The sequence below is a fragment of the Cucumis sativus genome, chromosome 4, assembly GCF_000004075.3.
Source record: "Cucumis sativus cultivar 9930 chromosome 4, Cucumber_9930_V3, whole genome shotgun sequence".
NCBI classification, from domain to species: domain Eukaryota; kingdom Viridiplantae; phylum Streptophyta; class Magnoliopsida; order Cucurbitales; family Cucurbitaceae; genus Cucumis; species Cucumis sativus.
The window spans coordinates 8,925,490-9,069,668 of record NC_026658.2 but is presented as its reverse complement, the minus strand read 5'-3'; the positions used below and the strand labels follow the sequence as shown (position 1 = coordinate 9,069,668).

Genomic DNA, 144,179 nt, shown 5'->3' with positions numbered 1-144,179 from the left:
CCCAGACCACACCAAGCTCAATCATATCCCCATTAAGACCCTCTCCACCCCCAATTTTACCAGCAGTTATCAAGTTCTCGAAGGCTTGCATAACATCAATGAATCTTTGAGCATCAAATACTCCAGACTTCCCATAGATCGTGTATCGTAAGGCATTCCTTAACCTTGGAGACTCATCAAACAGAAGTCTCTGAAAGAAAGAAGAAAGAGATCCATATGTATCAAGTAAAAGAGCTCAGACCAACACCTTGTCATAAATTTTTGGCTAGGAAACAAGTGGTTAGTAAAGGTTGTTAGAACATGTTTCTAGTTTTCAAGAGTCCATAATCCAATTTGATAACTAAAGGACCAAAAGAGTGTCTTTGAAAAAAAACTATTGTATTTGGCCTACAAGTTTATTTTAGCACTCAAGAAAATCCAGTATTTTTCCAAGTGAATGGGTATCAAAGCTAAAATCGATGAACTTGATTTAGTATGAACTATAGATCCGACTCTTCGTTCACTATACAAATAGAAAAATGCTAATTAACATTTAAAGTTGAGATTTAGTTTACATCATTTGCAAGAAAAATGTGCAATAATTCTTTATGCTTCACAATTTTTAGAGAAAAAACGAAAACGTACCATGAAACAAACAACACTATCCTTGTTATTAATGTTTATGAAAATTTTGTTTTCTTCAAACTATACTTGACATTTTGTTCACATCAAATAAAAGTTTGCTATACTTGTCGCAAATAGAATGTCAAGTAAAATCTCTCTTATACTTTATGTGAAAAAAAAAAAGTCAAGCAAAAGCTAACTTAAAATAGTTCAAAAAATTCCGTAAAAACTCCGTTTTTTTTAAACTATACGACATTTTTCCTTTAAAATGGTCGATACTTAACGTTTTTTTTTATCAAAACGTCAAGTATGTAAACGTACCTAGTGTCAAGTAAAGTAGATTTTGTAGTAGTAAAAAAATAATTAGGGTTTTTTAGAAATTGGGGGAAAAGAAAATTTTAGGGAGAAAAAGTAGGGAAAAGTTTTTTTTTACAAAATTGGAGAAAAATGGAAAATTGGAGAAAAAAGTGAAACAAAAATTGTTTTTAGAAAGTAGAGAAAAAATATATTATTTGACATTTAAAAAATGTCAAGTAAATAAAATTAATCTTGACGATTTTAATCTGTCAAGTATTTAAAATAAAAAATAAAAAATTGTGTATTTTTTTTACTATTGGTTATTCTAAACGCTTTTTTTCTGCTTGACAATTCTTATTAAAACTGTCAAGAACACCAAAACTGCAGGCGTCAAGTATTGTCAATTTTGTAGTAGTATTGTCCAATAAAGCAGTTGAGCATTCTCCAGTTGACGGTTCTATGTCGAATCAAGGAAAATGATAAATACAACATAAAACAGTTGTTACCCATGGAATGAAGATTCAACTACTTGAGGATAAGTTGGGTGACCTACTCGCCATCATCTCCGGAGAAACTTCAATGAATGAAGAAGAGCAAGATGAGCAAGAAAGGTTGAAGAAATAACAAGAAGAAAAAGAGAGAGTTGAAAGAGAACAAAAAGAAAAAGAAGAAAGGGAAAAGGAAGAGATAGGAAGGTGAAGAAAGAGAAAAATTAGAAAATGAAAAGGAAGAAAAGAAAGAGCGTGAAAAGTGAAAGGATAAAAGTCTTATGGCAGTGGAAGAATTTAAAGAACCGTTACTTAAATTAATCTGAGAATCTTAAAATACCAGTGCATTGGCAAAATTTTAGAATCAAAATTCTAAATAAAAAACTAAGCATGTTTTTAATTTACAAGATAGGAGAACTTGCTTTCAAATGACGTCTCTAAATCTACAAATCAATCTCCAAATTGGGACACCACCCATCGGAAACCTTTTTATCCTCTGGGATGAGATGGGTTTGTAGAAACCAATTGGGATGGGAAAACATTTAAAGGTAGTTGAGGGAAACTTTTTTCTTTTTGTAGAGAACAAAAAATCATTGACTTTTTTTTTTATTAATTCGTTGAAGAAAAGTGTTTTCTTCTGCATATTTATAACTCTTTTTTCTTCTTGGAATAGGAAAAGAAGTAGCAAAGAATTATGAGATTTTTTTTTATCAAATCTATTAATTAATTAACCATTAATCAATTAGTTAATAACTAATTAAATCATATTTAATTAATATTTCATTCAAATCTTATTTGAATGAACATATCTCTCCAATATCTTATATATTTATATTAACATATTTAATTAATATTTCATTCAAATCTTATTTGAATGAATATGTCTGCAATACCTTATAGATTTATTTAAATCAAATTTAATTAAATAAAATTAAACTATTAATTAATTCTCTCATTAATTAATAGCTAAATTAATATCTTATATTAAATTTGAATTATATTCAAATATAATTTTCTCTCGTAATCAATAATTTTAACATGAATTTCATTCACATTAAGTTAATGTTTGAACTCATTCAAATATTTTATCTCTCATAAATTAATATTGAGTCATATCCAAAATTAAATTTATATAATAAAGTTTGTAAATTAATATTGAGTCATATCCAAAATTAAATTTATATAATAAAGTTTGACAAACTTTATATTATAATGTATCACTATACATTATACTAATTCCCAAAATAAATTTGAACATTTCAAATTTCAACCAATATAAATACATCTCATTACCTTTTACGAGCTAGGAAGGGGACCTAATGGACCTACAGATCATAAGCTACAACAATCTGAAATTAATTGGCTAAACTCATTAACCACATTAATCAATATTCTTTAACTATGTGTACACTTCACTAAAGACTCACAGCTGAACTCTTCTCACTGTAGATATATTTTTATATCCACAGATATAGACCAATAAATGTAAGTTAGTCCTTCATGAGTATTCGTAACACCAGCTAGGTCAATTTACCATTTTACCCCTAGGTTACCTCTAATCTTTAAATACCAATGCTCCTTCAATGAACAACCTGTTTATGGTCCTACCAATAAACAGAAACTCCTCTCGTGTCATGGAGAGAGTAGAACCCTTTGTTCAAGATCTGAAGACACCATTTAAGGGAACACTTATCTACTTACCCTAAAGTAGGAAATGAGTGAATTTCATATTGTGTAATTATGTTCTCAGCTCCCCACTCGGTCGTGTCCCCAAAATGATAAGTTTATTGAGTCGACGATCTAGCCACTCTCACCCGTACAAATCAAAGGAAAATCTCTCGCGAACAGAAGTTCATAACATACTCAAGATTAAGACTAAGCTACCTAAGTCATCCTAGTGAAATAGAAACCTAACTAGTTAACGGAGTTACATCTAGTGGTTACTATTTTGCAGTTCGGTCTTATGCAAACTCATTGCATAGGATACCCTCACTCGCATGTCAACTACATGAACGCATTGGATCATTGTGTTTGTAGCAAATACAAAGTGAGTCGTATCAATAGTGTTACCAGGATAAGGTACCCAACCTTATCCCTATACTATAGACCCTTTTAAGTTGATCTTGAACATTAATCCTTGTATGTCTCTACATATTGTTCAAGACTCATTAAACAGCTTAAGATATTAGTTTATTGGATTTAGGTTATTAAGACAAAACTAATAATTTGATCAATAACAATTATTACAATAATAACAGTTTATTAATAACAGTCAATGAATTATATTTACAATCTACGAGTTTTAGGACATAAATCCCAACAACAAGAAGAAGAAGGAGGAGGAAGAAAAGAAGAAAAAAGAAGAAAGGAAAAAGAATAAAGCTAAGGAGAAGAAGAATGAAGAAGAGGCGAGAAGGCAAGGTGAGGTGGTAAGAGAAACACAAGACGTAACATATAGGTTGGCGAAAAAAGCGTAGGACAAGACTGATCAAGTGAAGTCTGGGCTAATAAAAATAAGTGAAAGCGCAAGGCATTAAGGCGTTGAGGCCATGGCGCAAGAGAAAACGGAAACAGAGTTGAAGGAGTAGGAAAAACTCCTCAACAAACCTGATGAAGTTGCCTTGTCAGTAGAGAAGGCCAAAGAAAAAGAAAAGGAGGGCATAGGAGAAACTCGTCGAGGAGTTTGAGAAAGAAATTGATGAGATGAGTCCTTTAGAGGAAGAAACGCGAAGATATCAGAAGAAAATAAGCAAAGCATCGAAGAAGTCTTCCACGCACAAGTTGAGACGAGGGAAAAAGAAAGACTAAGAAAACGCTTAAAAAAAAGACGAAGAAGAAGACGAAGTGAGTGCATCAGAAGGATCACTCTCCGTCTTTCAGGTCGGTAAACAATTCACGATAGAGAAGGGGATTTTCCCTTATCTAAAAATTGTTCTAGATTTTTTGGAGTCACCCATTAGGGCATTCAAATGGAGGAAATTCTTTCAAGGGGTGACAGCGATAAGACCTGACGTAGTGAAATATGTTCTACAAAGGTTTTATTAACAAAGAAGAACATTATGCCATGGTCAAAGGGCAAAAAGTAGATTTTGGACAAAACGCCATCAATGAGTTCTTTGGTTTAGAGGCAAACGAAATTGGACATGATATTTTCAAGACCCCAAGAGAGACTTGGAGAGTGCGTTGAAGAAAGTGGCTTGCCCCGAGACTAAGTGGGATATCACGCCAACAGAGAAGTATCAGCTCTTTCGCATAATTTGAACACAGAAGCCAGCATCTGGCTGGTATTTGTGAAAGAAGATCATGCCAACTAGCCATGATAGCACCATCTCCATGGAATGAATCATGTTAGTTTATTGCATAATGAAGGAGATTCTGACGAATATTGACAAGATAATAAATGAGCACATCCTAGCATGGGTTAAGCATCCTTATGGAGCAAGAGCCTTTATGTTCTTGATTGAAAAATTGTGCTTAAAGGCATGTCTAGCATTGGAGAAACTTCCTCATGTGGAGGTGAAAGATGGAGTTTGGTCACTAAATCATACGCAACAACACTATCTCCAAGTCACTAAATCTAGTGTTGGGAATGCATGTATAACACTGCATTTTTTTGTTCCATAAGTCCTAAGTTAGCTAACTCATCACAAGCAAGTTTTTGGTGGTGTTGGTTAACAATCAAGTAGTTGTCACCCTTAAACGCAAAGCTCTATAAGTCTTATAAGTGCATTCTTCTAAATATATCTTGTTTAACTAGGTTTACTCATTTGGATCCTAAAAGGTGAGCAAGTGTATCGTTTAAAGACACCTAGAGGTGTTCGCCTTAATCATAAACTAGTTAAATAAGTTGTATTTCATCAAGGCTTTCAGACGGTTTAATTGCCTAGTAATGCACAGATGTTCCTACACCCCCTTCTTTTGTACAAGTTAGTTCATGCATGCATATCTTTCTCACAACCACCTTCATTAAATTACCTTTACATATTTTATTACCTTTACATATTTTTCTATCATACATAACTAGATATGTTTTAAACTTACACACTCTTTTACATTGTATAGTTTATTCTTTTATACTTCCTAATTGAAGAGTAGACTCTAGAACTAAGCTTTGATATCAATTCTCTGTGTTCAACTCTGAATTATCTATGAAAACCTATTGTTTTGCTTACACTTAGGCAAGCTGTAAGAAAAATTGTACTCAACAAGGACTTAGCAATTACATGATGAAGAGATCCATGTTAAGAATTTTGCATGCAATGATCTTGATCGATGACTCATCATGCAGAAGTAAACACCAACATAAGCAACAGCACTATTCCCTAAGTCCTAAGTTAGCTAACACGTCACAACCAAGTTCTTTGCACCGTTGGTTAACATACAAGCAATCGCAGAGGAACTCGCCTGAAGACTATGAGAAAAGACATAATCAGTAGGCGAGAAAAGATTCGTTAAGGACAAAAGTGGTAGATGGAGTTGATGTGACTTGACAAAAGACATCTTTTGGCGCTGACATGCTCAGAAGATTATATTTTTTGCCTAAACATGCCTATAAAATGAACTTCATCACCATCAAAAAAGGGAGACCCAAATAGGCCACAAGATGCTTGCATGAGCCAAAACAGTGCCCAAATGGACTAAACCCTAAAGAGTTGGTGGAAAAGAATAGTCTTTCCACCACGTGTAAAGCACTTCTTTCTTTTCTTAGATTAGTCAATGAGTGAATGTTTGAGGTCTGGGTGAAGAAGATTTCATTCCCCTTTTTTCCTAACTTGTAATATCATCTTTATTCTTTTCATTTTTGTATTTCTTTACATTGTATTTGTTCATATTGAACAGTGGCCGAAAGCCTTTGTTCTTTAATACAATGTATATTTATGCCTTTTCAATCTATCACTTCTTTACTATTCATATGTTCTTGTGTTATTTGTAGTTTAGGATCTAAGATAGATTCTTGATAAGAAGACTAGCTTATAATTCTTATCATGTCAGCTGAGCTATTTTTATCACTTGGCTGGTGTATATCGCCAACTACCCGAGAGGGCAAGTAGTAAGGATATGGCTAACACGTACGAGGAGGAGTTTGGAGACAAACTCCGCCTTGGGGAGACAACTTCCATCATTTGGGTCCCGAAAGGATAAAAAGTGTGGGCATTAGGCGTCGAGAGGTTGCACCTTTAAATGAGAAGATCTATAAGACTTGTAAGTGAACCCTTCTGGATATACCTTGCTTAACTAGGCTTAGTCATTTGAATCTCAAGAGGAAAGCAATTGTGGCATTTAAAGACATCGAGAGCTGCTCGCCTTAATCATAAGCTAGTTAACTAAGTTATATCGCATCAAGGCTTTCGTATAGATTAATTGCCTAGTAATGCGTGGATGTTCCTTCACCCCCCCCCCCCCCCCTTCTTTAATAAAAGTTAGTTCACATGTGTGTTTCATTCTCGTAACCATTTTCATTATTCCACATTTGCAAATTCTCTAGTGTCACACCCCACCCCCAAGCACCAGCTTGCTCGGTCCGAGATGTGGCATGAAACCAACAAATGTCATTCCGCTTCTGAACAACACCAATTGACCTTGACTACTGATGCTTTATCATGCTAAACGACTTGAGTAATTTAAAACTTACGCAGCAAAAAATACAAAAAACATACTTTAACAGATTTCCTTATATTAGCACAGAGTAAGCTTAAGCTAAATGTCATTTCTTTACAAACATCACACTAAGCAAAAGAAAGAAAAATATCTTAACTGGCTTAACTTTACACAGAATTATGTACATTATATATAAAGATCTAGAACTAACCCTCAGCAACAAAACTATAAACAACTTGGCACAGCAGACTGGAGACAATGGTCAGGCTCTCGAATCATGGCCTCTACTTGTAGAATGGAAAAACATTTGGAAATGGTGAGCTAAACAGACCAATGAGTGACAGTTTTGTTTAAAACATACTTTAAAACATATATACTTTAAAATTTCTTTATAAATCAATCGTTAACTTAACAAAAGTATAAAAACTTTAAACTAAACTCTTTCTGTCTTTCAAATACTCTTTTATCTCTGTATATTCTATACCCAAAAAAACTTCAGTCAAGATTGCAGAGCACCTTTGGTCATGTTATTCATAATAATCTACGTCAGGGTAGCAGAGCACCTTTGGTCTTACTATCCTGCCAGGACTCGGTGGTAACTCGCTAAGTGGTCAACAAAGCTCCAGACCTCTAACTATGTACATTGATCATCAAGAACTCGGTATATAGAATACCATGGTTTTCTCTTTAAAACCATTCTTATTAAACTTATGCTTTTCATGTAACTTTCTAAAACAGTAAATAATCTTATCTCGGAAACTCAAGCTTGCTCATAAATCATTACTTGTAAATTTCATAAATAAATACATGCTTGTAAATCAAGATATCATAAATAGTAAAGCTCAATAATCATTTCAAAGCATATTTAAATAGTAGCTTGTAAATCATTTTGTCACTCACAGACAATAGTTTAGACCCTCGATCTATATATTTGCTTGATCTCCTCTTAATCTGAAATAACGGGAAATTATTCCATTTAATTTCCTTTAATCATAAAAACATCAAAACTGTACTTAGAATTTTCCAAAAGTATCAAAAACAACTAAAACAAACATCCATTTGGCATTGTTGGCATGTAGGGGGTGGGCATTAGAGGTTGCACGCACACACATAGCTTGAGCAGGCCAGTCGCATGCTAACCTCGCAAGGGGCATTGTCTGCACGCGCCACACGCATCTCGCCTTGCCCTCGCGCGTGTAGGGCTTGTCGCATGCTTTCATGGTTAGTCGCATCCCTACATGTTTATGTGTCCAACACTAGTCCAAAATGCCACACACCAATCTCTTTTAACCTAAAATCCATTCTCATCTCGCTTAACACAGCACACTTCCCGACCAACAACCTCCACTGCCAGAAACTCATTTTCGGCCAGAACCTTACTTTAAAGCTTAATATCTTACAATACAGATCTCAAATAAAAATACTTTCTTCTACAAAGTTGTTGCATATTGTCTTAACATTCTTACTTCAAAACATCAGCCAAAAAATCATCAAAAGGAGTTATGTAGCCTCCTTGAAGTGAATATTGTTCAAATTTCTCCCAACAATGACCTTTCTCTCTTCTTTCAACTCAAACTCAATCTTCCCTCTCTCAAATTTGTTCAACAGACCCAACTTAAAAAATAACTCAATTTATGAACTTTTAGGACTAATTATAGCAAAAATGCACAAGTACTTTAGGAGAAAATGCAATCTGAAGTGACCTATTTATATTGATCCCTACATGAGTCTTTATTGACACCTCCTACTAGCCGAAATTTAACTTATGCATGCACATGACACCTGGAAAGCAGTTCACTGACTCCACCTCTTCATCATCTCACCTAACCTTACTCACCTCTTTTGGCCAAGCCACGAGCCTCCAAAAGTGTGCCTACGCCAAACTAACCTCTAGGGAGCCTTCTCACCAAGCTAAAATGCCCAAACTAACCTCTAATGACCTTCTTCTCGCCTAGCCACCAACCAAAATGCCAAGCATACTTTAGAAGTTATTTTATCCTTCTTGGCCACACACACAAGTTTCTTGCCGCCTAGCCTATGTTCAAAACGCCAAGATAACCTCTTTAGTGCTTATTTTCTTCTCTTTCTGCAACTCACCAAGCCCAAAACGCCTAGATATGGACTTAGCCAAAAAATTTCCTCTTTTCCAAATTAACCTCCTTAACTCATAAACCATAACTACTTAGCCTTCCTTCTACCTACCATGACACACTTCTTAACTCTACTTTCGTGTCTTAACTTCACTTAAAACTAATCCTTTCAAGCTCTTGAAAAGATCTAAATTCAATAGGGCTTGGATTTTACATCTAGTGTTGATAAGTGGACATAGTATAAATTTACACTCTTTTACACTATATAGTTTAGTTTTTTATACCACCAAACTAAAGAGTAACCCCTAGAGCTAAGCTTTGATATCGATTCATTATGCTCGACCCTGGATCATCTAGAAAACCTATTGTTTCACTTACACTTGGGCAAGCAATAACAAAACTTATATACAACAAGGAATTATCAGTTACATGTTGAAGATATGCATAGTAAGCATTTTGCATGCAATGATCTTGATCAATGACTTATCATGTAGAATTCAATACCAACATAAGCAACAGCACTATTCCCTAAGCCCGAACGAAGTTAACTAACACATCAAGCAAGTCTTTGACGTCGTGAGTTGATTTCCATAAGTTTCAATAGTTCGCCTATTTGCTTGCTAATCTTTGCGAGCTATTCCTTCTTCATTTCCTTCTTCTCTATCACCTTATGGAGCTAAGCCATCCTCTCCTTCGACTCCACAAACCAAGATTTTCTCTTAGATAGATTTTTAGTGAATTCATGTTGTAGATTTGAAAATGCCCTTCTTTGGACGACTTCTCCGCTGCCGCGCCTTCTTCAATTCCTCTTCTCCATTCTTTCATTATCGTTTAACTAATAACGCAACAACAACACTCAAATCTTCATCTGCAATTTCCAACTCCATTTGTTCAGACTCCTGGCAAATACAAGCCTCCAACACGCCATCAATCAACACCTTGTCCTCCCCTTGCTTTAGGGCAACATAGCTGGAGGTTGGTTGGTTCATCACCCCTTCTTACACTCCTCGCATCTTTGCGCGATCCAAATCACTTAACACTCTGAAGATCTCTACATTATCTCTTCTTCTCATCTCGTTGCAGATGTGACTGGAATTTGGGTTTTCCCAATTGGGTGTTGTGCAATTTCTTTCCCCAACAGGCGTTGTGAAATTTCTAACTTAGACCTGTTAGAACACACCTTTGTTAAAATCTCAGTGGGGTTAGGTTTGGTTACTTCTTTTTTCATAGAGGCCTCAGGTTTAGAACTCAGCAAGGTGGAAAGGTAGGGTCATTTGGAGGGAATGGTGGAGAGGTTAGTGATTGGATGTTTGGGTGTCAGGTTTGATGAAGAAGCCATTGGCTTTTTTCTTATCAATGGATGTGTTTTGGTGAAGGCTTATGTAGGCTTTTTTTTGTTAGCCATAGATTCTAAATTTGGGAAGAAAATTGATTTTTACGATGAAGGGAGCAAGAACACGGCGAGAGAATTCTTGGGAATGCCTAAGATTAAGAACGCAAACGAATTTGAATGAAGGAAATAGGCCGCTATTTATAAGAGAAATGCACCGGCGCTAGTCATCATGGCGTTACAAATGCATTTAATGAGATCTAACAACTCGGTGGTGTATCCCTTCAATTTCTAAATCAAGCGCTCTTATTAAATGCAACGCTTCAATTTCCTTCGCACGATTACACATTTCTAGGCATTATTGCATAATGAGCAAAAAAAACTAATTTTTGTCTTAACACCTAGGTGGTATCTCACATACTTATTTTTCATGATGTGTTCTAAACCTTACACATTGCTTCTCTTGGTTTTTCCTTAGTAGGCACAAGATACGCTACTCTAGAAAGTGGTAAAAGAAAGCGATAAACAAAGCAATAAACAAAGCGACAAAGAAAATAATAAAATTAAATTAAAACAATAAAAATAAAGAAAGTAAAATGATACAAAAAAAACAATACGCTTGTAATTAACATGTTCGTAAAAATTTACAAATGCATGAAGTTTTTATGAAGGCAATATTACTTTAAATCCACGAAGACTTTGATGTGATTTTCATCGTCATAGTATGCCTTGAGTCTTTGTCTGTAGATCTTGAACACGTTGGTTTCATCTAGCGATGCGATCTCCACAGCACCATGTGAGAAAACCTCATTGACCATAAATGAACCAGACCATCGCGAATAAAGCTTCCCTAGAAACAAACATAAACTCAAGTTGAAACTCATTCCTCTTCGTGTACAAGGATAAAACTTATTCTAAAAAACTTTTCTAAATTCTTTCCATGAGAGATAGAGTCTACCCCTCCTGCTCTTGCAGCATGGAGAATCCACCAATCTTCAACACCTCCTTGCAACGAAATGTGGCTAACTTAACTCTTCTTTCTTCAGGGCACTCCATCACCCAAAACACTTTTCTACCAAACTCAGCATGCTACTAGAAGGTCATTGCTCCTAATGCCTTCAGTCTTTCAATCCAAAACTTCTTTTCTGATTCTCTTTTCAGTCCATCTATCAATCTCTGTGCAACTCTATCATACAAGTTTTCTTCCATCTCCTTTTAAGCATCTTGGTTAATCGATTTAGCTTCTAAGTCCATAGTGGGTTTAGTTGTGGTATGCAATCTACTTCCAGCTCATCCTTGTCCTCTTCCTCTTAGCATGATATCTTTTCAAAACTTCTTACAAGGACAACTTAAAATTTAGCTTAGCTTTTCCAAAAATAACAACTTACTACAAACTTACAAAGTTCCATTCCCAAGGAACGTATTGTTCTGATACCGAAATTCTATGCCCCATCCCGCAATGCGTTCTTATCCTCATGTTGCAGAACGCGAACATGAGTTGAGCAGTCCTAACGCCTCTAAGCCAAATGCCAAGACACTCAGCCCTAATCTTGAACCTTAAGTTTAATGCTTAGTTTGAACTTAAAACCTTAAACTACTAAGCGGTACACTTCACAATGCAAGATAATAAAGCAAACTTTTTTTTATTACTTAATAACATGTGTTCCAATACATAATACATGTTCTTTATAACAAAGACTTCAGTCCTCCAACGCCTAATGTTGCATTCTTAGAATCCAAAATTTAGAATTCTTGGCTTAACATCTAGTTGATCATTTTATCCTTCTCAACTTGGCCCCAACACCTTGAAACCTGAGGAAGGGAAACTTAACACATAAGTCAAATACTTAGTGATTGAGGTTTTAGAAACCTTTTTGGGGCATACATTTCAATCTTGTAAATTTATTTCCATAAATAGGCTTACAATGCCTCACTTAAACATAAAACACACATTAGCCTTTTCTTATTCCATTTGCCAAGAGCATGAATCATTCGCACGCATAGACTACTGTGATGATCATATCATCATCAGCATCCCCTAGAGAAATTCTCGGTTCTTTTCATGTTGCTCAACCTGTTAACTCAATACGCTCCTTTCAATGCATTGGTCAACTTCTTACCACCATGTGGTCCTTTCACCCCATGGTTGCCTTGACTCATTATGTGCACATAATAGCTAGCTTATGATAGGAATAAAGTTAATGGCTTACTCGCATACATAGAAACTTAAGCTTAGAAACTTCCTTTCCAAATAACCAAGCTATCTAATAAATATCAAGAACATTACAACATACGTTAAATATTTACAACAACATAATACTCAGAAAGAATGCTTTAGAATATTGTCCTTTCTTTTATAAATCACTCACGAAAATACTTAATTTCCTTCCTTCCTTTTGAACGCCTAACTCCATAATCCTTCTTCCCACCTGATGACTTCCTCAACAGGTCAACACTTAGTGTTTTCTCTTGACAATTTCAAAATAACAACACTTTCATCATACCCTTCAATCTTATTATACTCATCCTTAACCAGATTAGTCATTCTTAAGCTTCTCTTAGTTTGCTAGCTCCTACTTAGTACTTTAGACATGTAAGTTTATTAGCTTTCCATAGCATACTTTAATTTCAACCCAACATGTAATCAGCTGTCTAAGTAAGATTAGAAATTTTCTCGAAATTCCTAACTCACTTCTTCTTCCTTCTTCTCGTGTTACAACACCAAAATGCATACTTTCACGCATTTTCGAAGCTTGAACACATACTTTCCTCATCTTGTCGTCTAGCTTCAACACAAACTTTCAAAACGCCTACTTTACAAAAACAACCCTTCTATTTCATACTCGGGTTTTATACTGCATGTGTCCTGCAACCTATCCATGGCAATGTCATGGTAATGGGCAGTGGCTTAATGCTAAAATTGGGTTTTTGGAAGTTTGGTGAATTTTAAGTGGTTTGAGGATATTTTCTAAGTATGAGGACGTTAATTTGAAATCTTAATTTTCTTGTTTTAGATTAAAAAGATGAATGTGGAATTCTTAAGTTAAGGAGTTGAGCTACAAGTCGTGAGTGACTAAATGCATTTAAATGATTTCTAATATGATTAAAAGTTTCAAACGTGTGTTTCTAGCTAAAGTATTTAAGTATGTTTTGAGATATTTATAATGTGGTTTCTTTATTGATTTAGAAGTCCAATTGCAAAGCATGAGTTTGAGAAATAGTTTATGTAAAGTATGTTATATACATTAGTTCCAAGCATGTCTTATAAACCATGAGATTTAAAAGATGAGTTCTAAGTATTTGAGCAAGCATATTTATTAAGTTATTTAGTGATTTGAGATAAACAAATATTTATACAAGTATGCTTTCAAGCTAAGATTTCAAACATGTTTTACATGAGTCTATATTTGATTGTTACTCTTTGTCTTACTCGAGTTGTGCACTTATGGTTTCTATATTGATGTGAAGGCAGTAAGGTCTAGCAAGGTAGTAAAACATATAGTTCTAATACATCAATGAAGGTACAAGTTATTGTGCCTAAGGAAAAAGATTACAACTTGAATTGTGCTTGCTGTTGAGAGGTTATGTCTCTGATAATGAGGTGAGTTATCACCTAGTTACAGTTATAGACGAGTTAAGGATTATTGTACAAGTTAATTTTGTTGTGAAATCTTATTAATTGCTTGCCTGTTTTAGAGTTAAATCTTTGAGCATAACTATTTATAAAAGCATATTTTATAAAATAGTCACTCGTTGGGTTTTTCAACTCATTCTTTCCAGGTAGTGATCATTATGTCTAGCCTGTCTTACAACTGCCATTGGTGAACTAAGGTGTTATTCTTTTTGTAGTTGGCATATGTATGCATTTAGCATGAGTTAGAAGTAATGAGCCTAGATAGTAACATTGTTAGCAAAATTTTATGTTTTCACTAAGCGTCTTTAATAGTTGCATTAGAGTTTGTTTCAAGTTTAATGAGTGTTTAGCTTGTGATGGTTTTATTTAAATTAGTATGCATTGTTAGTTCCAAGGTTGCTGGGTTAGTCAGTTCGTTTAGTTAGCTAGTGAATGTTGTCAAAATATGGCAATGTTTCCTAGCTCTTACACCCTCTTTTAGGGCCAAGGAGTGAGGAGACTCCAGTAGGGGTGTGACAAGTGATCACCAAAAAATGATGGTCAATAGTTGGCTAGTAATTATTATCGAAAAATGGTCAATGAAAGTTGGCTGACAACGATCACAAAAAATGGTCAACAAAAGTTTACCACCAATGGTCATAAAAAAACGATCTATGAAATAGGTATACAACGATCAATGAAAGTTGGTCAGAATGGTCATCGATAGTTGTCTAGCAACTATTATTAAAAAAAACGATCGTTAAAGTTAGCTAGAACCAATCACAAAAAAATGATTGACAAAAGTAACCGACAATGATCACCAAAAAATGGTCAACCAAAGTTGACTAACAACGATCGATAAAAATTGGCCAACCACGGTTGTCAAAAAGTAATAGACAAAGGTTAGCTGTTGGCAATGTTAGAAAATTATGGTCTGAGGTTGACATAGTAACAGTCGAAGGTCGATTAACAGCAGCCACTAGAAAACAATCGTTGAAAAATGGTCTACAATGATTACTGAAATATGGTAGTCAAAAGATTGTCAATGCAATTGCTAAAAATAGTTGTCGGAGGTTTGACAAACAGCAATTGGAGGAATAATGGTACACAAAAGCTTATCAACAACAGTTGACAAAAAATATGTGCCATAAAAATGTTTTTCGAAAGTTGATCGATGATGGTTGTCAGAGGTCGACTGACAACGATTGCTAAAAATGAGCAAACGAAAGCTGATTGTCTTGGTCGACAAACAAACAATAGCCAGAAAAATGGTTACCAAAAGTTTACTACAGACAGCTAATGGTGGTTGATAGTTGTTCTATGACAGTCACTAGAAAACGATTATTCAAAGTTTGCTGGTTACAACTATAAAAAAGGGTTGGCCAAAAGCAATTGTGGGGAAACACGATAAACAATGGTTGTCGATGATTGTGTAAAAATAACAGTAGCAGGAGGTTCGCAGAAGACAGCATTAAACAAAGTATACATCAAAGTTTTGGGGGAAAAAAAGAGAACAAGGAAAAAGAATTCTCAAAGTTGGATATTTTACGAAACTATAAAATCTCTCCTTTAAAAATATTTGGGCAATGCCAACTTTCACATATTTACAACCATAATTGTGAGTCCTATCCAAACCATCATCATCCATACCTTCCCCTTTCACTTAAACAAAAGAAAGACATGTAAATCTAGAAACACATCAAAAACCCCAGCCCCTTAATCCTACTTTCCAAACAATAGAACACAGATGGGGGAAAGAGAGAGAGAGAAGAAAATTTAAAGAAACAAAGAATTATAGAAGTAACCCAAAGATTTGTAACCTCCCCTTTAAACGACTGATTCTTTAGCAACTTTGTTGGCCTGTTTTGTTTGTGAAGAAACCAGCTATTCTCCTCTCATTGTTTTAACTGCAATGATCCATCTCTCATCAAGTTCAGACTCAAGCTATTGAACCGTTCTCGAGAATACTGTCTTGATGCTTTCCTCCAATCTGTGCCTGCCTTCATCATTGCTGCAAATTCATCATAGCTTATTCGGCCGTCCTGCATGGATACACAGAATTCAGGTCACTAATGAAAATTAAAGAACCGCTGCGACATATTGTAGAAACAGAATGTGCAAATCATATCAGGAAAAAAAAGCTTCATCTGTTTATCGTTACAACTGTGTTTCGGCATTGACAAACAACCAGAATAGCCAGGTTTTCAGGATATGAAAACAAATTCAACGAAATGGAAGATCAAATGATAAAGTTTCCCATGAAGTCAAACAAGAAGTCCTAACAATTTCTTTTTGTTTGACAAGTGAGAGGCGAGAGGGACCAGGGCAGTTACCAGTGTCTACATATTTTTTATATTGACCAGTAATCGGAGTATTAAGTGGAAGATGAAACTGACCTTATCTGTGTCAACATCATTAATAATGGCGTTAATCACTTCCTCGCTATTTTCATCAATTTCATCGGCTAAGGTAGATCGTAGTTCTTCAATTTCTATATAACCACTCAGGTTTTGATCAAAGAAATCGAAGGCTTTTCTTAGATGCTCTTCGTCGTCGCCCATTCTCCTGAGGTGAACAGAAATAGCTACAAATTCTCTGCAGTCTAGATATCCGTCATTGTCTGCATCACCCTGTAAAAACGTAACCACAAATTACATCCATACGTGGAGATAAATTTTTTGAACGTATCCTAATCATCAAGCCAATGAACATGAAAGTTATTGCAAGTTAAATAGGTACTAGGACTTACAGCTTCCATCAGAATTTGAAGATCTGCATCTGCAATTTGATGGCCTAACTTATGTAAACCTACTCGTAACTCGTCTATGTTAATTTTCCCTTTATTGCCGGTATCCATCTTTTCAAATCCCTCTTTTATACCGGCAACTTCCTCAACTGACAAGTGCTCAGCAATTACCTGTTTCACAGAATCCCAGAAGTTTTAATACAGAGAAATGATGATGATGCTGATATCAGAGAACCCAACAAACAACTGATTGGTCATTATAAATTATTTAAGCACAAGATGGATTACCCTAAGAGCTCTTTTCTTCAGCTTGTTCATTACAGAAAACTGCTTAAGTCTTGCTCTCACTGTTTCTCCCAAGGAGACATTAGGAGCTTTCTTTACATTTTGTAACCATGGATGATCTACATTTATGATCAACAAACAAAACAGTCAAGCAAATGCTTTAACATTTTACCATCCCACAACATCTTGATTTTGAGAGAAAGTGAAATATGTATTAAGACCAAGAAATTACCAAGCACTCCTTGTGCAGTCAGCCGTCGCTTCGGATCAGGATCAAGCATCTTTCTCACAAGGTCTTTTGCATTATCTGAAACTTTAGGCCAAGGGTCTCTCTTGAAATCTATAACCGACCGTATAATTGCCTGTGCAACTCCTTGTTCAGTTTCTGCATAGAAATGATAAAAGCTTCAATGAGCTTAAGCAGAACATACACGACAAACAAGCATAAAAGCTAGGACAGAAAATTGGACACAATACTTACCAGCCCAAAATGGTGGGACACCGCAAAGTAAAATGTAGAGTATAACTCCAGCACTCCAAACATCTACTTCTGGGCCATAATTTCGTTTTAGAACCTCGGGAGCCATGTAATATGGACTACCAACAATTTCATTGAATCTTTCACCTGAAAGAGCCCACAAGAGTAGGTGGAGTCAGTCATGAACAAGAGAAACCATATACAACAAATGGAAAGCAAAATACCCAAAAACAAGCAAAGGGACCACAAAAGCATACCAGGTTTAAAGAACACTGACAAACCAAAATCTATTGCCTTCAATGGTGCATTTTCCTTCTTGTTTCCGAACAAAAAGTTCTCTGGTTTAAGGTCCCGATGCATGACACCCTGCTTGTGACACATCTGAAACAAAGGAAAAAGTAATAAATAACATGAATAACTGTCAAAAACAGAAAAATTAACTTTCCAACTCCTAACTCAATTTGATTTAAAATAATGGAGTTGGGGAGAAAATTGGGTCAAACAAGATGGGCAAGAATTTTGGCCAATAGAGAAGATGAGTCATTCAACCACGGCAAACATAACCAATGTCAGACATTGAATTCGGTATGTAGCGCTACAAACAACTTAGTACAGGACTCTTCAATTTTTGTAATTGAGTATATATACTTATTCATGAGATATTTACGATTTTGACCCTAAGGTTTAGAGAAGTCCAATATATAAATTCTCTAACCTAGGAGCCCCGCGTTGTATTCTGCAAAACTTTCTCTAACAAAATTGTTCTTCCTCTACCCTGTGGACGTAGCTAACACAACACACTGTTAGTGAACCACTTATATCTTTGTGTCGATTTCTATACGTTTTTTGTACTGTTTAATGGTTGATTTCTTAACACAGACCTCTGTTCTTTTCTTCTATACAATGAACGAGACAAAAAGACTGAAGTCGAAGTATGCCCCCTCAAGATTCTTAGTTACGATAATCATTTCTTAATCTCCAGATCATATAATCCATATCTAAAACCAATGACATAGGAAACAAATAAGATCATTAAAAAAGGTGAACCTCTTCAATATTAACAACATACAAACAAACTAAAATTCACAAAAAATCTAAACCAGAATGACCAAAATTTCCAAAGAATCCAAAGCTTTTTGTTAATTAATTACCTGAACAACTTCAACAATGGTCTTCGTGACAACAGCAGCAGCACGTTCTGTATAGTGACCCCGAGCCACAATCCGATCAAATAACTCACCCCCTTCGCAAAGCTCCATAACCAAATGAACAGCGTTATCGTCTTCAAACGTATCCTTCAAACTCACAATGTTCTGATGCTTAGGCAAATGTCTCATAATCTGAACCTCCCGCCGAACATCCTCAATATCTATAGCGGTTCTCAGCTTCTTCTTGGAAATCGATTTACACGCAAACTTCTCCCCGGTAACCTTATCGGTACATAGATGCGTAATTCCAAACTCCCCTCGGCCAAGCTCCCGACCCAATTCGTATTGAAGCCCGATTTCACAGCCGGTAGGGTTGGTCAAAACGGTTAGCTTATGGCTGCCGCCGTTGCCGCCGGCGAAGTGGTTCACACCGTAATCAACTGAAAAGGGATTCGGCTTCTTCTTCCTCTTTCCTTTGTTCTGATCCTCGGGGTTCCGAGGTGGGGCAACGCAACAATTCCCCATGAAGCAACAACGATCTCGAAATTGGTTGAAGTTTCAGAGGGAATTGGATGAAAACACGAAATGGGTATTGGGGAAAGGACGATGGGGATTGAGATTGAAGCGGAATTAGGGGGAGATGTTGAAAGGGGAGGGATAAATGGAGATGGGTATGGAGAAAAATGGATGAGGAAAAGGAGAAGAAGAATGAGAAATGGAAAATTTTTGGTTTTGTGAGGTGACTAAAATTGAAGAAGGCAGTTTATAAGGGCAGGTGTGAAAATAAACAAGAAGAAAAGGAAAAGGAAAGAGTCGAATTTAGCGTGTGTAATGAAAGAAAGCCACCATGGATGGAGAGAGAGAGAAAGAGTCAACAATTCTCTTTCTTTTTTGTTCATTTCCCAGACACTTCCTTCCAATTTCATAAACTCTCTCTTCTCCCTTCTCTTTTCTGTCTCTCTATATTTTTAAATAACCCTAAATGTTATCTCATTCGTATTTATTTTCATCCTTTTCTTCGACTAACACAATACATTCGGACGAGAAAGCCAAGTTCATTCACACCATGTTTCGCAATTTCAGTAATTTACATAATTAAATTCAGTGCATAAAAATAAAATTCATATCTCATTGATTTTTCAATAATTAAAATTACTTTAATCTTTTCTCACCAAAATACTTACATTTTAACATTCTTATCTCTGTCAACTTTTCTATAATTCACTTAACAATCTAACATATTTGTCAAACTAACATTAACTAAACGATTATTCATATAATATTTAATTTCTCTTTAAAAATGGGAAGCTTCATTTCCATATTTTCATAGATTAGTGATGTAGATTTGAAATAAACATGAGAGATGAATTGGTATTTTTATTAAATCGTAGAATAATCTAAAAGAAAGTAAACATCAAAATGTAGCTAATATAAATGATAGACGTATCAACTTTTATTTTTTCTTGACTTTATTATTTTTATATTTTACTTTAAACAATATCGATCGAAATTACATTTTATTCATATTTTATCAACATTGTAAGGTTAAACATGCTTAACATGCCATCCGTTTATATTTAGGACATACAAATAATTATGAAGTGAAAGTTTTAAAAAAATCAACTCTCAAACTTAATTAATCTTGAATGTTTTTAATTCTTTTAAATTAATTAATATACATTGATGTTAAAAACAAAAAAGTTAACACCAAAAAGTGAATTATTTAGTGAAAAATCAAGATAAAAAATGTGGATCTTCAAACTTAATTAAAAGTTCAAATAAATTTTAAATTTGAAGAAAATATAATAACATTTTGAAATTTAAGAAGAAAATTAATTTATAATACTTAAAAATAGTGAAAGGTAGATTCAAAATTTAGGGACAAAATGTATTTTTTTTTTCATACTAACTACTCATGCATATCAATCACTACCGTAATCACAAAGAAAAGAGGGAATTTTTAAAAATAAAATATTTGATAAAATATTTACACTTCATATACAAATAATCTAGTTTTTATCAAGTTTTTTTATTTTAAAAAGAATATCAGAAAAAATCTATATTTTTATCTTTTTTATAAAAAAAAATCTCATTTCTTTTACAGTTTGTTTTAGTTATTAAACAAATAGTATTGTTTAATTTTTGGAAGGCAATAAATATTATTCTTAATCGTTGCATATACATTCTCTGATTATACTTTTTGAAACGTTGTTGATTTTGTAATGATTTCTTCTAACATTTGTATTAATTAATGAGCGACTCACTTTCTTATCTTTCCTCACAAACACATAGAAGTTGGAGCCTAATTATTATTTTTTCAAAAATTGTTAAATATTTTGAGTTGTATATTATTTTGGATGGTTATTATAGGACGGTTAATGGTTAATGGTTAATGGTCATTACATGTAGATGTGGAAATTTAGGGATATTATCTGGAAATTAAGGATGTGTTTGGATTGATTTTTGTAGTATTTAATTTTTTAAATAATTTATTTTAAAATAAATTGAGATGTTTTACATTTGTTTAAAATAAATTTAAAAAAAAAAGAGATTATAAGATAAATCATTTGAGAAAAAATGCATTCAATCAGATTTTAGAATAAATATTTATTTGGTGTTTATTGAGAAATTTCTTTTAAATATGTATTGTTTTGTCTCTCTTTTCTATTCTTTTTACTATCTATTTTTTACTCCATTGTTCTTTTTTCTTTTTTTAAATATTTTTTCAATGTGTGTTCATATACATTTAAATATAGAGATTTGCAAACGTGTCTCTTTCAACCAAATCTACCTTGCAACATCAGTGAAAGAAATATTGAGGACATCAATGAAGAACATGATCGTTCGATTCATGAAATAAAAATGAATTAAGAACGTTATTTATCTTATTTAATTTTGTTGTTGGAAATCAATTAATTTTTTTTATATAGTTATGTATTTACATTTCAAGATATTTTTGCTTTTAAAATTGAATGGTCCAAAATAATAATAATAATAATAATAACGAAATTAATATTTAGTTTCAAGTATTTAAAAAATTAATAATTTCAAGATAACGTGCGATTAATATTTAAAAATATTTTTGAAATAAAGATTTAAAATGTGTATATTCCGTTATGAAATTAATTCATAATGCTTAATTGTTTTTTATGGTAATTTAACATATGTATAAAACATTATTAGTATAAGACAAACCAAACAAAGTTTTGCATATAAACGTTTATAAATAAGTCAAACTAAGCATGCAAGTGTTTAGATATTAAACTCATTTTACAAAAAATGTTTTTTAGAAAATGTATTCTTAAAAATATATATTTTTTTAAAGGCAATCCAAACGAAACTTAAATCTTTTAACTCAATTGATATATTAACGTTAATTCTTCGATATAATTTAAGTTTTTTGAAAAGTGTATTTTGGTTGATAGGTTGATAAATATAACCCCTATTCATATGGTAAAAAAAAATTAAAAGACATGATAGTTTAAGTTTGAATTATTAAGATTTAATAAAAGTCTAAAGCCTAAAATAAAATAATTGGAAATTCAAAAATTATAATAATCATTTTGTTTCTTTTACAACTTGAGGTCGTTTTAGGGTCCGTTTAGATTATCTTAAGAAAAAAAAATTATTTTTAAAAGTCTTGTTTTTATTTAAACTCTTTTGATCAAAATTGTTTTAAATGCATCTTCAAACAGCATTTTGAGTAGTTATTTAACACTCTAATTTTCTTTCAAAATGATTTAACTTTGAATGGCTCCAAGTTGTCATATATTAGTGAAAAATGTCTTAGACTCTTCCACTAAGATAGAGACTCCTTTTCTTTAAACCTTGAGCACCCTTAAGTAATTGGAAAACTCCTTCTGATCACTTGAATTATATCTTTCTTTTTTGAAAGCAAAGATCCATTTTCTCAACTAACACATAACTTATACTCTCCATAAGCATTAAAAATCCTTACTCAAATGAATCACAATAGATCAAAGTATATCTTCAAAAAATACAATGCTTTCTCCTTTTACACACACCATGACCATAGGAGTCATAGCAACATAACACAATGCTGCTCTAAAACAAACTAAACCACCAACTCTAGATGAAGGACTAAGTGTTCTTTAAATAGGCACAATGAGTAACCCTAGCTTTCATAGCAATTGGTAAACTAAGACAACAAAGGAAACCACCGATAAGTAAAGCATTGGGTAGAATTAACATTTCATAGAATACTTCTTTTTAAAAACCCACCAATTACAATGACATTTTTTATAACATCTAAAGTCATAAAATAAATATTGTCAATCTATTAAATTCTAACAAGTAGGTTCACCTTGTTGGTATAAATAGTCAACTTTCAGTTTTTAAGTTTTTCCTAATAATATTTTCACGTTCTTACTTTAATTAACGATGTTTCATTTGGATGTGATCTAGATTTATTCATGTCCTCTTCTTGATTTTGGGTCTTACATGCATTCTAACTTTTGTTTGGTTTGTTCACAAATATCTTACCAATGAGAGGTTCCCACTCTACTCTAAAATTTTTTAATCTTCTTTTTATATTAAGTATTACAAACCAAATTTGATCGGTCACTTCAACTAAACGCTAGGTTAGTTTGGTTAATTTAACTAAAGTATACTTCAAACCCTCATCTCTCTCTATATATAAAATATATATATTTTTTCTTTATTGTGAAAAACAATCATTAGCCATCTATCATATTGATAGTAGCGTTTTCTTTTTTTCAAGATGAAGGGTCATGCTTCACTTGAAAGAAAAATTGATGTACATTCGTATTGAATTATTAGTCAAAATTGCTTTAATTATAAATCATAAACAAAACCCACATCATTTTGGCCACAATCTCCACATGGGTCAAGTTTTCATGAAACATCATCATAAAACCAAAGGAAATAATCGTTTTTTTTCCATTGCATCCTTGGATGATGGGAGCTATATGACCAATAATTCTCCTACTTCATATTAAGAGTATATAATAAGTTAACTTCTATTGGTAAAAATGAACTTTTTCGAATTTTTTCAATCATACATACTTAAATTCTAAATTGAAATTTGGTCCCCTAATTAAAAGAAAAAAAAAGGGTTAAAACTAATTAATTCTGTAAAGTTAGAATTTAGTGGTTATATATTTTGATATTACCTCATAAATAGGTTTTATGATTTGACAAAACTCTTTCACTAATCTCTTCCATATGTGGATTATTTATGAAAGATTTAACAAATTAGAGAGTAAATCCTAGCTTCTTCAAAATTGTTGGAATTCAATTTATAATTGAAACTATTAAGTTTAGTTTAGTTGATGATCGGATAAGTTTTAAGTTTTTTGAGTTTTGTTGTATATATAAAAAGAAGGATGAACTTATCATGGTCTACCATAATTATTTTAATGATCTTTTCAACCTTCTATATAGAAATTGAATGCAAAATTAGTAGTGGAAGTGAGTTATCGAATGTATATAATATACGTAAAGTGAGATTTCCAAACCTCCTCTATTTTTCCACTTTACTAATTTATTTAATGCATTTGTAATTAGTTTTCCTTCAATCGTTATTGAATAAGTTTTAGAATGGAAATATATATAATATAATATGTTGCAAGTGGAAAATATTGCGTACTTTAAACTAAAGAAAAAAGAAAAAAAAAAGTTGAACTAAAATCTAAAATCGATAAAATTTTGTTAATAATCCTAATCTATTTCCATCAAGTTGTGCTTCCTGGATAATCAAGTTTTAAATTTTAATTAAATTTCATAATTAATCGTATTTTAAAATAAAGTCAACTCAATAATTTTGCCTTTTCATAGAAAACTAAAGTTTATATTTTTTTATTTAATCAAACTAACGTGTGTTGGGATCATCTATATTTTATAGATATGAATATTAAACTTATAAAACAATATAGATATGAATATTAAATATGTAAAAATTAATTGTCTTAAATAAATAATGTATGTATTTGAATATGATTATTAACATTTGAAGTTAAATATTCGTGTTTTTTTTTTTTTGCAAATAATTAATATATGTATTTGATTTGCTAACTTTGTATATACAGAAACAAAAATTAAATAACTACTTAATTAAATGTAAGAAGACAATTAATGTAATTATAAATTAGATGTAGTATTATTTAATACAATTTATATTAATTAATTATTTAATCACTTATAATAAAAAAATAATAATAATAAACAAGTTGTTTTTTTAGATATACTAAAATGAACTAAAATATGTATCATAACAAAATATCACAATCTATCTAAAATAAATAGATCGTGATTAACTATTATCTATATTTATTTGTGTCAAGATAAGCACACATATTATCACTATGTCACAAATAAATTGTGATAGTTTGTTATATTTGTCACTACAAGAAAAAGTATATCTCCCGAAATATAAACTTGCAGGAATTATTCGAAAATGCACCAAAAAATGAACTCTCAATGAACAACACGTTGTTAGCAGCTTGATCGGGGAAAATCCGTCGGGGAGACCATTTCCCGACGGTCTTCCGATATAGAGACCATCAAGAATTTGTGCCAACTTCCCACGTGTCTTTTTGCTCGTTAGGACTTCTTTTCATCATAAATTTTCGAAGGCCATTTAATTTTTTGATGGCATCACCCGTCAGGAGATGAGGCAAATTAAACGCTCGACGAGTTTCTTACGCCGTTGCGACCACATCTTTGTCTTAACCATTCTCTCGATGGAAAGAGACGTGGAGATAGGAACTCCCGACGACGGCAACAACGTGTTACAACATTTGTTGGGAGAAATTTCTTCAACTTTTTTTTCATTTATTTATTTATTATTATTTTAAATACTCATTTGAATAACCCTAAGATTAAGGACAGTATTAATCAAATCAAACAATTTCATATAAATAATGAAATTCTAACACAAAGTTGGCATTTTATAGTGTATATTTTGTTACAAAAATTAAATAAAACAAGTTTACATAATAATGGTCTATAAAGTGCTTTTGAATAGATAAATACATAAGAGAAGATGTCACCTCCAAAAACCATCTCCATACGTCATCTTCGAAAAACAGTTTAACTACAATTACTTTAAATAAATCACATTGTTACAACATTCAGAACATCTAACGTAATATTCCAATTAAACAGACAAGAACCTCATTCAACTTTTCAAAGCATGTTAAATAAAGACAAACACAAGTTAAGCAAAAACTTCAACACAACTCTTAATGCCAAGAGACGTGTAGAAAAGTACTAGGTTGAAGGCCAAACACAAAAAATAAAAAAACTCAAACCAAACTAAAAAGCATGCAACTCTAAGCTGAGCCCACCCCTTCACTCCATTTTCACTCATCCAACCTTCTATCTAAAAACCAAAACAAGTAAGGCAATGGTTAAACACATCCATCAACCCAACAAATAAGCAAGAATTTCAACATAACACTTAGTGATAAAAAAACGAGTAAAATAGTACTAGTTTCAAACCAAACATTAAAAAAAAAAAAGAAACGAAATTTAATATATATATATATGAATTTTAAGTTTTTTATAAATAATAGTCTGTTGATATTTAAAAAGTAAACTTTTATTGAATAAACAAGATATAATATCCATTTAAAATCTAATGACAAAACCATGTTTGGAACTCAGTGTGCTTTTAAAATCTCAACACTCTCTAGGACATTCTACAAACCCAAGTAATTTTCAGTTAAAAACGTTTCAAATTTCTTTTTAGAATCTCTCTAATAATAGTCTTAAATTTAATAAATAAATATCTTATAGTTAATATAATTTTGTTAGTATAATTAAAGCATTTAAAAATAAACCATAGGCACATTTTCTACTCAACTTGATTGTTACCACATTATTATTATTATATTATAAACTTCTAGAACTATGGTTATAAAATCATACAAACTTACACTAACTAACTTGAGGTCAAAGAACAATTAAAATTATTTTTCATTACATCATTAACTAAATAAAGTAATAAATAATAATAAAAAGAAATCTCTCTGAATCATAGAAATTTTATCAGGTCAATGTGAAACTAAACTAAATGGTCCAATTTTGGTTTGGTCCATTTTTTGTATTTTATTTAAATTTCATCCTAATTAAAGGTTTCAATTATATTTGATGTTTTACAATCCAATTTAGTTTCTAACTTTAAAAATTTTAATTTCACACATTTCAATTTTAAAACTTTATCAAAATAATAAGATGTTTTCAAATAGTGTTGTTAGCTTGAAGAAAAAAAAATGAAAAATTCTAATAATTTTGATTTTCCATGTGCATTCTACATAACTTTCATTAAAAAGTTGAATAAAAATGATTCTTACTTAAAGGAGACTTATTAGAATAATATTAGTATTTGATTGAAACAAAGTGGAATATATATATTTTTTATTATCCATCATAAGAAAATTAAAGAAAGATAGAGACGAAAATAGAATTGTCTTGTGGCTTAAAAATAAAATAAAAATAAATAAATAAAAAAGAGTTTATTGTTTCAAGAAAGAAGAAAAAGAAGAGAGCTTGTGGGTCAATGATAAGGTCGATAAGTCGTAGCTTCGGGGAGGGAAATAGTAAAGAGCCGGAAAGCCGGCTCCTTTGGTGTATTACGTGGCTTCGTTTGATTCGTTTGGGTAATTGATTTTGACGTTCTAGAAGGCATTATTATAAATAAATAAAATTGGTCTTTGGTGTGGGAATTTTTTCTTTTTTTAAAAAAAGAAAAACAACACGATGGAAACAGTCTTATGAGTTTTCCAAAGAAAAGGTCCAGAAATTTACTTTTAAATATATTAACAATAAATAAAAAAATCATTTAAACTTTTTGTTTCTAAAATATTGAAAACTATAATGTAAATTGTAAATGAAAAGCATGAAGTTGTAAATTTTAGTTTGGTAAATATAATGTAAATGAGGAAAATAAATATTAATGATAAGTTCAAGTAGGCATAGATGCCTAAAGAGGATTTAATTGACTTCCCACTTAAACATTGAATAATCTAAATTTTGATCACATCTTTGTAATAATAATGATGTACTTGACTGTGCGTGACTTTTCCAAATTTTATAAACCACTAATCATATACGTTGAATGCAATTGTTTTATCCATTTGTTGACCAAGTTTTGGAGAAATTCTCATTTCTTTGATAAAATCATTTTTTGTTTAATTAAATTACAAGTTTATAAATATTAATATTATTTTGGACCATCTATTCATTTTAATATATGAAGCACATAACCTTGTGTGTGGCAAAAAAAAATACATATTAGATATTTATTAAATATTGATACTATTTTGGTCCATCTGTTTCTAATTTTGGATCATTTTAATATATGAAGCATATATGCTTTGTGTGAGGCAAATAATCCATATTAGACACTTATCAGATATCGATGCTTCCAGATACTTTTTAGATACATATCCTAGTTTTTTTTAAATCGAAAAATTCTTTGTGTTCTCTATATCCTATTATATCTATATGACGTTTTTTTATTTGTTGGAGCAGTTACAAATGAATAAACAATACATCGATGAAAGGACTAAAATTGCAAGATTGGTACATAATAATGAGAACGAACAAAAAAACTACAAAACAAAAGCTTGCAAGAAGAGACCGAGTCACGAATCATGTTATCTTTAAGACATTTTGAGACTCTGCTCGATGTGCAAACAATTTGAAATTAACACAATGTCTCAGGATAAAACAATCTAGATAATATGTCTCGATTTGGTCTCCACTAGAAGTCAATCGACTAATAACTTTCTGATTGTGCTCGAAAATTGAAATAAAACTGGATCGAAAAACAGAGTGAGTATGAAAAGGAAGACAGTGAGTATGGCACACCACCAAAATTCCAAGCTCTCTCATTCTCTGCTCTTTTAGTCTATCTCATTTTGTTTTTTTTTAAAAAAAGAAGTTTTTTCGAGCAACTAAGTATCTATTGAGTGTTGATATACCAATTGGTTCTAGTGCAATTCCTACTGACGAATTAAATTAAAGGTTGTTTTATCCTAGGGACGATAAGGCATTTCACGTCTGTTTGTACATCCGAACAAAGCTACGAAACTTCTTAAAGAGAGTGAGATCTACGAATTAGCCATTTTGTCAACATGCTTCGGTTTTGCATGTTTTTTCGTACTACGATGCTTAGCTCCACCAAAGTACAACAATAATTTTAAGACGGTTCTTCTGCTATGATGATCAGTATAATTCAAGGCGACATGATGACCTTGATGAAAACGGTAAACATGCTCAGCGGAATAAAGATCGAATTTTACTCTAATTGCAACTAAACAAAATTTAGTGATCAACATGCACAATAACCCTAATATAAGCAAAGATAGAGTTAAAACAAAAACTCACATTTGATGTTTTTCTCTTTTCTGTAATCTCCTCAACAACTCTTCGAATCTCCTCACGATCTTGAAGCCAAGACTACCACTAGAGTTTACCCGCTATTCTCCGAACTTGGAACCAAGTTGTGGGACTCGAACGATGGAGAAAATAAAGAGAGAGATGGATTTAGGAGGATAAACTTGGCTTTCAAAACTTGTGGAGAGAAAAGAAATTTTGGTTTGATTTTGCAATTCCAAATTGCAAAATCAATTTTAACCAAAGCAACAACTAAATTTTCATTTGCAATCCATTCCTTTAATAAGCAAACTACATGCAAATTTTGCATGTAGTGAGCTTTCACTCTCCACACTCGGCATATCATCAAGTAGGTGTCTCACATGCATGAAGCCATTTGTTAATTACTTGTAATGTGTTTCCATGGGTAAAATGGTAATTTGACATTTAAAAAGTCAAAAGTCAACATTTTGACTTTTTACCACTTTATCTGTCTTGACTAATTTTAACCTCTCGAGCATGAATCTGCATTCATTTTTCCAAAATTCAAATCATATTTAAATATAAAGTTGGTCAAAGTTTGATTTTTCAAAGTCAAAAGTCAATATTTTGATTTTTTATAACTTTGACCTTTTCTATCAATTTTGAGCTTTCAAATATGAACCCATATTCATATTTTTAATATTTAAATAACATTTAAACATGAGGCTCTATCTTAAACTTATAACTGATGGCTATATCAAATATATTCGTCAGTTTCTCTCTCTTGACCTAATTTGAACAATTCAAATTATTCCATCATAATGTTCTAAGTTGCTCCTTATGAGCTTGTGGGGGAACCTAATGGACCTATAGATCATGGGGTCCATTGATCCGAAATTAACTAGTTAAACTCTTTAGACCGAGTTAATCAACTTTCATTAACTAACGATCATTCTACTAAAGTCTCGTAGTTGCATTTCTCTCACTATAAATATATTTGTGTCCATGTGTTATAACCATGATAAGTAATTTAATCCTTCACAAGATTGTTCGTAACCTCGACTAGGTCAAAGTACTATTTTACCCCCAAGACTACATCTTGTTCCTTAGGTCCCACTGATCCACTGTTGAACAATTGGTTTTAGGTCTAATCTATAAACTGAATCTTTCTCGGACCAATGAGAGGGTGGGGACCCTTGTTCAAGACCTGGATTCAATCCTTAAGGGAACAACCTATTTGCTAACTCTAGAGTGAGTAGGAGTGAATTCCGTCTTGCATCCTATGTCTCTGGCTATTCAACCGGTTTTACCCCTGAAATGAGAGAGCTTATTGGGCCAGCGCCATTGAGCTGACCTCACCTATGCAGATCTAAGAATAATTCCGTGTGAACAGATGTTCATAGTTAACTCAAGATTAAGATTAAGCTATATTGAATATCTATAAACAAAATAGTCAGTTTTACAAAGATAACAGTGTTATAATTTAAAAGTGACTATTTCATGGTTCCAGTTTTATATAAACACTTTACATAGGATGCCCCCAATTCCATGTCTCTACATGAACGATTCAGGATCACATCGTTTGTACTAACTACAAAGCGGGCCGCATCCATAATGTCACCAAAATAAGGTGCCTAACTGTATTCGTATACTATAGACTATTTAAGTTATATACTCAAACTTGATCTACATTTATGTCTCTACATAAAGTTCAAGTTTACACAATAATAGCCTCGGGTCCTTAGTTTATTGGCTTTAAGATTATAGTATCAATAATGAAATTCAACTACTATTTATGTATTATTGAATATATGCAGTAGTATATAAGAATGTATTAAAATTTTATCATATATTATTAGGGCTTTAACTAAGATTTATGTGTTACCGAGAATTTTCAGCGGTACATAAAAAGGTATTGAAATTCAAACATGAAAAGAATATATGATAAAACAATTAACTTAAATTTGAAAGAAAACAATGAACTTATATCTACCAGTAAGTACGTATTAATGTATATATACAGATGTATAAACTGATAAAATGATTTATGTATTGTCAAATAGATGAAGTAGTATATATGTAGTCAATCACAAAAGATATATGTATTATGCAGTAGTATATATGTAATAATTAAAAAAAATATTGATCCGTTACATAATATGTGTATGCAGTAGTATATAAATTCAGTAAGGAAAAATTACATAACTAAAGAAAAAGTTGTGAATGTATTATTGAATATAGACAATAGTATATATAAAATATATTATAAAACATAAATGTATTATTCAGTAGCATATGTGTAAAAAAAGATACGTAATGAATATATAATCTGTGTAAGGAGTGATATACCAAACATGACAGAAAGATGAACTAAATAATATAAAATTAAACAAAATAAGAGGAACATAACCGAAATATATACTATGAAATGGAGGAAGAAAGAACAATTTTTTTTTAGAGAAAAAATATATGCTAAGAAACTAAAAAATAAATAATATAAATTTCAAAAAATGAACGAAAAAATAAAGACTAATCAATTCAAAATCACCCAATAGAAAGGGAGGAAGAAATAACAAAAACTGATTTCGGGAATCGAAAAAGAAATCCGACACTGGAATTGATGATGACTTGAAAAAAAACTTTTGGTTTGAACATTAAAGTGAAAATAATTATTACCATACAAGTTATAAAATTTATACCATATTTAAATCATTGCAAAGGTAATAAATATTACATTAATAAATACAAATATATATGAATTAATAGATGAATTTACAAATTGATATAATAAGTTTGGTTGTTGATAATTAAAAGAAAATATTGTTTACGATTTTCTAAAATAATGAGATGAAGGTTTAAATTGTCCTCTACTTAAAATAATAAAATAATTAAAAAATTAGGTCATTTGTGGGGTGTTTTCTCTTAATCTTTCTAAACACATTTTGAATCATCTTTTAAGAAATATATTTTTAAATTAATTGCATTGAAATTATTAATTTTTTAGTTACTTGAAACTAATCCTTATTTTCATTTTTCTAGTATTATTTTTTTTCTTGTGTTTTTTACATTTAATTTTAGAAGCACAAATATCTTTATACATAACCATAAAAAAAAAAAAACAATTTATTTCCAATAACAAAATATAAATAAAATTTGTTTGAGACAATATAATATCAACTAGACAAAAAGATGTGCAATTCGATCACGTCTTTCATTCATCTTTATTTCACAAATCGAATAATCATGTTTTTCATTGTCGTCCTCGTGATTTCTTTCGCAGATGTTGAGAGAGGAACATTTACAAATTTCTATATTTAAATGTATATAAACACGCATTAAAAAATAATCAAAGTATTTATATATAAAAAAAACAGTAGAGTGAAAAATATATAGTAAAAATGAATAGAAAAAATAGAGAGAAAAATAGATTTTTGGGAGGACTTCTTCATTAAGCACCAAATAAAAATTTATTCTAAAATTTGGTTGTATGGGTTTTCCCTAAAACGATTTATTTCATAATCTCAGTTTTCTAAAAATTATTTTAAATCAATGTTAAACAACTCCATTTATCTTAAAATAAATTATTCTAAAAATAAAACACTCGCACACTCTAAATTATTAAAAATTATAAATTGCTCAGACTAAATTATTACACATCTAACAACGTAGATACTAAAATTTGACAAGTTTGTAAGTATAGATACTAAATTGACCATTCGATATTAGAGGGTAAAAACTCTAAGCTAAATTGTCACTGTCATAAAAATTTAGATACCATGACATTTTAAAAATACTTATGGTTTGTTTAGCAGAAAATCTAAAAACAAAAATTGATATCAAAACAATATATTTATAAATCATAAAATTGATTTTACTTATCCGTTAAATTTTAATTAACAATAAGATATTATTAACTTAGGTTTAAGAAATTGATTAAATTACAAATTTAGTTTATATAATTTAAGGATAGCCAAAGTCTATATTTTGATCAAACACCATAAATGGTACTTATGGTTGAAAAACTTTCGTAAAAATGTTGGTTTTCAGAATTTTAAATTTTCAAAAGTAAAATTCAAAAAGTTCAAATTGCATATTTGTTGAACTCACTTTAAAACATCTAGAAGTTGAACAAAAGTTTTAATACTAATATAAACAATAATATCAAAACAATAGTTTAAAGACAATGTTGATGAAAACGAGAAAATGACAATCGAAGAAAAACGGAACGGACTTGTTCGATTAAAAAAAAATCTTTCATTTCCGTCAAATTTAAATTGAATACTCCGACCTCATAGAAAAACGGACTAATCACCACTAGAACTATATTTCGGTTAAAAATCTAATGGCTAAAATAAGAAATTTGATTGAAATGAATTCATCACAAAGTAGACTTATTTGACAAAAACAAAATCCAGAGTGCTAAAGAATTAATGAAGTGAAGAGATCTTAGGAAACAACCCACTTGTATTCACCCCAAGACCATAACTTGACATTCTCAATTTCCAAACAAATCTAAATTCTTGTTTTTTCTTAGGAAATTTCCCAAGGAAGGATCTAAACAACATCAACAATAATAATAACAAAAAAAACACAAACACAAACACACAAAAAGTGCGACTGAACATAAGACAAACTTTACAGTAGTCGATTCCAAGATGTATTGAACTTAAGGTTATGAACATCAACATAAAAAATCAAGTACAAATATCAACTATAATCATATAAGAAACGTATAAAAAAGCAGAAACAAAGAGAAGTCAGAGTTTTGCTACCCCTATTTAAAAATGAAAGATTATGTGACCTACTGACTGAATTAGCTGAACCTGTTCTATACATGAATCCATTCACTGCCTTTCATAAGGATTCAAATACAAAAATAAAAATAAAAACCCTCTTTGAGATGGATGAAGTGTTCTTCAACGTAATTAAACAAACAAAAATCTGATAAAGAGGAGAGAAGACAAAGGGATTGCGAAGTCTGTTAATTAGAATTTACGTCAACCCCTTTTTTCTTAAGATACTCTTTGGCCTCATCAACGTCCTACAAAAGAAACTCAAGGTGAGATATTTGTACATCTTTGAGTCTTAATAATGATAGACATAGAAATTCAAACATTCCAGGCAGAGGGAGAGATGGGCTAATTAGTTTGGGTACTGAAAAGTGATTTAAACCTCAGATTTCAAGGAAAACAAGGGCACGATAGCTACTTTTTTTTTAATTAGTTTGTGTACTGAAAAGTGATTTAAACCTCAGATTTCAAGGAAAACAAGGGCAAGATCGCTACTTTTTTTCTGTATAACAGGATTATTAATTACTCATTGGATTTATTTGAGGAATTTACCATGTACATGCCAATTATCTAACTAGGCTCACTTTGGTAAGCAAGGACGAGCATTTCAATCTTAGTAATACATTGGATATGGAAACTTGGAGAACATTCCAGAGAAAAAGGAGAGAGAAGAGGGGGCCCTTTGTTGTATGATATGAAAGTGCAGATAAGAGTAAAGGGGAAGCAGTACCTTCTGCAGCAACAATCCTTCTGCAGGGCAAGTTGGAAATGTCATTAGACCGATTCCAACCATCAACAAACCATAGCATCCCAGGGAGACAATAAAATAGATGGGTAGCTGGAGTGACAAGACATGCAAAGTAAGCACCACTGTGTGTGTAAAATGATGAAAATAAATATAAAGAATTTAAGAAAAAAATGATTGAATGCAAACTCACCAACCAAGTGTGGCCATGTGGTAATATAGATGTCTGCAAGAGGCCAATCCACAGAGCTGATATGGCCACCAATAATGTCAAAATCTTAACTATATGCTTCATTGATTGATGGCGAGAAAAAGTAAATGCCCAAATCTCAATCTCAAATAAGTAACGAGCAATTGCATCTGTCAGAATGGTTCATTATTATTGATTAACTAGATCAGAAACTGAGCAACTAACTCATTTCAAGCAACTCTATATGGCTAAATTATGCGTTCTCCACAGCTTAATTTATTCTTTTAGAAGTACACTTAGGGCAACACACACACATCAATAAATTATAGCAGTCTTTTGAGATATCGATGACACAAAGGTTTCCACAAACAATTTTGTAAGCCGTTGACAATAAAGACTTAGAAGGCTAAATTATGAGACTAAAAAAGCCTCTAATATAATATCAATATATAAAGAAGATCTAGAGTTTCCATGAAGCTAGTAGGATTTTCTTTGAAAGAACAAGGTGACATAAATGTTGTGCAATTCAAAGCAACATAAAAACTTCTTTATCCTTTTAAGTTCAACAACATGTGAGGTTGAGTGATTCACCTCTTGATTGAGGTACATGCTTAAAACTGCATAAAAAAACAACATAAACTTTAAATACTTCAAAGAGGAAGAAGAAGAGGGGGCAAAGAGAGGCTCTTATGGTAAAGTCAACAGTTTCTCTTCATGTGAAACGCAATAAGGGCTGTGTTTAGGCACAAGCCACTCGCTAAACACTATAAACAGGCCACTAATCTTTTAAAATGTCATTGATATTCACTATTCATGCCTCACGCCCTCCTCTCCATTGAGTGGTTGACAGGTAATAGACTAGCAAATGAAACAATATACAGTATTCTATCGCACTAATTAAGTGTATTGAACTCAATGACCCAACTAATCACCTAGTGCAGAAGACAATGACAATTAGTACATTTTTGGTCCATTTATGAAATGTACCAAAATGTCAAACTATTAACCCTTAAAGTCTAAAATCTGGAATTGAAAAGAAAATTTTAATTTCAAAACAACTTTCATTGCCATCAGAGGGGATTTCATAAAAATATAATTTCAGTGCTCAAGTAGCATACATGAACTCAAAGCCCTTGCGCAAAGTCCCAACATCATTTGGCAGTTTTTTTTAATTGAAATAAACAACTGAGAAGAGGTAACCCCCACTACAAGAAGGGGCTATACAAAATCATGTCAAGAGGATAATTACAAAAAGTCTTCAAAATCGAAGCCCAAAGAGAAACATCATACTGAATAACCGACCAAATCTCCCCACTCCCCCTTTCAACTCCCCTAAACACCCTCCTATTCCTCTCATCCCACGAAACCCACAAGATGGCACAAACACAAGCACGCCAAAGAAACTGGCCTCTTTCCCCACAAAGCAGATTGAGAAGGAACTCCTCGCTTATCCCTCTAACATCTTTATGACGAGCATACAACAAGCCAAAAGTCTAAAGAAAATCATCCCAAAAACGACTCGCCAGCTCACAATGCCAAAGGTGATCCAAATCTTTCTCCGCTTTCCGGCACATAATACAACAGAAAGAACCAACTAGTGAAGGCAAAATCCTGGACAACCTATCCAACGTATTGATCCGGCCGTGAAGAACCTAACATTTCTAGGGACCTTAATCCTCCAAACCAAAGAAAATACCGATTCACTCACGGGGATAGAGTTAACCAGACGCTAATAGAAAGACTTACACGAGAACCCTAACCTCAAGAAAAAATCAAGGCCTGTAATGCAGTAAAGGCCCAATTATCGAATCTTCGGTTTGAAAGAAATGGGTTTCTCATGATAAATCCTACCCTTGACATATCCGTTCGGAATCAGCTTGGCTTGATGCGTCCTTTTGGTGTGCTGATTTTTCTATTCAAGAAATCAGTCTCAACTGGCCTCGTTAGGGCGGTTGGGAATGACTATCATTGTAATATTTACCTTGAAAGTTACAAATGAAATTATGATAATAATAAATGTTGATCTATTTCAAAAATATTTTTCCAAATGCGTTCAAATTCTATTATTGCCATTTATTTGTGGAGTTTTGTAATTTCAAGATTATGAGTATTCCAAAATGTCTTCAGTTTTGAAGAACGAAATGGGGAAATCTAGAGGAAGAGTCGCATGCTGGGTTATGAAGGTCATGAAACAAATTTAATATGAGGGGGAAGCGATGCTTACCGACGGTGGAGTCAAGGATCGAACGGCGGCCACAGGATGCAGCTGGATTTGCTGCCGCGAGGACAGATCTGAGACAAAATCAGCAACCAGTGTCGTGAGCGATCTGGAATGCCGATAAGTCGTGAGCGAAGAATGGCTGACCAATGAAGAGGAATGGCGGCGTGGAAATCTTGCGTGAAGGGACGACGAAGACGGTTGAAGCTTCGATTGCGGCTGGGAGTTGAGGATGTCTTAGACACAGGCGGTACCATCCATCTGTATAGCAGGGCAACTTTGGGCTTTATAAGCCCAACTTCTTGTTTGAGATTTGTGGGCCTCCAACTATGTTTCTATTTTATTGTTTCTTGTTTTCGTTTTAGGTCATGTTCCGTAGAACATAAATATGAATATGAATGTGTTTGATAATTGTTTCTACTTCTTGTTTCTTGAAAAAAAATAGAAACACAAAACGTGTTTGATAACTGTTTCTTATTTTCTTATTTTTTTTAGATTTTTTTAATTTTATTCACATCTAATTCAATTAAACATTACACCACTCATTTTACCAAATCTTTATAAGAAAGTCTTTAAGTAATCTTATGAAGATCAAGATGAATATTGAGATTTGAAGGACAGAGCCAACAAGGAGGAACATGAAAATGTATGATGAAAAGGATGATTGAAATCCACGGCAAAGAGGAAGACAAAGACCCACGACGAAAACACGAATCTGACAAAACCCAAATTCGCGCGAAGAGAAAGAGAAAAACCCAGATCTGACGAATAGAAATATGTCGTGTAGAGGAACATGATGCTGCAAAGAGGAAGATGGCAAAGACAATGAGAGGATGGTTATTTGGGGAAGACACCGGAGATAAGAGGTAGAAAAAGGGAATCAAGTGGGAAAATAGAAAAGGAAAAGGAAATAGAAAAATAATTGAGAAAAAGTAAAACGAAACCAATAAAAATAAATGAGAAAAAAGAATAGAAAACCAATAAAAATGGTTGAGAAAAAAAAATAGAAAACCAATAGAAATAATTGAGAAAAATGAAAATGAAACCAATAAAAATAATTGAGAAACATAACAGATAAACTACTATTTTTTTGTTCTCAATAAATCCTTATAAAATTCATAACATTTCTACTATTTTTTATAGAAAGAGAAACAAAGAACGTTACCAAACACTTTTATTTTTTAAAAAATAAGAACATAAACAGAAATAGAAAACAAAGAACGAGAACGTTACCAAATGAGCCCTAAGAGTTTGCAGTGGAAACCGAAAAGTAGTGTAGGGGTAATGACAACCAACAACATTTTAAGGAATATTAATTAAGGAGGGGCGTTTGCAAAAATAACAAAAAATTTTATTATAATAGGGTCCATGTCACTACATTTTCTAAATTGCAAAAATAGCAAATTTAAATGTGGATAACCCTATGATAACTTTTTGATAGTACTTTGATAGTCGTCTAATATATCTAATTACTTGTCATGTTTGCAATATGAACAAAAAAATGTGTTATGAGTTGTGTTAAGATTTGTTGTGATCTATCTTCGGCAAAAAAAGCTCCAATCGTGCATATGTTAAAGAAATGAAACAAATCAATTACAACTAATTTTTTGTTAGAATAGGAATTCAACAAAATAACTAATTAAAGTAAAAAAGGACTAGATGTCACTACTGCTTTCCTACATGGAAGCTTAGAGGAAGAAATCTTAAAAAGCAGCCTAAAGGGTTTGAAGTAAAAGGCAAAAAAGAGTTAGTGTGTAAACTAAATAGGTCTTTATATGGCCTAAAACAATCTTCAAAGTGTTGGTACATGTTGGAATTTTTTGTCCTAAAACTCGTAGTTTGTAAATCATATTCTATTCAATAAAGTTGTTATTGAGAAATTAAATATTATAATCTTAAATCCAATAAATCAAAGTTCCAAGGCTATTTTTTGAATAAACTTGAACTTTATGTGTAAACATAAACGTGGATCAAGTTCGAGTATATAGCCTAAATAGTCTATAGTATATGAAATAAAGGTTGGGCGCCTTATTTTGAGAGACTATGGATGCGGCCCACTTTGTAGTACAAACGATGTGATCCTAATCGTTCATGTAGAGACATGAAAGTGGGGGCATCCTATGTAAAATGTTTACATAAGACTGAACCATGAATTAGTCATTTTTACGTTATAACACCGTTTACTGTTTAAAACTGACTATCTCAATTATTGATGACCTAGGTAACTTAGTCTTAATCCTGAGTTAACTATGAACTCCTGTTCATACGAGATTATCCTTAGATCTGCATAGGTGAGGGCAGCTCATCAGCGTTGGCCCAATAAGCCTCCCATTTCAGGGGTAAGATCGGGTGGATAGCTGGGAACATAGGGTACAAGATGGAATTCACTCCTACCCGCTTTAGGGTTAGTAGATAGGTTGCTCTCTTAAGCACTGAATCCAAGTCTTGAACAAGGGGCCCCACCCTCTCATTGGCCCGAGAGGGATTAAGTTTATAGGTTGAACCTTAAACCAATTGTTCAATAGTGGATTAGTGGGACTTAAGGAGCAAGATGTAATCTTGGGGGTAAAACGGTATTTTGACCCAGCCAAGGTTACGAGCAACCTGTGAAGGATTAACTTACTGATTATGGTTTTATCAAATGGACACAAATATATCTATAGTGAGGGGAGTGCAACTACGGGACTTTAGTGGAATGACCCGTTAGTTAACGAATGTTGATTAACTCGGTTTAAAAGAGTTTAGCTAGTTAATCTTGAATCGTTGGAGCCCATGATCTATAGGTCCATTAGGTTCCTCTGCTAGCTCATATGGATTAAACTTAGAACAGTGTGATGAAATAAGTCGAATTGTTCGAATAGGGAGAAGAAAGGAAAACCGACATATACAGTGATATAATCGTCGGTCTTCTAATTAGAAATAGAGCTTTATGTTTTACATACTATAAGTATGAATGCGGATTCATACTAAGAAGCTCGGAATTGGTCAAAAATAGTAAAAAGTCAAAATGTTGACTTTTGACTTTGAAAAGTCAAACTTTGACCGGCCTTATATTCAAATGTGATTTGAATTTTGGAAAAATGAATGCGGATTCATGCTCGGGAGGTTGGAATTAGTCAAGACGGACAAAATGGTAAAAAGTCAAAATATTGACTTTTGACTTAGAAAAGTCAAAGTTTGACTTTTGACTAGAAAAATCTAATGACCATTTTACCCTTGGACTAAGTTAGTGGGAAAATCCAACATTTTGTTGGATAATCCCACTAACTCTTAGTGGGATATGTGGCTATATGAGATATAGACACCTAGCCCACTAAGTTCCACTAATTGTTAGTGGAATATTAGGTGTTGAGATTTGGCAATTGAATTGCATGCATTTTTGCATGTAATTAGGCTATAAATAGAGATGTTTTCAAATGTTGAAGGACTTTTGCCTCTTTTATCATTTTCATAATCTCAACAAAAGAAAAAAGAAAGCTTCCAATCTCATTTTATCTCCATTACTTTCTACACCAAAATTGGGTCCCACAACCCGGTTCTTTGTCTAGAGGATAGCAGTTGAGTACTAGTGGTGGTCTCGGGTAGAATTGGTAAGAAGACATCAAACCTTTTGTAAGCTTCAAAGGTAATACTTCTTAAAACCCTAATTTGATTAGTTTATGGTTACATGTTAATTGTGGCAATTAGGGTAGAAATTCAATTCTTTTTCCGCTGTGCATGACTTAGTTCTATCAGTACAAACGTTTTAATGACTACATTAGTATGGTAGGCTTTATTAGAAGTCTATATGACCCACGCGTCTACTACAAGAAGCTCGTTGAAGGTGATTACATCTATCTTTTACTGATCTATATTGATGATATGCTACTAGTAGGGAAAGATCCAATCAAGTTAAAAGAAATCAAAGCTCAACTACGTGTTGAATTTGATATGAAAGACCGAGAGATAGCTAAGAAGATCCTAAGAATTGAAATCTTGAGAGATAAAATAACAAGGAGTTATCTCTAACTCAGAAGACCGACACTAATAAGGTACTATGTAGATTCAACATGGCTAGCTCAAAGGTAGTGTCTACACCTCTAGCACAACACATTAAAATATCAACAAGAGACTCACCTAAAGATCCAATTGACAAACAAGCAATGAGCTATGTACCATATTGTAATGGTACAAGCACCCTAATGTATCTAATCGTTTGTACTAGGCTAGATCTAGCTCATAGTTCAAGTCTTGTCAACCGGTACATGGAAAACCCAGACAAGATCCATTGGGAGGCAACTAAATGAGTTTTCAGATTCTTAGTTGGAACTAGAAATAATGGGCTACTTTATAAACCTCTTAATGATTCTAAACTACGAGTCAGAAGCTTTGAGGATGCTGATTTTGCTAGAGATTCTGATAAAAGAAGATCATTAACTGGGCTTTACCTTTACTTTGGAAGAAAATCTTATCAGTTGGAAATCAAATTTACAACTAGTAGTTGCCTTATCATCATTTTTGTATATATGAAAATTAATCCAATATAAACATAAATATTTCTAACATTAAACTTTAAAAATACAAATATATATTAAACATACCTATATTCAAAATTTATTAAAGGTGTATCATACAACTAATAAATATCTTTTAACACTAATTAAAAATACATATAATCAAAATCTAAATAAAAAAGATACTAAGCATTTCTTAAATTATATTTTTGAAATTGAACTAAATAAATATATAAAGATTTATTAAGAATAGATATTTTCGGAATCTAAGTAAATCAAAACAAAAAAATTATATCTCATATCCATTCCAAGATCGCGAAAATATAGAGTAGATATGTTGAAACTCAGTTTTTGAATCTAGATTTATTATATTATAATTCCAGAACTCACTATGTTTCAATCAGCCACTTCTACTATATAAAATCAAGATACATTTAAAATACACATAGATAGTAAAGATGATATGCCCCACGAGCCAGGCCAAAAATGAAGTTCAAAAATGAAATATCTAGAAAGTTAGAAATGCAAGTGTCACAAATTTGCTAAAACTATTATTGGAGCATATGTTTTTGCTATATTTTCAAATGCCAACCCCCAATTTTGCCACTCCTACAAATTTGTCTCTTGATGATCACAAAAAGCTATTTATTTTAGATTCCACTTAATGACATTTTGCTATTTTCTTCAAAGCGAATTACATTTTCTTAAAGAAGGAAAAGGAGTTCAAGAGAGAAAATGTATACATGTTGACTCCACAACACGCTTCATTGCCAACGCCAACTGCTTTCATTTTTGTTCTTCTCTTCTTCTTCGTCTCCCTCCGTATGTCTCTCACTCTGCCTTTCCATCTTCTCTGACAACCTCCCTCCCTCCCTCCGCCCGTCGATCCTCCAGAGATGGGACCTGCATGGAGGCAGCTCAAGGTTATGCTCCGCAAGAACTGGCTCCTCAAAATTCGCCACCCTTTCATCACCTCTGCAGAGGTTCTTCTCTCTCTATTATTCTTTTTCACTTTTGTTGTCGCTTCATAGGGTTTCCTCGTTCACCGTGATTCTCATTCATTTATCAAGCGCTGCATCGTTAAATTCATGGACATTTTGTTGTTTTTCATATTGACTGTACTCGAATATGCGATATTAGTAGAATTGTTACTTTTTTTTTTAACTGTCATTCATCTTTACGCGGTGGAAGTTTTTCTACTCTACTGTTCTGTTATCGATCGTTCTATTTATGTTATGGTTTGGAAAGGAATGAAAGATGGAATTGACTAATGTTTTGTTTCTGTTTTTTGTAGATTTTACTTCCGACTGTGGTGATGTTGTTACTGATAGCCGTAAGGACCCAAGTTGATAACACAGTCCATCCTCCGCAACCGTGAGTTCCATAAAACTGTTTCTATCTGTCTTATGACTTATGAGTGCTCTGTTATTTTATGCTCGAGGATCGTGTTTTGAGGATGCGCTCTTATATTATGTAGAAGGTCGTAATTTTATGAAAATACTTTGGTGTATCTCGGGCTGCACCCATTTTTGTGCAGCCCACCAAATTCTCCGGTTACAATTTGTCATGTGGCAACTTCATTTTACTACTTTTTTGAAATATTTAATTCATTTTTTGTCTGTGTGATGCATAAAGATAGAATGCACCAAGTATTGCTCTAATTTTCACCCACATATTTTTTTTCTTTTTGACATCAGGCATATACAAAAAGGAATGTTCGTAGAAGTTGGCAAAGGTATATCTCCAAGTTTCCAAGAAGTTTTAGTGTCACTGAAGAAAAATGGAGAATATTTGGCTTTTGCACCAGACACAGTCGAGACAAAGACCATGCTACATTTGATGTCATTAAAATTTCCCCTGTTAGAGGTGCATACTGTGCCCACCTTGTAATTTAATTTTATTCCTATAAAAATGAATAGGAGAACTCAAGCTGCACCCTGGTGGTGTTTTGTTTTGGTTTGACCATTAAGTAAATCATTTTGTGGCGGTGTCCTCGACATATAGCTTAAGGAATACACCAAATGTTGTCATGAAGCATATACATCATAGACCCTTTCTGAAACACAGTTAAAGATAAATGGTTCACGCTTTCATTTTCCAAGTGAAGGATCACAAACTAGTCGATCTTGTTTTCTTGGTAGTTGAACCAAATCTAAAAGTATAATCTATTGACCAACAACCTCTTTTCCCCTGTTGCGTCCTTCAATATTTTCTTCATTACAGTCTTCTTAATCATTCCCCACCATTTGGGATGTTTGAATGTTTTTCTTGGCGTTCCTTTATTTATTTTGTAATTGATGTAATATAGAATAGTTAGTAAAACAGTTTAATTGTTTAAACTGTTAACTAACAGCTGTAGATAGTTAGTAAAACAGTTTAATTGTTTAAACTGCTAACTGTTAAAACTGTTTCATAAAAACAGTTATATCAACTACTTGTAACTACTTACACATTCTTAATAAATACCCCTTCTCTAGCCATTAGAGGCAGAAAATTCATTGTGAGAAATTAAATCCAAACTTGAATTACATCAAGTGGTATCAGAGCAGCCCCGATCCTCGGATGGATGGCTGGCCGGAGAAGAATCCCCACCGCAGGGGACAACCGCGAGCAAGAAGAGGTGGAAGAGATCGCAGCCCTCTCTCCAAGGACATCCATGGTTCACTTGCTGGCCGTCGAAGATTCCTTGGGAGATTTACACGATAAGATGAATAGAGTAGTGGACCGCTTGGAATCGCTGACTCGAAGGCTGGATGGGCTACCGGCACCGGCGAGGATTGAAACCAATGGCCGAAACGATGGAAACAGAGGAGGCCAATGAACTCAAAGAAACTTTAGAAACCTGCCCAACCAAAGAAATGATCGAAGGAGGAGACCAATGGACATTCCACTACGGTATGCCGATGATGACAGTCAAGAAGGAAGATTTGGAGCTCAAGAAAGAAGGAGACCAGCCCAAGATTATCAAGGACCTCTTCCAAGAAACCAAGATTACTACTAAGAACTTCAAGATTGGAGTTCCAATGATGAATGACAAGAAAGTATAGTAAATGATCATAAGAGAAAGTTTTGGTCACATGCTGATGGTAAAAAAAAAAAAACCAGCAGTTGGTATAAACAAGAAAATCAATTGTACTTCCATAAACAATGCTGGAATTCTGATTCAAGTGATTCGGAAGAAAAATTTCAACATTCAAATTTTGGCCATGTCCGATTTTCTCAAAGAACCTATCATCACCCAAATTGGAAAAATGATTCTAGTGACTTCGATAATGTTTCTAAAACAGTTTGGGACAAAATAAGAAAGGGACAATATCAAAAAATGTTCCAACGATCCAATCAAACTAATTTTCCAAGAAGTCATTTTTCATTGGAGAAAAAGACTCAACATGTAGATCAACCATCAATCTATTTGCAAGAGTCCAAGGACATATTGATTTCATATATAGAAGAGAAGACAAAGAAATCACGGTTGGAAAATTTTCAAATAGAAAATCATGAAGATAAAATTGAAGAACAAGAATTTGAAAATGTTAACTTGGAAGTGGTCACAAGTGAAGAAAAATCCAACAAAGAAGATGAAAAAGAAGTATCAAACACCGAACAAAAGATCAATGACACATTGGTTGAGGTGGAAATGAATCTTCAAACCGTCAAAGAACTTGAAGCGAATAATAAAGAAAATGTGATTCTGGAAGGATTTTCTTCAAAAGTTTATTCTTTTGAAATTGATTCTTTGAAGATGGCTTTAAATGAGATTGAAGGGAACGTCTTTTTTGGGTTTATGGCCGATGGAGAGATTCATCTTTTAGTGGCCATATTTGATTTTTTGTCTCGATTTTATCCCTTCGATCACAATATTTTTGTCCAAAATGTAGGAGGTTGGTTTGGTCATACTCCACTCCGCCGGATGAATTTCAACTTTCATGACAAACTCGGGACGAGTTTGATGCTAGGGGGGTGAAATGATGTAATATAGAATAGTTAGTAAAACAGTTTAATTGTTTAAACTGTTAACTAACAGCTGTAGATAGTTAGTAAAACAGTTTAACTGTTTAAACTGTTTCATAAAAACAGTTATATCAACTACTTGTAACTACTTACACATTCTTAATAAATACCCCTTCTCTTAGCCATTAGAGGCAGAGAATTCATTGTGAGAAATTAATTCCAAACTTGAATTACATCAGTAATTAATTCCAATTGAGATTCCATTTTGTCAGTTGATAACAGGGGAGTCTAGTTTCTGTATTGAAAATTTCAACAAAAAAGTCTCCATATATTAAAGAGATTATTCCCCCTCAATTGTCCGTGTCCCCTTCTTCAATTTCTTTCCCGAAAGAAATCAGTTTCTTTGAAAATGTTGTTTGTAGACTGATTGGAGTTTTCTTTTCAAGTCATTCCTTGACTTGAGTATCTGACAATTGTTTCTGGATAATAAATAATTTCATTGATAAAGAACTAATCCAAAGTGTAAAAAGAGCTCTACGAAAGGGAGTACAAAAGATGGTCGATAATTTAAGCTTATAGCAATGAGTCCACCAATCTAAATTGCGGGTCCATCATTGCTTATTTTCCAGATGCTAAATGTATAACACTTTGTGCTGGCAGGTAGTTACTAGAGTTTACAAAGATGAACAAGAGCTGGAAGCCTACATTCGTTCTGATCTATATGGAAACTGCAATGTAGCTAAGTAAGTATTGAAATATTTATATATGCTTGATAAGAAACTAAATTATTCATTATAGAAAAGAAAAGGACAAGAAGGAAAGTGATGCAATTATTATTTCTTTTATAGAAAAGACATCTTTTAAATTAAATTTATGGTGTTACTTTAAGTAATTCATTAAAAAAGTAAAGTTTCAAGCCATTGAATCCATGGAAACAAAATTATAAATTAAAGTTCCTGGCCCTTTAAATTCTCATTAGCAACCGCAGTAGCTTATTCAACGAAGATGTTGTCTAGAGAAGAAATTTAGCAGTACAGTGATACTTTTTAAGCATGGTTGATTCGACATCAAGTCTATTGGAACTTGAGTATGCTAAAATTGAAAGGTTTTAATGGTTTAGGCAGGTTAGTTATCTATGTGGGTAATATCATAGGCTTGCTGCTTGTGATTATACAGATGTAGCAATTTCACTCAAGAATGAATATTTTACTTAATTGTGATTAGTTAGCTTCTGTCTGCATATCTCTGACGTAATTTTTCTAATAAATAATGAAGATATCTAGAAAGTTGCTGTGAAAAAATATCAAAATTGAGATGAAGTCAATTTCATTGAGAAGATCGTAATGTTACTCAAGAATGGATCGCAATGTCACTAAAAAAATGTAATTTTCTTTATGATGTGGCCTCATTTTCCCCTCCCACCTCTGCTTCAATCTTCCACCACCATATTCCTTTTGTTGTCACCCTCGTGAAGAACGAAGGTCTTTATCCGTCTGCTTTCTCACGTTGTTCTCACAATTACCTAAGTTTACTCCTTTTTGTGTGAAAAAAATTGTATTGCTCATATTTTATTAGGAAAAAAAAGACGGAAACAAAAAGTAGTAGTGTGAACAGAGACGACATCTTAGAAGTTGGAACAAGAGGCACTATGCTTGAGTTACAAAGTTAAAGACTGGTTAAGGTTTGACTACAGATGGAGGGCACAGAGCAGTAATTTAATTTTTGGCTTCTCTATCTTAACACTAAAGAATGAAAAAGAAGAAAAGAAAAAAAAGAGCAATACATTCAAAGTGAAGGAGTAAAGCATGTTGGGAGCAGGTTTTGAGGTTGTAATGTTGAGATGCAAAACTTTGAGCCTAAGTTATTCCAATGCACAATGACTTTCAACAATTGGCCCTATCTTCTGTGACATTTTATCTTCAAGTTTACATGGGTTTGAACTTTGAATTGTTGTAACCTCTATCTCACAAATCCAAGAGATCAAAATTTGAATCTCTGACCAACACCATAATAGCACCGGGAGGATAATAAGGAGGTCATATAGAGGAATCTAGAACTCAAGCACTTTCAACACAAATAGATTAGTTATTTCACTTTTTTGAAATTTGATGAATTTGCTGTTTTTCACTGTGGCAACATAAAAGATAAAGATGCAGCATGGTGGTGGGAGGTTGAAGGAGAAAGTGGAGAAGAGAAAAACGAGGAGGCTACTTCATTAAAAAAAACAATATTTTAATAATTTTTGCCAAATCAACTAGCCAACTAATCATATCTAACAGTCACATCATTCTACCAAACTACAGTCCAAGTAACTTTAGGGACCATTTAGAACTATTTTTGAAACCTCGATGACTAAGATGTTCATTTTTAGAATTTCAGAGACCAAATGGAGGTGCATTTTTCCAACAAAACAAATATAATCTATCATTGGTGTTTAGTCTCTTGTAAGCTAAGGGATCACAGAAACACTTGCACTCGCTTGGGAATCTGTAAATTACAAACAACTTTAGTTAGTGGGGGCTTTCGATAGGGTTCTTAAAATGTTTTCCCTTGTTGGAGATGTTTTCCATGCATATGTCTGTAATAAGCATTTTCATTGGCAAGTGATTGATATATAAAATGAAAATTTCATTAGTATCTATATAAAACTGCCGTTAAGGGTTGTGTACTTGGTGAAATATGATTGTTATATTAGCGTTTACGATGATCAAAGTATTTCATTATTTATTCAGGAAATCAATGAAATTTGTTTCTTATCCCCAAAAATAATTCAGGAACTTGAACTGTTCAAATCCCAAAATTAAAGGAGCCGTGGTATTCCATGAGCAAGGTCCAGAGTTATTTGATTATAGCATTCGTCTCAATCATACTTGGGCCTTCTCAGGATTTCCTAATGTTAGATCCATCATGGACATGAATGGTCCGTATCTCAATGACTTGGAACTGGGTGCAACTAATATACCAACAATGCAATATAGCTTCAGTGGATTTTTAACTGTATGTCTCCTAGGATCCCTCCCTATTTTCATTTCTCAGTTAATATGCTGCTAACTAAGGACACTGTCCCGTTGAATTTCGTGAGTAGCCTTTTGCATTCTTAAAACTATTTGGACGGATTAGCTTTTTTTATTTATAAGAAATTGATTTTGTTTATGATATATACAAGGGGAAGTTGCAAGCAATCCTACTAATAGAAGACAATAATACAGTATTAATTTCCGGTCTCCAACAATCGAGATCAAGAGAATATTCTGTTATCTGCTAGATTGTTCAGCTAATTTGAAGCCTTGGATTCTCATATCTTAATCATGCTATTTCTTTTCTTTTGTTCCAAAAGAATTTCTTTTCCTTTCCTCACAAAAATGTGGTCATGATTGCACTAGTCGGGAGCTTTCCTTTTTTAGCTTATTTTCTCAAAAATAGATATATTCCAACTCAATTTTATGTGTTATTTTTTCAGTTGGAGTTAGGAACTGATAGATTACAATTCCCTATAACATAGTGTCCTTTTCCTTTGTGGTAAGGAACATTTTGTTCAGTTATGTTGTTTTTATATCAATGTTTTTTTTGTGTTAAAAGTGGATAGATGATTGTAGAAACTTGCAACCACACTACTCCATTATTATCATCGTTGCCCATTTTTTTGGAGGAAGAATCAGACCTGATTGGACTAGATAGACTTTGCATTATGCATTCCCTTCCAATAGACATGTTTAGAACCTGATCTGAACTTTGTTTTGATATGTCTCAACCAAGGATATCCATAGTCTCTTTTCATAGTCTTGGTAGTGTAAGACCTGCATTGTGAATTCACTCCTTGTTTGCACCCCTTCTTGAAGATATTTGTTGATCTGCAAACTTCCCTTGTCTTCCGATTATCTTGCCATTGCAAAATCCGAGCCAACATTATCCAAAGATCATGTTCCTTATGTCACTCATGGCTGATTCTACTGAAGCCAATTGGGTTTCCAAGGCTTTGGTTGATGACAAAGTTCCACTTGCATTAGATTTCAATCCAAAGAAGAGAATGCGCGTTTTGATCAGAATGTGCTGATACCAATTGATGCAAATGCTCCAAGAAGTCAAACGAATAATTTTGTATTAATGATCTAAAAAGGAGGGGTGGAAGTAATTAATGATTGGATGATGGAAGGTTTGGATGGTAGAAGCTTTTGTGGCTGAGGAAAAATCTTGTGGAGATGTGCTACTCGTGGCTTTTGGAAATGTGGAGTGTTGGAGGTGTATTGTGGAGATGTGCTACTTGTGGTGTATTGGTGTATATGAAAAGAGAAATAGTAGGATGTTTGAAGATAAGTATGTCTTATGATTCTTTTTGGGCTTTTGTTCAGAATACAGCCGGTTGGTGCTGCTCTAATTACACCAAATTATTTTGTAATTATAGTCTTCTCATGATCATTGGCAAGTGGAGGGCATGAGCATTCCATTTTAGCCAAAGTATCTGTGTTAGACACGCTTAGGGCATGTGTTCAACACACAAATTTCTGTCTTATTTTTATTTTAGACACATGGGGACACGCTTGTGAAATTTTTTGTAAACAAAGATTAAGAGAAAAAACAAAAACATAAGGAAAATCCATTTTTTCTAACCAAAGATAAAGAAAAAACATAAAAAGGTGAAGTTACCTAAATGTTACATTTCCTATACTTCTTAATTAACTTAACATTTTATATTTTTCTTAGTAAAGTGCATTTAGTTTTTTATTATTTTAAATTTATATATATTTTAAAATAATAATAAAAAAGAGCATACCTCCAACGTGTTCATGTCCTAGTTTTTTGAAATGGGCATATTGTCATGTCATGTTGTGTTTGTGTTAACTTTTTAGTGAATTAATTCTTCTTTCGCTTGTTTAGACTTCTTTATTTAGTTTTTTGTATAATTCTCTTGTACATTGAGTTCTTATTATTAATAAAGAAGTTTGTCTCCGATTAAAAAAAAAAACAAGAAACTAATGCCCAAAGATATTAAGTTTGCAACAAAGTGAAAAAAGAAACAAAATTAAGTCAAAATCTACCACAAGAGAACCACTAAACCCAACCTTAAAAGAATAAGCAAACATTAAGCAAAAAATAAAAAACAAATTCCTCGTGAATTTATTGGAGAAACTTCATGCATCTTGGTTGGAGAAACAAAAGACTTCATGCATCTTGAAACCATAAACTTTCGTAAAAGTAGCAAATTTACATCGTCATAAAAGAAAATTGTCATGAAAAAAAATCTTTGTCACCAGTATCATCAGTATAATTTTCCTTTGCCTAGACAAGTATGATGCTTCACTTGATTCCCATAGTAGCAAGGGGCCAATTGAAGTGATGAATGCCACATCATGTAATCATGTTTCATTAAGAAACTTTTCATCATGTTTAAGAAAGAAAACCAGCCCTGTTTTGACCCTTTCCTGAATAGACGTGCACAAAAGACTAATACCTTGAGGAATCTCGAGCAATACATCTAGTTATTCAACTTGAAAGGCTTTGAACTTTGACAATCTCCTGGTTCCTTTTTTTTGTTTTTTTTTTTTTTTTTGTTTTTGAGGAAGAAACTGTGTTCAACATCTTGGGCTAGCTTCGATAAAGCATCAATAGGCCATTTGAACTTTTCCTTCGTTACTTGTAGAATTTTTCGAAAATCAACATCCTCAATGTTGAAGTGCTCGTTTTCGAATCAGATGCAATAGAAATAGATCTCAATGCTCTGTTTCAATGCGAGGAAGAGCCAAGATCGGCAAATTTGCCTTTTGCTAATCGTTATTGTCCTCGGTCTTGTGAAATAACAAATCATTTAAAATCAATAGTTGCTGATTGTGGAACTATTCTAATTTGATTCTTCAGCCATTTAATGCATTCCTCCTCAATGTTGGACCAACTTAAGTCGTTTTTGGATTTCCCTTCATGTGGGTGGCAAGTAAATCCTTCACGGCGATGCTGAAATAGTGGAAAACTTTTTCGAGATTCCTTTGGATTTTGGAATAATATCGCAAGGCAGATTCAAGGCAGCCTGATGCATCTTCTTGCAAATTTTTAGTTTCAAATTAGTTCTTTTTTTAAACGAAGACAACCTTCTTTATTAATAACAACTCAAAGTACATGAGAGTTATAAATGAGCGTAATAAAGAAGCCTAGAGAGCAATAAGCGAGGGGGGATCAGAAGGTGCACCCAAACATCTCAACTAGGTTGACACCCCCTTGGCACCAAAACATCATATCCCCTAGAAATAAAATATTCCAAAATACAATGCCTAATATAGAGATGTGAGACAGAGAAATAAAGAAAAGTAAAGAAAGGGAAAAGGGGTGAACAAAGCAGTACAAAGGTTGAACCTATAGATAAAAGCAAGCAAAAGCTGCTACTGTGTAAACTAGACTAAAAAGAAAATATAAGCTATGCTCCAAAGAAGGTCGGCCAGAGAGGGGAAAACAAAGTTGTCAAAATGCAAAACAAAGTCACCAAAACAGAACATGGCCTAGTGGGCTGGTTAAGAGATAAAGACTACCTAGTTGAGACAGATCTTGAGTGGAGCAATACACCAACTCCTTGTTTAGAGAGCACCAAGCTGTTGTGTTGCGTTCTTTTCAAAGACACAAATTATTAAAAGAGAAATACCCAAACTCTTCAAATTAGTTCTTTATGAGAGAAATTTTCATTATGCTTTGTACTGAAAGTAGAGACAAAGAGCACACACCTTACATGGAAACCCGAGTACCGGAAGGAAAACCATGATAATTTTAATTTTATTATTTTTCTAATAAATGAATACAATAGGTACAAAGAGGGAGAATAATTAGAATATAATGAGAAAAAGGAAAAGATTTAGGAAATAGGGAAAATCTTCCATTTACTTTCCAAAAATACTCCAAGGGCAAAGTCCACTAATTCTAACACTCACCCTCAAGTTGGGATGTAAATATCAATGAGGCCCAAATTGCTAACACCAAAGTCGAAGTTTGATTTGAGAAGTCTCTTGGTGAGAACATCAGCAACCTGTTGGCTCAAAAGAATGTATGAATGCATATGCTCCCACTGTCAAGTCTTTCTTTGATGAAATGTCGATCAATCTCATAATGTTCAATTCTATCATGTTGAACTAGGTTGTTAGCAAGACTAACAGTGACTTTATTATCACTAAAAAGCTTCAATGGTGTCTCACATTCCTAATGACGATCCGACAGAACTTTCTGAAGCCAAATTTCCTCACATTCTCAAACTCATAGCTCTGTATTTGGCCTCAGTGCTGCTCTTGGCCACAACACTTTGCTTCTTACTCCTCCAAGTTACAAGATTGCCCCAAGCAAAGGTACAATAACCGGAGGTAAGCTTTCTGTCAACAACAGATCTTGCCCAATCCGAGTCAATATGTGCCTCAATGGTCTTTCTGTCTGTTTTTCTAAATATTCATCCCTTTACCAGGTGTTGATTTCAAGTATCTCAAAATTCGGTTGACAACTTTCATGTGTTCTTCATAAGGAGCTTGCATAAACTGGCTTGTAACACTCGCAGTCAAGAAGATACAGGATGAGTATGGGATAAGTAATTTAATTTACCCACAAGGCGCTGATACTGATCTTTATCAATAGGAATTTGATCATCAGAGTTTCCTAGTTTAATAGGAGTGTCAGCAGGACGACATCCTAACATATTTGTCTTAGTTAGCAAATCAAGGGTATGTCTTCTCTGAGACACGGAGATGCCTTGCTGCATTCATAGATCTGCTACCTCGAGGCGGATTTCAGAACATACTTCCATCAGGGAGGGAATTGGTCTCTGGCCTAGTATACTTCCTTGAACTACATCAAACTTAGGATTAAGACCAACAAGAAAGTCATAAATCCTGTGAATCTCTTCAATTCTTGAGTACTACAAACCATCACTGGGATTATGCCAAACTATTTCTCTGCATAGGTTCATTTTCTGCCAGATAAGAGATAGCTTATTAAAAAAAGGATGTGACATCCATGGTTCCTTGCTTGCATTCATGAATCTGCTACCTCAGCATGTATAGGTGAGAGGCATTCTGATGCTTGGAGTAAAGTGTCTGGACTGTGTCCCAAATATCTTTGGCTGTTGCAGCAAATAGTAATTGCTTGCCAATCTGGGGTTCCATACTGTTGATCAATATGGATCGAAGAATAGTCCTTTGCTTTTCAATATTGTTCCCGTGGGTCGTCTGGTGGAGGGCGGAGGTATATCCCTTGTCAGAAAGCTAAATTTATGTTGTCCTTCAAGGAACATCTTCACCGACTGAAACCATGAGAAATAGGTATTGCCATTCAACTTTTCCTCTGAAAGATGATACGTCGTAGACTGAGCCACTGTATTAGTCACATAAGGAGAGGATAAATTAGGGAACGAATTTACCGAATTCTCAGAATACATCGGTACAAAAGTATTGGATGTCGTCCCTAAGGTAGCCTCAAGTGCTGCTATCTGTTGTTGAAGCCCTTCTAGTTGTTGTTGAGCTATTCCCGAGAAAGCTTGTACGATAAGGTTGGAATGTGTCGAAGATTCACCAACCTCAAATGTTGAGTGAATTTGAGGATTCTTAACATTGGGATGATAACCAAGATCAGTGGGTGGTATGGCTTACAGATTTGATGGCAGAAGTGGTGGTGGCTGGCCGAAATTAGGTGGTAGTACATAAATCGGGGCGTGGGGAGCAATAAAGGCTGTGGATGAAGAAAAGGGTTGCACAGCTGGATGGCCGGTGCCGTCTGAGGAGGAAAAATCGGCTCATGGAGGTCCCGCCGCGGCGCATGACGCATTTTTGGTGGTGCAAACAATTGCAGAATTGACGGGAATGCAGCTTCCAGGGTTCTTTGAAGGCGGTGGAACCATTCGTTCATGGCACTACTGATTCAAGGAGCATCAACGGCCCTAACACTTTGTATTTAGATTTCTACGGTTATGGTTTTGTTTAACTTGATCTCTTCTGTTTGGAATTTGTGTTTTAGCTTTTGTTGTAGTTGTAGACTGAATTTTTTTCTTCTCTTGCACTTCGTATAATACTCGTGACTTTGAGCTTAAGGCTCTTTTATTAATAATAATTTAAGAGGCCTGTCTTCGACTCAACAATTTTATAGCTCTTCATTTCCATGTTGCCGCTTGAAAGAGTGACAGTCAGAAGGGAGAAAGAGGAGAGAAAAGGAAGAGAGAACTTACTTTTTCACTACCAGCATCATCATTATTATTGTTATCGTAGTATTTTCTTTTGTATTCCATTGACCCTCGTGGATGATAGCTTGTTTTGTATTTGGTCTTGCTAAGGGTGCTAGGGAATGTCAAACTTGTTGAGATACCCCGATGGCCCGGTTGATCATCTAGCTCTTTCTAGAATTTTATTTTTGCTTATACTTTGAGTATAGTCTCATCTCATTAATTCAATGGAGAGGCTTGTTTCCATTTCAGAAACAAAACAATTTTTTCCAGAAATTTTCCTTCAAGATTTATGGTAAAATTAGATTGCCTTTGTTTTTCCAACTTAGTCAATTTATCATGATGTAGTTATTGGAATTATTTGTTTGTTATTATTTGCTTGTATTGTAATTATTTATTTGTTATTTGCTTGTATTTTTAGCATTAGTCTTTTTTCCATTTTTGTTTGAAACGAACAATATACACACGCATATGTAATATTACACGTGTAGTATATATACTATATATGTACATGTATATATGTGTATATCCATTTGGTCCCTAAAGTCGGTGATTTAAATTGTATCCCCTTGATGAGTTCCCACTTGAAATATTTCCAAAAAAAAAAAAAAACTTAAAGAGAATTGTTTTTTCTCTTCCTTTTTAATCTTATAATTTACTAGAATGACTGATGCCACTTTATTTCTGCAGCTTCAGCAAGTCATGGATTCATTTATAATATTTGCTTCCCAGGAAATGGAAACTAATATTCTCCATGTAAATAGTAAAAATACTTTATCAAACTTCTCTAGTAGAACTTCATTGCCGAACATGCCCTGGACTCAATTTAGCCCTTCAAAGATACGAATTGCCCCTTTCCCCACTCGGGAGTATGTTGATGATGAATTCCAATCTATTGTCAAGAAAGTGATGGGTGTGTTGTAAGTAGCACTGGAATATCTTTATTTTTAAAATTATTTTGATCCCATTGTGCATAGATTAGTATTTTTTTATACATGTGTTAATCAACCTTTTCATTGAGCAGGTATCTGTTGGGATTTCTGTACCCAATTTCCCGCCTTATCAGCTATTATGCATTTGAGAAGGTTCAACGATAGTGATTTTGTTTAGTGATATTGTTCTGCGTTTCTTGTAGAAAACAATGTTATTTGCCCTGGTCTGAACATTTAGATATGTTTTATTGTCATAGGTGTCACAATTTGACTCAATTCTAATTTTTATGATATTATAGGAAGAGAAGATCAAAGAAGGCCTCTACATGATGGGTCTGAAAGATTGGATATTCCATCTCTCTTGGTTTATTTCATATGCTGTGCAGGTAATGACATCATGTGTTATTTGCTTTACTCATGTGTAAGCCATAATATTGTAATGACACAATGTGTTACTGGTCTCAACTAAAGTAGATGGGGAACCGTTGATCTTAAACGAACTATGAGACATCCAGTGGATGTAAAAAAGGAGAACCAATGCCCAACAGGACTGTATGCTTCAAAAGATGCTTTAATGGTTCAAATGAATAGCTTTCAATGACAAAATAATAGCAAAGATGATAGGCCTCGCCTCAATTTTACTTGCCAATGGTCGGGGAAGGATTTGAGAGCTTCCCATTCTCTCCACAGTTCTCTATAGAGAGTCTATTACAAGCAAAATGGCCAAAAGATGGCTCTCTGATCACCCCCAAAAAATATATAAAGCAAGTAAAATAACAAACTAATTGGCCCTTATCTAACAATATTCCTTATAGGCCCACAACACATACTATTCACCCCTAAATTAACCTTTCGTATTTTGACGGGAATACATCTTCAGTATGGGGGGTCTATCATTACCCGCCCCCCAAAGAGTTACCTTGTCATCGAGGTGAAATTCAAGAAATTGAGCTTGCATCAGATCAACTTGCTCCTAGGTTGCATCTTCTGGAAAGCTATTGTCCCCTCTTCTGGCAAGTTTTTGGCTCTATCCCAAATTTGCTGATTAGATTTGGATGTTTTCTTCGCAAACTCATTTTGTTTGTTGTTCTACCACCTTGAGTTTGAGGGAGTGTGTTAAAGGAAATTAGGGTTTACTGGATTTATTCCTATTTCATATTTTTCCTTTATTAGTATTTTGGTCTCTATCTATTCACCAATGTAATAGGTTATTAAGTACTTTGATTTATTCAATATATTATATAAAGTTATCAATTCTATCTTTCTTTTTTGGTGGTTTTGATTTTTGCTTGGTCTGATGTCTTTTACAGTTTTCAATATCTGCTGGAATTATCACCCTCTGCACGATGCATAACCTTTTCAAGTACAGTGATAAGACAGTGGTCTTCATCTATTTCTTTTCATTTGGATTAAGTGCAATCATGTTTTCATTTTTGATCTCTACATTCTTCAATCGAGCGAAAACTGCTGTGGCAGTGGGCACACTTTCTTTTCTAGGTGCCTATTTTCCTTACTATACCGTAAATGATGAAACTGTGTCCATGTAAGTATCTTTGCCACTATGCAAGATTTCATTGTTTGGATTGAAGTTTGATCCAATTTTTTACTCTACTTCAGGATAGTGAAGACAACTGCTTCATTGTTTTCACCAACGGCTTTTGCTCTAGGTTCTATTAACTTTGCAGATTATGAACGTGCTCGTGTTGGACTTCGATGGAGCAACATGTGGAGGGTAATGTCTTGGATTTATCTGTGCTTTTAACAATAAATTACAAGATCTCTTTTGGTAGGTAACTAAATGTTGGCACCTTGATTGGAATAGGCATCCTCTGGAGTGAACTTTTTGGTGTGTCTTTTAATGATGTTCTTTGATGCGCTGCTGTACTGTGCAATTGGTCTTTACATGGATAAGGTATTGACTTTCAACTCAAATTGTAGATTTGTATATAGTCATTTATAACTATTATTATGTGTGGACGCTTCTCAACAAAATGGAATTGCCATAAGGGAAAAATATAGACACCTTCTTGAGGTCGCTTGTCCTCTTATGATTGCCAATAATATTCTTGTTAGATGATATATAATTAAATTTGCCTTCACCCACTAGCTGAAGCTCTTGGGTTAATTGGTGATTTAAGATAATATCAAAATAGGTGGTCCAAGGAGGCCTTGTATTCAAGGGCTTGCAATGTTATTTCCTCCCCAATTGAATTTGATTTTCACTTGTTGGGTCATTCATTTATTTTAAGGTCACAAGTGAAAGAGGGTGTTAGATGATATATTATTAAATTTAGCTTCATCCATTATCTTAAGCTTTTGGATCAATCGGTGATTTAAGAGTTTCTAATGTTTTGATTCATCTCATTTAAAGTCTTCACCATGGATATTTGAAAGTTAACCTTCCAATACTTGAACAAGAGTTGGGAGAGCTTTATAGTTTGTTCTAGTCACCTTCTTTGTGACTTTATTTTTAGAATTTTCTTGTGATTCGGTTTTTTGTCTCTTGTGCATTAGTTATTTCCGTACGATTTCAGTATTTTGTTATTTTTCTTTTCATGGTTTTCTCTCTCTATTGGAAAGACAGTTTTTTTTGTGAACTATGGAATCTCTTTGATACATTCTCTTTGATACATTCTCTTTGATTCTCAAATTGTATCTAAATTATTCTCTCTACTAATTAGGTTCTTTCAAGGGAAAATGGGTTCGGTTATTCATGGAGATGCTGTCTCCGCAATTTCTTCTTGAAAAAAAGGACTATTGTAGAAAATCAGACTCCTGTAGAATGTAAAATTGCTGATGCAGAAATTTCTGATTCTGTAGTGGAGGCTATAAGTTTGGAAATGAAGCAACAAGAGCTCGATGGCAGGTCATTTATTACATTGTTGTTAGTTATTGCTCTTAATTAATTCCAACTTTTCTACTTACGCCATAATTTTAATTTGTAGATGCATCCAGATAAGAAATCTTCATAAAGTTTATGATACAAAGATGGGGAAATTTTGTGCTGTGGACTCTTTACAGCTCACCCTCTATGAAAATCAGATTCTAGCGCTTTTAGGTTTGCTTCTTTAGTGCTTTCAAGTTTCCTTCAACTACCTCTGCAACTTAGTTTAAGCATTCTATAAATCTTTTATATTGTTCCTACTGTATGTTCAAGTGTTTTTTGTTTTCAATTACGAAATAAAACTTTCTTTTAGGGAAATTCAACTTTTCATTGATCAAATGAAAAGTGGCTAATACTCAAGACAATAAGATGCTGTCCGTATCCAAGACTTTAGACCAATCAGTTTAACCACTTTAACATATAAGCCTCTTGCTAAGGTTCTAACTGAACGCCTCAAAAGAATCATGCCTAGTGTAATCGCCCCACACAAAGCGCATTTATTGAAGGAAGGTAAATCTTGGATCCAATCCTTGTAGCAAATGAAGTTGTGGAGGAGTACCCTACTAAAAGGAAAAAAAGATGGATTCTAAAACTGGACTTGGAAAAGGCCTGTCTTTATCTTCGTTGGGTTTGTTTAGTATGTTTATTTTCCGTTGGAATTTGTTTTTATATTGCCATATTTTTTTTGCCTAAGTATTCTTTCTGTTTTAGCCTTTGACTGTACTCTCCCCTAGTTCTTTGGTCTTATACTTACTTTTGTACTCTGAACTTAAGTCTCAATTATTATCTTTAACAAAGAGGCTTGTTTCTGTTTCGGGAAAAGAAAGAGCATACTAGGAGTTCCTTTAGAAAATTCTCATAGGAAAAAACTGACACCAGATGGATCACATGGATCATGGGCTGTATTTCTAATAAAAAAATTTCAGTTTTCATCAACGGGAGACTAAAAGGGAGAATCAGAATTAGGCAAGGGGACCCACTTTCACCCTTCATTTTCTTATTAATCAGCGAACTGTTAAGTGCCTTGTTAAATAGGCTTTATGAAAAAGGAAAGCTTGAAGGGCTAAAGGTGGGAAAAAACAGTATTTGTCGACTGCCTTTGATTCACTGATGACAAATTAATTTTTTTTGTAAATACGAGGATGGTATGCTGGAAATTCTTAAGAAAACAATTGAATTCTTTGAGTGGAGCTTCGGGCAAAAGATTAATTGAGAAAAATTTGCACTTTGTGGTATAATTTCTGCCCTTTTCCTTGCCTTATCATGGAAGATACGTTGATTTCGCTCAGCAGACGTTCAAAGTTATAGGAGATCATTTTGGAGGTTTGGAAAATATTGCTTCTGAAACACTTAATCTAGTAAATGTTTCCGAATGAAAGATTCAAGTAAAAAGAAACCGATGCGGTTTTGTACCAACTACATTTGAAATAACATACTTCAAACAAGGGAATTATATCTTACACTTCGGTGATTTTGAACAAATTGAGCCTCCTCCATTAACCAAGAACTGTTTATGATTTTTCAAGGTTAAACCAGGCTTTGAAAGATAGGAGTTGTTGATGATTCATTCTTCCTGGAGGGGGAGGAATGAATAACTAAGATCAATCCAAAATTTTCCTTCATATACAAGAAATCCTTTTGAAGCTTTGGAATAGGGAGCTCACCAGAATTTAGCCTTGCTGGCTCTGGCACCGACGTCGAATACCTCCCTTGGATCGACGGTGATTTTAAATTTGGACTCCAGGGAAAGCAGTGTGAACACACGGTTAGATTTGAAGAGCCACTCTTAAGGAGGAGGGAGAATAAGAACTTTAGTTTTGAAAAAAACAAGACAGAGGAAATTGAAGAGGCACTTTTAATGAGATTCTATCAGTAAAGAAGCTTGTCTCCTTTTCAAAAAAAAAAAAAAAACCATGCTTACCTAATTTTGTTTTATTGAATAGGATCACTGAATTTTATTTTTTATTTTTCAGGGCATAATGGAGCTGGGAAGAGTACGACAATATCCATGCTTGTAGGTCTCTTTCTTCCTACTGCTGGGGATGCTCTTGTGCTTGGCAAGAATATCATAACTGATATGGTAAGTTGTGCTTTATGCAGTGAAGTTCCTCTTGTGAACATTTCTATCTAACTGTAAGTTTTTGTGTCCATTTATAATTCTTCATAACTGCTTACAAAAAAATACTGTTGATAATTGAGAAATACCACTTCTTTATGTGGAATTGAAAATATTGGACACTTTCATTCTTTGGGACCTAACCCTTTTTTTAGAAAACATCTTTCAAACCTATTAAACAAGGTAGAAAATTAGTTAAGTCACATTTCCTTAAAGGGGGAAAACCATTTTAATTTATGGATATATCTCGTTTGGGAATGGTCCATTTTTTCTCATTATATATATTGAAATGGTTGCATTTTATTTTTCTTTTTTAACCTTGTGAACATTGTTTTTTTTAGAAGGAACTTTGAGAACATTCGTAATATTAGTTTTGAATTGTATATTGCATGCACAATATAAAATTGGTAAATTATTTAAATGATAGAACTTATGAAAATATTTACAAATATAGCAAAATATCATAGTCTATATGTGATAGTAATTTATCTTGGTCTATCTGTATTAGATAGATGCAGTAGTAGTTACATGTTGGTCCATCGTGGTCCATCATAGATAAACTGATATTTTGTAAATATTTTGGTTCATTTTGCTGTATTTGAAAATAGCGCTATAAAATTTTCTTTCAAATTTGAGAATTTTTTCTTGCAAAAATTAATTTTCAAGTCGAACTTGTATATCTAAAAAGAAATTTACTGAACAAGAAACATAATTGCAGAATTTTATGTGGTTTTATACCATCTACTATTGAAATCTCAAATGAAAAAAGGTAACATTTTTCTGAATTTTGGAGATGTTGTATGTTTGGAACCCCCAATCAAAGTTCAAGGTGCCTTATTTATAAAAGAATTCTCCAACCCAATCAACTAGTGGCTGGTTTAAAGCAAGTTTTGGTCGATGAAGAGTTAGATTCTTTTGGTTCCACTTTAGAAGAGGCTTGTAAAGCTACCCCTTGTAACCCAGAAATTTTTTCAAGAAATCCATTCACGTCGTGTTTGTTAGTGCTTCAAAAAGGAAGCCAAATTCAGATTCCACCGGATTCTAAAAACACATTCCCGCCGACAATTGAAGATTTAAGGGGAATCGATCGAACTCATTCTTGTCGGAAGAGAGAGGCTAGGATGGCGTGTGGAGTTCTTGAAAGTAGTCCAAGGGTCGCAAATCCTCTTGGTGTGAAAAGCCCCTCTCAAAATTTGCCAGTTGTAAGCCACCAGAAGGAAGTCCAAAAGTCACGGGCCATTAAATAGCCGTTTTTAAAGAGGAGAGAGAAAAAGGTCTCCAAAAGTGAAAGGAAAAATGTAGGGGAAGTAGAAAAGCAGCCTTTAGAGAGGAAAGAGATTTTTTGCTGAACATACTTTATTGCCAATTGGAATTCCAAGCATTAGTACAGATGGAAAGGCGTGTCTTTGCAAGTCACTTCCCTCATCCTCGTCAAAGGCTTTTGCTTTCATCCCCATTGCAGATTCTGTACCCTCTGAAATCCCCTTTGTAAAAGCTCCATCTGCCAACTCTTCCTCTGCTGCAATTTCTTCTTCTTCCCTCTCTTCCTCAACCAAATCTGGGTCAAAGGCTAAGTCTAAAAACATCCAAAATCAAGGGTTCTGCCACACCCCTTCAAGACTTTCCCAAAGGTTTTTGTTAGAAGGAAAAGGGTTAAAGAGGCCTTCAAAAAGAAGTTTACAAAAGAAAAAATGATGTTTCATCAGAATCCAGATTTTTTGAAGGCAAAGTTTGCCCTTTTGCAAGCCCGTTCTCAATCAAACAAGTCAGTTCCTCAGAGATCGTTTCATCCTCATTTTGAATACTTAGTTTCTCTTCGCCTAATTCAAATGTAAAATCTGAGGTGTTTTTGTGGAAAGAAGCTGAAGGAATGGGTGAATTGGCTACAATGGGCAGAATATTGGTACAATACTACGTACCAACGGTCTATTGGGATAACCCGTTTTCAAGCCGTGTATGGATGACTACTACCACCACTATTATACTGTGGTGACATGGAGACACCCAATTCAACACTTGATTAATAGTTGAAGGAGAGAGATGTGATTTTGGGAGCATCGAAAGAACACTTCAGAATGGCCCATGAAAAAATGAAGAAGTATGCGGATGAAAAGAGGAGGCATGTTGAGTTCCGAGTGGGGGAGATGGTATTCCTAAAAATCAGACCCTATAGGATATTCTCATTGAGAAAAAGAAGAAACGAGAAGTTGTCACCAAAATTTTTCGGTCCCTTCAAGGTGATTGCAAGAGTAGGCCCTGTTGCTTATAAGTTGGAATTATGTAAGACCCCCTATCGTGCATACATATAAAAGAAGGGGCAAAATGGTAAAAGCTCAAAAAGGGAATGATCAGGGAATAATAGAAAAAGAAGGTAAGAGTGGGGCCCACGGGGAGGATTGTGAGGAGAGATATAAATAGACCTCTGTAGGGATGGGATAGCTAGGTTTTATGATGAATATCCTTTGAGGGAGAGGCGGCTGTAAGCCTGGGAAATTATGTAGGCTGCTATAGGAGAGTTGGTATGCTTTTCATATTGTCTTTTTGTTATCCTTCTTATTACTACTGTGGCTGTAATCGTTTTTGGCATATATATAAATAAAGACATCAAAGTGCTGCCTCTGTTTCTGCCATTGTTTGGGTATTTTTTAGTGTTTTATTTGTAGTATCGCTAGAAATTACCAACCACAACATCAATCCATCTCGTATTCCATGTATCCCAACTCAAAAAGATGCTCGGGTACCGAGGTGCACCAACTGAGTTCGTTTTTGAATGAAAATCATGAATGGATGGCAACTCCAGCAGAAATATTAGAGTATAGGAAGAATCCCTCAATGAAGGAATGGGAAGTACTTATTAGTTGGAAAGACCTACTGCCACACGAAGCAACATGGGAAGGAAGTTGAAGAGAGGAAGGGGGGGATCATTTTGGATGTGAAGAGGCTGCAAATTCCTTGAGAGAAAGGAAAGGCAGAGAGTGTGATTCGTTTCCTTATTGTTCTTAGTTTGATCTGTATTTTCTTCCAAGAGTTGATTCCATCAATTCTATCTTGTAATTTCTGAAGTTTGTATCAATATATATGAACACGCCTATTGGTGTTCTATCATATTCATTGCTCTACTCTTTTTTTATTTAGGTTCTACAGCACATGCGGTTTGTACTCTGGAAAGACTGCTTTGTGTCTTTGGGCTCTTTTTTTTCTTGTTGGAAATGATGAGAGCGCTAAGGGGGTTTCAACCTAGTTGAGATGTCTGGGTGCATCTGTTGATCCTATGTTCTCTTTTTTGTCCAGCTCTTTGTATAAACCTTTTGTATAAAGAGGCTGGTTTCCTTTCAAAAGAAAAAAAGTCTTCCACTTGATTATTGGAGTAGAGAAACCTTAGGGGCTCATTTGAGGGGTTTAGAAGATATTGCCTTAGAAACACTCAATGTAGTCAATTGCTCTGAACAAAAATTCAAGTTAAAAGATATCTTTGTGGGTTCATGCCATCCACGATAGAACTGACTGATTATAACAGAGGTAATATCTTTTAAATTATGGAGACATGAAAATCATGGACCCTTCTCAATTCACCAAAGGCAGCTTATTGCTAAGGAATTTCTCCAATTTGATTGATCTACAGAGGTTGCAACAGGCGTTGGTTGATGAGGATTACAGTAAACCATTTGTTAGTAAGAGTGGAATTGTAAGGATCAATCGAGGCGGTTCCATCCTCCTCAAGGAACCCATATGAAACGCTAAATTTCAAAAAATTCATCCCACCAATCCTACCGGTGCTGGAGAAGATGGAAGCAAATCCAGCATCCCGGTTACTAGTGTGATCACTTTCAAAGAACATGAAAAGTCACATTCAATGAAGAGAGAAAAAAGATAGAGGACTACTGTGAAATTCCAAAAGAGGCAGCTTAAACGTCCCCCTTTGTTAAGAGAAAAGAATTCCAGCCCCACGACCTCTTTGGAAAATCCTAGGCAATGGCGCTAAGGGGGTGTCAACCTAGTTGAGATGTCCGGGTGCACCTCCTGATCCCTCTAGGTCTCCTTTGTTTACTACTTCTTTTTGGCTCTCTTTGTATAACTCTCTTGTACTTTGAGTTCTTATTAATAAAGAAGTTCTTGTCTCCGTTAATAAAAAAAAACAACCATTGTCTGTATGCAAAGAAAAATAATGAACCGTAAGGAGCATTAGGTCAAGCACTATGGATCCAACCCGAAATAGCTTGAAACTTGGAAATCTTCATTCGACCTCTGTCAATATCAACATCTTTCTTGAAGAAGCGTTCTATAGGGTTCTTAAGGAGAGCAGAAATGCTAACCTGGGTCCAAGAAGTTGAGCTTCAGAGATTGATATGGATTTGTTGGCTTCCATGTCTTCAATAATGTAGCTATTATTCTCTTTCTAAATGCATCAGTGTGATTGGTTAACTTTGCAGCTAACTATCTCCATGCTGAGAAGAATGGAAGCTTGTCGGAGAGGCTGGCTAACCGGAGAGGAGGGTGGAGGAGGAGAGAGGGGAGAGAACTTACCTTTTCTTACATTTATTTTTCCAACTTTTTAAGATGCCTATATTTGTTCAGACCTTTATCTAAATATTACAATAGAAAGAGAACCTCCTTCATCAATAAGAGATCATCTATAGTTTACACTGACCTTTTGGAGCAACATTAAGTAATGGTGCAAGTGTCTAGTCTTCACATCAGAAGGTCGGTCCACTGTGAAACAATGTTAAAACACCAATCAATCCAATCAGCTTTGTTGCAGTAAATTTAATCTTTAATTAATATTTTAACATTATGACCAGTGACATTGAACACATTTTTAGTTGTATCAAACAGAAGTTTCTTTTCGTTAACAAAATGGTGGTGTGTTTGCTACTTTTTTCAATACATCAGTTTTGCTCCCGTTTGAATACATGGTCAGTCTGTTGGTAGATTCTTCTGCCTTTTAGTCTCTTTTCTAAACTACTATGTTGTATCTTTTTTGGATTATGATGATTTTGTTATTGACACTGTTGTACGACATGTATTTTCTCCAATTTCTAACTTATTTTGGTAACTTTTTCTGTAGGAAGAGATACGGAAAGGGCTGGGTGTGTGTCCCCAAAATGATATTCTCTTCCTGGAGTTGACTGTAAGAAAAAATATTAGCTTATTGCTTTGTCACTACCAACATATCTGAAGTTTATTATTATGCTTTAATGAGTTTTAAGTACTTAAATTCTTAACTTCATAAAATGTGCAACCCTTGTAATATACAAGGAGAGAAGGTGCCAAACTCGATGTCGCTCCTCCATCTGTTGCACATGCCATTTGTGGCTTTCAAATATGTTAAGTTGTTGCCAAAGATGAGTTGGTCGAAGTGATGAGTAACTTGCATTTCCTCTTGCCTCAACTCATCAAGTTTGCCTTCAGTTTCAAGGATTCATAAGTATTTTCTTGTCAGAATAAGTTTCAGGACTTGCTTTCCAAATTTCACTAGCAGTTGGAAAGCACAGAAATCCTTGACCAATCTTTGTTGCCATGGAGTTGATTAACCATGACATAACCTTATTATTTTTCAACTTTTAACATGAATATTTCTTATTTTTGATCAACTTGGTTCGAGATGGGAGTTTTGCATGATAGGTAGTCTTCCTTTCCTTTTTATCATATAAACATTATAACAGATTTAGTTTGTGAGTAATTGGACTTCGGTACTACTGATTTCTAGATGCCATTGCATACCTAGAATTTAAACTCTGTAAACAAAGTGAAGAGAAATTTGGTACTACTAGTGTAGTTTGTGTTCCTTGCAAACAGAGAGAAGAAAAAAAAAAAGAGGTATGAAGTTATTGAAATCTTGCAAGAAACTTGTGATTTCTTTCCGGTCACCAAAAATAAAAATTCGAACTTTTGGTTAGAATGCAATAGGTCAGAAAATAAAATTCACATCTCTTCAAATTTTAATCTATCTCCTATAAAAATTTTAGACTCGGGCATTAATCTTGTGCGAGGTACTTTGCATTCATCATCAAATATTACAAAGTCCGGAAAAAAAATTAGATGATGAAGTCTCCATAGTCAGTACCAGCAGTGAAGAATTAGAACCTGTTAATTTAGAGGAGAGAGACGACGTGTTGGCTGAATTCGAGGCAAATAATCTGGATGATGCATTGGGTCTAGATCTTCCTAAGTTATTTCTCACCCCTGAACCCAAGGCTTGCTGTAAAGAATTGGTAGAAAGCTTTCCTACAGAATTAGTCCTTTTCATTGCTGCTTGTGGAATTGATCTTATCTAAGGAAAATTTGAATAAGCGAAACATGAAAGTCATATCGTGGAACACTAGAGGTATCTTAAATAAATCAAAACAATTAGCCTTGAAAGGAGTACTGAAGTTGACTTATCCAGATGTTCTAATTCAGGAGACAAAACAAGAGACTATTGACAACTCCTTAATTAAGGCTCTATGGAGTTCGAAAGACATTGGCTGGGATTATATTGAATCAAACGGTCGATCTGGAGGAATGTTGACTATGTGGGATGAAAGTAAAATATCTGTATCTAAAGTCATTAAAGGAAGATACGTTCTCTCGTTTAAATGCAAACTGTTTGCAAGAAGTCTTGTTAACATAATGAAGAAAGCTTGCTGAAAACTTTGGCAAATGAAGAAGACAAGGATGAGCAGCTGGATTTGGCAACAGAGAGTAGTCCCCTAAAACGGTTGCTGGAAGCTGACTTTTTGGAACTATATAGGAGGGAGAAAAGAGACCTTATTCAGAAAAATAAATTAAACTGGATCAAATTAGGGGATGTGAACACCAATTTGTTCCATGGGTTTCTAGCCACCACAAAAGAGAAGTCTATAGTTTCTGCAGAGAAAATTGCCAAATACCAATTGCTGAAAAAGCTGCTCTCCGTCTTTAAAATGTCCTAGGTGCCTCACTTGGAGAGTAGAGTATTGGTTAGACAGCTTCTAGGAGGGCCTCATCTTAATAAGACTGCACAGTTTCTGAGGTGGAATGCAGTCAAAGCCTTATTGGCTGTTTTGTGGTTTGAAAGAAACCAAGGACTTTGGACAACAAATCTCTCGATTGGGTTGATCGTTTTGAAAATGCTCATTGAAATGCCTCCACGTGGTGGATTCTTTCTAAGGAATCCAACATGTGGTGAGACATAATTATAGTACAGAAGAAAGGAAAGCCCTTGTTGAGTTGGTTAGCTATACAAAGAGCATTGGGTCCATGATGCAACAGTCTGATACTCTGGTAGCTGATGCTTTGTGGGAAACAGTTCATGCTGAGGTTCAAGATTTGTTCACAACACATTGGCCACCATGGTACGTACGACCTTCCGGAAGAAGAAAGAAATTTCAAGGATTCTTTCTGATATGTGAACCTTGTCAGCTGATTGGATGGCAAATAGAAGCAAATCTGATTCTGAAGCACGATCGCAAAGAGGTGAAGAAAGTAAATTGAACTTCTTTTTCCACGGCCAGTTGCACCTACACCTACCCAACTATTGAAATACTTGAAGTCTTGGACAAAAATCAATGTGGCTGATTATTAAAAGATTGCAAAAGACATTAATCCGGTCTTTGTACTAATTCAAGAATCTAGAGTAGACAGCTTCGATAAAGCATTCGTAAAAGCATCAAGAGCTCAAAAGATGTTGGCTGGACTTTTGCGGGAAGCTTTACAGAGTTTCGGGGTACATTCTTAGAAGGCGGGATGAAGGTTTTTTCTTTCAGAGTCTGACATTGGTAAAACAGATTTCTCTTTTACAACTGGAGTAATGTGTTGAAGGTAGTGCTGGCAAGATTTTGTGGACTAGTAGACTGCTTCGAGTTCCACTAGGCATTGGATTGCTTTGGCAAGACTGTTTTGTCGTGGCTGGTTGTATCTTCTTAGGTTTCTCCTTTTCTTTTCATCTTGAAGATTTGGGTGTGCAAGATTTTAGTTTCGAGTGGGCTAATTTTGAAAGAATTTAAGTTTTGTTTTGTATGTAGCTTTCTACTAATGTATTGTCTTTGAGTGGCTTTGGTTAGCTCATTAATTTCTGCTCGGGTTCTAACGTTTTTAAAATTCCATCATATTTATGTTACCTGAGTATAGTCTATGTTTAAGTTTTAGCTTGTATTTTCCCTTAGTTCTTTTTGCTCTTGGTATAATACTCTTGTACTTTGAGCTTTAGTTTCATTATCATTAATAAAGAGACTTGTTTCTGTTTAAAAAAAAGGGAGAGGACAAAGGGTGAGACGGATTGAAAGGCTTCTTTCATCTCTTTCTCTTTCATTCATTCTTCAAGGTAATTCAACAAAAGTCTCTGTTTGGCCTGGTCAAGGCAGCCTAAGACTGAGTTTACGATGAATTCATCTCTATTCGTTATCTTAATTATCAGCACTCACTTTTAATGTTGAGAACCGTACTGGACGAGGGGTCAAAGCAAGAACAACTAGAAAGTAGGCCCAGAACATAGTAGGATTAGGGTAAATTGGGTTATCTTGATCAAATCCTTGATTAATTAGGATTAGGGTTAGGATTAGTTTTCTTGCTCAGTTAGGATTAGGATTAGTTCTTTTGCTTATTAGGTTTAGGATTAGTTTTCTTGATTAATTATGGTTATGATTAATTTGCCAATAGACAATTGGTTTTTTTTTTTTTTTTTGTATTCATAACTTTGGATTTATAATAACATTTTGATTGATTCTTTGAGAGAATTCTTCACATCATCTTACCCTAATCCTACTGCATCATTATATCCATGATTCATTTTAGCTGTCTCATCTCATTCTTGTGACATAGTTTAATGGTTGGTATTATTTTTTTTATTGGATGAATCTCATTTCATTACTTTGCCCAGGTACGAGAACATTTGGAAATATTTGCCACATTGAAAGGAGTAAAAGAAGATTTTTTGGAAAGGACTGTCGTTGATATGGTTAATGAAGTAAGAACTCTTAGGTGTTGCTTGAACATGCTTCTATTGGAATGGCATACGTATTATCTACTTTTACAGCCTTTGATGGAAATGACCATGGAAATTTTGTGCCTGATTTGATGAATAATTTTTGCTATTATTTTTTGTTTCGTACTTGATAGCATAAATTTTTTCAATACTTTCTAAAGCTATTCATGGTCAATAAAATAATTTTATCATTACATGCGGACCTTGTATACTTCTAATAGTTAGCATAAAAAATATGGTAACATTCTTTTTCCTTTTTCTGAGATTGTTAAGATAAGAGTGCTCTACTTCCATTTTCATAATAATTATGAGCTCTATGAGAAGAATGGACTATTTGCATGTTGTGGAACTTAGTTTTGGTCACCAACGGAGAAATACTAAGATTTCACAAGCTTTGATAAATGAAATATTTAAAAACATAGGAAAGAATATATACATTAACATCAAGCGCGGGATTAATGTCATGTTGCCCATTAAGTTGGAGCAGATGTTGAAAAGCTCCAAGAAGTGTTGCTGAATAGTTGCTTCCTTTGAGGAACCTATTTTGACAAAAAATGCTATTTTACCCTGCTTTTCCATGTGAAGCAACACTTGTAGACAAGATTCTTCATGTACATCTTCATGACATGAGTAATATTTTGAAGATGTTGCAATAAAGCGATTCTTTGTTTCTTCGATACTCGGGTTGTCTAAAGAATCCTCATCAATAAATTTTGAAACCATCACTTTAAGTAGAAGAAACTAAGATGTCTTAATCTTCAATCCCAGAACATTATGGTTTTTTCAATAGAATGAGAACAAATACTACTCAAGCCGTATCTTTTGTACGAATAATCAAAACTTTACAATTTTCTTCCTTCTACTATGAAAAATAATAAGCCTTTTAGTATTAGTATTATTATTATTACCTCTGTACTTCTTGGTTCGTTGGGATTGGCTTGAGAGTTGAACTGCATTTCTATCCTTGTGGGCAGGTTGGCCTGGCTGATAAAATTAACACTCCTGTGAATGCTCTTTCTGGTGGCATGAAGCGGAAACTATCTCTAGGAATTGCATTGATAGGGGACAGCAAGGTGTTAAATTAAGCTACACTATGTTCTCAATCATTCCTACATGTCTAATATTTTAATGTTGCAGGTTATCGTGCTTGATGAGCCTACAAGTGGAATGGATCCATATTCTATGCGCTTGACATGGCAATTAATTAAAAGAATAAAGAAAGGTAGGATCATATTGCTAACAACACACTCGATGGATGAAGCTGATGAATTGGGAGATCGGATAGCCATTATGGCTAACGGATCTCTAAAATGTTGTGGAAGGTATTGCCTCTTGAAAGATGACAACTCCATAGTTATTTTTTGTTTTTTTTAAAGGGAAACAAGTCTCTAATAAGTAAGACTAAAGCTCATTAGTACAAGAGGTTTATACAATGAGCAAGAGAAAATTTAGGATCAGCAGATGTACCTAGCATCTCAACTAGGTTGACACCCCCTTAGCATCCTCATCATATCCAAACAAAACTAAGACATTAGCAAGAGAAAATTTGTGGCTTTTTGTTTGATCTTATATTGTCGCTTTTTGGATGCGATGAGGGCGCTAGGGGGTGTCAACCTAGTTGAGATGTCCGAGTGCGCCTGCCGATCCTCCCTCCCCCTATTGCTCTTTGTATAACCCTCATGTTCATTGAGCTTTGTCTCTATTTGTATTAATAATAGTGACTTGTATCCTTTTCAAAAAAAATTATTCTCATTGTATAATTCTCTTGTATTTTAAGTTCTATATTAATAAGGAAGCTCATCTCTTTTTTTTTTTAAAAAAAGTCCCGCAAGATTTGTATTTTCTAATAATTAATATTAAAAAACCAAGGGAAGAATGGAAAGAAGAGTAAAATTAATAATTTTTTTTTTGAGAAGAATACCAACTTTTCATCCAAAAATGAAAAAAGACTAATGCTTTAAAGTAAATTTGGAAATTAGTCAAAAATAATTAAATAAAAAAACTAAAATCATCCTTTTTGATTGTTTGTAGGTCATTTTCACATTTGTATTGCCTGAGTTTATCTTTGTATAGTTTGTTTGGATGCTATTGTATCTTTCTTATTTTGCTCTTTTTCTTGGAGTATTATACTAAGAGCAAAAAGAACAAAGGAAAATACAAGCTAAAACTTGAACAAAGACTACACTTTGCATCTTCCGAAGCCAATTCATATCATGAAGCCAATCCTTCTTCTTCTTTGTATCTTCTGGGGGATCTTTTTTTTTGAAATGGAGACAAGAACTTCTTTATTAATAAGAATTCAAAGTACAAGAGAGTTATACAAAGAGAGCCAAAAAGAAGTAGTAATCAAAGGAGACCTAGAGGGATCAGGAGGTGCACCCGGACATCTCAACTAGGTTTGACACCCCCTTAGCGCCAAACATCATATCCCGAGCACTAGCAAATAAAACAAAAAAGAAACAATAATAAAAGCGACCAGCTTAGTACAAAGGTCCAGAAAAACATAAAAGGACCGGGAGAAAACAACAAGAATCACGAGGGGGAGTGGGGGGAGCAAAAAAACAAACAAAACTAAAACAGGGGCAATCCTTCAAAGCTTCAAAAGCAGAAGAGGGCTACGGGCTGAATAATCTGCAAACGGTAAAAATAAGGCAGCATAGGATTAGGCTGGATGAGAAAGAAAAGCAGCCCAATTAAGGTAAATTTCATAAATGGAAAAATGAACGAACTCCTTTTTAAGGGAACACCAAGATGCAGCTTTAAGTTCTGCTGCAAGCATAATTTCTGCCCTCGGTCTAGCTTTATTGTGGAAGATACACTGATTTCGTTCGAACCATAATTCTGAAAGTAAAGCTTTTGACATATTGTCCCAAATGATGCTTGATTTTTTGGACAATCTTGGACCCAACAGAATTTGAACCACACTGGCACTTAGTGAAGCGTCAAATACCCAAGATAAATTAAACAAGGAGAAAATCCTTACCCAGCAGAAGGAGCAGACAAGTCAATTCAAGAAAATATGAGAAAGATTCTCACTAGCCTTTAAACATAGAGGACAGATCGAGGGGGAGAGGCATTTTTTGGGAGCTTTTTTTTGCAAGATTTCAGAGCTATTGAGGGACCCGAAGACCATAATCCAAATCAAAATATTGATTCTACGTGGACTGCCTGTTTTCCAAATTGCTGAAAAAAGACATTTATCCCTTGGGGAGGCAGATTTTAAGTGAGTCGAAAGAGACGTAACAGAAAATCGGCCTTGAGGATCAATGGACCATGATCTAAAATCGTCGGAGTTTACCACTTTTACAGAAGAGAAGGGAAAGCAGTGATTGAAAATCTACAAATTCATCATTCTTCAGACTTCTTCTAAAGGCCAAAGACCAAGAGGAGGTATCTTGGTCTCAATGTGCTGCAACTGATCCAGTGGGGAAAAGAGCAATTCTAAAGAGCCTAGAATATTGCTCTTTAAAGGGGGTGTTACCTACCCAAATATTTGTCCAAAAGCCAATTCTTTGGCCGTTACCAAGATTAAAAGAGGCTAATGAATCAACCGTCCTCCAAACCCTAGCAATGCTAACCCAAGGACTCCTTAGGCTATTACCAGACTTCCCTTTAGTGAACCAATCCAATGGCTCCTTACCATGAATGCTTCTAATTATTTGCCTCCAAAGAGCTGACTCTTCTTTTGAAAATCTCCAACCCCATTTAGCAAGCAAAGCAATGTTATGAATTTTAATTTCTCCTAGGCCGAGACCCCATCTTTTAGAGTAGCTGAAGCCTTGTTCCATTTAACAAGGTGGTTGATTTTGCTACCAGCATGGCCTTCCCAAAAGAAGTTTCACATGATTCTCCCCAAAGAGGCAGCCACATTTTCAGGTATAGAAAATAAAGATAGGTAGTATGTAGGAAGGCTAACCAGAACTAAGTTGCATAAGGTTTGTCTTCCGCCTCTAGAGATGTTATATCTTTTCCACCTTTCAAGTTTCTTGTGAATTCGATCAATGACTGGTTGCTACAAAGACTTTTGTCGAGGGTAGCCTCACAAAGGGAGACCTAAATATATAATCAGAAGCTTTTTTGCCTTGCACCCTATCAGATTTGCTGTTTGAAACAAATCTTCCTCTCCCACATTAACGCCGCTAAGGGCTGATTTTTCCCAATTTACTTTTTTAATACTATTAAACCACCAATTCATCCAAAAGCTTAAGCTAGTGGTTGAAGGCAAATTTAATTATATATCATCAACAAATACTTCTTCAACCTGATTGCCGGTTAATATATTCTTTTGGAGGTCTGAATGGAGAGAGCTTGATATACCATTTTTTGAGGCCTGACTTTTCTTTCTTTGAGGACTGAAATTCTCTCTCTTCTGGAGTTTTCTTTTCGTCTTCTAAGCGCGTGGAGAGGCCAACTGCACTCTGACTTGAAAATTGGACCAAAATTTGAAAAAATACATTTCACGGCTGAAAAATCATATTAGAATAATTCCACAAACAACTATTATTGGCTTGGCTTTAAATGATACGGAATTTTGCAAGACTGAGGACATGAGTGAGTTGTAGAATGCAAATTGGCAGAATTTGGGTCTTCCTCGCATTGAAACAAGACATTGAGATCTATTTCTGAAGGGTAAAACATTTTCTGTCTCTTGAGCTCTTTTGCCTATCCAATTGCTCCACTTCCTCATTACTGATGATGAAAGGTGAGTCAAAAGAAGACTCACCCTTCTTGTTGGAGTGAAGGAGAGGGATTTTGCACGGACAACCCCTACATAATTTTACCTTTGGATTAGGCATAGAGAATTTTAAGTATTTAAACTAGGTAGGGTGAGGATGGTGAGAAGCTGACTTAGACGAGTGGGTTAGGGTTTCAATTTGGGTGCAGCTTACTTCCAATAAATTTGGATTAGCCTCTAAAGACATCTTGAAGCTGCTAGAGTGTATTGAAGCCGGTAGGTGCCACGAGCATGCTTGCCTATGGCCGCATGCCTAAACATCCTCAAACCATCCCATCTTTATGTTTTGTACTTAGTTTAGTCTTTTGCTTTCCTTTTTATGTCATGGACCTAGAGTATGACGTTTTGCACTTTTCATATGCAAGTCTGTCAAAGCTAAAAAAAGTTTAAAATGTACTATTGGGGAGACATACTAATTAAATCCCCGACCAAGCCTTGTTGTACGGTTTGCAATCTAAACTTTCTTTGCAATTGACAGTCTTCAATGCTTTATTTAATGATGTTTTTTAATGCATTTCTTTTTTTCTCATAGTTTATAAAACCAATCTCTCAAAAGGTGAAGGGAGGTTATTTTAATGCATTTCTTTCTTTCTCATAGTTTATAAAACCAATCTCTCAAAACGTGAAGGGAGGCTACATCATACCATGAATTTGTCCGCGACTTTCGGATTTAATACGACCGACTTGTTCATCGAATTAGAACAAGTGCCTCACAATCGCCTGTGCTTCATTGTGACAAGTGGTAGAGTTTTGTTATCCTTGGCTAAGCGAGACGCAATTATGTTGGCAATGAAACGTTTATTGAAATCGTAGTCTGAGCAACTGCTTGAGATTGAAGAGCAATTCTTTTATCTGACGAAGTATGATTTCTCCACACTTGGCTGGATGGGTTGGAAAAAAAAGTTAAGAAAAATAGATGCATTGAATGCCAGAGTAGACAGACTACCCATAACTTAGTTGACGCTTAGGGTCAATTCAATGGAACATAAAATCGCCCAAGCTGGTAGTTTTGAATGTGGGAGTAGCTCGTCAAAAGTTCTGTCTTACACATGGAAGAGCATGTGGAAGAGCTTGACTATTCCTCAGAAGACCATGCTAAAGTTGTTTAGCGATATGTTAGAGCCACGATAGAGACAATCAAGGCCGAGATGAAAGTGCAAGTGAATTTGACAATGAGAGTAGTAGGGAACCAAACCCTGAATCAAGCATGTGGCGTTTCGAGCAAGTTCAAGATCCCAAAACCCAAAGCCGTCAAAGGGAATCGCGATGCTAAAGAGATTGAAAATTTCATCTTTCATATGGAACGATACTTTAAGGCCAGTGGAACCAACTCTGAAGAAACTAAGGTGACATTAGCAGGAAATAGGTCTTGTCTAATTCAAACTGGATTGATGTGCTTGTCGGGGAGTACTAGTGCTTGGGGTCTGCAGTTTCTTATCATTCGTGATGTTTCTTCGGGAATTAGGCTTGGAGACCCTATTGCTAGGATTTGGTGTCGTCACATTCTTCTTTTAGGTCCCTTGCTCACCTTTGTAGTCAAACAATCTCTTTGCAGCAGCAAGAGTAGAGGCAAGGTCTTGAACTTTCTGCTCGTATAATTTAATCCTAGCCCACGACTTGAGCCCTTCTACAAAGCAAAATACTTTATCGTTTTACGAGATGTCTCGACTATCCAACATAATGGCGGAGAACTGTTTAACATAATCTCTAATGGTTCCCATGTGTTTAAGTTTCTGCAGTTTTCTTTTCGCAATAAACTAAACATTTTCGCGGAAGAACAGAGCCCTTAGTTCTTTCTTAAGATCTTCCCACGTATCAATGGTACATTGACCATTTTGGATGTCGATCACTTTCGATCTCCACCAAAGCTTTGCATCATCAGACAAATGCATGGAGGCTAATGACACCTTAGTTTCTTCAGAGTTGGTTCCACTAGCCTTAAAATACTGTTCCATACGGAATATGAAATTTTCAAGCTCTTTAGCATCGCAATTCTCGTTGAAGGTTTTGGGTTCTAGGATCGTGAACTTGCTTGAAACACCTACATGATTGATTTGGGATCTGGTTTCCCACTACTCGCATCGTTAAATTCACTTGCAATTTCATCTATGCCATCTCAGCCTTGATTGTCTTTATCGTGGCTCTAAAGTCGTCTGACAAGTCGCTGATCCACTTTAGCATGGTCTTCTAGGAACAGTCAAGCTCTTTGACACGCTTTTACATGTGTGCGGTATTTTAAATCAAAACTACCTGCTTGGGTGATTTATGTTCTATCGAATCAACCCTTAGTGTCAATTTGTTTATGGGTAGTCTGTCTACCCGACCATTCAATGTGTCTATGTCTCTGACCTTTTCGTCTAATCCATCCAATCAGGTTTGGATAAATTTTACTTCGTCTAGCAATTCTCTTTGATACAAGAATTGCTCTTCAATCTTAGTCAGTCGCTCAGACTGCGACTTTGTTAGTTGTTTCATTGTTGACATAATTGCCTCTCACTTAGCCAAGGAGCTAACAAAGCTCTGATACCACTTGTCACAATTACAACTTTTCAAACATGGGACGGATGATTGTGCAGCACTTGTTCTAACTTGGTGACAAGTCAGTTGTATTAAATTCGAAATTCGTAGGAAAACTCACCGTATGATGTAGCTTCCCTTCACATTTTGAGAGAAATTGGCTTTATAAAACGTAAGAGAGAAAGAAAAGCATTGAAAACATCGTGAAAGAAAAGCGTTGAAGACTGTCAATTACAAAGAAAGCTTAGATTGCAAAGAGCACAACAAGGCTTGGTCGGGGATTCAACTAGTATGTCTCCCCTGTAATACATTTTAAACTTTTTTAGCTTTGACAGACTTGCATATGGAAAGTGCGAAACATAATACTCAAGGTTAGTGACATGAATTGTTGATTTAATAATACCCACAAGCAAGAGGGGTTCTATTATTTAATTGACTTCACCCATAAGCTTAAGTGTTTTGATTCAATTGAAGATTTTACACTTTTAAATGTCCAAGGGTATAAAATCATGAACCACTAAAGTTTCATCTGTAAAAGCAGAGTTAAATACGTAATGAGTAGTATCGTATTCGCAAATCTTCATCTATAATTATCTTACACTTTTTCTTAATGTAATATTGTGTTTCACATACGACCATTGGGTCCAACTATAAATTACGAAGGTCTTGGAATCAATTATGGACCTACAAATTTTACACAACCATTTAAATGTTACACGTCTTATTTATTCATTTCTTTTTGACAGTTCTCTTTTCTTAAAGCATAAGTATGGAGTCGGTTATACTCTTACTCTAGTGAAGGTGAAGGTTTTCTCCAACTTCTGCTTCTCTTTCTGAACTTAGTTAATGATGGTTTTCATAACTTGTAACCTTTGCGTCTCATTCATTCTTAATGTCTCCTTTCAGTCTGCACCTACGGTCTCTGTTGCTGCAGATATCATCTATCGTCACATTCCATCAGCAGTTTGTGTTAGTGAGGTAATCAATTCACTGCTTTTTCATTGCTTTTTATCCAATTATTTACAATGATATTTTAAAAACATTTTAAGTATTTTTGCAATGATCAGATCTTTTACGTGAGCTATATCGGCTCTTGTATTTAGATGCTACAAAATCCCTTCTGGTTAACACTGTTTGAAGAATGAAGATTCATGCAAGAACTATTCATTGTTTTCCTTTTTCACCAAGAGCACTTGTGAAAAATGTTGAAAATAAGGTGTTGGCAGTTCACTTGTGAACTTATGGGCGTGCTTTCTTGATTCTTATCTACTGATTAGTTTTCTATTCCCAAGTGTTTCTTCCCTCTCTCTCCCTTTTTCTTAAAAAGAAAAAAAAGTACCCAAGGTTTCAGCAACCCTGCTTCCATAGGGCATGCTTTACTTCAAGGATTGGTGTATTATTTTAGAGCATACTATGCCTTGGCCATAAAGAACATATGTTAAAAGTTTGTTGAATGCACAGACAAAATAGGTAGGTGAAAAGGAAAATTGATGGGCACAGACTTTTTTTTGTGAAGTTCATAGTTTCATTTAAAGCAATCTTGACCCTTTTTTATACTTTTTATTTTTCCATCCTATATGATTGTTTACCATGCTTCTCAGGTTGGGACCGAGATCTCCTTTAAGCTTCCTATATCATCCTCTTCTTCATTTGAGAGCATGTTTCGGGAAATTGAAAATTACATGCAAAGAACAGTTTCTAATTCTGCAATTAATTGTTCTTTGGAGACTAGTGCTGATATTGAAAAAGACCATCTTGGAATTGATAGTTACGGTATATCTGTTACCACTCTTGAGGAAGTATTCCTAAAAGTTGCTGGATGTGATTTGGACGTTGCACCCTGTGAGCAGAAAAAAAGTTCTCTTCTTACGGGTTCTATGGTTACAGATATTTCTGTTCATCACGTGCCTAGCAAAATCTCTGAGTCCCAGCATTTTGGGAAATCTGAAAAGTCTGGGTTCTTGGCTCTTGCAGTAAAAAGAGCGTGTGGTTTGATATTTTCAACAGTTTTCAGTATTATTAACTTTCTGAGTTTAGGGTGCTGTGGGTGTGATTTGCTATGGAGATCAAAGTTCTGGCAACATACAAAAGCATTATTTATTAAGAGGGCCATTACTGCTCGTAGAGACCGCAGAACAGTTGTATTCCAACTTTTGATTCCTGTTCTGTTCTTGTTTGTTGGTCTTCTCTTTCTTAAACTCAAGCCACATCCAGACCAGCAGTCGGTGACTTTGACAACTTCAGAATTTAATCCAGAATTAATTGGTGGTGGTGGTGGTGGTCCAATTCCTTTTGATTTGCAGTGGCATATTTCCAAGCAGGTTATCAGTTATCATGCTAACCTATTATTTTATTTGCTGTGTGTATAAGGTTATCTAGCTCAACAGCATTAAATTCTTCTGGCCTAAGCTTAATTCATTGATTTTGCATGTGAAACTGATGATACTTCTCTCTGGCGTTTGGAGGCACAGGTTGCACATTATATTGAAGGTGGTTGGATTCAAAAATATAAACCTAGTGCATATAAGTTTCCTGATACTGAAAAAGCATTGTCCAATGCAATAGAAGCAGCAGGAGAAACTCTTGGACCAACTCTACTTTCCATGAGTGAATATCTGATGTCTAGCTTCAACGAATCCTACCAATCAAGGTGTGCTGACACGTATCTTTAAGTTTTTTTTAACTCTGGCTTATTCTTCATGTAGCTTTTGGATTAAGCTTGACAAGGGGGATCCTATGTTAATGGTCTTATTTTTCTTACTTGAGATTGACACTATTTAAATTATCTAGTTCTCTACTACTCCTTGTGTGTATCCAGTTTCAATGCTTACTGCACTTTAGATAATAGTTTGCTAAGAAATTTCAGCTTAAGTTACTTAAATGGCTATCTTTTTTTTTTTGTTGTTTTTCTTCCCTTTTTTCTGAGATTATGACATGGGGTTTTGTCAGTCATGGAGAGAATTTTAATAGATGGCCTTAGAGAATTGGGGGTATATTAATAATTAGTTAAATAGTTTGTTGGGGAAGTTGATTATAAATACAGGGAGTTGGGAACAGGGAAGATGGACAATATTTGGTAAGTAAATTAGGCTTGAGATTTATCTCGAGATTGGGAGGGTCCAAATACCTCAAGCACTTGTTTTATCTTGTATTTTCATTATCGTTTATATTTCAATATATCCAGATTTTATGAAATATATGAAGTAAGCTTGATGATGTTTAGGGTTTTTGTCGTTGAGTCTAGTTATATATTTGTTTTTTGTGTAAAATTTTGCTCTGTTTCTTCCGCTTCTGGTTTTCAACAGATATCTCTTTTAATAATAAAAAAAAAAGCATTGCAGGTTTCTTTTTTCTTGTTCTGGTTTGACCTCAGTAATATTTTATTCCTATGTGATTATGCTATTTACTTTGCTTCTTGATCTCTAATGTCCTTGAGCAAACCAGTAATCCATAGTGTTTAACCAAGGACTTATCGTATGAGAGTAGGTGAATGAAAAGAAGTGAAAATCTGATACCAAATGATAAGTAACCCTCAAGTAATCAAAAGCATCCAGGTAAGTTCTCTCTCCCCTCTCCTCCTTCTTCCCGTCAACATATCACCGGCCCCTTTTCTCTCTATAGACACTGCTATAAATCAAATTTCATCCAGGCAATCCTCCTCATCTTTCTAACGAAGGTTTGGCCCACCTAGCAACCATTCTTAAATTGCAGAGATGGAAGTAGCTGCAAAATCGACAATTTATTTTTCTGCATTTGGCATGAAGACGAAGCTTTTCACATAGAAGGCGTTGAAGTTAATTTTATTATGTCACTATCGATCTTTCAACTTAGGTGGTTCATTGAATCAGTAAAAGAGTTCAATCGGATTTCTAAAAAAGTTTATTTCTACAAGAAAGATAAAGTCAAGACTGGAAGGTCAAAATCTCCAAATTCAGAAGTGAAAGTTGGTGGTAGATGATTGCAAATTTATCCTTGGTTGATGGTTAAGATTGATATGATACCACATTAGCATGAAGATTTTATCGTGGAATTTAAGAGGGTAGGTGACTAAGATTGATATGATACCACATTAGCATGGAGATTTTATCGTGGAATTTAAGAGGGTAGGTGACGAGTCCAAAAAATTGGCTTTGAGAAGAAGTTTGATGAAGTTAAATCCCGATCTGGTCCTAATACGAAAAACAAAAAGGGATTCTTCAGATTCTGCCTTCATCAAAGAGCTATGGAGTTCAAAAGACATAGGATGGGCATTCGTCCAAGCAATTAGCAAGTCTAGAGGCATTTTGTCAATGTGGGAGGAAAGCAAAATTTCAGTTAATGAGGTGCTGAAAGATGGATATTCTTTATCTATTAGATGTCAGACTTCTTGTAAGAAAGTGTGCTGGATATCAATCGTATATGGCCCTACAAATTATAGAGAAAGAAAGCATCTTTGGCTGGTATTGCAATCATTAGCTGATTATTGTGAAGATCCTTGGTGTATTGGAGGAGATTTTTGTTGGAATTCTTTCCTTTTTTCTAGGCTTTTTCCTTGTTAGAATCCTAGAATAATTATGGAAAGATTATGGGAATGTATTCCTTATTTTCCTAAATCTTTTCCTTTTTTATTCCATTGTGTACTCTATTTATTCTCCCTTGTACCTATTGCTTTATTCATTAGAAAATAATAACAACACAAACAATCGTGGTTTTTCTCCCGGTACTCGAGTTTCCACGTAAATTGGTGTGAACTCGTTGTCTCTCTTTTCAATATGGTATCAGAGCGGGACAATGAAAACACCCTAGAAACCCAAAAAAACCAAACCACTTATGAAAATCAAACAGAAGGGACAGCCATCAATTTTAGTGCTGCCGTAGCTGCTGCCATCGATGCTCGGATGAGTGCTGCCATGGACGAATTATTAAGCCGGCTACAGAAAACGTCCGAAAATAATTTTTCGTCATTACCGCAGCCGTCCGCGCCGTCACCGGACCACCACGCGCCGTCACCGGACCACCACGCGCCGTCGCCGGACCACCACGCGCCGCGTTTTCTTCCTCAGACGGCGCCGACCATCCCATCTGTCCAACCCTTTTCTTCGTCCGCGGCCTATATTGCTCCCCACGCCCCGATTTATGTTCTGCCATCTAATTCCAATCGGCTACCACCGCTTCTGCCGTCAAATCTGTATGGCCAGCCACCCAATGATCCTAGCTACCATCCCGATGTTAAAAACTCTCAAATTCACTCAACATTTGAGGTTGGTGAATCTTCGGCATATTCCAACCGTAACGTGCAAGCTTCCTCGGGAATAGTTCATCAACAATTGGAAGGGCTTCGACAACAGATAGCAGCACTTGAGGCTACCTTAGGGACGACATCCACTCTACCGATGTATTCTGAGAATCCGGTAAACTCGTTCCCTAATGTATCCTCTCCTTATTTGACTAATACGGTGGCTCAGTCTTCCATGTATCATCTTTCAGGAGAAAAGTTGAATGGCAACAACTATTTCTCATGGTCTCAGTCAGTAAAGATGGTCCTCGAAGGACGACAAAAATTTAGCTTTCTGACAGGGGAAATACCTCGCCCCCAACCGGGCGACCCACATGAACGATATTGGAAGGCAGAAGACTCTATTCTTCGATCCATATTGATCAATAGTATGGAACCTCAAATTGGCAAGCCGTTATTGTTTGCTGCAACAGCCAAGGATATTTGGGACACAGCCCAGACACTTTACTCAAAACGTCAGAATGCCTCTCGTCTATACACGCTGAGAAAGCAAGTTCATGAATGCAAGCAAGGAACCATGGATGTCACATCCTTTTTCAATAAGCTTTCTCTTATATGGCAAGAAATGGACCTATGCAGAGAACTAGTCTGGCGTGATCCCACTGATGGTGTACAGTACTCGAGAATTGAAGAGAATGACAGGATTTATGACTTTCTTGCTGGTCTTAATCCTAAGTTTGATGTAGTTCGAGGGCGTATACTAGGTCAAAGACCGATTCCCTCCCTGATGGAAGTTTGCTCTGAAATCCGCCTCGAGGAAGATCGCACAAGTGCTATGAATATTTCCGCAACCCCTACTATTGACTCTGCTGCTTTTAGTGCAAGATCTTCTAACAGTAGCAGTGACAAGCATAATGGAAAACCAATTCCTGTCTGCGAGCATTGCAAAAAACAATGGCATACCAAAGAACAATGTTGGAAGTTACATGGTCGTCCCCCAGGAAGTAAGAAACGCCCTTCCAACGACAAACAGAACACAGGGCGGGCGTATGTGAGTGAGTCTGCTGAACCTCCTCAACAATCCGATCCACACAAAAACCAAACTGATCTCAGTCTTGCCACTTTAGGTGCCATTGTCCAATCAGGTATACCTCATTCCTTCGGTCTTGTTAGTATTGATGGGAAGAACCCCTGGATTCTGGATTCTGGTGCCACAGATCATTTGACTGGGTCCTCTGAACATTTTGTATCTTACATTCCTTGTGCTGGGAACGAGACAATTAGAATTGCAGATGGCTCCTTGGCCCCCGTTGCTGGAAAGGGGAAGATTTCTCCTTGTGCAGGGCTCTCCTTACATAATGTTTTGCATGTGCCCAAACTATCTTATAATTTGCTTTCGATAAGCAAGATCACTCATGAGTTAAACTGCAAAGCAATATTCTTACCTGATTCTGTCTCTTTTCAGGACTTGAGCTCGGGGAGGATGATTGGCACTGCCCGGCATAGTAGGGGACTCTACCTCCTTGATGACGATACCTCTTCTAGTAGCATTCCTAGGACTAGCCTCTTATCTTCCTATTTCACTACTTCTGAACAAGATTGTATGTTGTGGCATTTTCGTTTAGGCCACCCTAATTTTCAATATATGAAACATTTATTTCCACATCTCTTCTCTAAAGTTGAGATGACTACCTTATCTTGTGATGTGTGTATTCAGGCCAAACAACATCGAGTCTCTTTTCCCTCACAACCATACAAACCAACCCAACCCTTCACTCTTGTTCATAGTGATGTCTGGGGACCATCCAAGATAACAACCTCATCTGGAAAACGGTGGTTCGTAACCTTCATTGATGATCATACCCGTCTTACCTGGGTCTACCTTATCACTGATAAATCTGAGGTTTCCTCTATGTTTCAAAATTTCTATCACACCATTGAAACACAATTCCATCAAAAAATTGCTATTCTTCGGAGTGATAATGGTCGGGAATTCCAAAACCATAACCTTAGTGAATTTCTTGCTTCCAAGGGGATTGTTCATCAAAACTCGTGCGCCTACACTCCTCAACAAAATGGAGTGGCCGAGCGAAAAAACCGTCACCTTCTGGAAGTAGCCCGTTCCCTTATGCTTTCTACTTCCCTTCCTTCATACTTGTGGGGAGATGCTATTCTTACAGCAGCTCATTTAATCAATAGAATGCCTTCTCGTATTCTTCATTTCAAACTCCCTTAGATTGTCTTAAGGAGTCCTACCCATCGACTCGTCATGTTTCTGAGGTTCCTCTTCGTGTGTTTGGGTGTACCGCTTATGTCCATAATTTTGGCCCTAATCAAACCAAATTTACCCCTCGGGCTCAGGCATGTGTGTTTGTTGGGTATCCCCCTCACCAGCGTGGTTATAAATGTTTTCACCCACCATCCAGAAAATACTTTGTCACTATGGATGTTACTTTCTGTGAGGATCGACCCTACTTTCCCGTTAGCCATCTTCAGGGGGAGAGTGTGAGTGAAGAGTCTAACAACACCTTTGAATTCATCGAACCCACTCCTAGTGTTGTGTCTAACATCATTCCTCATTCCATAGTCCTACCCACAAACCAAGTCCCCTGGAAAACGTACTACAGGAGGAATCACAAAAAGGAAGTCGGTTCCCCTACTAGTCAGCCGCCGGCTCCAGTCCAAGACTCTGAACCTCCTCGAGATCAAGGTATGGAAAACCCTACTGAACCCTGTACTAAGAATATGATAAGTGAGAATGACAGGTCTAATGTTGCTGTTCTTGAAAACGTGGAAGAAAAGGACAGTGGTGATGAGATTGAGGTCAGAATAGAAACCCGTAATAATGAAGCGGAACAGGGTCATACAGGAAAATCAGATGAGTATGATTCCTCTCTTGACATTCCCATTGCTCTGAGAAAAGGCACCAGGTCTTGTACTAAACACCCCATTTGCAATTATGTTTCCTACAATAGTCTCTCTCCTCAGTTCAGAGCTTTTACAGCAAGCCTTGACTCTACCATAATACCAAAAGATATCTACACTGCTTTAAAGTATCCTGAATGGAAGAATGCTGTCATGGAAGAGATGAAAGCTCTTGAAAAGAATAGTACTTGGGACATTTGTACTCTACCTAAGGGACACAAAACTGTGGGATGCAAATGGGTGTTCTCTCTCAAATACAAAGCTGATGGTACTCTTGACAGACACAAGGCAAGGTTAGTTGCGAAGGGATTTACTCAAACCTATGGTATTGACTATTCAGAAACTTTTTCTCCAGTTGCTAAGTTGAATACTATTAGAGTTCTGCTATCTGTTGCTGTGAACAAAGATTGGCCTTTATATCAGCTGGATGTTAAGAATGCCTTTTTGAATGGAGACCTCGTAGAGGAAGTCTACATGAGCCCTCCGCCTGGATTTGAAGCCCAGTTTGGTCAGCATGTGTGTAAACTCCAGAAATCTATATATGGTCTGAAACAGTCTCCCAGAGCATGGTTTGACAGATTCACTACCTTTGTCAAGTCCCAAGGGTACAGGCAGGGACACTCTGATCATACTTTATTTACAAAGGTTTCCAAAACAGGAAAGATTGCTGTTCTAATAGTTTATGTGGATGACATTGTTTTGACTGGAGATGATCAGGCAGAAATCAGTCAATTAAAGCAGAGAATGGGCGATGAGTTTGAAATCAAGGATTTGGGAAATTTGAAATATTTCCTTGGAATGGAGGTGGCCAGATCTAAAGAAGGTATCTCCGTATCTCAAAGAAAATACATCCTTGATTTGTTAACTGAGACAGGTATGTTAGGATGTCGTCCCACTGACACTCCTATTGAATTCAACTGCAAACTAGGAAACTCTGATGATCAAGTTCCAGTTGATAAAGAACAGTATCAACGCCTCGTGGGTAAATTAATTTACTTATCTCATACTCGTCCTGATATTTCCTTTGCTGTGAGTGTTGTCAGCCAGTTTATGCAGACCCCTAATGAGGAACACATGAAAGCTGTCAACAGAATCTTGAGATACTTAAAATCAACACCTGGTAAAGGGCTGATGTTTAGAAAAACAGACAGAAAGACCATTGAGGCATACACTGACTCGGATTGGGCAGGATCTGTTGTTGACAGAAAATCTACCTCTGGTTATTGTACCTTTGTTTGGGGCAATCTTGTAACTTGGAGGAGTAAGAAGCAAAGTGTTGTGGCCAGGAGCAGCGCTGAGGCTGAATATAGAGCTATGAGTTTAGGAATATGTGAGGAAATTTGGCTTCAGAAAGTTTTGACAGATCTTCATCAGGAATGTGAGACACCATTGAAGCTTTTCTGTGATAATAAAGCCGCTATTAGTATTGCTAACAACCCTGTTCAACATGATAGAACTAAACATGTTGAGATTGATCGACATTTTATCAAAGAAAAACTTGACAGTGGGAGCATATGCATTCCGTACATCCCTTCGAGTCAACAGGTTGCTGATGTTCTTACCAAAGGACTTCTCAGACCAAACTTCGACTTCTGCGTTAGCAAGTTGGGCCTCATTGATATTTACGTCCCAACTTGAGGGGGAGTGTTGGAATTCTTTCCTTTTTTCTAGGCTTTTTCCTTGTTAGAATCCTAGAATAATTATGGAAAGATTATGGGAATGTATTCCTTATTTTCCTAAATCTTTTCCTTTTTTATTCCATTGTGTACTCTATTTATTCTCCCTTGTACCTATTGCTTTATTCATTAGAAAATAATAACAACACAAACAATCGTGGTTTTTCTCCCGGTACTCGAGTTTCCACGTAAATTGGTGTGAACTCGTTGTCTCTCTTTTCAATAATTTTAATATTACAAGAAGAGTCCAGGAAAATTTTCCAATTGGGAGAGTTACAAAGGGCATGAGGAGATTCAATAATTGCATTGCAGCATCCAAGTAATGGAGATTCCACTTACCAATAGCCGTTTCACTTGGTCCAAAGAAGGAACTACTGTTTCACACTTATTGATAGATTCTTAATTTCCAACAGTGGGGATGATTTATTTGCGGATTCAAGAGTCTCTCGCCAAGCAAGGGCAGTGTCAGATCATTTCTCTATTTTGCTTGAAGCGGGATCCTTCTAGTGGGGTCCACCTCCATTCAAATTCTGCAATAGCTGGTTATATTAAAGAAAGTTGTCCGGGCATTGAAAGGTCATTGAGCATTAATGATCAGCAGGGCTGGGCTGGTTTTATCATTTCCAACAAACTAAGAAGTATCAAGATGGCATTGAAGCAGTGTAATGCGGATTTCGAGAAGTAAAGGAAGAAAGATGAGGAAGAATTGCTCAAGGAAATAGAGAAATTTGATATTCAAGCGGAATCGTATGAAAATTTTATCATGGATAGAGATGAAAGAATGTTGCTGAAAGCAGATCTTTTTTCACTCTATCGCATTGAGACGAGAAATTTGAGCAAAAAGTAAACTTAAGAGGGCGTTTGGGGCGAGAAATGATTTATAATAATTTGTGTATTATAATAGTTTGGGGATTATTATTAATATAATTAGATTATTCTTAGGAGATATTATTCTTAGGAGATATTATTCTTAGGAGATATTATTTGATATTATTTCCTTAAGTGTATTTCTCTATGGTTATATATAGGCTTGTATCTCTATTAAGTAATTAATGAAATATAGATTGATTCCATAAAATCAACATGGTATCAAAGCTATAGGGTTTTAAGTCTCCTTGTATTCTAGCCGTCACATCCCTGCACGTCTGCCTCCGTTGATTCGTCTGCCTCCGTTGATTCGTCGACGGAGCAGAGAGCCATACCCATCAGTAATCAATACACATCATGTCTCCAAGTAATTCGCTCTGCCTCCTAGATCAAAATCCTCGTCTCTGATTCTGCTGCCGCCGCCACTACTCCTTCTGCCATCACTGCTCCTTCCGCCATCACTGCTCCTTCCATCCACACAGTTCGTCGCACTCTCGACCCATATCCGCTCTCCATTCGTCCTCACTTAGATCTACTTGTGCGCACATTGCAAGCACCGATTTGTTCGTGCATCTCTGTTCGTGTCTTCGACTTCCAATCCGTGTTTTATTTCATCTTTCGCCTTCAAATCATACTGTTCAAGATCAGACCGACCTGCCGCCGCCGCCCTTTACTCGTACCAGACAATCTCTTTAGATTGAAGACTCCCGATCCTGAAGAGGGTGAATCTTTGTTCAGATCCATGATCCACCGCTCCGCTCCACTCACAGCCGACGACGCACAGGTTCGGCTTTGTCCGCTCTCCATTTGTGAAGCTCGCCGTCATGAAACGCATCTTCTCTTTTTGCAAAGAACGCCGCAAAGCTCTCTATCTACTCAACCTCTCAGCTCTCTTCAGTTTTCGTTCTGTTCACCCAGATTTCCTGTTCAGTTTGATTCTGACTTGCTTTAGTTTAGTTCGTTCAGTTCCATTCTAATGACGAAACGCTCCTGCCCAATTCAGACCACGTTTTCATCCTGATTTGATTCTACTTTGCTTCAGTTTTGCTCTTTCATTTTGCCCCCGGAGTTCTTGTTTCGTTCTTCCTAGGTTCTGTTATAGATCTCTATACGAGGATCTATGTTTCTATCCCAGAAGTTCTTCGTTTCGCTCTTCGTGGGTTTGTTTTAGCCTAGAAGTTCTTTGTGTGTTTGTTCTTCGGGTTTTTTATTCTATTCTAGATATATTGTTTCTTTTCTTAGTTCTTAGCAAACTCAAGTTTGTGATTTCAACCTTGAGTTTGAGGGAGGGTATTAATATAATTAGATTATTCTTAGGAGATATTATTCTTAGGAGATATTATTCTGGAGATATTATTTCCTTAAGTGTATTTCTCTATGGTTATATATAGGCTTGTATCTCTATTAAGTAATTAATGAAATATAGATTGATTCCATAAAATCAACAATTATAATAGTCTGTGTTTGGGGTGCAGATTATTTTTTTTTAAATGGAGACAAGCTTTTTTATTTATGTAAAACTCAAAGTACAAGAGAATTATACAATGAGAAAAATAGAGAAACCAAAAAGAGGGGAAGGAATGGACTGAAGTTCAACCATAGAAGAACTATACTAATAATATAAACTCAGCTCAAGGATTCTTTCCCTCTGCAACAGCCTTGTGATCAGAAGGGCACCTTAAGTCTGTTGATTCTTCACTACTAACATAGAAGGGTGAGTCTATCTCCAAATCTGCTCGCTTCCTGGTGGAAACCACATTTGGATTACAGTTTATGATGAACTTTTTGAGTGCTGCACTTCTAATTAGGCCAGAATAATTCCACAATCCCTGGCTATTAACATCAACTCTTTAGGCAAATCTGGTGGAAAATTATTTGGGAAAGAACCCTCCTCATAAAACAAAACATTTTAGTCTGCCCCTTCAATTTTTGAATCTAATTTGGTCTTTAGGCATTAAATCAGCTTTGCATGGGGAGCCTTGCTGACAAGATGCCTTTGCGATGGAGGTGGAGGAATTTGAAATGTTGACACTTCGAAGGAGAAGTGCTATTTACTGACTTGAAAAGACGCTCAGGGACTTGGATTTTAGAGCTGTAAACTTCCAAACGATCCGTGTTATTGGCAGAAACTGAATGCTCGGTGGTGTTATTCTGAAAAGAGTCCAAATGGGGAATTTTAAGGTCGCAAACCCCATTTAATTCAAATTTTAGTAGGGGAGTCCATACATTGTTGAAGGAGGTTTGTTTGTGGATGTAGTGCTTAAGAATTTTTGGAATATGAGAGGACTTACTGCCTTTGGCACACTTATTGAAAATATCCACTTTTGACGAAAGTTGGCCCCCTATTCTAACAGAAAGAGGAGAATCTGAATCTGAAACGTTTTGTAATGTTTTTTGCAATAAATCTGCTGAGTTGTCCTCCGAGATGCTTGGGCAAAATTCGTTATAACTCAAAGATTTATTGAAGTGGGCCCCTTTTCCTTTATTCCTCTCATTTGAAAATTGAAAAAGAGGACTCTTCAGCTATTGGAATATTAAAAACAAAAACATTTTGTAACGTTTTTTGCAATAAATCTGCTGAGTTGTCTTCCAAAATGCTTGGGCAAAATTTGTTATAACTCATAGATTTATTGAGTAGATGGAACACTTGACAGACACAAGGCAAGGTTAGTTGCAAAACTCAAACCTATGGTGTTGATTATTCAGAAACCTTTTCTCTCGTTGCTAAGTTGAATATTGTTAAGGTCTTTCTATTTGTTGATTTGAACAAAGATTGGCCTCTATACCAGCTGAATGTTAAGAATGCTTTTTTGAATGGGGACCTAGTGGAGGAAGTTTACATGAGCCCTTGACCTGGATTTAAAGCCCAGTTTGGTCAGCAGGTTTGTAAATTCCAGAAATCCTTATTTGATCTGACACAATCACCCAAAGCGTGGTTTGATAGGTTCACTACCTTTGTCAAGTCCCAAGGGTACAGTCAGGGGCACCCTAATCATACTTTATTTACAAAGGTTTTCAAGACTGGAAAGATTGCAGGTCTAATAGTGTATGTTGATGACATTATTTTGTCGGGAGATGATAAGGCGGAAATTAGTCAACTAAAACAGAGAATTGGTCATGAATTTGAAATCAAGGATTTAGGAAACTCGAAATATTTCCTTTGAATGGAGGTGACGAGATCTAAAGAAGGTGTTTACATGCCTCAGAGAAGATACTTTTTCTTTTTCGCTTTCAAATGAAAGTATCGACTGATACGATTGCAAAAGAAATGGTGAGAATCAATTTTTTGAAGCAATTTAGAATTAGAAAGAAATGAAGTTTTTTTGAAAAAATAGGAAAGAGCTATTTTTTCATTTGCTAACCGAGATAGGTATTTTGTACATCCCTTCGAGCCAACAGGTTGCCGATGTTCTCACCAAGGGGCTTCTCAGACTAAAATTTGACTTTTTTGTTAGCAAGTTGGGCCTTATTGATATTTACGTCCCAAGTTGGGCCTCGTTAGTATGGTTTGGCCCATAGGGAGATTATGGGAGATTCACCCTGAGTCTTTTTTCTTTTTTAGCTCATTGTGTATTCTATTTATTCCCCTTCATTGTACCTATTGTAATTTATTAGAAAATAATAATAACATAAATATCGTGGTTTTTCTCCCTGTAATCAGGTTTCCACGTAAGTTGGTGTTTTGTGTTTTATTGCTTTCAATAGATAAGTTTATATATTGTTGAATAAATTAGTGTACATAATAACCTATTACATTTGTGAATAAATAAAGGAAAAATACAAATATGGAAAATATTAAATAGGATTAAACCCAATAAACCGTAATTTTCTTCTACGGCTACAAATGACCAGATGGAGTTTTTCCTTCAGTCCTTTTTCATAGTCTTGATAATTTTCATTATTGTTTGCTAAGTCTATATTGTTTAAGTTTTTTATATCGGAGTTTAATTTTGTAGTTTCACTAGTATATATTTAAATGTCTTACCATTACGTCTATCGTAGCATAGAACATTGTAATATGTGCTGTGTTAGTGTACACGGTTTTTCAAAAGCAGCACCTTTTGTTCCACCTTCCATTTATGGTTCCTCTTGTGCTTTTTAGGTATGGAGCGATTGTAATGGATGATCAGAATAGTGATGGCAGTATAGGATATACAGTACTGCACAATTGTTCTTGTCAGCATTCTGCCCCAACCTTTATCAATATAGTGGACGCTGCAATTCTAAGGCTTGCTACTGGTGACCAGAATATGACTATTCAAACACGAAATCACCCTCTCCCCATGACAAAAAGCCAGCGCTTGCAACGACATGTATGTGATTTTTTCCTCTGAATATGAGGTGTACATTTGCTTTAATACTCAGATAAGGATGACAGGCTAGTATATTAGTATGTTCTGCTAGTCCTTTGTCCTGTGCATCCATCTTCTGTAGTTTCCAGAATCATAATGGAAAGTTCTTTATTAGTCTCTTAGCAAGAATAAAAATAAATAAATTAGCCTTGTGATTAGATGTTCTGCCCAATTCATCCCTTATACTTTTTAGAATTTTAATAGGAAAACCTATTGAGATATCCGAGTAATTAGGGCGCTTTGGGTGTGTCAACCTAGTTGAATTATTTGGGTTTACATGGTGGTTTCTAGTCTTTAGTCTTATAGTTTCCTTGTTTATTATGTCTCATTGTAATTTGAACATTAGTCTCTTTTCATTTCATGAATGAAAAGTGTTACGTGCTGTATTATCCTTTCTAGTTATTTCTAGTCTTGGAAACGTAAATAAAGTATGATCAGGGGCAAGACTGTACCCTTGGGACTAGACAAAGGTAGTGAACCTATCAAACCACGCTCTGGGTGACTGTTTCAGTTGCAAACACACTTCTCATGTGGTGTGTGGTAAATTAAAGAAAATATATTTACTATCGATTGCTTCATTGCTCCTACATGCATCCTTCTCGCATACTAACTTGCCCTAGCTTGTGGAATGTACTAAATACTGGGTTTTTTTTGCAAATCTTATAGTATCTATTAGATTTTGTACGAGAACGATGTGCTCTATTATCCTTTCCAGTTATTTTTGTCAGTGTTTATGTACGCTTCAATCAAGAAGAATGCTATCATTTTGTAGGATCTGGATGCTTTCGCTGCTGCTATCATCATTAATATAGCATTCTGTTTTATTCCTGCATCGTTTGCTGTCTCTCTTGTGAAGGTAATGCAATAATTATAGATCCCTTTTAATTATAGAATATTGTTTTTAATTAAAAAATTACATAGTGTTCGTCATGGTTTGACAGTTCCATTTAGTCTCAGACTCTCAATGGTCAATCTTCAATTTAATCTTTATTCTTTGAGCTTGGTTTCCAATTTACATTTGCTCTATATGTGTAATTTTTATGTGTAATTTTACAAGTCCAAATTCAGTCCCTATGGTGTGGTGATGTAGTCAAACATCAAAAATCGTTCCAACCATAAAGAATTTTTGGTGAGAATAAGCTAATGTTCTTATTTGGCTAAATTTATTTGTTTACTCTTCTGGGGAGTATCAGGGTTTAAGGTGGAGTAAAAAATCTCAGAAAATATGTCAAATTTTCAATTGAGTATATGATGTGCAAATCTCAGTATGAAAGCATATGCAATTAGAGGTAGTATATCTATTTGGTAAATCAAGGTTGGGTCAGCAGGGACTAATGTATGCATTTCAAATCATTCAAAGCATTATTTGTTTCCTTTCATTTGATTCAATGATTCTCTTTGATCTAGGGTTTTATTAACATTTCGAATTAAATACATATATAGAACAAAATCTGGGGTTTCTTTCAAATATCTCATGATTTTAAACACAGCCTTAAAATGAGTGGGCAAGATAAATAGATCAGTCTATCTATTAGCTTTTGGTCTTGGTCTTTGTCCTTTGGTCTTGCCATTTTGCAACTTCATATTAGGGTCGGTACGAATTTATATTGTCCAACAACCAAGTAAGCCCATCAGTAGTCAGTGATTACTTTTTTCAAATTATTCAAACTAAGCTCTTCGAGATTGTTTGGGATCATATAAATATTTTTTTAAGATGCAAACTCTAATTTTCAAGTTTCATTACAAATTTGGGTGGTGGACTCAGATTATTTTCCTTTGCATTGGTGCACTGAGTTTTTAGAACGCTACTGAGTTTCTTCTTGTCAGCCTTAAAAAGAATTCATCAGCCATATTTATGGGATATAAGTAAGAATTGCAAAATCAGTTAACCCTTCATAGGAAAGCTGTAAAGAAATAGTTAGATGATATAATATTAAATATTTTGTCACCTATAAGTTTAATCTTGAGTCAATTGTGATTTATCATGGTATCAAAACAGGTAATCCAAAGAGGTGCCCTATGTCCAAACTTTTGCAATTGTATTTCCTCACCAATTAATATTGATTTCCATTTTTAGGTTTTCTTCATATTTCAAGCCCATGAGGGGGAATATTAGATGATATAATACTAAATTTGCTTTCAACCATTAACTTAATTTTTTTGTCAACTGGTGGTTTAAGAAAAATATTGTCTAAATGACCTTTATTGCGAGGTAAAGGGTTAAATAGCTAAACAGAAACCAAAAGAAAATCCAAGAATGATCCAACAACCATCAGAGTGCTTAAGATGCCACATTAAGCATTCTTTAACATCTAGGGGATGGGATGAACAAAGCCCTCTAGTTTTTATTTCCTCATTTGTTCGAATTATCCCCAATGAGAAACCATTTGGTAGCTGTTGCATGGTCTTAGTTTGTGTCCTTTCCTTTGTTGTGTCTCCAGCATGCTTTGTCCAATAGGGAAATGGCAAAAATTGTCAGCAAAAAAGACTTGGTACGGGAACAAAAATTATAGAAAATGATAACAAAAATCTATATAAATGCATTTGAACTTATTTATTCGATTGTAAAGGATTTGTTATTTTTTTGAATGATTATCTTTTGCTCAAATTGCGTTAGAAAAAATAATCTCAATAGAGATAAAGTATCATTAAAAAAAATCACATTTAACATATTTGTCAAATAGACTAGTTGTTATTTTAATATACCACATGATAAAAATATCTAAACTTATGCAGGAACGTGAAACAAAAGCTAAACACCAGCAAATGATCAGTGGGGTAAGAAATCTCTTTTCTTTTTCCATATTTGTAAAATCTATAAACCCTGACTGGTCTTCAAACTACATTATGTTACCAGGTTTCAATGCTTTCATATTGGATATCTACTTACCTATGGGACGCTATCAGTTTCTTGGTTCCTACTTGTTTAGCATTTGTACTCTTTTACATCTTTGGTACATCCATTCTCTTCTAATTATTCATTTTCCAGACTTTTGATTATTATAAGTTTTTATTATTCCAGTAAGTTTGTTACATGATTTTGCATCTCTTTCTCACGCTTGCTTTTTCTTCAAAATTGATGTCAGTTACTTCAATTAACTTTTGTGGAGGGCTTTGGGATCTTATATTTATTCTTCTCACATTTTCTTATTTGAAAAAATGTGTTCAGGTATGGATCAATTCATTGGTAAAGGTAGATTTCTTGCGACGGCTATTATATTTTTGGAATATGGACTGGCCATTGCATCATCAACATATTGTCTTACATTTTTCTTTTTGGACCATACTGTGGCTCAGGTAGAAGAAAAATCACCTTCTCAACCGTGTATAAAAACAAATTGTATCAACCATCATTATATATCAAAATATTGTCTCATTTTCTGTGCAGAATGTGGTTTTGTCGGTCCACTTCTTCACTGGACTTATTCTTATGGTTATTTCATTCATTATGGGGCTTATTGAAACCATGGCAAAAACAAATTCTTTTCTTAAGGTTGGTTCTCTTGACGTATTTGTTTATATTGAGTATTCTCCTAAATGGTTTGTTTTTTAGATCTTCTATATTGTATTTTGGTTGTCAATACGTATACAGAAATCATGTGGGTGAAAGTAGGTTATTAGTTGTTAAAAAAATTAATGTTTGAATTTTCATATTTATTTCAATGTTTTCTTTTCCTTAAAAAAAATTAAATAAAAGGAACCGAGCCATTCATTGATGTAAATCCTAGAGATCAAACCTAGAGATCAGTACAATGGTAAGAAACAGCAAATAAATCCTAGAGATCAATAAGTGCAGCCAGACTAGACATATCAATTAAGTTCACACCTCTTTTGCACTCTCATCGTATCCAAAGCAAACTAAGGCAATACACGGCCTACAATGTTTCTGTAAGACCCCCAATTATCCATACTTATAGGAGGAAGGGTAGAAAAGTAACTGCACAGGGAATTATTATGGAGAAATGATTGGAAGGACGTTCTGAGTGGTAGGGCCCACTGGGCTGAGGAATATGTGAGTCTATAAATAGGATTATTAGGTTGGAGTAGCTAGGGTATTTTTATCTTTTAGGAGGTAGGGCTACAGCAGCCACCAGGGTCTCTTAAAACCAAGAGGCTGGTATGATCTTTTCTGCATTTTTCCTTGTTGTTTCTTGTTATTTCTTTTCATCTTGTGAATCTGGATCATTTGGCTTTATATATAAATAAAGTAAACCAGAGTACCGCCTCTGTTTAAGCCATTTATACAGTCCTTTCGGTCTAAATTATTGTTAGTATCCTAACAGTTTCACCACCACAAAATACAACCACGCTCAGATACACAGCAAAAACAGTTTGACACCAAAAAGGAACAAACTAAACATATAAGTCGCACCATCAGAATATACAAAGTAGATAAGGGAAAGCTTAAGTTGGAAAAATAAAAGCCCGCTAATTTAAACATAAATCTTGGGTGGAGAAGTCTTCAAATGGCTTGGATAAAGTGCACCAAGAGGAGACATTCATCCTTGCCGCTTCAAATCATTCCATCTATCCAAGTTCCTTACCATGAAACTGTTGGAGAAGTTGAGAGTCCCACATTGGAAAAACCAAGATGACTCATACTCTATATAAGATAGATGGACCACTCCTCTCATTCTCAATTGGTTTTGTTCTCAATTGGTTTTGAGATAGAACCCCATACTATCAAATTTAACCGAAACAACCTTTGTTTGTGTTCAAACCAAATTTCAGCAAGTAAAGCCTTCACCGCATTTGACCAATTCAACAAACTGACTCACTAAATTTCTTAAAAAAAGAGAGAGTAAAATGATACTAGTATCTAATCAAAACACAACAAGACTAAACAAGTTTGTCCACACCCTAAGCTAAATTGTAAGTAGAATTTAAGCTTGGAGCTGAATTGGTTAAAAAAAAACTTCTTTTTTAAAAAGGAAACAAGTCTCTTTGTTGAATATAAACAAGTCTCAACTCAAGTTACAACAAATAGATAAATTGAATAATAAATCCTAGAGACCGATGAGTACACTTTAACCTTTCAACTAGGTTGACAACCCATAACACTCTCATCATACTCAAAACAACAAAAACAAGGCAGCTCATGGCTTGACAAACAGTTCCACCACCACATCAGAACATCCTGATGCAACCTAAGTAATACAGAACAAAGAAACAAAATAATACAAACTATTAGAAATTCGTTGAAGTTTTTCCTTAGTAACACTTTGGTGAAAACGTCATAAATTTGAAAATCAATTTGGGGGCAAGATGAAACAGAGTAAACTCCACTTTGCTATAGGTGACCTTAGATTCCAATTGGCAATGTATTTCTGAGTTCTTTGTTTTGTCATGATACCCCGTGTGAAACTTAGAGCAAAATATGAGAGAATGCCTTCATTCTATACAATAGAGTTCAATATAGATGTGCATGCATGGAAACCCAAACTAAAGACTAGTAAATTACAATAAAGGACAAAAGACTAATAAGCTTTTGCATATATATGCTATAACACCCCCCTTCAAGGTGGAGCGTGTAATCTATAATTCAGATAAGTATATTTCTTGTTCATATTGAGTAAAAAAAAAGTTACATATTTATATAGGGAACAAAATAAACCCTAGACACTATGTACAATTACAATAAAGGACATATGTTGTAAATATATATCATAACACTCCCCCTCACGCTGGAGCAAATATGTCAATCATGTCCAACTTGTTGCACATATAGCTTATCCTTGCTCCATTTAAAGCTTTAATCAGAATAACTCCAAATTGTTCTCCAGTCTTTACATATACTGTGGACACCAACCCATCTTGGACTGTCTCAGGAATGATGTGACAATCCACCTTAATATGTTTAGTTCGTTCATGAAATACTGGATTAGATGCAATGTGAAGTACAACTTGATTATCACACCATAATTTAGCTGACACTGTAATATTGAAGCTTATCTTAGATAATAGTTGGTGAATCCATACTCTATTTCACACACAGATTGTGCCTTAGCTCTATATTCTGACTTAGCAGTCGAACGAGAAACATTTTGCTTCTTACTCTTCCATGATATTAAGTTTCCACCTACAAAGACACTTCTCGAGATCCCGCCCAATCAACATCAGAAAAACATTCAACTCTCACATGTCCATGATCTTTGTATAAGATCCCACGTCCAGGAGCAGCTTTCAGATAACACAAAATCTGCTTTAGTGCAGCCCAATGATCCACTGTAGGGGAAGACATAAACTGACTTATAACACTTACAAAATAAGCAATGTCTGGTCGAGTCACTGTTAAGTAGTTCAATTTCCCAACTAATCTCCTATATCTCTCAGGATTTTTACATAATTCTCCTTTAACAAGTTGCTAATTTGACATCATAGGAGTGCCACTTGGTTTGGCTCCTAATTTTCCTGTCTCAGACAACAAATCAAATACATATTTTCGTTGAGACAAATAAATACCTTGCTTCTCATCACTTTAATCCCCAAAAAATATTTCAATTGGCCCAAATCTTTTGTATAAAACTGACCATGAAGGAAAGTTTTAAGAGAAGAAATACCCGATGCATCATTTTCAGTAATAACAATATCATCAACATATACAACTAGTAGAACTATACCATTATCAGATCGACGATAGAAAACCGAATGACCAAATGTACTCTTCTGCATACAAGAGCTTGACTAAACTTACCAAACCACGCACGAGGACTCTGTTTCAAACCATACAAAGATTTTCGAAGGTGACATAGTTTATCACTCTTCCCCTGAGCAACAAATCCAGGTGGTTGCTCCATATAAACTTCCTCTTCTCACCATGTAGAAAAGCATTCTTAATATCAAGTTGATGCAAAGGCCATTTATGGGTAGCAGCCATGGAAAGAAATAGGCGAATGGAAGTTAATTTGACAACTGGAGAAAATGTATCTGAATAATCAGTTCCATAGATTTGAGCATCACCTTTGGCAACAAGGCGAGCTTTCAATCGAGCCACTGTTCCATCAGGATTCATCTTGACAGCAAACACCCATTTACAACCAAATCTCAAGTATCATTATCATCTAAAGCAGTCATCTCCTCAATCATTGCATTTCACCAGCCAGGATGAGACAAAGGTTCATGAACAGAGTTAGGAATAGATGTGGAGTCAAGAGACGTAATAAAAGCATATGTGGGGGGAGACAACTGGTGATAGGAAACAAAGGAAGAAACAGGGTAAGTACACTTGCGTTTACCTTTGCAAAGAGCAATGAGAAGATCATCACTTGGCCTCGGATCGCAGGAAGAAGGAGGCATTGATGGAGGACATGAGTTTGAAGCTTGTGGTGGAGGTTGTTGCGAGTAGACTCAAGAAATCAGTGGGTGGGAAGGAGGTGCATCAGTGGAAGAGAGTGGTGTGGGAGAGGTAACCTCAAATATAAAAAGATTGTCATCAACCCCTTAACACGAACTCGATGGTGATGAAATAAAGGGTGTATCCTCAAAAAATGTAACATCAGATGAAACAAGATACCTTTTAAGGGTAGGACAATAACAACGATACCCCTTTTGAACTCGCGAATAACCCAAAAAGATCCACTTCAAGGATTTGGGATCTAACTTAGTATGATGAGGACGAACATCGCGAACAAAACAAACAACCAAATATCTTAGGAGCAGTAGAAAACAAATTTTTTGTAGGAAAAAGAACATGGTAGGGAATCTCACCATTAAGAACAGAGGAAGACATTCTATTAATAAAAAAAACAAGTTGTGGAAACAGCATCCGCCCAAAAGGTTTTCGGAACATGCATTTGAAACGATAAAGCATGGGTAGTTTCAAGTAAATGCCTATTTTTTCGTTTTGCAACACCATTTTGAGATGGAGTGTTAGCACACAAAGACTGATGAATAATGTCATGTTCACACAAGTAAGAGCCAAAAGAGAGAAAAATATTCACTCGCATTATCAGTGCGCAAAGTTTTGAGAGAGACATTAAATTGATTTTTTATTTCAGTATGAAAGGCACAGAAGTGAGATAATATTCACTCGCATTATCAGTGCGCAAAGTTTTGAGAGAGACATTAAATTGATTTTTTATTTCAGTATGAAAGGCACAGAAGTGAGATAATAACTCAGAACAATTTTTCATTAAATATAACTAAGTTAGTCGAGAATGATCGTCAACAAAAGTAACAAAATAACGAAAGCCTTGTTCATCGAATTAGAACAAGTGTCGCACAATCGTCCATCCCGAGGTTGAAACGCTACGATTTTGACATCCCTTTCTAACATCTTGCTTAGCTCCCATAAAATTGAGATATAACCCTCTTAGTAAATGATTTTTATATACATGCTAATTTTCTATTTACACGAATTATAAAGTAAAAGAACTTAGATCGCTTGCTCATGTTCCATGTGTAGCAACTCATTTTATCCTTTCTTACTTGGCTGAAACGCCAAATGACCTGGGAAGGGAAAACTTAAAACGTAAGTCAAAGATCTAGTGAGTGATAACTTTTGAAAACCTTTTTGGGCATACATTAAAATCATTTTCATAAGTATGGCTTCAATGCTTTATTCATAAAACATTAAACACACATTAGTCTTTTATATTCCTTTCTTCCAAGAGTATGAACCATTCCCACGCATAGATTATTGTGATGACCTTTTCATCAACAACATCTCTTGGAGAATATCCTGGTTAATTTTTCGTTACTCAGGCCGCTGAGCTTAATACGATCCTTTTACGCATTGGCCAGCTTCACTCCACCATGCATTCCTTTTCTACATGGTTACCTTTACTCCTTATGTGCACATAATAATTAGCTTCATTGTTAGGAATAAGACTAATGGTTTACAATTAATCATTTAACATAATACAAACTTTCTTTCAAAATTATTCTTTTCATAAACATTAATCGTAAAGAACAATATTACAAACAACATGAACTTTGAAGGAAAGCTTTAAAACAATTTAACTTTAGAATATCACTCATAACCCTGAGTCTTGCCTTCAGAACGCCTAGCTTTAGGTCTCTTCTTCTCGTCTAGTACTTCTTCTTTTTGACAGAAAAATTCTTAAGATTTTCAGCTTAACCTTCCTTTCTAGTGGCCTTTCTCCCCTATTTATACTAATCCCAAATTGGATTAGTCATCCTTAAATTCTTATAAACTTGTCAGCTTCTACTTAAAGTACTACACGTGTAAGCTTAATATTCTCGTGACCATGCTTAACTTAAACTCTTACACGTGACCCATTACCTAGGCACACTTAGGAAATTTCCCAGATTTTTTCTAACTTTCAATGCCTTATCTCTTCTCGTGTTGTACCAAAAAGCCACCTCCTTTCCTCACTTCGCCTAGCTCCAATGCGATCTTCAACTCAGCAACACTTACTTCAACAACCTCTAATCACTCTTATTTCCAAATGACTCTTCTAAACAGACACGGATCTCACAATTACTTTTTCTTTATTTGAAATGGGTTGTTCTTCTATTTAAAAAACCCTTCTCTTTGTGAAATACACACAATTACTTTTTCCTTATTTGAAATGGGTTGTTCTTCTATTTAAAAAATCCTTCTCTGTGTGAAATACACAGAAAATTACATTATTTGGCATGGTATCAAAGAAAGTTCTTGATGTTAAATTTGGTAGTATGGGGTTCCATCTCAAAACCAATTGGCAATGAGAGGAGTAGCCCATCGGTACCTTATATGGAACCCTTGGTTTTGGGCTCTCAACTTCTCCAACATGCCCCCTCAAGATGGTGCCTCTTTGGTTTCACCTATCTTGGACCGAATACCCGTTTGGGTTTAATGGGCTCTGATACCATGTTAAATTTGGTAGTATGGGGTTCCATCTCAAAACCAATTGGCAATGAGAGGAGTAGCCCATCGGTACCTTATATGGAACCCTTGGTTTTGGGCTCTCAACTTCTCCAACACTTGAAACCGTAAAAACCCTAATTTTTTCGAAGCCTAAAAAACCGTAAAACTCTTACAGGTCGCCATTGCTGCCGCCCACGTGCTCCTCCACCTCGAGGGTGGTTGTCGTCGGTCGTACTTGCCAAAATAATATATTTCTTGTATATTTTACAAAGAGAGAAGGTTTTCTTAAATAGAACAACCCATTACAAAGAAGGAAAAAATAAATTTGGCAAATATAATATAACCAATACAATAAAATGTAATACAACAAAGGAAATAATCAGCACTCTCCCTTAGGCTGATTTGAAGATATCAGTCATTGTCAGCTTGTCAATCAATTTGTTGAATTGCCACTTTGGAAAACCTTTTCTTAACACATCTGCAATTTGTTCTGTCGTCAGAAGGTACGGTATGCATATTACTTCGACATCAATCTTTCCCTTTATAAAGTGTTTATTGACTTTGGATTGTGGGCAATGGAAATTGCTGCCTCTTTATCCCCGATGCCTCACAGATTCTTTGCTATTCAAAGTATTGCTTGAATATCACAGAACATTTTGAATAATTCTAAGTCTCTATCTTCAGTTCTCTTAGAAGCTTCTAAATTCGTATATCTTCACAAATTTTCAAAGCAAGAGCTCAATACCCACTGAGACCACCGAAAAGCAATGACATGGGTGACACTGGTAGGAGATCGCAAGAGTAAGGATGACAACAGTGGCTAGGGTCTCTGAGGATGATTCTCTAAGGACCAAAATGCAATTGATTATAACTAAGGAAACAAATAAGATACATACATGATTATCTCCTTGTATTGTCAATTGGTTATGAGATGGAAATGGAACCCATGATTATCAAATATTAAATAATTGGTAAGAGATTAAAAAAGAAAAGAAGCTCATATCTAATCTGAACTTAATAATACTACAGACAAATCCACAGAATTGAGATTAATTTCATAAATCAGAGAAGGATTTATTTACTGTCTGCTACAGAGACGACATAGTCTTGACTCGCTGACAGGGAACAAAAGTTTAGAATATCTCTTGCTCTGTTTAATTAACCAACTATACCATCACCACAACTTTCTTATCTGTGTGTTGTGCAAAAATGTGAACTATTTTCAATAAGAATTATGAACTTCCCTCTCATTAACGCTGATTTTCACGTTTGCATGCCACTGTGGTATTAGTAATTAATACATAGTCTAGACATCATGATGCACATCTGCTCATCTCTCTTATCTGTTCTGTGTTCTCTGTTCTCAGGACTTTTTTTCTCTAATCAGCCAGCATGGATTTAGCATTTATTTCTTCTGACTTTGTCGGTATTGGTGTTGGTGCAGAATTTTTTCAGAATATCACCTGGGTTTTGTTTTGCTGATGGACTTGCCTCATTGGCTCTTCTTCGGCAGGGGATGAAAGATAAAACAAGTGATGGGGTTTATGATTGGAATGTTACCGGTGCCTCAATTTGTTATCTCGGTTTACAGGTTTGTAACATCTGTCTTCAATTGAAGGTTATGTGACAATTTATTGAACTGCCCTCACAACTAATTTTAGGGAAGTACAGATGACTTGGATAATTTAGGAAGTTTTTCCAAATGGCTAAATGGAGGATAATTAAATTTCTATAGAATGGAAAAATGATAAAGATAGATGACCATGAGTATCAAAAGATTATCGAATATGTTGTTGCAAATTAATGTGGCAGAAATGCCCTCGATATTACATCCAGAATATTTCCCTTCGAGTATCAAGAAGTTAGATTTGATTCATAATTCAATTCCGTTTACTTTTGGCTGGTTGATGTTTTGACAAGGTTTGGCTAAAAATCTAACAGATATGGTGTTAAATGTTATCTCAGTTGTCAATTTACAACAACTAAATCTCGTTTATGAAATAGATTTGATCTTATTTGGTTCTTTTTTCTTTTTTTCTTCTTTTGTTTCTTTTGACAGTTCCTGTGTTACTTTCTCTTAACCCTTGGTCTCGAACTGTTGCCTCTCCATAAATTGACTGCAATTACAGTCAAGGAATGGTGGATGAAGTGTTGGAGGAACAATCTTACAAATCTTAAATCTGAAACTTCATCTCCCAGCTTGGAACCTTTTCTTGCGCCTTCTTCAGAGCATGTTATTCCTGACTTTGATCTCGATGTAGATGTGGCAGCAGAAAGAAATAGAGTCCTATCAGGCTCTATCGACAATGCCATTATCTACTTGAGTAATCTTCGGAAGGTACCATCGTTTTTTATTCTATTTATGGTAGAATTTTTGTTAGAATATTTCTATCTTGATCCTTGGTTTTTTGTACAAAGCTGCAATGATGTATTGTTCTTGATTAGATTTATGAAAATCTTATTTGTTAATCTTAAATCGTAGTACCTTTTGTTACTCATCAAATTTGTTAAATCCAAATTTTTAAGTTGATGGTTATGGTAAATTTAATTTTTTATCCTTACTTCAACACTTTCTCTTTACTCATGGGCTTAGAGATTTACAGAAGACTGATCTAGTATGTTTAATTTTATATCAATACTTCAACAACATTAATTTGTGTTTCATGGTGTTCCTCCCAACATTTCAAAAAGAAAAAAAGACAGCTACTTTATGCATGCTCTTTTATATAGTTTTTATAGGGAAATTTTTATTTGTCTCAATACTTGGCTTAGTTTGGCAAATTAACTTAAAATTTTCAATTTCATCGAAGATCAAAAATCAATTAATATCTTTTCAAAATTACATAAGAAATTAGTCTCATCTCAGCCAATAAATACAGTAAAATTCAAGGAATAAAATACTAAATGAAATCATAAAAGTGTCCAAATTGAACTATCTGAATATTTATCATTCATATTCTTTTTCTCTCTTTCGTTCACCGTTCCATTTATCCGCATAAATCAAAATGAAGCTAAGAAACATTAAACGTGACCATAACAATTAATTCCCACAAAATTATTGTTGTTGAACCACAGAAGTGCTTAGAGCAAGCCAGACTGAGGAGGGATGGGTAGTTTGATTTGGAGGACTTGAGATTATTCGAAGCATTAAAGTCATTGCTTGAATACTTTTCTACTTTATTTTTCCTTTTCTTTTCCTTATCCTTTCCCTGAGGATTAGTGGCAATGAGAATTAAACATCATTGTGGTATTTTAGCCCTTTAAATCCATTTTCAGGTATATCCTGGAGAAAATTATCTCCACAAGAAAATAGCGGTGGATTCTTTAACTTTTTCAGTTCAAGAGGGAGAATGCTTTGGGTTTTTAGGCACAAATGGTGCGGGGAAGACAACAACTCTGTCAATGCTTACTGGTATAACGTCACTTCCCTTTCTCTTTTTATGAAAGTTACAAACATGATATGAGAATCCAAGCTTTCATTTAGATAAGTATTGGACTTGTACTGGGATTTCTTTTCATATATTTTAAAAAATGTAATTTTTCATTGATGGAAAATCGGGACCACACAGGCTGAAACAAACTACAATCCACCTAAACAATGAGAACAAACTTAATAGGAAACAAATGTTATACAATTAGGCTGAGAAACAATCCCATATCCCTGAGAAAACTAATCAATCCAACGTGCCTGAACTAACTCATGATCAACTTACATGGACTAAATCATCAATTAAGTCTTCAAAACTAAAAAAAATCAGTTTACGACGCCAATAACAAAAAATAAATAAATAGGATAAAAACCTGAACGTTCTGGCACTCTTGCACAACCATGAGCAAGAGTACTGTCCATGGAAATCATTAACCTTGAAACAACTGAAAGATAATAACCAAACCGAGGAAGATCAAAAACTTCTGTGCTTATAAAGAAGCTATCTGAAAACCATGCTTACCAAGATTATTACTGATTTCAACGCTTATTTTTTTTTTAAAGAGGAAACAAGTCTCTTTATTAATAAGATACCAAGGATGAGACAAAAGCTCATAGTACAATAGGGTTATACAATGAGCAATACAAAATAAATGGATTAAGAGGCACACGTGGACATCTCAACTAGGTCAATACCCCAATAGTATCATCATATCCACGGCCTACTAGTCGAACTAAATAGACCAAGCAAAATCTACACAACCTTGGCCACCAAAGGCAAACACATGAAATGAATGAGTAATATATTTTTTGAAACGGAGACAAGCCTCTTTATTGATAATAAATGAGACTAATACTCAAAGTACAAGTGTATTATACTAAGAGAAAAATAAGAAAAAGGCAATAGCCTCCCTTCATCTGTCTCATTTCTGATGTCCCCCTTTGGGTGTTCATGTACACAGTCTTGTTCATAGCCATGGTCCTAACCAAACTAAATTCATCCCTTGGACTCAGGCTTGCGTGTTTGTTGGATACTCTCTGCACCAACAAGGCTTTAAATTCTTTCTCCCATCCTCACGTAAATACTGTCTCCATGGATGTCAGCTTTCTTGAAGATCGTCTCTTCTTTCTCGTTAGCCTACTTCAGGGGGAGAGTGTAAGTGAAGAGTCTAACTATGTGGTTCTCTTAGAGTCTACCTATCCTACTTTGGTTACCATACCTGATCCAAATTCTCACACTATAGTTCTACCTACAAACCAAGTTCTCTGTAAATCTACTATAGGAGGAATTTCAAAAAGGAAGTTGGGTTTCTTGCTGTTCAGTTGGCTCCGATCCAAGATTCTGAACCTTTATGAGATCAAGGTATGACTGATTACATTGACTCACATATTAATAACATAATGGGTAAGAATGACAAGTCCAAGGCGAGTTCTACTAACACACATACCAACAGTAAGGTGGTTGAGAATGACGGGCCTTAAAATAACGGGTCCAAAACAGTTGTCCCTAAAGATATGGTTGAAAAGGGCAATGCTGATGAGGTCATTACAAATAGAGAGGACAGGGTTGATGAGAATGAAGTCGTTGCAGAATCTAGTAAAAACTAAACCAAGCAGGACCATCTAGAAAACATCACTAAGTATGATGCTTCTCTAGATCTTTCTATTACGCTGAGGAAAGGCACCTGGTCCTGTACAAAGCAATTCATTTCTAACTATGTTTCGTATGAGAAACTCTCACCCCAATTTAGAGCATTCACTGCTAGCCTTGACCCTACTATGATACCCAAGAATATTCATCTTGCCTTAGAGTGCACCGAGTGGAAGACTGTTGTCATGGAAGAAATGAGAGCCCTAGAAAAGAACAAGACCTAGGATCTCTGGACACTCCCCAAGGGACAGAAGACTAAGGGATGCAAATGGGTGTTTGCACTCAAGTATAGATCAGATGTACCCCTAACAGAGGCAATGCTAGGTTAGTTGCAAAAGGGTTCACTCAGACTTATGGGGTTCACTATTCTAAGGCATTTTCCCCTGTTGCTAAGTTGAACACTGTTAGAGTCTTGTTGTCAGTTGTTGTAAATAAAGATGCCATAATATCAACTTGATGTTAAAAATGCATTCTTGAATAGAGATTTAGAAAAGGAAGTGTATGAGTCCTCCTGCAGGATTGGAAGCTTGGTTTGATAATTATGTTTGCAAGCTTCAGAAGTTAGGGCAAAGTAAATCTCAACTACCCCATCCCTTCCCTTGGTTTGATAATTAGGTTTGCAAGCTTCAGAAGTTAGGGCAAAGTAAATCTCAACTACCCCATCCCTTCCCTTTCTTTGTCTAAATCTCTTGAATAAATATTACACTTGCCTCAATTGTCCTTCAATTAGCAAACCACCATTACTCTCACCCCATCCCTTTCTTTGTCCTATGTAGTGATCTTAACTATTTTATCTCGTTTTTTCCTAGTTATTGCTTGTTTTAGAATCGCATGATGAAGAACATTATTGGTAGAGGACATGAGTCGCCTTCCCATTTTTTTCCACTCAATACCGAAAGTTGCAGCTTGCTTTGGAGTTACATCTCCATTTGATGTTCATTTTCGTTTGGACCATCCATCTTTGTTCATGTTGAAGAAAATTTGTCCAGAATTTTGTTTCTTGTCACCTTTGAATTGTGATTCCTGTCAGTTTGCTCAATTTGATCATCTTATTTCTAGTCCTAGAGTCCATAAACGAGCCAATGCTCCTTTTGAGTTTTTTCATTTCGATATTTGGGGTCCTTGTCCAGTTGTGTCTCAAACAGGTCTTCGTTATTTTGTTACTTTTGTTGATGATTACTCTCGTTTAGTTTCATTATATTTAATGAAAAATCATTCAGAGTTGTCTCGTTTTTGTGCTTTTCGTGCTGAAATTCGAAATCAATTTAATGTCTCTCTCAAAACCTTGCGCACTGATAATACTGGTGAATATTTCTCTCATGTACTTGGCTCTTACTTACACGATCATGGCATCATTCATCAATCCTCTTGTGCAGACACTCCATCCGAAAATGGAATTGTTGAAAGAAAGAACAGGCACCTACTGGAAACAGCCTGCACTTTACCATTTCAGATGAATATTCCGAAGCCCTTATGGACTGATGCTGTTTCCACTACTTGCTTCCTGATTAATTGAATGTCTTCCTCTGTCCTCAATGGTAAGATTCCTGCTGTTCGTGTCCTCTTTCCTACAAAATCTTTGTTTGCCATAGCCTCTAAGATCTTTGATCGCATCTGTTTTGTTCGGGATGTTTGTTCTCATCGTACTACGTTGGATCCAAAGTTTTTGAAATGTGTTTTCTTAGGCGATTTGCGTGTTCAAAAGGGGTACCATTCTTATTGTCCTACACTAAATAGGTATCTCGTACCTTCTTATGTTATATTTTTTGAAACTCTGCCCTTTAGTCAACCATTGTCACGTCCGAGTCAGGGGGAGAATAAAGATCTTTTATCTATTAGATTACCTCTCCCACATCATCCTCTCCTCCAGCTTCCTCTATGTCTCTTCCCTTCGGCTCACCTGTTCGTCATGTCTACTCCAAGCGTCCTCCACTGCAACCTTCAGACTCATTCTCTCCACCACTAAGTACAATGATCATGCGTTGATACCACGTTATTAGTCGTCTATTTACTACTTCTCTCACCTTTTTCCGCAGGTATGGTAGATAAACTAACCTTTTCCACTAATGTGATGGCATTGAAATTAGACTTAGATTTAGTGTACTTTGAAGATTTTCTTTGGAGTTGTCATTCTATCTTGATGGCAACATGTACTATTTCTTCCAAACCCTCAAGTAATAACAACATTTTCTTGTAATAACTTTCCACACTTTTGGTCCCATTTCTCAAAGTTTCCAATTTATGGAAACCTTAACAAAACGCTTTCTCATTGAAAGCTTGATTTCTTTCCATGAGACCATTGCATGATTTTCGCTTCTCCTCCTCCTTACAATAAATGATTCCACCATGTTAGTGCATAATATTCAAATGATATAATAAGTTTTACCTTTTTCCTTTATAGTGGTGATCCAATATAACCACATTTTTCTTCTCCCAATCCAAAGATTCATGTGGATTTAAAATACTTCTAAAAAACAATGGAAGCATGGTTCAAACAACATGACAACTCCTTGAAACTCTTCTTTGTCTATACACAACTTACGAGATCAAGCTGCTTATAACTCATAGAACCCCGATTCTTCTTCTTTCTTTTTTTTTTAAATATCACTATTTCTTTCTCGTAGTGAGAACCCAATTCAACTTTTTTTCAAGCTGTGTACAAACTAAAGGTCCCTTTACCATGTATTCTGCTGACTTTGCCAAAGAGAATCTTCTTCCATATAGTGCCAGCCCCATTTTGCGAAGAGAGCCAAATTTTTTTCTCTTTAGACCACTTTAGCCGAGTCCCCCATCTATTGTAGATTGTTAACAATTAACCATTTTACCAAATGGTTAATCTTTCTGCCATTGTGCCCCTGCCAATGAAAACTTTTTAGGATTCTCTCTGAGTTCAACATTTATCTAAGTGCATAAAACCTTAGGACGAACAACAAGTTTTCAACCTATGAAAGTTCCCGTTGATCAATAAGTCCAACACTTGTCTAAATGCATATAACTTTAGCTAATTCCATATAAAAGAAATTTTCGCCTTAAGTGGTTCTTTTAATTTTCCTTCTTAGTTGTCAATATTTGTGGTTCAAAGTCTTTTGATATCAAATATAACTTCATTGTTTAGTGAACTGTATCACCAACAACATTTATGCTTTTCAGGAGAAGAATCTCCCAGTGAGGGAACTGCTTTCATTTTTGGAAAAGATATACGAACCGATCCTAAGGCTGCTCGTTGTGATGTATGTAAAAGAAATTTGTTTTTCTATCAGTTTGAACTGTTGTCTATTACTATACTTTAATTGTTTTTGGAATGGTCAATGTATATTACACCTAACTATCATTGTTCTACCTGTGATCAGATTGGATATTGCCCACAGTTTGATGCTTTATTAGAGTTCCTTACTGCAAAGGAACACCTAGAACTTTATGCTAGAATAAAAGGTGTTCCAGAGTTGAAGATAGATGATGTACGTATTTTAGTTTAATTTTTAGTATAGTTTTTTTCTAAATTGTTGATGCATTTATATCAGGAATTTTATGCAAATTCCTTGTTCTTCCCTAGTCAACATCAACTATTTAGATTTGAATTTTTAAGATGTGAATATATTATGTCGTACATCTATGTAATTTTTAATTTTGATGCCATGAATTTATCGCCCTCTTAGGGAAAAATCTCAATACAAAGAAGCAAAGAAGGACAAAAATTAAGAACAAAATAGACCAGTAAAGAGTACAACTTATTTAAATATGTACCACTATTAGAAACAAACTAATAGATTGATAACAGGATTACTTGTTTTCCTTTATTGTTCCGTTGAAGAATCAAGCTTACATTATAGTGTAACTCATTTTCCTACAAATAGATACGTATTACTAAAATTAAAATTGTATAACCTTCTGGGTAGGTCGTTATGGAAAAATTGGTGGACTTTGACTTGCTGAAGCATGCCAATAAACCATCTTATTCACTCAGCGGTGGAAACAAACGTAAACTCTCCGTTGCAATTGCAATGATTGGAGAACCACCTGTCGTTATTCTTGATGAGCCATCCACAGGTACGTTTTTTTTCCTCTAATTTTTGGTTACATTATTAGATTATTTAAAACTTCAAAGCTAAAATAGAACAATTCTTCAAGTTTGAAGATTTCATTAGGCATTTTGAAATTTTCAGGATATAAATGGAACAAGCTTGAAAGTTCCAAGATCAAAATGAAATTTAAGCATATCTTCTTATTTCTTCACTTCTTCCAGAAGTTTTTGCTCTTTTGTAGGTGTCCCATTAATACTAGTAAAATAATTGTATAAGTTTTTAAAAATTCTATTGTTGCAATTACAATTGAAAGCCAGGCAATTGAAGGCCAGGAAAAATAGAAATGGAAAGGTTCTGTGGGTGCTCATTTAAAATTTTATTTGAATCATTGTAATCCAACTTATCCTCTTGCTACCGTTGATATAAGCCAGAAAAAATTCAGTGTGAAGTCCAGGACAAAAATACTTTTAAGCATGTTAAGACAACATTAGTAAAATGAAATTAGAATGGTTCTCGTTTCTCCATATGCATTCTTGATTTATAGGTCTGGAAAAAAAACTCATAGCATATTATTCTTCTTTTTTTATTGCTCTATAATATCGTCGACACAAATCAATCACTGCCATTTTTCTTTTATGATGATGATATTCTAGGGATGGATCCTATTGCCAAACGAGTCATGTGGGATGTTATATCCCGAATATCTACCAGGAGAGGAAAGACAGCTGTTATCCTCACCACACATAGCATGAATGAAGCACAAGCACTTTGCACTCGTATTGGGATAATGGTAGAAAAAGATTTTCTTTCTACAATCTAAATCAATTATTGGTTTCAACCCAGCATTCATACTTATGCATATTTTCATTTGAAGGTTGGAGGACGGCTACGCTGCATAGGAAGTCCCCAACACTTGAAAACACGATTTGGAAATCATCTTGAGCTAGAGGTACTTCAGGGCATACTACTGATTCTTGTATATCATCAATAGTTTGATTTTGTTCAACTTTCTACAGGTCAAACCTCATGAAATCCACTCAGAGGACCTGTATAACTTTTGCCAACATATTCGTGAGGGGTTTTTTGATTTTCCTTCACACTCGAGAAGTTTATTGAATGACATTGAAGTTTGTATCGGAGCTATTGAACCCATCACGCCAGAAAACCAATCAGTGTCAGAGATTACTTTGTCTAGGCAAATGTTAACCATAATCGGACGTTGGCTTGGAAATGAAGAAAGGATAAAAACACTTGTATCCTCGTCTACCGCTCCTGGAGTTTTTGGTGAACAATTAACAGAGCAATTGTTTCGAGATGGTACAAAATCATTGTTTGTATTCTTATTCGCACTGATTTTTTTTTCCTTACTCAAATATAAGTTTTAAAAATATTTCTTTGGTAATATCAGTTAACGAAGATGTTTAGTGTATTTGGCATCCTCTTATAAATTCACAGTCTGCCGAATTCTTTTCTTTATATAAAATACAAATATTTTATGCAACCTATTAGTTATCTATACTGAAAGTCTCCAATTTTCTTGTATTCATGTCCTCTTAGACAATAATCACATAACGCAAAAACAAATTGAAGAGTTTAAGTTAATTAAAAAGCTAATTGAGGATAATCTATGTGTTGCCTATGCGCTAAAGATGAGGAAACGTTGGATCATTTATTTCTACATTGTCCCTTCACAAGAAAAGCTTGGTACACTCTGTTTGGTATTTTCGATTTGGAGCTTTGCCTTCCTAGCAAGATTGATAGATGGATGATTGAAGGTCTTAACTTTAGAGGTTACAGCCCTAAAGGAAACATCTTATGGAAATGCGCGACGCGTTCCCTTTTGTGGAGCATTTGGAAAGAAAGGAATAGCAGAATCTTTGACGATAGATTTAATTCTTTTGATTCTTTTTGGACTGTGGTTCAACACACAGCCTCTTGGTGGAGTACGAATTACACCAAACACTTTTGTAATTATAGCCTTTCTATGATTTTCAACAATTGGAAGGCCATTATGTCTTAGTTCTGATAGAACCCGACTTCTCAGTTTGCAATGGAAAGGATACAATATAGGAAATACTGTGGCTAATGAAAAATACAGAAGAAAAATAAAAGCTCCCCGTCGAAGACTCCCTCTCTCCCTCGGCTGCCTTCCTATCTCTCAAGGAATAACAGTAGGATTCTTATCACCAAAATTCTCTGCCCTCTCCCTTCCTTCTCGTCTCTATTTATATTTGCTCCCTCACTCCCCTGCCATGGTGATCGTGCGTCGGCACTCCATTTCCTTGTGGTCCCCACTTGCAGTTGGTTACATAACCAACTCCTCGTCCTTTTTCTCTTTCCTGTTTTTTCTCCTACTATACTGGCGTATGATGGGTGGTCTAACAGTACCTTCCCGGTCCAGTTTCACCTTGTCCTCAAGGTGGAAATCGGGGAAGGATTGCTGAAAGTCGTCATAGCCTTCCCAGGTGGCTTCATGATGCGGTAGGCCTTCCCAATTTATTAAAACCTCCCATCCCCCTGCTTTGTTTTTTCTATAACCATGAGTCTCCTGTGGCACGGCTTTCCACTCGTGGTTGGCAGTCAGAAATGGCAACAGCTCCTTGTTATTCGCACTTTCTCCAAAGGCTTTTTTCAATTGTGACACATGGAACACGGGGTGGATTGTTGCTGCCGCTGGTAGTTCCAGCCGATATGCCACCTGACCAATTCGCTTTACTATCTTATATGGCCCGAAATACTTCGGTGATAGCTTCTCGTTCCTTTTTTTCCGTAAGGACACTTGTCTGTAGGGTCGAATTTTTAGGAACACTTGATCTCCTTCTTCGAATTCGACATGTCTCCTTTTCTTGTCAGCATAACTTTTCATCTTGTCCTGAGCTACGCGTAGGTGTTCCTTCAAAGCTCCCAATGCTACATCTCTTTCCTTCAGTTGCTCATCCAAGGTTGAGTTGGAAGTTTCCCGTTCTCCGTAATATAGCAGGGCTGGTGGGGTCCTCCCGTACACAGCTTGGAATGGTGTCACCCCAGCGATTTTTGGAATGTTGTATTATACCAATACTCAGCCCAGGATAACCATTTCACCCACTCCTTCGGTCTTTCCCCGCAAAAGCATCTTAGATAGATTTCAACTGACCTGTTGACCACCTCTGTCTGTCCGTCTGTCTGAGGATGGTAGGCGGTGCTTCGGTTTAGCTTGGTACCCGCTAATCTAAAAAGTTCTTTCCAAAAGTGACTCAGAAAGATCTTGTCCCTATCAGATACGATTGACTGTGGGAACCCGTGTAGTCTTACCACTTCTTTCACGAATAGTTCAGCTACCATCTTGGCGTCAAAGGGATGTTTAAGGCTGAGGAAGTGCGCATATTTGCTGAAGCGGTCTACCACTACGAATATGACGTTAAACCCCATTGATTTAGGCAATCCTTCGATGAAGTCCATGGTTATATCTTCCCAAACTCTCTTTGGTACCTCGAGAGGAGTCAATAATCCTGCTGGAGATAAGGCTAAGGTTTTATTCCGCTGGCACGTCATGCATTCTTCACAGTATTTGCGTACTTCTGCCTTCATTCCTACCCAAAACAACTCTCCTGTTATCCGTTTATATGTTCTCAGGAATCCTGAATGGCCCCCTAGGACTGAATCATGATAGGTATGCAGAATCGCTGATCTTAATGAGGAGTTCTTTGCGATTACTAACCTTCCTTTGTATTTCAGTATGCCTTGTTGCAGAGTGTAGTTCTTTACCTCCTCCTTCTTCTGAATTCTGTCTATAATATTATTCAGATATTCGTCTTTGTCAACCTCTTCTCGGATTACTTTGATGTCGACCAGAGTGTGAGCGGTCAGTTGGTTAAGATGTGCAGTTGGAGGTATTCGTGATAGGCTATCTGCCGCCTTGTTTTCCAACCCTGGTTTGTACATCACCTCGAAAGAATACCCCAGCAGCTTCGCAATCCATTTCTGATATTGCGGTTGGATGACTCTCTGCTCCAGCAAGAATTTCAGCGATTTCTGGTCTGTTTTAACTATAAACGTCCTCCCAAGTAAATAGGGTCGCCAGCGTTGAACTGCCATTACCACTGCCATTAATTCCCTCTCGTATACTGGTTTGACTCGGTCACGCAGTGCCAATGTATGGCTGTAAAATGCTATTGGTCTTTTACTCTGCATTAGTACCGCCCCAATTCCATAGCCCGACGCATCTGTCTCTACTTCGAAGGGTATACTGAAGTCGGGTAGAGTTAATATGGGTACCGTCATCATGGCTCTTTTAAGCTTCTCAAACGCCTCCTGTGTTTCTTCATCCCATTTGAATGCGCCGAGCTTGAGCAACTGCGTTAGAGGTGCTGCCAAGGATCCATAATGGTGTACAAAACGTCGGTAATAACCGGTCAGTCCCAAGAATCCTCTAACCTCACGAACGTTAGTTGGTACTGGCCACTGCTCGACTGCTCGGATTTTCTCAGGGTCAACTTCTACTCCTCTTCCCGATAATACATGTCCCAAGTATTCTACCTTTGCACTCGCGAAGCAGCATTTCTTCCGGTTGGCAAACAACTTATGCTCCCTTAAAACTTCCAGCACCAGTTCCATGTGTTGGCAGTGTTCCTCTAAGTTCCTGCTATACACTAGTATATCGTCAAAGAAAACCAAGACAAATTTCCTCAGGTAGGATCTGAAGATAGAATTCATTAGTGACTGGAAGGTTGCTGGTGCATTGGTGAGTCCAAACGGCATTACTAAGAACTCGTAATGTCCCTCATGAGTTCTGAAGGCCGTTTTCTCTATATCCCGACTACACATTCTCAGTTGATGATAACCGGCCTTCAGGTCTATTTTGGAAAAGAGGCTGGCACCGTGTAACTCATCAAACAGTTCTTCCACAACAGGGATGGGAAACTTATCTGGAACAGTTATGTTGTTGAGCGCCCGATAATCCACGCAGAATCGCCAGCTTCCGTCTTTTTTTTTGACCAGGAGAACAGGGCTGGAGTAGGGGCTTGTGCTAGGGCGTATAATTCCTGATGCCATCATTTCGTCCACCAGTTTTTCCAATTCTTCTTTCTGTTGGAATGCATACCGATAAGGCCGGACGTTCACCGGGTCTGCTCCACCCCTTATGTGTATCTGGTGTTCGATATTTCTGTTGGGTGGTAGCTCCTTAGGCTCCTCGAAGACGTCCTCATACTGTGTTAGAACTGTCAAGATGCTCTCCAGTTCGGTTTCGTTTTCTGCAGTTTTCATTTGGCATGCCTCCAGTGTTCTGCACTCAATCAGATATCCCGTGTCCGTTTCTACCCAAGATTTAGTGAGGTTTTTTAGACTCACTTGAGTTTTTGTTAAACTCGGATCTCCTTTTAGTACCACCTTTTTACTGTTATGAAAAAAAGACATGGTTAGGTTCCTCCAATCCATTTCTGTCACTCCCAAGGAGTGTAACCATTGCATTCCCAAGATCAAATCTACTCCTCCGAGTTCCAGTGGTAGGAAATTTTCTACTACTGTCCACCCACTGAGGTTCAGCTCCACCTTTTCACACACTCCCTTGCCTTTGATGGCCGTTCCGGATCCCAGTATTACTCCATAGTTGGCAGTGTCTTTTGTGGTTATCTTCAATGTCTTGACTAGCCGATCAGATATGAAGTTGTGGGTTGCTCCACAGTCGACCAGCACGACCACTTCCTTGTTTTGGATTGTGCCTCTTATCTTCATGGTTCCCGGGTTTGTCAACCCTACTACTGAGTTAATACATAACTCGACTACTTCTCCCGGTTCGTGCTGCAACTCCATGGCCTTCAAGTCTTCTAAATTGTATTCATCTTCCTCAATGATTTCTTCTTCTACATCGTCAGCCCTGACCACAAACATTCGTAACTCGCGAATCTCCCTTGCCTTGCACTTGTGCCCGGAGTAATATTTCTCATCACACTTAAAACAGAGTCCCTTCTCTCTCTTGGCCTGGAATTCCGCGTCCGATAGTCGTCTCGAGGGTCCTTCTTTCCTAACCTCCTTCGCCGGCGACGCTCTCAGTGTAATCGTTCTGATTGGGAAGGCTGCGTTCTCTTTATTCCCTTGTTCCTTTACCCCACCGTATGTCTTGGTTGTAGGATAGCTGCTACTCGAGAATTTGGTTCCCGAATATCCTGGTAAGTTTGCTTCCCTCCTCAGGATCTCCCGTTGTTCTACCATTTGCGCGTATCTCATCATCTCGGCTAATCCCACGGGATTGCAAAATTCGGTTTCTACCTTAATCCACGGTAACAACCCTCCCATGAATGTCTCTTCCACGATCTTCTCCGGGATATCCGATAATGGGGCCACCCATTTATCGAAGAGATTCGTATACTCCTCTACGCTTGACTTCTGTTGGATACGCAAGAACCGGCCATACAAGGAACCTTCGCGGGATGATCGGAATCGGATCAATAATCTCTCCTTTAAGTTTAACCAGCAGGTGAACTTGTCCCTCTCCTCCTGTGATCGGTACCAGTTGAGTGCAGGTCCTTCGAAGCTGATAGTGGCGACCGTTAGTCTTTCAGAATCCGTGAGTTTGTGTATTTGAAAATACCTCTCTGCGCGGAACAGCCACGAGTCGGGGTCATCTCCATCGAATACAGGCATTTCTACTCTTTTGAATCTGTCTCGATCATTGCCATCCTCTTCGCCGTCTTCCTTCTTTTCTGCCGTCCCTTTTTTTGTTTCTCTATTTGCCGAACTTTCTCCCTCCACCGTTTTTCCCGTCCATGTTTCTTGTTCTGACGAGTCGAGACCCTTCCCGCTCGCTAATACCCGTTCCTTGGCCATTGTTTCCATGAAGATCATCACCATCTGGTGAGTTTTCTCCACTTGAGCCTGCAAGTTCTCCATGTTCTGTGACATTACGGTCAGTTTTTCTTCCATCGCCGGAATTTTGTTGAGTTCTTGTTCGTGCGTGTCTCTTCTCTCTTCGCTTCTGGTTTGAACCATGGTTTCCCTTTCGTTTTGGATCGATGGGTGCTCTGATACCAAGTTGATAGAACCCGACTTCTCAGTTGGCAATGGAAAAGGATACAATATAGGAAATACTGTGGCTAATGAAAAATACAGAAGAAAAATAAAAGCTCCCTGTCGAAGACTCCCTCTCTCCCTCGGCTGCCTTCCTATCTCTCAAGGAATAACAGTAGGATTCTTATCACCAAAATTCTCTGCCCTCTCCCTTCCTTCTCGTCTCTATTTATATTTGCTCCCTCACTCCTCCCTGCCATGGTGATCGTGCGTCGGCACTCCATTTCCTTGTGGTCCCCACCTGCAGTTGGTTACATAACCAACTCCTCGTCCTTTTTCTCTTTCCTGTTCTTTCTCCTACTATACTGGCGTATGATGGGTGGTCTAACAAGTTCCTTAGCTTCTTCCGGGGAGGGCTCTCTCATCCCTCGCCCTTAGGTTGTTCTGTTTTGTTATATGAATATACTTGTCTCTTATCAAAAAAAAAAAAAAAGGATAATCTAATAAATTTTATAGCTTATTACGAGAAAAAATCAGCTGTCTATTTCGCTTATTTATGGTATTGAAGCTTATGTTTGTCTCTATGGATTTTGTAGGCAGCATACCATTGCCTATATTTTCCGAGTGGTGGTTAGCGACAGAGAAGTTCTCGGAAATTAACTCGTTTATTCTCTCTTCATTTTCGGGTGCAACATTCCATGGGTTCAATGGATTAAGTATGAAATATCAGGTATGACCAGTGGTGACTTTCTGCGTATTGGAACTTGTTTATGTAACCATCAATTTCAATTTTCTATCCCCTTGATAAACTTAGATCACAAGCATGAGATTTTTGAACCATGGTTTCAAATTGTGCATCTCCAAATTTGAACCTTGGAGAGCTATAAACAAAACATCTTGACGTCTCCATCAGAAATTTGAACCTTCGAGTGAGTTAATAGTAAATACCAAAACCTCTTGACGTCTCCATCAGCCATTAAGCAGGCATTCGCAGTCGCAAGTGCCCAGGTCTATATAGATTTTAGAGGAATAAAAATTGTACGTGTCAGTACTTGTTTCATTGTTTGCCTCAAAACCCAACACTAATCTCCTAAAAGGAAGTAACATCTGTGGAAATAATTTTATTAAAAAAAGGTGTAGGATTTAATGCAAGTAAAATAGAGGATTCCCTTAAAAGATGGTAATTTGCACGTTTTTTGTTCCTTTTTTCCATTTCATGTTTTTGCTAAATCACCATTTCGCATATTATATTGAACTCTTACCTAACCAAGAATAAGCTGAATCAATAACATTAACGGGCATAATATTTTTCATTGTCCTTTTATATAAGATATTCATAACTCATAAGATGTCACATGTTCATTCTTAAATGAAAGCTCGATTTCTTCCATATAAATAAAGTGAAGTTGCAAAATTTCTTCAATACAGTTGCCTTATGGGGAGGATGGCCTCTCGCTTGCAGATGCTTTTGGACACATAGAGAGAAACCGGTAAAATCTTTTCATTTCATTATCTCATTATTGCTCCTTGATTGTTCTTAATCTCACTTCCCTCGTCTACCAATCTGATCTATATTCTGTTGTGATGTTTTCTTTCCTCCAGAAAGCAGCTTGGAATTGCCGAATACAGTCTCAGCCAATCCACGTTAGAGACTATTTTTAATCATTTTGCATCAAATTCTTAACCCAAAAAGTAAAGATGCCATTTCATACTTACATGATGGGAATATCTCCTCTAATACAAGAAATTTTCATGTGTCATAGCTTGAGTAAGTGCAACAATGTTGTATGAGATTGCTTTGGATGTTTCAATGTTGTCGATTGCTTATGTTAATGCAAAAATGCATGTTCTTATTAATGTATTCGTACTTTTTAGATGATATGAAAATAATGTTAAAGATCATCTCTTTTTTAACCTTGTAGAAAGAAGTTTTAACTACAATCATATAAATTGGTAGATGGAGCTTCTGCCCATCATTTTTACAAGTTAGCTATTCAGCTTTATTAGTTTTCTTTTTTTCTTTTTTGCATACCCAAGCAAAAAAGTCATTTTTTTTTTTTTTTTTTTACAGATATATACTTCATAATGCACTATTGCCTGGCTTAATAATCCTATAAGCCACGTGACTTTTTAGTGGCCTTTTTAAACTATAATATTAAGAATAATAATATTGCCAAATTCTCCACATTGACCTTCATTTGCATGATTGAGATAGCAAAATAGTTGTAGTTTCACTAATCTCTTCTCCCCTTTTTATCTTCCTCTCTCTCTCTCCTTCCAACCTTACTCCAAACAGCTTTGGCCTCACATCTTCATCTTCTTTCTTTGAAATATTTTCATACGTAGCCACCAAATCAAAAAGCCCTTTGCATTTGTTTTTCATGCTTGCAAGTTCTGAGCTTAAGGCCCCATTTTCCTTCTTCAACCTCTTGTTCTCGTCCATTAGAGTAATGTACTGTGAAGATGATGAGTTTGATGAGGTCGATCTTTGATCTTCATCTACCTCGTGTTGTCGCTTATTCCTCCATTTCTTTCTTCTACGTATTTCACAAAGCTTTTCCTTTTCACCCTTTTGAAATTTCTCATTGCAAAACTCCCACCTTGTTGTTCTCACTTTCCGAAATCCCTTCAACAAGAGAAAAAAACACACGAATAAAAAAATTTGCAACTTGATTAGAAAAGGCTTGAACAATTTATAGTTTTATTTTCCAAAAAAGAAACACAAATAAATCCCTATTTTGAATGAATAAGATTTATGCCTAGTTTAATTTTCAACTTCCTGGAAATGGTTTTGAAATCTTAGTTGCTTAGTATGTTTCTCAAGTCTGATAACTCAAGAATCTAAATAAAGAGACCAGCTTAGTGGATTTTATTTAGCCAACCTTGTTTGCTAGCCAAGGTGGATCCATAAATCTTTTTTATGGGGGTTTGAACCGATTTTAACATGAGGCTAACTTCTGGTATTAGATTTATACAATAAACATGTTTTTGTGATAAAAAAGAATTACTATGCAGTAAACAAGTTTTATATGTATATATTACATAGTAAACAAGTGAAAAAAATTGTTATTGTTTGAAATGTACATTATATTTTGGAAAATTAAATAATAATTAGAATTCCTATCACCTAACTTTTGATGACAAAAGAACGTCTAAAAAAATGGAACTTTGCAAAGATGCATAAAAGAAGGAAGAATATACAATTTCCATATTTAATGAAAAATAATTTCGATAACAAAAAAAAGGAACCCAAAAAAAATGAGAATGCTTAATTAATACTTAATAGGGATTTTTTAAGGCTTTGAAGTTTGTCTTATTTTGTTTTCATTCCTTTAGATGGGTAACAAATATGATTCATTAATTTATTTGTGAAAAAATTAATTCTCTTATTTTGTTTTCATTCTTTTAGATAGGTAACAAATATGATTCATTAATTTATTTGTGAAAAAGTTAATTAAACATGTCAAATAAAAAAAAATATTATGATGCAAATTCAAATCAAGTTAGGTCAGACAACTACAAGTACAACTTAAATCATTTTTTGGGCCTGAAATATGAATGCAAATCAAACTTAATTAGCAAACTAAAGTTGTGGATGTCAAAATCTCACCTAAAGTCTCAAGTAGGACCAGAAATATCAATTTAGTCAAAATAAAAAAGAAGAAAATAATTCTAAATTTATTATGAACCTGACAAATGAAGTATTAATTTACTTTAAAACTAATAATTATTAAAGTCCTGTATTAATTTGTTAAAATATATATTAACCTTTTTTTTTCAATAAATATATTTACTTTGTTTCCTGTTTTGGTTTTAAAGAATACAAGGGTAAAACAATTATCTGATTGAGATAAAATAAAATACAATTTTGAAAGAGGGGTTTAGGTTTTGTTAAGTTTTAATTAAAAAATTGGAAAATTACAAAAAAGATTAATGATAACAACTGAAAATATTTATAAATATAGGAAATTTTTAATAGATTCTTATAGAGCAAATAGACATCTATCAGGGTAAAAAAAATTGAAACAAAAATTGAATAAGAAAATGGAATAGGTTGAGTTGAGTTTTGTATTTCAACAAGGTGTTTTCTTTCTTACATTTTCAAATAAGATTAAATTTTAAGGAGAAGATATTATTTATTTAGTTTTCTTATTAGCCTTTTGAAAGTAATATAATATTCAAATAAATGGGTGATGATTTATGAGGCAATTATATACAACCATGAGAAATTGATGGAACTTTAGAATGCAAAGTTAACGAGCAAACTCTAAATAGAAAAGTTCAATAGTTTTTGTTTTTTTTTTCTATTCTTTTATCTTTCTATAAATTAATTTTAGTAGATTCAATTAGACACAAACGTATAGTTTGGGATTCACTTCTAAGGGGTTTCTTTTTTCTTCCTAATACTTGTTAGGTCTAAAAGAACTACCCATTGTAATTACTCCTCTTCTTTTTTTCTTTGTGTCCAATAGTGTTTTTTTTTCTTTTCTATGTTACAAATTGATTAGTTCAACTCGGAACAAACCCATTTAACACAACCAAATTAAGTTGGCCAATTTTACATTACATAATCTTTAAATTTTGAGAATTTGAAGAACCATAAAATTAAAAAAAATAATAATAATAAAGTTGTTTAGTGTATTATGAAATAGGTAAATAAGAAAAACGTACATAGGTATTAAGTTGGCGAACAAAGCTAGAGAAATTGGAATGCTTAAAGAGCTTTGGCAAAACATCTTTAGCAAATTCCGCCGTCTGCCAAACCACAAACGCCGTGCCGTCGCTGTTCCACGATATCACGTCGTCCGTCGCCGGATCCTCCACCATCCGGTAAGTCTTCATCAGAAACGGCGCCGGCGTTGACTTTCTCATTCTAATCTCATTCTCCGCTGTCCGCGGCGGCCATGATCCCAACTTCTTCTCCTCATTTCTATTATTATTATTATTACTCACTCCATCCTCCATTCAATACTCAATACACACAGCTGAGATATATATATATGGATGAAAAGAAATGGATTTTTATTTTTTTATTTTTTATTTGTTGGTAGATGAAGAATCTCTCTCTCTCTCTCTCTCTCTCTCGTGTTTCTCTCTCTGAAGAAATGGATGACCATTTCTATGTTTCTATAGTCAGAAATTCTTCGGTGATCAACAGTTTTTTACAATGTAAACTAATTTTCTATCATGGGTAGAAGAATTCTTTCTTATTCTTTTTTTATATAGAAAATAAAATTTTAATTTAATAACCTAACTTGGTTTTGGTTTTTTATTTTTAAAAATTAAGCATGTTTTCACAACAGGTTTAAATAAATTTGTTTAATTAATCAAATTTCAAAAATAAAAAACCATTTGTTTTTCAAAAGTTATTACTTTAAATCGAAAAAGATGGATAGACCTAGTTTTAAAAAAGAGAAATTTTCAAAAATAGTTAATTTTACAAAATATTTACAATATATAGCAAATTCTATCGATCGCTCGTAGTTATTGATATGTTATAGTTATTGAAGACTATAGTGATATAATCCAAAATTTTGTTATAGCTTGTAAATATTTTAATTTATTTTGTTATTTTTAAAAATGTTCCAAACCGTCTGTTATATATATATATATAGTATATTTGGAAACAACCATTTTTTTAAAACTAAAAACTAAAAGGGAAAGAGTTAGCAAATGTAAAGTAAAATTTTAATGTGGGGTGTTTATCTATTTATGTATTTATTTATTTCTGGTTCAGTGTTGAAAAATAACTTTGGATGTTTTGTAAAAAAGTTTAAAAAATTAGAGAAAAGAAAGGTGTGGTTAGTTTTTGATGATGTGTGTTGCTAAAGCTTTGGGAATAGATGTATAATTTTATTGATTTTGATACGTGTTGATTAGTTTAAGTGGGGAAATGGAATTCATTGCTGCTGTTTTATAAATGTATGTATATGTATATATATATTTGTTTTTGACTCATTCATTCATATTTTTGTGTTTGACTAAACATCTTTGTCAAAAGTGTGAGTTGGAGGTTTTGTAGAACTAAAGACTTTGTTCAAGCTTAAACTATAGTTTGTGTTTGGAATTTTGACAATGATGCTATGCAATCTAATTTTTTAATTCTAGAGAGTTTTGAATTGTTTAAACAATTTTTAATTCTTTATAATTTTTTTGGTTAAAATGTCAACACAATTTAAGTTATGGTTAATTTTAGATAAATTAATTGGCATAACGTATGGATGAATAAAAAAGGAAAAGAAAAAGTTGGTTCAATTGTGCAAGGCAAAGTGAGCCCAGTGTAAAGAAAGATGGCATGGGCCATCATGCACAACCTCATAGTAAAAAGTTTCAACTAAATGATAAATGTGAGTGTGATTAAGGGATCAACTAAAAGAACTTTGAAGAGAATGCTACTATATACAATGTTACAAGAAACCAAGCTTGAAGAAGAGATCTTTGTTTTAGTTGTTTTCAACTAAAGTTCCAATCATGTTTGATAATAGCTTTATCATTAATTATTTTTAGGAGAAGATCGAGAAGGGCCCTAATAATCAAGGACAAATGAAAAACAAATGAGAAACCAAATATTAACTCATTGTCAGCTTACTATGATATCTAAACAACTAAACAAAAAAAGCAGAGGTCATAACTGTTATGATATATATATATATATACATATGTCCTTTATTGTAATTTTACATAGTCTCTAGGGTTTAGTTTATTCTCTATATAAAAATGTAACATTGCTTTGACTCAATGATAATAAGACAGATACGTTTCTGAATTCTAAATTACATGGTATCAGAGCCCTCCATTAGGTTTGAAGTTTGGGTTACCTTCCGGTGACCATTTGTCGACACCGCCCATACCATAAGAAGCACCACCTCCGTCCGCCCAAGTCTGTCTTCGCCGATCGCCGGAAAACACCGCGCGTGACCGTCACGCGCCGTCGGAATCATCGTCACCTTCACCCACGCGCCGGCGCGTGAGAGCGCGTGAGAAGTCCGATTTGTCTTCTGTCTTCTGGGCTTGTCTCAAACCATTGTTTCCTGCCAGTCTGTACCATTGGGTCTATCAAATAACATTCGGGTTTGACGGAAACCGAAGGTCACACGATTGGTTTTGTGTCTTGTTCCAATTTTGCAGCTGTTTGGATTGATTTTCTCTTTGTTCGAGTGGACTACAATCAACGTGTGACTTCAATATGGCCGACATAAAAAATTTGGTAGTCTTCAACGTTATTCCCTTGGCCTCTAAGATCAGAGAACATAAGTTAAATGGATCCAATTATTACGATTGGCGTCGGACAATTTTATTTTATTTGAGAAGTACTGATATGGATGATCATATGACTGAAGATCCCCCAAAAGATGCAAAGCAGAAGAAGGATTGGCTTCGTGATGATGCCCGTTTATATCTTCAGATCAAAGAATTCAATTGAGAGTGAGATAATTGGATTGGTTGATCACTGTGAGTCTGTTAAAGAACTTTTGGAATTTTTGGATTTTCTATACTCAGGTAAAGAGCAAGTGCATAGAATGTTTGAAGTTTGTATGCAATTTTTTCGTGCGGAACAGAAAGCTGAGTCTGTCACCAGCTACTTTATGCGGCTTAAGAAGATCATTGTCGAGCTTGACTTGTTGTTACCTTTTAGTCCTGATGTTAAAGTTCAACAAGTTCAACGAGAGAAGATGGCTGTTATGATTTTCCTGAATGGACTCTTACCTGAATTTGGAATGGCAAAGACACAGATTCTCTCTGACTCCAAGATTCCATCATTAGATGATGCCTTCACTCGAGTCCTTCGCATTGAAAGCTCTCCGACTAGTGTGTCTATTCCTCAACCCAGTAGTGCTCTCTTTAGCAAGAACAATAACCCTCGGGCACCTCAGAGGAATAGTACTGATCATCGAAAACCAGAGTCTGTAGAGATTGTTTGTAACTACTGTCGTAAGCCAGGCCATATGAAACGTGATTGTCGGAAATTGCTATATAAGAATAGTCAACGATCTCAACATGCTCAGATAGCCTCCACATGTGATATACCAAAGGCGTCAGTTACTATTTCGGCAGATGAGTTTGCTAAGTTTCAGAATTACCAAGAGTCATTACAAACGTCATCTTCCTCTACTCCGATTGCATCCACTGTTGCCCCAGGTAATATAAAGTGTCTTCTTACATCATCTACCAAATGGGTCATAGACTCTGGTGCCACAGCTCATATGACAGGTAATTCTCACCTATTTTCTAGATCGTTGTCCCCTGCCCCTTTTCCATCGGTTACATTGGCCGATGGCTCCACATCTTCTGTTCTTGGCTCTGGCACTATTCACCTTACCCCATCATTTTCTCTCTCTTCTGTGTTACATTTGCCTAACTTATCTTTTAATTTAATTTCTACTAGTCAACTTACTCATGACCTAAATTGTGTTGTCATGTTCTTTTCTGGTTATTGCTTGTTTCAGGATCGTGTGACGAAGAAGATTATTGGTAGAGGATATGAGTCAGGAGGCCTTTATCTCTTTGATCATCAAGTATCGCAAGCTGTGGCGTGTCCTATCGTTCCCTCTCCTTTTGAAGTCCATTGTCGTTTAGGTCATCCATCTTTGTTCGTGTTGAAGAAACTTTATCCAGAATTTAGGTCTTTGTCCTCTTTAAATTGTGATTCATGTCAATTTGCGAAATTTCATCGTCTTAGTTCGAGTCCTTGAGTCGATAAACGAGCAATTGCTCCATTTGAGTTAGTTCATTCTGATATTTGGGGTCCGTGTCCAGTTGTATCTCAAAAAGGCTTTCGTTATTTTGTTACTTTTGTTGACGATCATTCTCGTCTAACTTGGTTATATTTAATGAAAAATCGTTCTGAGTTATTATCTCATTTTTGTGTCTTTCATACTGAAATAAAAAACCAATTTAATGTCTCTATCAAAACTTTGCGTACTGATAATGCGGGTGAATATTTTTCTCATTCTCTTGGCTCTTACTTGTGTGAAAATGGCATTATTCATCAATCTTCCTGTGCTGACACTCCATCTCAAAATGGTGTTGCAGAGCGGAAAAATAGGCATTTACTTGAAACTGCCCGTGCTTTATCGTTTCAAATGCATGTTTCAAAAATCTTTTGGGTTGATGTTGTTTCTACAGCTTGTTTTTTGATTAATAGAATGCCTTCCTCTGTTCTTAATGGTGAGATTCCCTATCGTGTTCTTTTTCCTACCAAGCATTTGTTTCCTATTGCTCCTAAGATATTTGGTTGTGTCTGTTTTGTTCGTGACGTTCGTCCTCATCATACTAAGTTAGATCCCAAATCCTTGAAGTGTATCTTCTTGGGTTATTCACGTATTCAAAAGGGTTATCGTTGTTATTGTCCTACCCTTAAAAGGTATCTGGTTTCGCCTGATGTTGTCTTTTTTGAAGATACACCCTTTACTTCATCACCATCGAGTTTGTGTCAGGGGGAGGATGACAATCTTTTTATATATGAGGTTACCTCTCCCACATCATCCTTGTCTACTGATGTGCCTCCTTCCCGCCCGTTGATTTCTCAAGTCTACTCCCGACGACCTCCACCACAACCTTCAGACTCATGTCCTCCATCAATGCTTCCTTCATCATGTGATCCAGCGCAAAGTGATGAACTTCCATTCGCCTATTTCTTTCCATGGCTGCTACCAATAAATGGTCGTTGCATCAACTTGACATTAAGAATGCTTTTCTTCACGATGATCTTCAAGAGGAAGTTTATATAGAACAACCACCAGGGTTTGTTGCTCAGGGGAGAGTGATAAAGTATGTCGCCTTCGAAAATCTCTGTATGGTTTGAAACAGAGTCCTCGTGCGTGGTTTGGTAAGTTTAGTCAAGCCCTTGTATGCGTTGGTATGAAGAAGAGTACATCTGATCATCCAGTTTTCTATCGCCGATCTGAGAAGGGTATAGTTCTACTAGTTGTATATGTTGATGATATTGTTATTACTGGAAATGATGCATTGGGTATTTCGTCTCTCAAAACTTTCCTTCAGGGTCAGTTTTATACAAAAGATTTGGGCCAATTGAAATATTTTTTAGGCATTGAAGTGATGAGAAGCAAGAAAGGTATTTATTTGTCTCAACGAAAATATGTACTTGATTTGTTGTCTGAAACAGGAAAATTAGGCGACAAACCAAGTGGCACTCCAATGATGCCAAATCAGCAACTTGTTAAAGAAGGAGAATTATGTAAAGATCCTGAGAGATATAGGAGATTAGTTGGGAAGTTGAACTACTTAACAGTGACTCGACCAAACATTGCATATTCTGTAAGTGTTGTAAGTCAATTCATGTCTTCCCCTACAGTGGATCATTGGGCTGCAGTAGAGCAGATTTTGTGTTATCTAAAAGCTGCTCCTGGACGTGGGATCCTATACAAAGATCATGGACATACGAGAGTTGAATGTTTTTCGGATGCTGATTGGGCGGGGTCTCGTGAGGATAGGAGATCGACTTCTGGATATTGTGTTTTTGTAGGTGGAAACTTAGTTTCATGGAAGAGTAAGAAACAAAATGTTGTTTCTCGTTTAGTGCTGAGTCAGAATATAGAGCTATGGCACAATCTGTGTGTGAAATAGTATGGATTCACCAACTATTATCTGAGATAGACTTCAGTATTACCGTGTCAGCTAAATTATGGTGTGATAATCAAGCTGCACCTCATATTGCATCTAATCCAGTATTTCATGAACGAACTAAACATATTGAGGTGGATTGTCACTTCATTCGTGAGAAAATCCAAGATGGGTTGGTGTCCACAGAATATGTGAAGACCGGAGAAACAATTGGGAGATATTCTAACTAAAGCTTTAAATGGAACAAGGATAAGCTATCTGTGCAACAAGCTGGGCATGATCGACATATTTGCACCAGCTTGAGGGGAGTGTTATGATATATATATATATATACATATGTCCTTTATTGTAATTTTACATAGTCTCTAGGGTTTAGTTTATTCTCTATATAAATATGTAACATTGCTTTGACTCAATGATAATAAGACAGATACGTTTCTGAATTCTAAATTACAATAACTATTAAGACCTAAAAGCCTTCTTGAAGTATTGGTAAGGAACTTTGCATAAACAATTGCAGTGCAAAAGGAAAGAGGAAATGTTAAAATAGTATAAGAATGCGAGAAGGTGCAACACAATTGCGCATTGCCACGACACTCCATACCCGAGAGCACCAAAAATTGAATGTAGAATTCGAGTGAGAGCTTTTATAAAGAGATAGTTTGAGGATAGTACTTAAAACCTAAAGAAACTCTAAATTACATAGATTTTGGATCAATTCAAGTAACACTCGAAGATTTAATCATATTTGAAGTTCTTAATTGAATTTGAAGCAAAATTTTTTAGGTAAGTTAAGAGAATTTAGGGCAAGTTTGTCAAATAAATTTTTTTTCATTTGATGAATGGATTTTTTAGTTCTTCAAATCAGAAATGAAATATAGAAACTTTGAATAAGCAGGTAGCTGCAAGCTAAGGACAGGTAGTAAGTTCTTGGTAGGCATCCTAACACAAGGCGAGGTGAGTTGTGCGGGCACTCAAGTATTTTGGAAGGTTAGCACACAAGCAAGCAACGTCACTACACATGGTGTGGTTTGTAGTTGAGGATGTATGCACAGGTTGAAGCATGTAACATGGGCTTGTGCATGCAACAAGGCACTTAAGAGGTTAGTTGGGTGTGGTTAGGCGGCCAAGGTGATGTTGGGTGTGCTAAGTCAGACATGGTAAAGCAAATGGGTGTATAGCCTAGAATAGAGCTTGTGACGATGCCAAAGAGGTTAGCACATGTAAACCCTAAACTTATTATTCCCATAGAATCTCGAAGTTAGAAAGAAAGCTAAAGATTATAGTTGTTTGTTTGGTGGCGACTTCGGTGGCTTTGTTAAGGAAAAGTTGACGAAAGTTTTGCCTAAATGTAAAGGCTTAAGGTTGGTGGCCAAGAGAAGGAAATAAAGGAAGTGGAATTTTGGCTAAATGTTGGTGAGCTAAACATTTTGAAATAGTGCTAGGCCGTCAAGGATGCCTTGTGAACCTCCAAAGGCATGTCCTAAGCGGCCAAGTGCAAGGCGCCAAGACAAGCTTCATGTGTGTTGAGGTCAAAGATTTCAAAGGAACCTCTATGCATTTGGAAGCAAGCAAAATAAGGCTGGGTGTCATGACAAAGGCAAGTAAGGAACCATGCTAGGTGAGCCATGCGGCCAAAGGCAAGTTAAGAGTTGTGAGCTTAGCTAGGTGGCAAGAGGACTTAAGGCATGCAACAATGCTTGAGAAGGGTTTTTTAGAGCCAAGTGGATGTACTATATGAACAAGGTGACCCTAAGCGTTCAAAGGAGGTCAGTGAAGTGGAGAAAAAGTGTCAAAGACATGAAAGACTCAAAAAATGGCAAGCAGGAGAATGAACTTTTTCATTATGATGATTAGATTAAAATTTATAAGCTCTGGAAGTTTGCTAAAGCTTATGGAATCAAACATGTTTCTAGGCAAGGTTGAAGGTTGGCTGGGTGACAAAGAGGTCAAGCGTTGTGTTCCGCTTTTGAAGGTAAGAAGGTTTTCTGGACTTGATAGCATGCACGCAGAATGGCCAATGCACACACGCCCAGGTGGCGTGGGGCGCGCACCTAAGCCATGCAAAAAATCATGTGCACGCAAAGCGTCATGATTCACACAGAGGAGGGCACAACACAGTGTTCATATGATCATGGGGTGCATGCTGTCACAATCACAATATTTCAAATACGAGAGGGCGATTATGCGGCACTTGTTCTAACTCGGTGAACAAGTCAGTCGTACTAAATCCAAAAGTCACGATCAAACTCACAATATGATGTAGTCTCCCTTCACACATTTTGAGAGAAAATGGTATTAAGAAACGTGAGAGAGAAAGAAAATCATCTAAATCATCATTAAAGAAAGCATTGAAAATTGTTAATTGCAAAGAGTACGACAAGGCTTGGTAAGGAATTCAACTAGTGGGTCTCTCTTATAGTACATTTTAAACATTTTAGGTTTGACAGACTTGCATATGAACAGTGCAAAAGGTCACACAGAAGGTCAGTGATATCAAAAGAAAAGCAATAGACAAAACTAAGTACAAAACATAAAGATAAGGTGGTTTGAGGATGTTTAAGCATGCGACCATAGGCAAACGACGCTCTGGACAAGCATGCTCATGACATGTGGCATGCCTAGCACAAGGCTAGCATGCGACTAGGTTCTTGGGGGCCTGTATAGGTGCCCGTGCTGCTTGTTGCCCATGCTCAATGGCCAGTCGTGCCATGATACCATTTTTTAGCTGTTTAGGTATTTTTTGGAATTTTTTAGTTAAGTTTGGATATTTTTTTATCTTAGAAGATTAAAATATGTTTAAATTTTCTAATTTCAAGCAAGAAGAGATTGAGCAAATTTATAGGCCAAGGATTTAGCTACCACCTATGAGTAACAAAAATGAATTTAAAATTGATTTTTAAACATGATTTACTAAGTTATGTATAAAACATGCTTTAAGTTAAAATCTTTGAGTTGTACATGATTTATATAATTGATTTCCAAAGCATGAGTTTCAAACTTAGAAAGTATTTGAAAAGAATGAGTTTGATTGATAAGTTTAATGAGAATGTTATTTGAATATGAGATTTATGAGCAAGCACATGTATGTTGAGTTATATGTTATTTATGCAAAGCTTGATTTGTAGGTTTGAGGCATGTTGAATGCAAGAGATTTATATAACATGTTTTAGTTTGAGATAATGTTTTAAGCATGAGACTGTTTGAGTATGTTTTAGTTTATACCTAAGAGTTATTTATAGATTTTTTGGCATCCTTATAGGGGAATTTTTTCTATGCACAGAGGTCCTGTGATAAGGGTATTCAATAGATTCCTAGAGTTTCCATCATTGTGACTATGTAGAGATGAGGGTCTCTTCAAACGCCTAGATATTTCATCTCATAGTAACCATTACGATATAGAGCACTACTGATGCCTAGATTTTCATCTCGTAAAGTACAGAGATTCAAGGTATAGCAAGAGAAAGAGAAATATGTTTGAGAAAGTTATTTAAGTTTGAGAATTATGTATTTGTTTTGCTTAAAATGTATTTGATAAGTTGTTTTGTAAAGCGTGTTTTATTTTAAAAGCTAGTTACTCACTAAGCTTTAGCTCATCCTTTCTATTTTCTTACTTTTCAAGTAGAGACCATGGATTCAACATCTGACTACATTTGCCTATTTGCTAGTGTATTTTGAGTTTTATAGTAGTAGGTTTTGTTCTATTTGTACTTATTGTTTGCACTTGAGTTCATTGTGGATTGTAAGTGTTTTACTTTTTTCTACATCTATAAGATCTTGATCGCGTTCTAAGCCATGCTATAAGATTGCATGCGACAAGAGCTAGTTATACGATGCGATGAGATTTGCGTGCAGTGGAAGTCGATTGAAAATTTTGTAACGTAACCTACATTTTGTGTTCTAGCTATGTGATAAGAAGGAGCTAAGTGATGAACTAGGAGATGATGTGAGCTTCCTTCATAATGAAGTAGTTGACGTCGTAAAGTCAGTGAGTTAATTTGAGTTTGTCGTCCAACTGTGTTTAGGATAAAAGGTGGGAGTAACACGTGGTGTTTTGCTATTGGATGATTTTCATCACCAGGCATAAGCAATCATTTTGGCATGGGAAGTTCACCGGAGAGACTTATAAATAGTAGAAGTCTGACCATTGTTTAGAACTATTTTTTCCTTGTGTTTACTTAAGAAATAGTGTTGGAAGAATTTCAAAAATTTCAGTGAACTTCCACAAGCTCAAATTCGGCAAGAATTTGCAAGGAAGTGCCAGAAATTTGGCTAAGAGCTCCACAAGAAGAAGGTTACAAATTGTGAGTGGTTTCTTCTTAAAATAATTTTCATTGTATTTGAATCCTTAAATATATTTCTATTGAATTACCGAGTTTCACGATTTTTCTTATGTTCTCAAATTCTTAAAATGGATTTGGTTTACAAATGAATTGAATTTGAAAATAAACTAGATTGTTGTAATGAAATGATCTTTGGTACCCTACACGATGGGATTCCTCACACTTGCTATGTGTTCTAGTGTGGGATGCTCTATCCTTGCTGTGTGATTTAGGATAGGATGTCCTATTCTTGTTGTGTGACCTAGAATAGAATGTCTTATACTTATTGTGCGATCTAGTATAAAATACTTTTTCCTTGTTGTGTGTTTTAGCATTGGAAGACGCATTATGCATAATAAAATTTATGAAAATTGGTGTACACGCGCGTTGAGGTTACTCTGCACAGTCGCTACTCAGCAAAAGAGTATGGTAAACGCTTGAGCTGAAGAAGGTATAAAAATGTAATTAAACATGCAGAATGATTTTGCGATATAATTCATAGGACGCATTATGCGAATTTTCTTCTTATGTGATATAACTTTGATGAATAATTTCTAAGGAAATAGTTTCTATATGATTTATAAATACTTGCCAAAAGTTTTGAATGTGGAAATCACCTAGTAAAATAAAATGATTTGAGTCGAACTCATATTTTTATTGGAATGCTTACGTATTTATTTATATCGCGCGATTTGTGCAAAGAGTTGCAACGTGTTATGGCGAAAAGTTACTTGTTAAATATGTTGATGAAAAACCCTACTCACTAGACACTTTTGTCTAATCTTTCAAATGTTTTTGTTTTACCTCACACAACCCCCAAGTAGTGAAGGACATACAGCGTTTGACTTTTCGTCTTGATCGTCCGTTGTGTCATACATAAGGTGAATCATCTTGGTAACAACTATTGTCAGCTCGCATAGCATGTACAATTAGACAAGCAGAGATAAGTATTGCATCGCAGAGACAAGTAGTATAAGATCTCTTACTAATCATGAACAAATCTTGTTGTGGCATCAAGGCCCATGTCATTACCTTTTCTAAATTGCAAAAGTAACAAATTTAAAAGTGGATAGTCGTTTGATATAATCTAATTACTCGTTGTATTTCTCATATTTGCAATATGCAAAAAAGAGGTGTTATGGACTGCTTTTTTTAAAAAATATTTGTCATATGATGCAATTTCCCTTTACTTAATTCATAGTGATGTTTGTGGTCCATGTAAAGTTTTGAGTCATTATGGTAAAATTTGATTTGTCACTTTTATTGATGATCATACGTGTCTATCTTGGGTTTATTTAATTAAAAACATTTAAGGTGAGATTTTTAAAAAAAAATCTACAATTTCGTTGAAACTCAATTTCAAACTAAAATCAGCATTTTACAGGCTAGCAACGGTACTGAGTACTTCAATGAATACTTGAGTGATTTTTTAAAGGAAGAAATGCAATCTACAACAGTGCACGTATCGAGATATCCCTCGATAAACTGGAATTTCTTAAAAAAAAAAAAGCACTTACTAGAGGTTGTTGCCATAATTTTTTCAGTGCATGTTTCTAAGTATTTATGGAAGAACACTATACTCATAGCTACTTATCTCATAAATAGAATGGCCAGTAAAATCTTAAGTTTTAGAACACCTCTTCAATCTCTTCAAAATGTTTTTCCAGCATGTGGCATACATTTTCATTTTCTCCTAAAGGTTTTTGCTTGTATTACATATGTTCAAATACCGATCTTTTTTATCCAAACTATATCATAGGGCTACTATTTTTTTTTTTTTGGAACTATCTAAGTCCACTCCTAATGTCATTCATCCTAATGTCAATGTTCTTAGCCTTGTCATTCATCTTAATGTCGATGTTCTTAGTCCATTGTTGTCTATTTTAGAAACTTCTAATTTACAGGAACAAAAACACTACAAAATGACTCTATAGGTTGGATTCTTGAGTTCAAATTTTATACTGAAAACTCAACCAATCAAAGGGATAGACACCAAAAGAGTTAATCATATGCAAAACGAAATTGAAATTTTGAGAAATGATGCTGAAAACCTCTCACTTTTTCTCAATGATGAAAGGTCTAGTAGTCTTTCTACTCCTCATTCTTCAAATGTTAAAAATATCATATCGGTTATTTTTTATTTTTATCTTCCTTTTGCCATTAGAAAAGGTACTCCAGCTTGTACTAAATATTCTATTGCCAATTATATCTCATATGCAAAATTGTCAAATAATCATAAAGTCTTCATGTTTAGGACAGACAATTCATTTGTTCCAAGAAATATACAAGAAGCACTAAATGATCCCAATTGGAAACTAGGAGTTGAATGCACTCTAAAAAAAAGTTATTGTACTTGGAAAATAACAAACTTGTCCAAAGATAAAAAAGTTGTGGGATGCAAACAGGTGTTTACAGTAAAGTGTAATGGAGATGGTGGCATTGAAATAAATAAGGCAAGATTAGTAGTCAAATGCTTCACTCAAAGTTATTTGATTGACTATCGAAAGACCTTTGCTCATGTTACAAAAATTAACTTCATCAAAATCCTTTTGTCCCTTGCGACTAACTTAGATTTGTCACATCATCAACTTGATGTTAAGAATGTCTTCCTCGCTATGATTTAACCAAGATTTGAAATGAATTTTGGAAATAGTAAAGATTAAAAATTAAAGAAGTTATTGTACGGCCTTAAGTAGTCTCCAAGAGCTTGGTTTAAATACTTTTGAAGAGTGGTCATTATCTATGGATACCTTCAAAGTCAAGTAGACCACTCCATTTTCTTTAAACACTAAAGAATAAAAAATCAGTCATTCTAATTGTGTATGTTGATTATATCATTCTCCCAAGTAATGAAGAGGAAGAATTAGTTGAGATAAAGAATAAACTTGCATGAGAGTTTCAAATTAAAGACTTAGGAGCCCTAAAGTACTTTTTAAGGATGTAGTTTGTCAAATCTAAGAAAGATATTTTTGTTAATGAAAGAAAATATCTTATTAACTTACTTCAAGAGACAAGTTTAATTGGTTGTTAAACAGCAGAAACTTCTATTGAATCAAATCAGAAATTACAAGTTGCAAAGGTTGAAGAAGTAAAAGACAAAACTAGATACTAAAGATTGATGGGTAGACTGATATATTTATCTCACACACGTCCAAATAATGCATTTGCAGTAAGTTTATTGACTTAATTCATGCATTTACCTAAATCCATTCATTTCGAAGTACTGTATAAAATCTTAAGATGTTTGAAAGAAACGTCAGACAAAGACATTATTTCAAAAGCATGACAATCTTCAAGCTGAAGTATAGACTGATACAGATTAGGCTAAAAACAAGATCTACTTCTGATTATTGCTTGTATTTTATAGAGACCTTAGTTACATGACGTAGTAAAAAATAGAATGTAGCAACCAGAAGTGGTGTTAAAGTAGAATTTAGAGCCTTGGCACATGAAATTTTTTAAAGTATATGGATTAATAGGATACTTGTGTTGGGTTTTATGTCCTAAAACTCGTAAATAGTAAATGTAATTTGTTGACTGTCATTAATAAAGTGTTATTTTTGTAATTTTAATAAAGTATTATTGATTAATTATTAGTTTTGTCTTAATAACCTAAATCCAATAAACTAATATTCTAAGTTGTTTGATGAGTCTTGAACTGTATGTAGATACATACAATAATCAATTTTCAAGATAAAGCTTAAAGGGTCTATAATATATGAATAAGCTTGGGTACCTTATTTTGGTAACATTATACTTGATACAAATGAATTGATCCAACGCAATTGTGTAGGTGGCATGTAAATGAGAGTATCATATGCAATGAGTTTACATAAGACCAGACCACAAAATTGTAGCCACTAGATTTAACCTCATTAACTAGTTAGATTTCTATTTCATTAGGATGGTCTAGGTAACTTTATCTTAATCCTGAGTGTACTATTAACTCATGTTCGCGGGGAATTGTGCTTTGATTTGTACGAGTGATAGAGACCAATTTGTCAACTCAATATGCTTATCATTTTGGGGACAAGACCGAATAGGGAGCTGAAAACATAATCATAGAAGATAAAATTCACTCCTTCTCGACTTTAGGATAAGTAGACGAGTGTTCCCTTAAATGGTGTCTCCAGGACTTGAACAAAGGGCCCTACCCTTTTTATGGCACGAGAGAGATTTCTGTTTATTAGTTGAACCATAAACAAGTTGTTCATTAGAGAAGCAATGGTATATAAGAACTAAGAAGTAACCCAATCGTAAAACGATAATTTCACCCAACTAACATTACAAACACTTGTGAAGGACTAACTTATTGTTATTGGTCTATATTCGCAGATACAAAAATATATCTACAGTGAGAAGAGTTTAGCTGTGAATCTTTAGGGGAGTGTATACACAATTAACGAATATTTAATAATGTGGTTAATGAGTTTAACCGACTAATATTATATCGTTGTAACTTATGATATGTAGGTCCATTAAGTCCATTTCCTAGCCCATAAAAGATAATGAGATTAATATATATTGATTGTAATTTGAAATGTTCAAATTTACTTTAGCAATTAATATAATGTATGGCATTATAATGCAAAGTTTATATTTTAATTAAACTTTATAATATAAATTTAATTTTGGGGTCTTTTCAAAAATATAGCAAACAGATAAAATATTTACATTGTATAGAACAATTTCGAAAACGAAAAAGACCTACAAGCCCACAATGAAAAATATAAAAAATGTCTCGCGATTAATTGACATTCAGCATGCGTAATATATTTGGCAAACCATCGTTTAGATTTGGTTATTCTTTACTAGATGGTCGTTTAGATTTGGGCTACCCAAATTCAAGATTTTTTTATATATAATCGTTTAAATTTAACTATTCTTTTAGTACACGATCGTTTATATTTAGGTAGCCAAATTTAAACAATTTTTTTCAAGATTTTTTTTATACACTATCGCTTATAATATTTGGTACACGATCGTTTAGATTTTGTTGTTTAAATTTGAGTAACAAAATCTCAACAATTTTTTTTCAAGATTTTCTGGTATGTAATCGTTTAAATTTGATCATTTATATTTGCATACCCAAATCTAAACGAGTTTTGTAAGATTCTTTCGTAGACGATTGTTTAGATTTAACAATCCAATATCCCAACGATTTCTTTTCACGATCTTAAACAACCAAATAATCGTTTGAAAAAAAAAATTAAAAAATTGATCTTTTATATTTGGTACACGATCTTGAACCAAATAACAATTTGAAAAAACAAATTATAGAAGAAGAGAAAAAAAAACGATTGGAAGAAAAAAATGGCAGAAAAGGAAGAGAAGAAAAACAATGAAAAGAAGGGCAAATCTGAAATCTTTAAAAAAAATTGGTCATCTTCATTGGGCTTTCTCATTTTGTTACACATACCGTAAATATTTTGTCAGTTTGTTATATTTATGAAAATAAGTCTTTAATTTTGATATGATTCAAAATTAGGTTACGAGAAAAAAAAATATTTGAATGAGTTCAAATATTAATTTAATGTGAATTAGATTCATATTAAAACTTATAGGTTATAAGAGAAATTTATATATGAATATGATTTAAATTTGAGAATTAATTAATAGTTTAATTTTATTTTATTTAAATTATTAAAGAAAATTTTTTAAAATAGAATATTTGATCAAATATTTACCCTTCGTAGAAAGACTAAGTATAATGAATTTTGTCTTTTAGTGATTTTGTTTTATGAAGGGTAAATAGTTTGTCAATATTTTTTATTTTTAAAAACACTCCTTAATTAAATTAAAACTATAGGTTATTCGAGAGATATTCATTTAAATGTGATTTAAGTGAAATATTAATTAAATATAATTTAATTATTTTGATATTAATTTAATTTGATTAAAATTAAATAAAATAAATAATTTAATAGAGATACATAAGCAATTTATGAGTTCACGGTCTAATTTCTCATAAAGAAAAAGAAAAAAATTATCTCCTCTCCAAAAATCAAAATCTCAAATTGGTGAAAGATTAGGTAGATTTTGGAAGTAGTGGTGTTCCAATCTTGATGTTTTAGTAGATATAAGTATTTTTTTTCCTATGTGTTAGTATCTCTTTTTTAAAGCATATTTAGGTTTTAGATTACAATAATTAACTTTTATAATGTATTTGTTTTTCTAAAATCTCAAGTCAAGTTAATGGTTATGTTTAATTACTCATGCTCGAAAGTAATTTTATCCCTTCTAATCCAACTCAACCTAACCAGTAAAATATGGGTTGAATTAAGTTGGGTTGTCGGTTGCATAGTTTTTTTCTTCTTTTTTTCGTTTATAGTTTCTAATGGTTATAAAACTTCAAAATTGTTACATTTAAATTTCAAACATGCATACATCAAAATTTCATACAATAAATTCAAAGTTTATATACCTAATTTGTTTTTATTAAATAATATATATATGTATGTATATATATTAGAGGCACTTTTAAAAATAGCAATGTAGATACCGTATTTTGACCTGTCTTTTTATTTTTTTTCATTTATTTATTTATTTATTATTATTTTAAAAGAATTTGAATTTAAATTTAAATTCTAAAATTTAAATCTTAATTTTAAATTTATGTTTTAAAACAAAAACAAAAAAAACATATTTAAAATTAAAATTAAAATTAAAGATTTTTTTCCTTCTCTCTATTTTTCTCAACCATCCCCTCGGTCACAACCCTCCCACTTTCTCCCAATCTCTCACGTTCTCATTCTTTTACCTTCTTTTCCTTTCTCTGTTGTACTCCATTTCACTATCTAAACCTACTCCACTTCTATCTAAAAAATGAGACATTGCCCTATAAAAAGAGAATGAGAAGATTCAATTTGGGGGATTTCTTTTGCTATGAGGATTATTTGATAGAAAATAGAGACACATAAAAGAAATTTTTTTGGAAAAGGTGAAGAGGATCAACACCTTTAAGGCAGACCTTGTAAGTTCTTTTTTTTTTATTCAAGTTGATGATACTGGTTTAATTATTTGGCACCCATTGGGTGCTGTCTTAATTATTCATTTAAATCACTCATTAATTAGCTGTTGTGTTAATCATTTGACACTCATTTCACATCTTTTAATTATTTGCATCATTTGAATCATTTGGCTCCCATTCGACTCTTTGATTGCTGTCCTAATTAATTAGTGTTTGTTTTGCATCTGATTACACTTATTTCTGCACATCTATTTGGCCATTTGACTATTCTGATGGTTGAGTTCTGCATTCGTTTAATTATTTGGCACCCATTTGAATGTTGTGAGTTAACTATCTGATTTGGCTGTTATTAATTATTTTATTTGGTTAATTAATTAGCATACTGCCAATGGTATGTTAATTATTTGACTTGTGTTAATTTTTTGCATCATCATTAATTATTTGACATCCACATCTAGTTAATTAATTTGACACCCATGCGCTGCGCTGATTAATTAGTTTTTTTTGCGTCTGTTTAATTATTTGGCATCCATTTGCCATTTGGCTAATACCTTAATTAATCAGTGGGTTCTGGATTAATTATTTGAATTATTTGACATCCATTTGCGTGCTATGTTAATTATTTCATTTAGTTAATTAATTAAATGATTTGTTAATTATTTGATTGATGTCTTAATTATTTAACACTCATTTGACACCCATTTGGCATACTGATTTAATTATTTGCTATCTTTTTAATTATCTAGGCATCCATTTTACATTGTGTGCATCCATTTTACATTATGTGTTAATTATGTGTATACATTTGGTATCTTACTTTAATAATTATCAATTTGGCATATATGTTAATTATGCATTTGAAAATAATTATTCATTTGACATACTCTCTTAATTATGCATTGTTAATTAATTAGCACAATGTATTTGACAGTTTTAATTTTTGACATCCTCCATTGTTAGCTAAATATTTGCATATTGTTAACTTATTTTGGCACTCATTTGGCATTGTATGTCAATTACTCATTTAAATTATCTGTATTCCGTATTAATTAATTAATCACTAAAACTATTTGACATCAATTGGCTACTGTGATTATTTATTGGCATCTTGCATTAAACCTACTTTGACACTCTGCAGTTAATTATTATTTCATCCATTTGACATCATCGAGTAATTATTTATTACTTTGGTCTGGCATAATTAATTATTTTGCATATTTCTGAATTAATTAATTATTTTGCATATTTTTGAATTAATTAATTAATTTGCCTATTTATGCATTAATTAATTATTTTTCACATTTCTGCATTAATTAATTATTTTGCATATTTTTGAATTAATTAATTAATTTGCCTATTTATGCATTAATTAATTATTCTTCACATTTCTGCATTAATTAATTATTTTGCATCCTTTTGAATTAATTAATTATTTTGCATCTTTTTGAATCAATTAATTATTTTGCATCATTCGGCATTAATTAATTATCTTGCATGTGCTGTATTAATTAATCATCTTGTACATTTTGCATATTGCTTACATTATCATGTATTTGTTTTATGCATTTGTTTTATCTCAACATATTACCCTTTAAGTATTTTTCAAATTTCATAATGTTTTGCTTATTGTTATTATTCATTTTCCAATTGAAATATAAAAATGTAAATTGGAGAAAAGTATTGTTTTTATGGATTTTATAATTTAAATTCCATGAATACATGAAATTTTTTCGTTTGAAATTTAATTAATAGATTGTTTTTAAATAAACACATTTCATATTTTAAATGAGGCTGAGTAGTGTTTTCATTCTAGATACATGGAATTTCTCATTAAACACCTATGATAGAGATTAAAATATCAAGTTTTGGTATCTTAATATTCTTGAAGTGAATAAAAATCTTTTAAAACAAAAATAAACTTAATTTTTCTAATGGCTCCTATGCTACCCATAATCATCAATTCATACTTAGGTTTTACTTTCTTCGATATGAATTGATAAACATAGGACATTTAAACAAATCCTAAATAAAAACTTTGTTTTGTGAACCTCTATAATTTAATTTAAAAGATAAAATTGGGTAACCATTTTTTGGGTGTTGTAGAGTGCTAACACTTCCCTACACACAACTGACTCCCGAACTTAAATCTCTGAATGTACACAGACCATTTTTTTTTCTTTTTTTGGGTGACCAATCACACCCTAATATGGTTGGTGGCGACTCCAAAACTATTTATTAAAATTAAATAAACGGAGAGGTCAGCCGCTCCGTGTAGCGATCACGTCGCTACAGCTAAATAAATTAAAATATTTACAAAGTATAGCAAAATTTTGGATTCTATCAATGATAGTCTTTTATCACTATAGCATATCAATAACTATCAGTGATAGAATTTTCTATATGTTATAAGTATTTTGTAAAATTTGTTATTTTTGAAAACTCTCCTATATTTTTTAACTGAATGTTTCAACCCTCCAATCCAAAAATAATAATTTTTTTAAACCCAACCGAACCCATATTTTAACCTAGCCCAATGGGTCATTCGAGTTCAACTCATATTCTTACACCCCTACTTGTACCTAATCTAAACAATCTCGTAGCAAGTCTAAACGATCTTGTATCCCTATACTAAGTCTAAACGATCTTGTGGCAAGTCTAAACAGTATTGTACTCAACCTAAACAATGTTGTACCCTTGTACCTAGTCTAAACAATCTTGTACCAAAATTTAACGATCTATTAATGATAGTGGTCTTTTTTTTGCTATTTGGGATAGACAATTAATCGTTTATATATTGATATATAATCATTTGGATTTTGTACCAATATCATTTAAATCTTCTACCCAAAAGAAAAAAAGATGAGAAATGAAGAAGAAAAAAATTCTAGAGGAGAAAATGAAGAAATTAGTAAACATCACATAAATAATCATAATATTGTAAACCGAATAAGAAATAATAATACAAATAAATTAATAATATAAGGAGGAGATGAATAAATCGCAGAGAATAAGAAGAAAAAGAAGTGAAAAATCGTCTACATTATCACAGGCAAACATGAAATTTATGAAAATATGATAAACTTTTTTATTTTATTATACGAGTCGTAAATATTTTGGTGCTTTGTTATATTTATGAAGTTTATGGAAGGAAGAGTACTGTTTTTATGTAAAAATACCTTTTTTATTTATTTTTCCCGCAAGCAATGAAGTAGAATGAGAAACCAAAGAACCCAAATGTAGGCCAAATTAATGATGGGGCAAAAGTGAATCTAATCCTTTTCCTATTTTGTAACTTTGTTTTTCTAGTTTCCACTCATTTATGTGCATGTATCATATTCAATAACTGGAAAAATACATGTGGCCCAATCACAAACATGTCATGCAAAGAAATTTTGATTTTTTTAAAAAAACTAACCGTATGATCCTAATTATTACTCTAATCGAGCAAGCTATCAATTCTCTTGAAATTTGAAAGTAGAAGAGAATCAATAAATTTTGTTTTCTAAACCGTATCATTAGCTTTGTTTCAAAACCGAGTTAAGATTTGTTCAATTAAACATTTATAGTCTCATTTATTAGTTTGAAATCGGGAACGTGAGAAGTAACTCAAGATGGTAAAAAATGACCATATCTCAAAGTTCAATACATGCAAAACAACATCGACAAGGTGACATGTCATCTTTTAAATAGATAAAACATGCAAGGAGACACTCATTACAAAATACATTTATTTTAATATATACTACTTTTATACTAAAAGAAAATTCAAAGTGGAATGAATTTTCAGTCAAGATCTATTACCACACCATTATCATGTCTTTTAATTCTAACACATATCAAACACAAGTACGCTAGAAAAATTGAAGCGTTTGTGCTTAGGTTTTAGAGAAAGGATAGAGGGAAGAAAGAAACAATATGGAGAGAGAATTAAACTTCAAATTAAAATTTTAAAAATCTACCCCATCCAAATAAAATTATTATAAAATTAGTAAAGATTTGTCACCTCAATAAAAACTTATGGACTCAACATGTCACATCACTCCGTCAACTAAAGGTCAAAATAACTTAAAGGACCATATAAAAAACAATTTTTAAACCACAAAGATGATATCCCTTCTGTACTTGAGAAATCAAATAAACACTAACTGAACTTAAGGAACAAAAAATGAATTTTGCCCTAAATTTTTGTGTCATAGAACCTTATATGTGTTTCTGAAGTTCAAAACATATTCTATCAATCAAGAACCTATAAAATACAACTAAAAATGCATAAAACTACACCAATATGAAAGTTCAGCTTGCAATTTAACACTTCTTTCTCTAAAATGAATGACCTAACTTTCTCAAGCAGACACAGAAACAAAGCCTGTAAAAGAGGCAAACTAAGAAGAATGAGCCCCAAATTCAGCAAAACAAGACCGAAAGCTTGATGTGTAAAGGATAACAGTAAGCAGACAGCTATTAGTTGAATAAAGATTTAAATACCACTTTGGTGGTTGTACTTTTAGTTTCAACTCATCATGGTCCTTTTAAAAGATTAAAAGAAATATCGATCTTTGAAAGTTCAATAACAAAAATAATCTAAGTTGCAAGTATAAAAATCAAGGTAAACATTTAGACCTTATAGAAACTAAAATAAATCAAAGTTAAAAGCATAAATAATCTAAGT

The 144,179-nt window shown here is 34.7% G+C and overlaps 4 protein-coding genes across 8 annotated transcripts; 1 reads left to right on the top strand and 3 right to left on the bottom strand.

Moving 5' to 3' along the window:
• Positions 1-15,538: 15,538 nt before the first annotated feature.
• Positions 15,539-19,620, bottom strand: LOC101208990 (calcium-dependent protein kinase 32). 2 transcript variants are annotated; one of them, XM_031884399.1, is made up of 10 exons: positions 18,680-18,822; positions 18,410-18,526; positions 18,244-18,303; positions 17,786-17,909; positions 17,532-17,675; positions 17,283-17,435; positions 17,054-17,169; positions 16,769-16,936; positions 16,416-16,649; positions 15,539-16,061 (listed from the first exon to the last, which is right to left on the bottom strand). In XM_031884399.1, the coding sequence occupies exons 4-10, from the start codon at positions 17,907-17,909 to the stop codon at positions 15,915-15,917; spliced, it is 1,086 nt and encodes a 361-aa protein (XP_031740259.1). In that variant the 5' UTR covers positions 18,244-18,303; positions 18,410-18,526; positions 18,680-18,822; the 3' UTR covers positions 15,539-15,914. The 2 variants fall into 2 exon arrangements, with proteins under 2 accessions (XP_031740259.1, XP_004150764.1); XM_004150716.3 differs by lacking the exons at positions 18,244-18,303; positions 18,410-18,526 and having other exon boundaries at positions 18,680-19,620.
• A 14,024-nt stretch (positions 19,621-33,644) lies between these two features.
• Positions 33,645-37,228, bottom strand: LOC101208748 (dolichol-phosphate mannose synthase subunit 3). Its single transcript, XM_011655136.2, has 4 exons — positions 36,970-37,228; positions 34,749-34,915; positions 34,541-34,648; positions 33,645-34,061 (listed from the first exon to the last, which is right to left on the bottom strand). The coding sequence occupies exons 2-4, from the start codon at positions 34,848-34,850 to the stop codon at positions 34,002-34,004; spliced, it is 270 nt and encodes an 89-aa protein (XP_011653438.1). The 5' UTR covers positions 34,851-34,915; positions 36,970-37,228; the 3' UTR covers positions 33,645-34,001.
• A 4,877-nt stretch (positions 37,229-42,105) lies between these two features.
• On the top strand, positions 42,106-119,616 carry LOC101206409 (ABC transporter A family member 1). Of its 4 annotated transcripts, XM_011655130.2 has the most exons (40): positions 42,120-42,439; positions 42,751-42,830; positions 43,154-43,322; positions 46,068-46,150; positions 48,182-48,404; positions 55,270-55,499; positions 55,604-55,664; positions 55,811-55,897; positions 56,822-57,054; positions 57,129-57,243; positions 57,334-57,423; positions 58,193-58,377; positions 58,457-58,569; positions 60,369-60,475; positions 65,577-65,639; positions 69,348-69,434; positions 70,427-70,525; positions 70,590-70,774; positions 77,451-77,505; positions 77,611-77,682; positions 78,306-79,025; positions 79,176-79,354; positions 91,490-91,700; positions 92,512-92,595; positions 94,476-94,517; positions 94,597-94,693; positions 94,909-95,036; positions 95,128-95,232; positions 102,995-103,141; positions 103,610-103,888; positions 104,827-104,962; positions 109,779-109,858; positions 109,979-110,086; positions 110,525-110,675; positions 111,304-111,440; positions 111,525-111,599; positions 111,667-111,967; positions 118,231-118,364; positions 119,063-119,124; positions 119,237-119,616. In XM_011655130.2, the coding sequence occupies exons 1-40, from the start codon at positions 42,353-42,355 to the stop codon at positions 119,316-119,318; spliced, it is 5,682 nt and encodes a 1,893-aa protein (XP_011653432.1). In that variant the 5' UTR covers positions 42,120-42,352; the 3' UTR covers positions 119,319-119,616. The 4 variants fall into 4 exon arrangements, 3 of the variants coding, with proteins under 3 accessions (XP_031740232.1, XP_011653432.1, XP_011653436.1); XM_031884372.1 differs by lacking the exon at positions 118,231-118,364 and having other exon boundaries at positions 42,116-42,439; XM_011655134.2 differs by lacking the exons at positions 42,120-42,439; positions 42,751-42,830; positions 43,154-43,322; positions 48,182-48,404.
• Positions 119,541-122,777, bottom strand: LOC101214829 (heat stress transcription factor B-3). Its single transcript, XM_004149354.3, has 2 exons — positions 122,306-122,777; positions 119,541-120,260 (listed from the first exon to the last, which is right to left on the bottom strand). Exons 1-2 carry the CDS (start codon positions 122,597-122,599, stop codon positions 119,829-119,831), a joined length of 726 nt encoding a protein of 241 aa, XP_004149402.1. The 5' UTR covers positions 122,600-122,777; the 3' UTR covers positions 119,541-119,828.
• Positions 122,778-144,179: the final 21,402 nt, after the last annotated feature.

Bases quoted from the DNA above. Each gene is read 5' to 3' on its own strand.
- LOC101208990 (XM_004150716.3), bottom strand. From the start codon at position 19,201: ATGGGGAATTGTTGCGTTGCCCCACCTCGGAACCCCGAGGATCAGAAC. The intron at 17,676-17,785 runs GTATGCTTTTGT...GGGCTCTTTCAG, and splicing joins GTCAGTGTTCTTTAAACCTG to GTGAAAGATTCAATGAAATT. The intron at 16,937-17,053 runs GTAATCCATCTT...TCTGTGAAACAG, and splicing joins TGAAGAAAAGAGCTCTTAGG to GTAATTGCTGAGCACTTGTC.
- LOC101208748 (XM_011655136.2), bottom strand. From the start codon at position 34,850: ATGAAGCATATAGTTAAGATTTTGACATTATTGGTGGCCATATCAGCT. The intron at 34,649-34,748 runs GTGAGTTTGCAT...TTGTCACTCCAG, and splicing joins CACATGGCCACACTTGGTTG to CTACCCATCTATTTTATTGT. The intron at 34,062-34,540 runs GTACTGCTTCCC...TTTCTTTTGTAG, and splicing joins AAGGATTGTTGCTGCAGAAG to GACGTTGATGAGGCCAAAGA.
- LOC101206409 (XM_011655130.2), top strand. From the start codon at position 42,353: ATGGGACCTGCATGGAGGCAGCTCAAGGTTATGCTCCGCAAGAACTGG. The intron at 57,055-57,128 runs GTAAGTATCTTT...ACTCTACTTCAG, and splicing joins AATGATGAAACTGTGTCCAT to GATAGTGAAGACAACTGCTT. The intron at 103,142-103,609 runs GTTTGTAACATC...TTCTTTTGACAG, and splicing joins TTTGTTATCTCGGTTTACAG to TTCCTGTGTTACTTTCTCTT.
- LOC101214829 (XM_004149354.3), bottom strand. From the start codon at position 122,599: ATGGAGGATGGAGTGAGTAATAATAATAATAATAGAAATGAGGAGAAG. The intron at 120,261-122,305 runs GTACGTTTTTCT...CTCTTGTTGAAG, and splicing joins TTCGCCAACTTAATACCTAT to GGATTTCGGAAAGTGAGAAC.